The sequence below is a fragment of the Pongo pygmaeus genome, chromosome 6, assembly GCF_028885625.2.
Source record: "Pongo pygmaeus isolate AG05252 chromosome 6, NHGRI_mPonPyg2-v2.0_pri, whole genome shotgun sequence".
NCBI classification, from domain to species: Eukaryota; Metazoa; Chordata; class Mammalia; order Primates; family Hominidae; genus Pongo; species Pongo pygmaeus.
In genome coordinates this window covers 51,034,949-51,156,844 of record NC_072379.2, presented here as the reverse complement: position 1 = coordinate 51,156,844, position 121,896 = coordinate 51,034,949, and the positions used below count along the sequence as shown (strand labels likewise).

At 42.1% G+C, this 121,896-nt stretch overlaps 1 long non-coding RNA gene and 1 pseudogene across 1 annotated transcript; both read left to right on the top strand.

Moving 5' to 3' along the window:
- The first annotated feature begins 1,214 nt into the window (after nucleotides 1-1,214).
- LOC134739821 (uncharacterized) lies at nucleotides 1,215-67,957 on the top strand. Its single transcript, XR_010126854.1, has 3 exons — nucleotides 1,215-1,300; nucleotides 41,249-41,349; nucleotides 64,511-67,957. It is a non-coding gene; the product is annotated as an uncharacterized LOC134739821 (long non-coding RNA).
- On the top strand, nucleotides 30,540-35,413 carry LOC129041521 (tigger transposable element-derived protein 1-like; annotated as a pseudogene).
- Nucleotides 67,958-121,896: the final 53,939 nt, after the last annotated feature.

Sequence of the window (121,896 nt, the reverse complement as noted above, 5' to 3'; positions counted from 1 at the left end):
GGGTGTTGGACTTCCTGGTTTGATGCTCCTTTTATCTCTTATTTTTATTGCTCATAGTTTTTATCCCTTCAACTTTTTCCTTTTATGCTCTGAGAGGTTTTCTAGATCTCTGCTCCCCAACTCTTCTATTAAAATATTTATTTCAACAATCATATTTTTAATTTCCAAAACTAATATCTCATATACCCTAGTCATTTCTTTGATTGTTTCCTATTCTTGATCTATGGATTAAATAGCTCTTTAAATCCCAGTGTGCCTACTAATTAGATTTTTTTCTTAAAAACAAATCACTGAACTTGAATGATGCTCCTATTCAGTTTCTCTTGGGCTTTCTCTTTCAAACTGCTATTTTTCCTAAACTGTCGGGATGCCTTTGAGTGTTTATTGGTATTTAAGAATGAGAAATGGGAAGGCTAATGAGGAATTCTCTGGGTTTGGCCTGCTGAACTGGCAGGCATCTTTTTAAGGTGAGCAGATGAGGAGCTAATCACCATGTTGATGGCCTCCCTAAAGCCAGAATGAGGACTGCATTACTTTTAGGTGCTAACATCTATAGGAGCTGCCTTAATTCACCTTAGGTATTGTCTTAGAATATTTTTGCTGCTGTAACAGAATACCACAGAAGTTTATTTGGCTCGCGAATCTGGAGGCAGAGAAGTTCAAGATGGAGGGGCCACGTCTGATGAAGTCCTTCTCGTTGCATCTTCACGGGGCTGGAGGAATCTCATGGCAAGGAGGCATCCAGAGGCGACAGGAGAGGAAATAGGGCTGAACTCATCCTTTTACTGGGAGTCCACTTCCATGATAACTAACCACTCCCACAGTAACCATTTAACTCCATTCATGAGGGTGAAGACCTCATAACCGAATCACCTCTTAATATTGATGCATTGGGGATTTAGCTTTCAGCACATGAACTTCGAGGGCCACATTCAAACCACAGCAGTATCCTGTGGTTATTCTCTTTTTTTTCTTTTTCTTTTTCTTTTTTTTTTTTTTTTAAGAAAAATGCCCTTGTGTTTTGACTGGGAATAAATGCCTGTTGGCCTGAGCTTTGTGCAAGAGTGGAGGTGTTTACTATTTTGTTGATAGTTCTCTCACTCTCCATGGTTTTTGGCCCTGCTCCTTGTTTCCATTCTTGAGTGTGTTGACTCTGTGTCCAGGGGTTACATGGTTCTGCTGCTTTCAAATTCCTGCAGCTTTCTCAAGGCTGCTCTTTCTTCTGTTCTGTGGCAAGCCACTAATGCTTCTCCATTTACTTCCTGTCTTCTGAAAATTCATTAAAACTTCTTGTATGTTGGTGATCCTCCCATTCTCTTGGCTGTTACAGGCTTATGTCTTTATTGATTTTTAATCATCTTAGGACTCAAGAGATACAGAGTCTAACGTGGGGACTTTGTCTGTAATCTTGAAGCTGAGTCCCCTAATATGCTTAAGAGGAATCCCTTAAATTTCATACATATAAGATTTAAGCCCAGGTTTGTTTTTTTGGTTGTTTTTAAATACATTTTATTGCTTATATTTGAGGTTTACAATATGACAGTATGGAATACATTTAGACAGTAAAATGTTCACTTATGGTGAAGCAAATTAATGTATTTATCATCTCACATAGTTACTCGTATGTGTGTACATCTGTGACAAGAGCAGCTAAAATCTACTTATTTAACAGAAGTCCCAAATACAATACAATTTTATTAACCATAATCTTCATGCTGTATATTAGATCTCTAGAGTTGTTCATCCTACAAATCTGCTACTTTGGATTCTTTAACATATATCTTCCCATTTTAAGTCAAGCTTTGAGAAATAAGTAGAATGTGTATAGAAACAGAGGTTTGTAGAAGACAGACCAAATAGAGGAAATGTTTGAATCGTGGTGTGGAGATAGGTGTGACCATGCTAGGCTTGAAAGACTAATGAGGACACCAACCTAGCAGGATCCCAGAGTTTCAGGAGGATAGTCACAGGAAATAGGGCTGGCAAAGGAATCTGGATCTAGAGCTTCTCGTTCTAGATGGGAAAATTTGGCCAATAGATTTTGAGCAAAGCAAAAAAGCAATGAAATCAAGATTTTAGAAAGATTAATTTGGCAGGACATGAAAAATGCTTTGAGAGTAGGTAGACTGGAGGCAGAGAGCCAGGTAGGAAAAAATTGTGATCATCCATTTGTGAAATGAGGGATGGTGGCAGCAGAAATAGAAAAGTAGGAAGCGAAGTAGGCAAATCAGAAATGACTATGTATGGTACTCAGTGACTGATTGGATATGGAGGACAAGATGATGCTAAGTTTTCAGGACTAGATAACTATAAAGAATTATTGATATTGATGTACTTAGAAAATTCACAGTCACCCATCTGACTTCCACCTCCTCTCTCTTCAAGATTAGTTTACTCATGGTAGAAATCTTGTTTTCCAGCCTACATTTTCATAGGTAGTGGTAGCAGAGATGCCTGGTGGTAGTGACGATGGTGGAGATAGTAGTGATGATGGAGGTAGTGATAATGGAGGTGGTGGTAGATATGGCAATAGTGACGGCAAAGGTGGTGTTAACAGTAATGATGTTAATGTTCAAGGCGGTGGTAGTAATGGTAAGAGTGGTGATAATTATGAGGGATGTGAGGTGAAATAGTGGAGGTGATTGTGGTGATGATGGTACTAATGGAGGTAATTGAGATTGATGGTGGTGGTGGTGACAATGATGGTAATTATAAAGGGGGCTTGTGATGGTTATGAGGAAGGTGGTGATGGTGATGACAGTGGTGATGGAGATGATCTTGGTAGTAGTGATAATGGTGATGGTAGCAGAGATAGTTGGATGGTGGTAGTGATGATGATGGAGGTGATGGTGGTAATTGTGTTGGTAGGGATGGTGTTGGTAGGGGTGGTGGTGGCGCTGTTAGAGGTGTGGATGATTTCAGAAATGGAGGAAGTGGTATTAGAGGTGGTAATGGTGCTGGTGATGATAACAGTGACAGATGATTGTGGTGGGGATGGTGGTGGGCAGGCTAGTAGTCAAAGTGATTGTGGTGATTATAAGTGGTGATGTTGATAATGGTGGTAATGATGATGGAGGTTGTGGTGATGGTAGTAGTGGTTGCTGTAATAGTGATTGTGCTGTGGGTGTTGTAGTGATGGAGGGAATCACACTGGTGACTCTGTGGGTGGTGGTGATGGTAATAGTCCTTGTGATTGTGGTTGGGTGTGGTACTGCTATTGGGCACATCTTAGCTATGCAACTGTAACTTTAAGTCTTGATCTTACTCTTTATACACATAGGGACTTTAGGAGAAAAAGGAATATGATCTTACTCTTTCTACATATAAGGACTTTAGGAGAAAAAGGAATAGGAATAGGATCTTGCTCTTTATATATATAAGGACTTTAGGGACAAAAAGGAATGTGGCTCTCCACAGAACTATGAGACCCTGCTCTATTCTCTAGCCCCAGGTGATTAGATGAGGAGAGGAAAGCTGACTCAGGGGAGCCAATCTTTAATCTGAGTTAAGATTTTCTTTTCTTTTTTTTTTTTTTAGAGACAAGGCCTCCCAAAGTGCTGGGGTTACAGGCATGAGCCACTTCACCCAGCCTCAGTCAATTTTTTTTTTTTTTTGAGACGGAGTTTTGCTCTTGTTGCCCAGGCAGGAGTTCAAAGGCGTGATCTCGGCTCACTGCAACCTCCACCTCCTGGGTTCAAGCGATTCTCCTTCCTCAGCCTCCCAAGTAGCTGGGATTACAGGCATGTGCCACCACACCTGGCTAATTTTGTATTTTTAGTAGAGATGGGATTTCTCCTTGTTGGTCAGGCTGGTCTCGAACTCCTGACCTCAGGTGATCCGCCCGCCTCAGCCTCCCAAAGTGCTAGGACTACAGGTATGAACCACGATGCCTGGCCAAGTTAAGAAGATTTTCAACCTCTAGGATTTAGCTAAAGGCTTGGAAATTATATTGTAAGATGTGAACATTTAAACTTAAGGGACTTGTGGAGTCAGAGCTTCAGTCATCACCATGGCAATGGAATGGTGCATAGAGTCAGGGTTAAGAAATAGCTCACAAGCCATGACTAACCAGAAAAGGCCAATGTGCCAAGAGAAACAGCAGAGGAAGCAGGTGGGTAGAGAGAAGCAGAATGAGTAAGAGGCAGACTTCATCCCGCCTGACAATGTCCAGGCCCCTTGTGTTCCCAGAGACCCATCCTTGTCTGTTCTGGTATTGTATGTCCATGAGCTTGCCAGTTGTATCTACTCCATAAACTTCCCTTTTATTTGAATTACTTAGTATGTATGGGATTCTGTTTCTCACAGTGAAATATGAGGGACTAAGATGTTCATGAAGTAAATTGCTAATTTTCCATGCTTTTTGCAGACTTCTTCAAAGGTCACTAGACCCTAGATACCACTATTAGATGCATTTGTGCTTGGGTCCTTCAGCTCTCTCCCAGACAGACCACATGCCTAAGAATTTTATTGAAGACCATGTCCATTTCTCACAGGGTCCAAGCTTTACTTAACATAATCTAGTACTTAATAATTCCCCATTAGTTTTTCCAAATTAGAGTTCCTTCCCCCAATGGGACATCACATCCTGCTCCTCTAGTTGTGGGAATGTCTCTAGATTGTGTCTCCCACACCCTCTTGCTATGATCTTCTTTCTCTGGTTTGCATCCTCGTGACTTACACCTTGATCCTTCTCTGCCTGCCTCCTTCAGATGCCTAACTGGAACTCTCCATCTGACTTTGGTTTGGTTCACTCATAAGATCCTGACTCTAGTGTCTCTCTCCCACAGACAACGAAGCACAGCTGATGGATGAGCTGGACTTGGGCCTGATGCCCTAGTCTTCTGCTGGGTTGGGAGAGAGGGGTAGAAGCCTAGAGAGAACCCTTCTCTACTGCATACCATCCATGTGACAGGTGTTCTATGACTTGGGAGATCAGCATTCTTGCCTTCATTTTATAGTTGATAAACCTGAAGCTCAGAGAGCTAAAAGTAACTTGCCTAAGTTTATATAGTGAATGAGTGCCAGATCTGGGGTATGAACCCAGGTGGATTTGACTTCAAAACTCATCTTTCGCTTTTAAACTGTGCTGACTTGCCAAGGGATTAAATAAACCAACATTTGTTTAGCACTATGGCAGTGACTTTAAGTGGTCCCCCAATGTTCATGTTCTCCTTTTTTCTTAATTGCAAAGCCCTGGTTTGTTTTGGTATGGAAATGTACCCCCCTAAAAGACTCTATACCCTGGGCTTCCTGAAGCAAAGTATGCCCATGCAAAGCTGATATAATGAGATGGAAGGGTTAAGGCGTGGTGGTGGTGGGAGGGAGGTTCCAGAAAGGCTGCTAAGAGCTTATAGTTGCTCTAGTTGACAAGTTCTCTCCTGTGCCCTTTCTTCTTGCTGCTAGAGCGCTCTAATAACCACTTCGGATATGAGGATATCCTGAAGAGAGCATCCATAGTCTAGAAAAATGGAGACAGGGTCCCTGAGGTCTTCAATGCTGCCATATTGGCTCTGGGCTCCCTGCTTCTGTACTATTGTAGGTGGAAGAGCTATAAATGCCTATTTTGTTTAAGCTACTTTTATATGCAATAGGACTCAAGCACCTTCTCTATGTCAGACAGTATGCTAGCACTTTGATGTTTTGTTGCCCCTATTCCAGATGAGAATCCTGTTTCAGAAAGCTCAGGTAATTAATTTAATATCACACAGCCAGTTAAGTGGCATGATTTGGCATATTGCTCTAGTATAATATAAATCTAAATTCCTGAACATGACATATAAAATACCTGTGGTCTTCCATTTTGTTTTAGGCTTTTGAAAATGCTGTTCCCTCTGCCTAGAATTCTCTTCCTCTACTTTTCATCTGGACTCCCAGTCATCCTTCATGACCCAGTCGAAGTGCTACCTCCTCTTTGCAGTCTTTGCTAAACAGCTCTCAGGACACATCTTTCTTCTGTGCTCCTGTTGCCCCATGCTGAACCTTATTAAGACGTTGCGTTGCATAAAACACGTACATTATATTGCACAGTATGATAATTGTTTAGATGCCTGTCTCCTCTCTAGTATGTCAGCTGCTTCTTCTCCTTTTTTTTTTTTTTTTTGAGATGGAGTCTTGCTTTGTCACCCAGGCTAGAGTGCAGTGGCTTGATCTCAGCTCGCTGCAACCTCTGCCTCCCAGGTTCAAGCGATTCTCCTGCCTCAGCCACCCAAGTAGCTGGGATTAGAGGCACCCACCACCAAGCCCAGCTAATTTTTGTATTTTTATTAGAGATGGGGTTTCACCATTGACCAGGCTGGCCTCGAACTCCTGACCTCAGTTGATCCCCCCACCTGGGCTTCCCAAAGTGTTGGGATTACAGGTGTGAGCCACCGCCCCTGGCCAGCTTCTTCTTTGTTAAAATTTTAGATTCAGGGGATACATGTGCTTTTTCGTTACATGGATATTACATGAATAATGGTGGGGACTGGGTTTCATGTACCTATCTCCCAAATATTGGACATTGTGCCCAGTAGGTAATAAAACGTCATCTTCCTTAGAGGCAAGATCTTTCCATCTCTATTCTCAGCATTAGTTCACTGCTTGACACCAAAAAAGTAAATATTCATTGAATGACTAACTGCCTGAATGAATAAAAGTAGGCAATTATGTTCAATGATACCTTTTATTAATAGTAAACTTCAGGGGCTTACTCTAGCATATTGAGGTTTATCTCCTCATGTCTCTAAAGCCACCTGGGAAGCAAAGAGAAGTATGTCCCTGGTGGGTTACTTTAAATGAAGATCTAAGATCTCAGGTCTCCAGCTCATTTTTAACTCTCATTCCATAGCCCCTGCATCTAAAGATGATTGCAGCATATTTCCAATTCAAAATATCATTTTGTTGGGAGATGTGACTGAAAAGATTATAAAGGTGGATTTGTTTCTTGCCTTAATCCTTTCAAAAAATGGAATCAGCTCTAACACAGCATCCTTTCTTAAGATTTTGAAAAGTCTGAATCCATTTTAAACTAGATTGTGATTGACAAACCCACGGGAATATTAGCGAACAGTTAAATACTAATTAGCCAAACCCTGCTACTCTCCCAGCTGTCAAAGGCAGAGATAGAGACAAAAGCTTCAATTAAACCTGAGTGGTCCCCAAGGAGGGAGAGGTCAAAGGGGAGTGTTCAGTCAACTGTAAGATTATGTGAACGTGGTCCCAAGTAATAATCATAAAAAATCCAAATGTACGTTTACATATTTAAAAACACATTATACTGACATTAAAACTCTCTTTTTGTCATTTTACTCTCCTCAATCTTCCCATCATTTCAATGTTTCCCATTATTTTTAGGATAAAATCCAAAGCCTTTCCCCTGACTTTCTGCCCCCAATGAAAATTTCCAGTTGTATTTGTCACTTACTCCTTGCCCTGGAGCACCTGCCCACTGGTCAAATATGACCCCAGGTACATGGAGCTCAGGCTGAACTATACTCCAGCCTCCCCTTGGGCTGTCCAAATATGAGCTACCTATTCAGACTTAGCAACATGCTACCTCTTCTTAATCATCCGTTGAATTAAAATACCAGTTAACAACACAATTTCACTTATATAATCTCTTCTACACCTCCCTACAGCTTTAAGAGGTAGCTGTGGGGAAAGATAAATGCGCCGAGACCAAGAGAGAATTCAGTGTCATTGTCCAAAGCCACACAGACACCAGGTGAAGAGCCAGGGCTGGAGCCTAGAACTCAGACTGCAGCCCTTGCCTCTCTTGTCACATCATTGGCATCATTGACCAGCATTCCCAGGTGGTGGCTCAAAACCTGTGCCAGCTCCCAAGGAGGTTTTCCTGTCTGGGGAAAAGTGAGAAAAACATGATGAATTCTTCAAAAAGCTTAATCTAGTCAATTTACTAGACTCTCTTTTATTCTAATATTATACTTTTAGAATTAAAATGTAATTTATTTTTACTAAAGTAGTGGAAATAAGTTATGGTTGCTTTTTTTTTCTTTTTAACCCTTATTTGACATGATTAAAATTTGTCAAGCTGATGGTTATGCCTTGATTTTATTTGAAGTGTTAGTCCTTTATAAAATCCCCAAAGTTGGAAATCACAGTGCTTGTGTGTTTCACCAAGGCCTTGTTTGACTGTACAGTTTCAAAATAATCTTTACCTCTTTGCTCCTTAAAAGTAATAAATTATTGTATAATTTATTTGACAATTAAATGTAACTCTGTATTATGTCAGAAAACCAGCTCTATTATTCTGATGACAAATTCCCCCAGGACTCCTTGTAGGCTGAGTTGTCCATTCTCTCCTTGGGCCACCCTGTCAGTAGAATAATCCCCCAGTAGAGCACCTGTCACTGCCCAGCTCCTATGTGTTTACTGGCCCTCTCCCCTTCTAGGCCATGAGTTCTATGGAGTATGAATTCTGTGCCCTAACACCAGAATACCTGTCTCCATCAAAATTGGGTAACCATCAAGAATATGATCTACATCTAAACATAGGCTGTTGAACTGATGTTCAGTTGAATCAACAACATCCACAATAATGGCACCTAACATTTATTGAATATCTCCTAACTGCTTAAAATCACATTTTCTTCTCTACATGCATTATCTCATTGGAAGTGAACATCCATGAGCTGGATCATTGAAGTTTCAAATGGGATTCCATTTAGTCCAAGGAGAAAAATTTTGCAAACTGGATCATGCTTGGCCTTAAAAATAGGTAGAATAGGGAGAATGTAGACCCACCTGTATGCTGGAATTTAAAAAGCATTGACAAGGTGCCCTTGCCTGTGAGATATGCACCTATTTCTCTCTTCCAAGCTCTACCATTGGAACTTAATCCTTTTCAGTAGTTCATTAGCTTTTTCCAGAGATTTCTTTTAAAATGCAAATAATCCTGGGAAAGTAATTGCAAGGCATAAGATGGGATGGAGATATGAATGTGGTTATGAATGGTGGTGGCATGACGGGGGGTGTTGAGGAGAAAAAGTAGGGGAAGCTGCCTCCAGAAAACCCAAACTTGTCTACACAAAAAGACTTGAACTCAACCACTGGGCATTAATTCTCTATTTTATTTTACTGCTCCTACCCCAGCTTCTCCCAATTGATTTTCAAAATTTGAGCAAATATAATTCGGTATTTTTATTTAGCCTAAGTCCTCTATTCAAGTGAAGCTATGCTAACACCTATCCTCTAAAGATTACATTGCAATAAGAAGATTTGTTTCCCTGATAAATAGGTAAAGTTGGGGGGATTCATAACTTTTATATAATTCTCACAGGTATTTAAAATTCTCAAAGTTTAAGAAACATCCATTTAGAGGAGATTACTATAAAGAATTAAAACAGAACTTCTTAAATTATGGACCACTGATGTTAGGATCAACCGGGGCTTGTTGCAGATTCCTGGGACCTCTAGCAGACAACTCTTGAATTAGAAAATCTGGGGTGGGATCCCAGAATCTGCATTTGAAAATCTTCCCAGAAGCTGCATTTGAAAATCTTCCCAGAAGATGTACTTTAAAATTTGATTTAAAATTAAAAATTTGAGAACCACTAGCTTTAAGTGAATTAAGGTTCATGTTTAGTGTTATTGCATTATTCTGTAGTTATCCATATTTCTGAATTTTAATAGTTGAATAAATTCCTTGGGTTTTTCTGAAAGACAGTCATGTCATCAGAAGTAATCATTTCTCCTCCTCTTTTCAGTTTCTGTGATTGTTATTTCTTCTTATTGCAATGGCTGTGTAGTAAGTAGATCAGGGATTGGTAAACTATGAGGCACAGTCCAAATCCATCTGTCTACTCTTTTTGTATGACCCATGAATCATTTTCACATTTCAAAATGGTTTTTATGAAGAACTTTCTTTATATCTTCCATGCTGTCTCTTGGCCAGCAAAGCCTAAAATATTTGCTATATGGCTCCTTACTAAAAAAGTGGGATGGTTCCTGTTGTAGACTAAGAAAGGTACCACCCAGAACCCCCTTGCTGTGCAGCTGCAGAGAGTGCAGTCAGTAAAGTGTCTCCACTTCGTGAGGACTCTTCCAGGGTGGGCCAGCTCACTCAGAGGAAACCATCCTAGGCATCTTGTAATGGTTCTCCAAGTAAGATGGGGTAGAAAGGCCAGGCAAGGAACACTTGCTCCAGAGCTACCATCAGCTTGGCCAAGGCTTTGCTGGGCTGAGTCACAGTCGAACTTTTTTCTTTAAGAAGTCCTGCTTCCCACTCCTGCCCTTCACAGGTTTTGATCCATAATGAACATCTTCTACCCCAAGCCCTGCCCTTGACATCTGCTTTCGGAAAACCAACCTTTGGCAGGCTGTGCTGTTGAGTACAATATTAATAATCCTGATAACAACAAACCTATATCCTTCCTTCCTTTCTTCCTTTCCTTCTTTTCTCTTTCTTTCTTTTTCTTTGTTTCTTTGTTTCTTTGTTTCTTTCTTTTCTTTCTTCTCTCTCTTTCTTTCTTTTTCTTTCTTCTTTTCTTTTTTGAGACAGGGTCTCACTCTCTCACATAGGCTCTATCATCTTATTTCTAACTTGGAGAGACATGACTCTTGTTCATTGCTATATAAAATATTTGTTGTTGATTTTAAGTCGATATTCCTTGTCTCTTTAAATAAGTTTATTACTATTTTTAAGAGTGATTATATTTATTAAGAATGTTATGAAGAATGGGTTTTACATTCTATCATATATATTTTAAGAATTTTTTATTTTTAAATTAATGTAAATGGATTACACTTAGAGATAGCCTAACATTGAAACATGTCTGCATTCTAAACTTAGAAAACGATGTATAAATTTTATCTATTAATTCACTTGCATAGTACCTGCTAGTGTTTTAATTTTTAACATTGAATAAGATTAATAGTACTGTAAAATTAACTTTTTTTTGGAGAAAAATCTATGAATTTTAACACATGTATAAATCTGTGTAAATTGTGGGAGAATTGCTTGAACCCAGGAGGTGGAGGTTCCAGTGAGTCGAGATTTTGCCACTCCACTCCAGCCTGGGTGACAGAGCGAGACCCTATCTCAAAAAATAAAAATAAATAAATTGACCATATTTATTTGGGTCTATTTTTCTGTGTGAGTCCTCCAACTTTATTCTTCTTTTTCAGAATTGCTTTGGTTTTTCTAGTTCATTTGCCTTTCTATATTAATTTTAGAGTCAGCCCATCTATATCTACAAAATCCCCCAGAGATTTTGATTGCAATGGAGCTAAACTTACAGATCAATTTGGAGAGAATGGGCATCTTGACTGTGTTGAGCGTTCCAATTCATGAATATGGTAGGTGTCTCCATTTATATAGGTTTTCCTCGATATTTCAGAAGGATTTGGCAGTTTTCAATATACAGGTCCTGCACATGTTTTGTTAGTTTTATACCTAAGTATTTCTCTTTCATTTGAACTATTTAAATGGCATTTAATTTTTTTCTCAGTTTCCAGTTGTTGATTGCTAATATATGGAAATAAAATTGATTTGTGTATGTTAACCTTTTATCCTGTGATCTTACTAAACTCACTTATTAGTCTTAGGATTTTTGTGTGTTTAATTTTATCAAATGCTTTTTCTGCAGCAGTTTATGTATGATCATGTAATTTTCATTCTTTAGTAGGTTTGTATGGTAGATTACATTGATTGATTTTTGAATGTTAAACTAGCTTTGTATTTCTAAAATAAAACTCATTTGTTTCATTGGAGGAGCATACAAGAAAAAAGAAACCCTACTGGTAATGTATTAGTGCCTTAATAATTTGCTGGAATTGATTCGAGAGTGCTTTGTTGAGGGCCTTTTTTGGCCTATATTCATTAGGGATACATGTCCTTAGTTTTCTTTTTTTTTTTTTTTGTATTATCTTTGTCTGGTTTGATATCAGGTTACTGTTGGCTGCATGAAGTGACTTGGGAAGGTTTTTATTCTCTTCTATCTTGTGGAAAAAAAATGTGTAGAATTGCTATTATTACTTCTTTTTTTTATTATTATACTTTAAGTTTTAGGGTACATGTGCACAATGTGCAGATTAGTTACATATGTATACATGTGCCATGCTGGTGTGCTGCACCCATTAACTCGTCATTTAGCATTAGGTATATCTCCTAAAGCTGTCCCTCCCCCCTCACCCCACCCCACAACAGTCCCCAGAGTGTGATGTTCCCCTTCCTGTGTCCATGTGTTCTCATTGTTCAATTCCCACCTATGAGTGAGAATATGCGGTGTTTGGTTTCTTGTTCTTGTGACAGTTTACTGAGAATGATGATTTCCAATTTCATCCATGTCCCTACAAAGGACATGAACTCATCATTTTTTATGGCTGCATGGTATTCCATGGTGTATATGTGCTGCATTTTCTTAATCCAGTCTATCATTGTTGGACATTTGGGTTGGTTCCAAGTCTTTGCTATTGTGAATAGTGCCGCAATAAACATACGTGTGCATGTGTCTTTATAGCAGGATGATTTATAGTCCTTTGGGTATATACCCAGTAATGGGATGGCTGGGTCAAATGGTATTTCTAGTTCTGGATTCCTGAGGAATCACCACACTGACTTCCACAAGGGTTGAACTAGTTTACAGTCCCACCAGCAGTGTAAAAGTATTCCTATTTCTCCACATCCTCTCCAGCACCTGTTGTTTCCTGACTTTTTAATGATTGCCATTCTAACTGGTGTGAGATGGTATCTCATTGTGGTTTTGATTTGCATTTCTCTGATGGCCAGTGATGGTGAGCATTTTTTCATGTGTTTTTTGGCTGCATAAATCTGTTCATGTCCTTTGCCCACTTTTTGATGGGGTTGTTTGTTTTTTTCTTGTAAATTTGTTTGAGTTCATTGTAGATTCTGGATATTAGCCCTTTGTCAGATGAGTAGGTTGCAAAAATTTTCTCCCATTTTGTAGGTTGCCTGTTCACTCTGGTGGTAGTTTCTTTTGCTGTGCAGAAGCTCTTGAGTTTAATTAAATCCCATTTGTCAATTTTGGCTTTTGTCGCCATTGCTTTTGTTGTTTTAGACATGAAGTCCTTGCCCATGCCTATGTCCTGAATGGTATTGCCTAGGTATTCTTCTAGGGTTTTTATGGTTTTAGGTCTAACATTTAAGTCTTTAATCCATCTTGAATTAATTTTTGTATAAGGTGTAAGGAAGGGATCCAATTTCAGCTTTCTCCATATGGCTAGCCAGTTTTCCCAGCACCATTTATTAAATAGGGAATCCTTTCCCCATTGCTTGTGTTTCTCAGGTTTGTCAAAGATCAGATAGATAGTTGTAGATACGTGTTGTTATTTCTGAGGGCTCTGTTGTGTTCCATTGATCTATATCTCTGTTTTGGTACCAGTACCATGCTGTTTTGGTTACCGTAGCCTTGTAGTATAGTTTGAAGTCAGGTAGCGTGATGCCTCCAGCTTTGTTCTTTTGGCTTAGGATTGACTTGGCAATGCAGGCTCTTTTTTGGTTCCACATGAACTTTAAAGTAGTTTTTTCCAATTCTGTGAAGAAAGTCATTGGTAGATTACTTCTTTAAATGTTAGAATTTACCAGTGAAATTACGTAAGCCTGGAGCTTTCATTTGAGGAAGGGTTTAAACTACCCAATTTCATTACTACCTACAGGACTAGTCATATTATCTATCTCTTTGTGGGTGAGTTTTGACAGTTCATGGCTCTCAAGGAATTAGGCCATTTTATCTAAGTTGCTGAACTTTTATTCATAGGGTTATTGCAGTATTCCCACATTATTTCTTTAACCTATATGATGTTTGTATTGTTACTCCCTCTTTCATTTCTGATGGTGGTAATTAACATCATTTCTATTTTTTCCTTTGTCAGTCTGTCTATAGATTTTCCAATATAATTGTTATTTTAAAGAACCAACTTTTGGTTTTATTAATATTCTGTATTGTTTTCTTCTTTTCAATTTCATTGATTTCAGCTCTTGTCTTTATTGTTTTCTTTTCTCTGCTTGCACATCTCTATTTTAATTATGCTATCACATCTAAATACTTAATCACCTAATTTTCTTTCAACTCTTAAATGGTTGTAGTATGTCTTCAACCAATTATTCTTTAAAAATATATGTCATATAATATTTTGAACCCTTGACTCTGAAAATTTACCTTTGGTGGTCATACATGAAAGCCAACTTAGCTAGGTATAAAATTCTTAGGTTATAATGCATCTTTTTTTCTAATTCAAAGACTTCTATTGACTTTTCATGTTTAATGGTTATTATTCTGGTTTGTTTTGAGTAATTTTAATAACTGCAGTTTATTTACAAAATTCAGACTAATTATTTTGTTCCCATGCCAACAAAATACATTTGTTCCCAGACAGCTGGTGTGATGCATCATTCTAAGACTTTTTATGAGAGATAGAACCACATTTAATTTTGGCCACATCTTATTCTCATGACAGTTTGAATACTTGCCTCTGTTTTCTGGAAAAACAAAAACAAAAACAAAAAAACCTTGAACCACAGTGTCAAAGACAACACATTTTTTTTTTTAATGTAGGTGTAGCTTCACTGACATCTAGCATATAGAGACACAAATTCAACATATAGAGATGTCTGAGGCTACCCTGGTTCTTGTTCCATCATAGGAAACTGGTTTTCCGTCTTGCAAATGAGAATATTTTCTTTATTTTTGCAATTCAAGTGTTTTGCCAAGAGGTTTACAAGTGTGGGTCAATTTTCAATAATTTTTATCTGGAATGTAGTGAGTTCATCAAGTCTCCAGGTCTTTCTTCAGCTCAGAAAAGTTGTATTAGATGATATATTTCATTATTTCTTTGTGTAGCATTTCTGGTTATGTACAATCCAGGCCTCTCCTTTGTAAATCATAGTGATTTGCCATTCCCTATTCTGTATGTCTACTGACTTTCAGTTTTCATTGTATGTTTTTCTCTGTAGTCAGTTCTTATTTTGCTACCTTTTAATCTAATTTTATTCTCTTATTTTCAGATTTTTGTACCTATTTATTGAGATTATTTCTATTTGCACTCTTCTAAATATACCAATTAGTTTTCTGAAATTGTTTTCTAAATCTTGCAGTAAATATTTCCTAATCTTATACTTTTCTTCTGAGTCTTTGTTACATTGTTATTTTTCTTTTTTTTTATTATCTAAAAGGCAATAGAGTTTAAATGGACATTTGTTTAATGAATAAGAGGGGTAAGAAAGGTGAAATCTTTCCAGATACTGGCTATGTGAATTACCTTTGGCCCCTCTTTGACTCTACTTATGTAATGGTTGAATTCACTTTTCACATCTGTAGCTACAGGCTAACTGATTTGCACAGTTTCCAATCTAATACCCAGGCTTTCAACTAATGTGTCTTTCTACTAAGATGGCATCTATTCCTACATCTGATGTCCACCTGTCTGATAGTGATGGAATGCATGAACAGGCATAATTCCCATGGCTATCAACTTTCTTCCTATGTCTGCACATGCCTATAATAAGTTTCTCTTGGTGGTTACTAACCCCATGTACAATGCTCAAATGAAAGTCTTCTACCTGGCATTCACTCTTTGACTGTAAGACGATGTCATTAGATCAGAGAGGTTTATAGGCAGATGGGAACCGTAGTTCAGCTGTGTCTAGTCGTTGAAGGGAAGACTTATGCCCAGTGTTCTGGGTGGTAAAACTGGAATCTCTGCGTCAGTGGTGGTACAAAATACAGTAAATACAGTATCATTCTACATTTTATCTCCTTTTTTGTAAGCCCATTTATTGCGAAGTTAGAAGATACTAAACACAGAGCTATGAGCCAACATCATTTTGTGCCAGAAGTCCACTTCTAGAGTATTTTTAAAGTATTAGGTTTTGTTGTAAAATCCAGCCAAAATCTAAGGCATTTATTTTGAATGAAGACACACTGCTGTTTGTCTTATCATATACACCTCCTCCTACATATTCTTATATGTAAATATGCCAAAATTAAATACTCACACTGTACATTCACTCCAGACACTTGATAAAGGACTTTTGAGGTAATTTATAAATATCTATTAAAGTAAAATAATAGCAACTGTTGTCAAAAATAGCATCCACTTAAGTATACGCACAACTGATGGTCTTCAAAATCATTTTATGTTGACCCATTTTTTTCATTTTATTATAATGCTGACATAATATTCTTTTCCAAATCATTTCAGAGTTATCAATTCCTCTCTCTCACAAATTCCCAGTCCAATTAGCAAATCCTTATGTATCCCATTAAACAATTTTTTATAGTGTCTTGCAGAGTTCCACATCCAACATTATCTATTTCTAGCCTGTAGTTCTTCCCATAGGAATTCTTTTGCAATTCTTAAATGTCAAATCATTTATTTTCAAAAGAAAAACTGATAAACAAATTGCAGAAAAATGTGTGTTTTTCTCCCAAGAAAGATTACTGCAAAATTTAGGAAAAACTCATAGACCTCTGATTTATCATCTACAATAATCCTGCTTTCCACATTGGCCTCAACTAGTCCCACACTTCTTTCCTTCCTAATTGCAAAAGCATAGCTGGGGAATGGCATTAACTATGGAACCAAAGGCAGGAAAATGCTCAATTTAAAAAGCTAGGAAGACACGGACTGTATATAGTTACGCATTTTTCATTTAAAACATTTTTAGCAGCCATCTTACTGACTGATTTTCTTTGCCCTCTATTAGCATGTGTTTTTTAAAAGGCAGTTAACATGGTCCAAACCACTGTTTTTACTGTTTTTAGATCCCTGTTTTTCTTTGTTTGAACAATGGCTGTAATCATGTTTTCTCAGGTCTCTTAGAAGTTACACTAATAAGAAGTAGCAGACAGTTCTGTCCCATGCATTCTAAAAGCAGCTTTCTCATGTGGCAAGACAAGAAAGGAAAAAAAAATCATTGAACCTAAAATGAGGCCCTATATCTGAGAGCCTGTGAGGTCATGTCTGCACAGCATTTTGGAGTTCTGCTAACGTTTTTCTAATGGAGGTAGGGGTGAGTTGGTGATGACATAAAGGGCCCCGAGAGGAAACTGCCAACTTTTGCTTAGGTGACAAGACCAGTTCAGAAAAACAAACAAACAAAGAATGACACAATCAGCTCTCTACTCCTCCCCTCCTCCACTTGCAGAAATGGAGTTGAGGCTTGTCTAAATCACCTCCACAGCCTTCCTCTGCCTCCTTTGAAAATAGGTGTTGATTTACAAATCAATACTCTTTAGTTCTTACTACCCTCACTGGAAAAAGTACAAAGTTGGCCAAATGTGTTTCTGAAAAGTTTATTTCCAAGCTAAATCCAAGGCACAGTTGTGCCCACAGGGCCATCTGTTGGCTCATCAAATAAGCACCAGAAAATACATCTGGCTGTGCGTTTGGGAAACAAAGGTTAATTTCAAAATTGGCAGAAGAATTTGTGGGGGGAAATCTCTCATTGTCTTGTGCAATGACTTATGAGATCACCTTAGTGAAGAAAGATCCCAAAGAGCATGGCCCAAGGGCCAAGTAAGGCCTCTGCCTCACAAGCTGAAGCTTGGGTTCCCAGGGCAATCCCCAGAAGGAAGAGAGCTGGTCCTGGAATACGAAAGGGAAGACTAGGATGGCGGAGTGGAGGGAGACAGCCCAGAAGAGTGGCTGGAGGTTGAAAGCAGAAGAGAAAGCAGTCTCCCAGAAGTTCCCCATGGTGGGTATGATGGAGATACTTTTAATATCTGAATTATTTGATATCTAGTCTTAAGTTTTTTGCATTATATTGTCAATTCTCTTTATTTGCCATATTTATATCCTATGAAGTTGCTGCAAACGCTGAATCTTAGGGTGGGGAAGGCCTTTTAAGGCATGATGTCATAGGCAGAAATCAAAAAGGAAAGATCAATGAATTCAATGCATAAAAATTTAAAAATTTAAAACTGTATAGCAAAGAAACAAACAACAACCTACAAACAAAATGACAAACTGGAAAAAAGCATTTATGGTATTTTTGAAGAAGGGTTAATATTCTTAATGTATGTAATTCTTTACAAATAAACAAGAACATAGAAAGATAATTAAAAGATACAAGCAAGTGCTATGGACTGAATATTTGTGTCCCCAAAATTCATATGTTGACATCCTAATCCCCAATGTAATGGCATTTGGAGATGAGGCCTTTAGGAGGTAATTAGGTCCTGAGGGTGGAGCCCTCATGTGGGATTAGTGCTCTTGTCAGAAGAGACATGAAAGAGCTTGCCCTTCTCTCTCTCCCCTCTATCATGTGAAGACACAGCAAGAAGATAGCCACCTGCAGACAGGAAATGGCCCTCACTAGACTTCAGGTCTGCTGGCACCTTGATCTTGGACTTCCCAGTCCTCAGAACTGTGAGAAATAAATGTCTGTTGTTCAAACCACCTAGTATATGGTATATTTGTTAGAGCAGCCTGAACTGAATAAGACAGCAAACAAATCTACCCCTCTCCAAAGTATAACTAAAGACCAGGAAAAAAAAAAAAAGAAAGAAAATAAATTTGAGATCACAGTAACCAAATAAGTGAAAACTAGAATGATATACTTTTTTTAACCCATCAAATGGGCAAAGATGAAGGGAAAAATAACATCTGTCATCTGTCAGTCTGTCAGAGAAAGAAGTCGACATCTACTGACATGGGAAGCAACGTGATACATGTGTTTAAAGGGTATCTCAGCAAGGGTAAAATATCAAAAGCCAGCACCAGATATCAAAAGTCTTGAAAACGTGCACACCCTTTGCTATAGCAAATCTCCCCCTAGTATTTTTTTCTAAGAAAATTATTATAAATGTTCATCTTTAACTATAAGAATTTTTAACACAGTGTTGTTTAAAATAAGTACCCAACCATATAATGCTTTGGTAATTAAAGCATGGTAAATGCAGACATGGAGTATCATGTAGCCATTAAAAGACCATTTTAATACATGGAAAGGTGTCCACAATATAAAATGAATTAAGTGAAAAATCAGTTTATAAAACAATGTCTTCAGTTATTCATGTAATCAATTACTTTAATAAATATTTGTTAAGTTTCAATATGTGCCGTGTACCAGGCAGTGATCACATATGTAGTACTATAACAGTACCTGACCTATTTTTTAAACTGTATGCACACAAAAATATATATTACAACACATACACACAGAAAAAATACTGGAAGGCTATCCGCTAAAGTATTAATAGTAGATATCTCTGGATACATGTGATTTTCATTTCTTGCACTTTAATTATGATTTCTAAATTTTGTACAGTAAACTTATTTCCTTCTGTAGGAATACAAATCTTAATTTTTTAAGTCATTTGCCTGTTTTACTCTCCTTTTCTTTTTACATTCTTTAACCATTTCCCCCTGTCTCCCAGTGTGATATCTTGATGTAGAACCAGAATAGGAAATCAATTTCACCTGAAATAGTAAAGCGGCCCAAGACAGACAATGAGGCTGAGGAACTTTGCAGGCAAAGAAATGCATGCTGAATGGAGTGACCTCCTATTTATCAGAAAGGAAGGAGAATGGTACCTATTTGGATTATCAGAGATTTAACTCACAGCCCACGCTTCTTTTGAGCATCTCCTTCTGTCCACTCACACTGCCGCTTTCCACCTGGTTCCCTGAGGCTGGTTTTCCCACCTCCAATCTGTCCTATGTCTCATGCTCTCCACACTACCTAATACAATCCAAGATCTTCAGCCTGGCATTCAGAGCTCATCTGCCCGGTCCCGGCCTACCACCCTTCATTATCTTCCCTACACCTTTCAGTGCAGTCCAATCCAACCACTGCCTGCCCCGCTGACCTGCCCTGTGCTGTGGTTTTGCTCACGCTCTGCCTGGTCAAAGCCATCCCTTCATTCGCATCTGCTCAGACCATACTTTCTCCACAAGACTTTTTCAGCAGTCTTCCTTCCAGGTTTCCCCATTAGCATATGTTTGTACCTGTATTATGGCACATGTCTCTGCCTGACATTACAGTTCTTTGTATGAGAGCTGTATCTTTTTGTGTCCTCAGAGTGCACAGGAGCTCAGTGCACATTTTCCCCACTGAATTCACCATGCTAAATTGGAATTAGCAATTTTCTTTGTATTTATTGATTTATTTATTTTTATTATTATACTTTAAGTTCTAGGGTACATGTGCACAACGTGCAGGTTTGTTACATATGTATACATGTGCCATGTTGGTGTGCTGCACCCATTAACTCGTCATTTACATTAGGTATATCTCCTAATGCTATCCCCCTCCCCCCACCCCATGATAGGCCTTGGTGTGTGATGTTCCCCACCCTGTGTCCATGTGTTCTCATTGTTCAACTCCCACCTATGAGTGAGAACATGTAGTGTTTGGTTTTCTGTCTTTGTGATAGTTTGCTGAGAATGATGGTTTCCAGCTTCATCCATGTCCCTACAAAGGACATGAACTCATCCTTTTTTATGTCTGCATAGTATGGAATTAGCAATTTTCAAAGAATGAGAGTGTATAAGTGCAGTGGCCACAAAATAGTCTAAATATTGTATTTTTAACAGAAGAATACTTTATTTATATAGCATTCTACCATTTACTTATAAATCTCTTTCACATAATGAGAGCCAGACTGGGCAAATATTTTTATTTGCGGTTTCCTGGGAAACTGATTTATCTAATGCTACATGGATATTCAGAGGGCAGAGCTGAAATATGAAATCTGATTTCTTCCTTCCCAATGCTGTGCCTTTTGTTGAACTAACTGGTTTGATTTAGAAGGAACCTCAAGATCTTGCAGTATGAGGGGCAACATTTTAATATCCATTGTCATTGTAGAAATTCTGATGATAGGAGCTCTTTGGTTATTTTGTGTCTGAGTAGATTGGAGTTTATTTTGTGATTAATTCATCCGGTAAACCAGCATTGTCAGTGCCTGGATGGTCCAGCTGGTCATCAGACGTTTGTGTCCTGGCCTGTGGCATGACCTCTAGGTATTCCTCTCTTCCCAGGTGGGGGCAGGGCAGCCCTGCGTCACGGCTGACACTGCAGGCTTGCCCGGCCTCCTTCTCGGAGGTCGTTGGACCCTGTAGATTTTCCTACAAATGTCTCTGGCATTCGAGGGAGAGTAAGCCCCACAGAGCCTGCTTGTTCACAGAGGGCCTTATCAGTTGTTGATGAGACCCTGTCTAGGCTCACAGACAGGCAGTTTCCTCCAGCCCCAGAGCCCGAGCCCGCTGTGGAGCCAGAAGAAGGTGATAAGCCTCCGAGAAGATTTTTTAGGAGCCTTGCCTATCTTTCACACCAAGTCGCCAGGGTACATTTTCCATGGTCGCCATTTACAGATAGGGTGGCTGCTCTCGGATAAGGCTGGGGGCCGGGAAGGGCGGGGGAGTCATTAAAGGGGGCAAATGGTTTTTCCAATTAGCTACCCTTAGGAATCCTCCAGAATTCTAAAGGCTTTGTCACTGAAAACTTTTTTTTTTTTTAATTGTAAAAGTTCCTCCCTAGCCGGCCAAGTAAACCCTTCCTGGTTGGCCCTAAAGCAATCTGACAGGGCAGGCCCAGAGCTTCAGAGAATGGAGTCTTATTGGGCTTCGACTATTAGGAATATTCTGTCTGCAGCTGCCAGGCAGGAAGGCTGTGGTGATAGGGGTGAAGGGGCTGCCACAGAAAATTCCAGTGTAAAGCCCAGTCACTCAGACCCGTCAGGCTATGGTTTATAGAACCTACCACAGACTGACCCTTTGACGGAGTCTTCCCGCCAACTATGTGGGGCAAGAGCAGAGAGTAACACAAAGAGATGGGTCAGGTGCTTGGCTGGAAAACGTGAGACAGGGTCCTATTTCTAGGACTCAGAAAACTTCTCTTTTTTGGACTCCTTTTTTTTTTTTTTTTTTTTTTTTTTTTTGAAATAAGGTCTTGCTCTGTCTCCCGTGCTGGAGTGCAGTGGTGCAATCATAGCTCACTGCAGCCTCAAACTCCTGGGCTTGTGCCATCTTCCCACCTCAGCTTCCCGAGTAGCTGGGACTACAGGCGTGCACCACCATGCCCCGGTACATTTTTGTATTTTTTGTAGAGACAGGGTTTTGCTATTTGCCCAGGCTGGTTTCAAACTCCTGGACTCAAGCAATCTGCCCACCTTGGCCTCCCCAAAATGTTGGGATCATAGGTGTGAGCCACTGCACCTAGCCCATGTTGCTTTCAGTTTTTTAACTGTTAGTTTTGTTTTGGTCATTACCCCTAAGAGCAGATGCAGAATGTAGCCTGCTAGGGAAAATTTGAGAGTAAAGCATGAGGTTTGGCGAGAATACAATGGTGTGTGTGTTGGTGGGTGGGTGACAGAGGCTGGCAGCAGTGTCAGATTGGCTACTCTAGTGTGGAGTTATTTTATAATATGCCATCCAAAAGGCCACTCCGTTTGTGGATTGAAGTTTTCCAAGAGTTAACACTCAGACTATTATCAATGCTGTTAAACACGCTGGCATGTTTTTTCCAATGTTGACTCACATGATAATCTTGCTAAGGTGGCTCGGATTCCACAGTGTGGAGCAGGCAGTCTGGGTCTAGCTCATGTACTTTGGCAAAATGATGCTTGTACTGCCTGTAGGAAGGTGACAGGAATCGGGCTATAAGTGGTAGCCGTAAATGTCATTATTATCATTATATTTCTAGCAAGTAGCAATGATGTGAGAATGTAATGGGGCCATTACTATGAAAGGAACACATAAGCAAAGTAAAAATGACAAATACAAATGATGGGGCCTTATTTAAGCCTCTCTACCAGTCACAGAGAGAAAAACACTGGTAGCCGGTGAGCCCACTGTGTAAATACAATTGCAGGACAGCAGTTCCATTCCTCCATGGCTGAAGCTTGGACACTCTTCTTTCTGGTTTTTATTTTTCTTGAGAAACCTGAACCCTGGGGAGACAGGCATAGGTAGAAATGCCTTTCCATTCCCCTTGGAAGAAAGAATCAGCGGTCTTCAGATTAGGTTCCCAAGATTAATATTTATCTTCCTGTCCTGCTTCCTTTATTTTGGAACTTGATAACTCAAGGCGACCACCAGCAAGACCACCAACTATTCACCCTCTATGTAAGATTCCATGCTGGAACATGAGTTTTCTGGTTTATTTTGAAGGCAGAAAATAGGTGCTAACAGCTTCAGCTCCTGGTGTCAGTGCTGTTAGCCACTGGATACTGCTGGGTCCCAGGCAGCTCACTTTGAAAGACACAATTTGGGCCCAGCTGAAATGGTCACAATGTTGTTTGGAGGCCCCATGTGCCCTTTGAACTTTGCAGACAGACTGTGCCACTAAAGGGGCCTCAGGAATCATTTCATAACATCAATGATTTTTCTTTTCAGTACAGAGCTGGCAGAGTCATTAGGTACTTCGGTGTTTGTAGAAAGTGCCAAGCCCTTGGCAAATCTGGGTTCATTTACCAGGGTGGGTGGTAAGCTTATGTATGTCTACTTATAGGTGAGGAAATAGAAGAAGAGAGAAGGTTACATGGAGCTGTAGGAATCTAAATCCTAGAAGGTTCTGGATCCTGCAAACTACACTGCCTAAGTTTGTCTGGTTGTGCATTTAGCACAGCATGATCGATGGAGTGGGGAGGCTTTATTTCCCAGCTTTATGCTCCACTGTGAGTAGTTAGGCTCATGGTCATGCTAAGGCACCGGTTTTAGTATTCCCAGGGCCCATCATGAGACTCAGTACCCTCCTGACCACTCATACTGGCCACTCGGAAGTCACACGTCCCTTGCTTATGGTACATTATCCCACAGGTCTCTCTCTCACCAAGATGGAATGCAGCCAGTCGCCCCCTGGGGAATCCCCATACTTGAGTTACTATTTGTCGTAGCATTTATGAGTCTTCCTTTTCACATATTTTTTTAATAGTAAAATTAAGCAATAGAAAGTATCCATTGGAAAAATAAATACAATGTATAATTTTCTTTTTCCTTAAATGAAAGACATCTCTTGTTCTCTTTTCACAATAGTGTCCCTTTCATCCATTATCTAATCAACGAGAATTTCAGTAACCCAACATTTTCAAAATGTATTGATTGTTTTAACAAAAGCAAGAAAAATAATAAAGTAAGTAAGACTTTATTAAGAAAATAATTTTAGAGCAACTTTCAAGATATGCAATAGTAGGGGCAGTATACTTTCCACTTAATACTCAAATTAGTATTTGAGTACCTGGGACAACCAGGCATCAGAGGTCCCTTCAGGGAGGACCCAACTTCACTAAATCGGAAACTCTAGAAAACCCCTGCCCTACCCTGCCCCTGTCATCTCTACAGAACTGTACCAAGACCTTGAGGCATACTTCAGAATTCTCAAAAATCCATCCAAATAATTCAGTCTCATTTGAATGGCAAATGCAGTTTATTGCCTTTTAACTCTGAGAATCATTTAACTCTTTGGACAAATGGCATAACTCAGCCAACCAAACTACTGAGTTTCCTAGAGCTCTCAGATTTCCTTTCATTCTAGAAAAGCCAGGGGCTTTCTGTAAGAATTAAAAAGGAGATGATTTCTTTTTTTCCTTTTCCAAATTTGCCAAGTTGTTTTCAGTAGATGTCAAAGATGTGCTTATTTTTGTTCAACGCTCAGTTTTAGGCCTTTTAGACTTTTCCTTCCTCCTGCTGAAGGGACTTCAGAATTTAAAGTAAATATTTATTTTACAAAATCCTTGCCTTAAGCAACCTAAGTGTCCATGAATGGATGAATGGATAAACAAAATGTGGCCTATACATATAACTGAGTATTATTCAGCCTTAAAAAAGAGAGAAATTCTGACACATGCTAGAACATAAACCTCGAGGACATCATGCTAAGTAAAATAAGCCAGACACAAAAAAGACAAATACTACATGATTGCACTTACATGAGGTACTTAGTCAAACTCATAGAGATAGAAAATTGAATGGTGGTTGCCAGGGGCTGGGGGTAGAAGCGAATGGGAAGTTATGTTTAGTAGGTATGGCGTGTCCATTAGGGAAGGTGACAAAGTTCTGGCAACGGATGCTGGTAGTGGTTGTACAACAGAATGTAGGTATATACTTCATGCCACTGCACACTTAAAAATGGTTAAGATGGGGCCGGGCAAGGTGGCTTAAGCCTGTAATCCCAGCACTTTGGGAAGCAGAGGCGAGCAGATCACCTGAGGTCAGGAGTTTGAGACCAGACTGGCCAACATGGCAAAACCCCATCTCTACCAAAAATACAAAAAAAAAATAAGTTGGGCATGGTGGCAGGCACCTATAATCCCAGCTACTTGGGAGGCTGAGGCAGAAGAATCGCTTGTACCTGGGAGATGGATGTTGCAGTGAGCCGAGATTGCACCATTGCACTCCAGCCTGGGCAAGAAGAGTGAAACTCCGTCTCAAAAAAAAAAAAAAAAGAAAGAAAAATGGTTAAGATGGTAAATTTTATTTTATGCATATGTTACCACAATTAAAAAACTACATACCTATGTTATATGGGTTTTATCATCCTTTGACTGGTTCATGTGATTCTGAAGGGAGATGCTGTCCTTTCCCCAGCACTGGGACAACTCCGTAGCTTTCAGGTCTTGCTAGCACCAAGGCAGCGTGCTGTCAGGCAGATGCCAGAGTTCAGCCACCTGCAGTCAGGATCGCTGATGTCCAGGACATTTCACAGAGGCTTTTTCCTGGGTCTGTGTTCTTGGCAAAGTGATAATGCTCCTAATTAGCACAGAGACCTGCGTCCAGACAGCCTGACAGGCCGGGCCCTTAGACGTGGGGATGGGAAGGAAGCCAGAGGAGGCTCTTCTGCAGGATATGCTCCCAGGCTGAAGCTGACCCCAGCTAGAAGTGGCTGAGCACCCAGCTGTGGGGAAGCAAGGGCTGGAAGGAAAAGGGGGGCCCTAGATAGAGAGGGCAAGAGGAGAATGTTTTGCTGACAGAAAATAGATAGGTTTTAGACCAACTTCTAATGCTTGTGTGGTTTTAATCTCGTGGCCAGAGAACAGTGCTTTTCAGGATAAGCTGAATTAATTTACTGTCTTCTGTGCACTTCTTCCAATGAGGACCCAGGGAGGCTTCTGCGAAAGAATTTCTCTGTCCTTTTCTGTCTCCACTCTTTTTCTCCCATAATTAAAGCCCACGAAGACTTTGTTGAATGATTTATAACAAGTAGGGGAACCTTAAGAGCAGAACTTCATCTCCCACAATGTGACATCTAGCCCTTTCTCTTTCCCTGTGACAGGCCCTTGAATCTTAGAGACTGTGTACCTCACTGACCCCTATAATACTGTAGTGAATTCAATGGTGGCACCCCAAAACATATGTCCACCTAGAACCTGTGCATGTCCCCTAATTTGGAAAAAGGGTCTTTGCAGATGTGATTAAGGATCTCAAAATAAGATCATCCTGGATAATCCAGGCCGGCCTTAAATCCAATGACAAGAGTCCATATGAAAGAAAGGCAGAGGGAGATTTGAGACACGGAGAATGCCAAGTGAGAATGGATACAGAGATTGGAAAAATGCAGCCCAAACTGAGGAACTGCTGGAGCCACCGGAAGCTGGAAGAGGTAAGGAAGAATTGTTGCTTAGAGCAGTGGTCCCCAACCATTTTGGCACCAGGGACTGGTTTCAAGGAAGACAATTTTTCCACACACCAGGGAGTTGGAGGGGGATGGTTTTTGGATGATTCAGATGCATTACATTCATTGTGAACTTTATTTCTATTATTATTAAATTGTAATATATAATGAAATAATTATACAACTCACCATAATGTAGAATCAGTGGGAGTCTTGAGTTTGTTTTCCTGCAACTAGACAGTCTCATCTCTTTGGGGAATGGGAGACAGTGACAGATCATGAGGCATTAGATTCTCATAAGGAGCACGCAGCCTAGATCCCTCACATGCTCAGTTCACAATAGGGTTTGCACAACTGTGAGAATCTAATGTCCCTGCTGATCTGACAGGAAGCAGACCTCAGGCAGTAATGCTCCTTCACCTGCTGCTCATCTCCTGCTGTGTGGCCCGGTTCCTAACAGGCCACAGACCAGTTTGTGGCTTGGGGATTGGGGACCCCTACCCTAGAGCCTTCAGAGTGAGTGTGACGAAGCTGATACCCTGATTTCAGACCAAAGGAATAAATTTCTGTTGTTTGAAGCCACTGAAGCTTCTGGTAATTTCTTAGAGCAGCTCTAAAAACTGAATACACAGGGATGCTCGAACTCTCCTGTGCACACGTCACCTGGGGACCTGCCTGTGAGACAGCAGGTCAAGGCTGGGGTCTAAGATTCTACATTGCTGAGACATTTCCCATGACACAAATGTTGCTGACTGTTCCACACACTTTGAACACACAAAAACTAGTTTGAGAAGTCAACTTTCAAACAGAAGCATAACAAATAAACATCTTAATTATGTTTGGCTGGGAGCCACTGGCTAGCATTCAATCTTGACTTGGATCTCTGTGCTCTTTACCTATATTTGTGGTTTTTATCACAGTAGTTGTCCTGATGTGTTCAGTGCTATATAGAATGCCATTATCTATGATCACCGCCCCAAAACTTAGAACCAATAATTACTTTTGCACAAAGGTCTCTGTGTCTCATCTTCCTTACCTGTTAAACAAGGGACTTGGACTAGGTTTGCTTAAGTTTCTTCCAGCTCAAACTTTCTTTGAGTATGGGATACTTTTCACGCCCAGAAAGAAGATTCTGTGGGTCTCAGTTATCTACTTGCGCCTTCAAACACCATCCTTTACTTTAACCTTGAAGCCTTTCTCCTCATTTTGTCCTACACTAAGGAAATAAAGTATCCTAGATGGGATAGAATACTCCTTGCTCATTGCTGCTGTGATTTTTCTTACTGGTCAGCTGAGGTAGCCACAGTGAGTGGTAAGCTTTCTGCTGAATAGCTAATTCCCGTGAACTAGTTGTCTTTCTGATCTGTCCTCTATTTTCAAGGAGAGAGTGTGTGTGTGTGTGTGTGTGTGTGTGTGTGATAAACTTCACTGACTTCATCCCTGTGGTTGGCTCGTGCACATAACTGAGTGGGAATGCTGACTACATGCAGACCATGTAGTTGTAATCTGCGTTCCTTTAGCACAATCCGGAAAATACCCACCTTCTGTGGGTGTTGCTCTGTGGGCATAAAGTGACCGCTGTCTTTATCAGAATGTCACTCCCTTAATACGTGGTTTTTACAAAAAGCACTTTACTCTCAGGATTGACACTGCAGAATTTTGCAAAGATGCTATACAGTGTCCAATAATCTCAGCCGGACAGCCATTTTCAAAAGCCACAATTCAGTTCCTCTGTTCTTATTGCCCAACCAGACTCCACTCCTTGAAGTAAGCACTTAAAAGATTTGGTTTCAAAATATCCAAAAAATGCATAAGGCAGGAGCCACTCGTCAATGACACAGATTTTCCAGCCCATCGAAAATGCATTTACCTTCCTCACAGGTCTAGCAGGAGCCTCCTCACTGACCTTCACAGGCAAGTTGGAATGGAAGGGTGTTGCTGGAAATGGAGTGAAGTCATGTTAAACATGTCCCCAAATGTTTATGCTGGGGAGTGATCAGTAACCACCATCTTCATTTTACTTTGATTCATTTTGTTTTTCTTCACTGCCTCACCCTTCTTCTCTTCCTGTTTCTGTCAAACTTGTTCGGTGATGAAAACAGAGATCCTCACAAAATACCTAATAGCTGTGAAGGCTGATAGTAGGAACACAACAGGGCAGGAGTCTGCTTGTGGGATCTGGGGACGGAGGCACACGTAGGACCAGCGTCTTCTCCTAGTACCTCTGGCTCTATCTGCTCTGTGCTCTGCTCTTTCTACCTTGCAGCTTCCTCTGTTTGCTCAGTGTCTCTGTTCCTCTGTTGCTTAGACTTACACGTGGCACTTTCCAGCCACCTAACCTGTTTCTCGCTATATGTTGCCTTCCCTCCAACTGCATTTTGGCAAATTATTTCCATGTATTTTAGTTCAAATTCTCAAGGGAAAGAATTTGATCATATGAGTACCTTACCTTTTCACTGGGCCAATGGAAGATTGCTGTCTAGCCTCTTATTGGTGCTCCCAGATCATGTGATCTTTGGTCACGTGACTTCCATGGACCCAATCATCTGTGACTTAGGTATGGCAAGGTACAAATCATGCCCCAGGCTGCAGAGGACTGAGGGCTGGGCCGATTCCTTGTGAAGAGCGTTTAGACGGGGCTGGCAATTTCCAGGGTACAGGCTTTCCTCATCTTACCCTGAAAGGGATCTAGATATAAAAACCAAATGAGGAGCTTCAGGGGATTGGAGGCCAAAGGACACGGAGCTACAGAGTAAGTACAGCCCGCCTCCTGGATTCAATCTTGAAATGTGAGAAAGAGTCACAGAGAATTGAAGCTGACCTCCTTGAAAACAAGACCAAAGAAGTGTGTTCAGAAGCCAAAAATGAGCTGGAGCCCTTGTAGAGGCTCAGCCCAACATATCAAAACATTGTCAGGGAGAGGAGGCTGAGGCCTTGCTGGAAGCGGCGGGTGTGAAAGGGCAGGAGAGGAAAGCTCTCAGCTGTGAATGTGCGCTGTGCTTGTGGAAGCAAATCGGGCCACAGCCTGCCACGCTGCACATCAAGGGTCATGGCACTGTGTGAATTCCATTTGCAGGTCCCCTTTTTAAAAGGCAAAGCTGGCCTTCCTGGCTCTAATGGAGAAGAGCAGCTTCAAGTTTACAGCCAGAGAGGAGGACGTTTCCCTGGCATCGGGAGACTTTGATTGTCTGGGCTGGGTACCCCATTGCTTTTGTGGTCCTCAAGCCCCCTGCCCATTGCCACCTCCTTCGCATTTTCTGTACTCCACTGCTTGGTCACTTTTACCAAAGATTTCTTATGTTTGAATAGCCATATGTGGCATTAAGAGTGACTTGACTTAAAAGCTAATTCAATAAAGCTTCTGGAAGAAAATAAAGAATACTTGCACAACCTGGGGATGAGCAGGGATTCCACAAACAGGACACTAAAACACTAACCATAAAAGAATAAAAATAATAATTTGGACTTCATCAAAATTAAAAGATTTTGCTCATTGAAAACATGAAATGAAAGCCAAAGACTGAGAGGAATATCCCAATGTGTATGCTTAATAAAGGACTTGCATCCAGAATACAGGCATACCTTATTTTAGTGCACTTTGCTGTATTGCCTTTCATAGATATTGTGATTTTTACAAATTGAACGTTTCTGGTAACCCTGAATCGAGCAAGTCTATTGGCACCATGCTTCCAACATCATGTGCTCATTTTGCATCTCTGTCGTATTTTGGTAATTCTTGCAGTATCTCACACTTCTTCATTGTTATTGTTATTATTATATCTGTTTGGTGCTATGTGATCAATCATGTTTGATGTTACCATTCTAATTGCTTTGGGGTGCCACAAACTGTGCCCATATAAGATGGCAAACTTAATTGATAAATGTTGTGTGTGTTTTGACTTCACCAACAAGATGTTTCCCCATCTCTCTCTCTCTCTGTCTGTCTCTCTCTCTCCCTCCCTCTCTTCTGACCTCTCTATTCCCTGAGACACAAAATACTGAAATTAGGTCAATTAATAACTCTACAATGGCCTCTAAGTGTTCAAGTGAAGAGTTGCACATCTCTCACTTTCAATCAAAAGCTAGAAAAGGTTAAACTTAGGGAGGAAGGCATCTCAAAAGCCGAGATAGGCTCAAAGCTAGGCCTCTTGTGCCAAACAGTTAGCCAAGTTCTGAATACAAAGGAAAAGCTATTGAAGGAAATTAAAAGTGCTACTCTAATGAACACATGAAAAAGAAGTGAAACAGCCTTATTGCTGACATAGAGAACGTTTGAGTGATTTGGATAGCAGATCAAACCAGCCACAACATTCCCTTTAGCCAAAGCCTGATCCAGAGCAAGGCCCTAATTCTCATCACTTCTATGAAGTCTGAGAGAGGTGAGGAACCTGCAGAAGTTGGAAGCTAGCAGAGGTTGATTGGTTCATGAGGTTTAAGGAAAGAAGCCATATCTGTTACATAAAAGTGCAAGATGAAGCAGCAAGTACTAATGTAGAATTTGTAACAAGTTATCCAGAAGATCTAGCTAAGATCATTGATGAAGATAAATACACTAAACAACAGGTTCTTGCTATAGACAAAACAGCTTTATATTAGAAGAAGATGCCAGCTAGGACTTTCATAGCTAGAAAGGAGAAGTCAATGCCTGGCTTCAAAGCTGCAAAGGACAGGCTGACTCTCCTGTTAAAAGCTAATGCAGCTGGTGATTTGAAGTTCAAGCCGATGCTCATTTATCATGCTGAAAATCCTAGAGCCCTTAAGAATGATGCTAAGTCTGTTGTGTCTGGGCTCCAGAAATGGCATAGTAAAGTCTGGATGACAGCACATCTGTTCACAGCACATCTCTTCATAGTTTATTGAATATTTTAGGCCCACTGTTGAAACCTATGTTACACAAAAAAAGATTATTTTCAAAATCTTACTGCTCATTGACAATGTACTTGGCCACCCAAGAGTTCTGACGGAGATGTACAAGGACTTTAAGGTTGTTTTCGCACCTGCTAACACAACATTCATCTGCAACCAATGAACCCATGGACCAAGGAAATATTTTGACTTTCAAGTTTTATTATTTAAGAAACACATTTTGTAAGGCTATAGTTGCCATAGAGAGTGATTTCTTCTGATGGATCTGGGCAAAGTAAATTGAAAACCTTCTGGAAAAGATTGACCATTCTAGATGCCGTTAAGAACATTTGTGATTCATGAATATTTGTGATTCATGGGGAAGAAGTCAAAATATCAACATCATATTAGTCAGGGTTCTCCAGAGGGATAGAACTGATAGGACATATGTATATATAAAAGGGAGCTTATTAAGGAGAGTTGGGTCACACCATCACAAAGTGAAGGCCCATGATAGGTCATCTGCAAGATGGGGAAGAGAGAAGCCAGTAGTGTCTCAGTCTGAGTCCAAAAGCCTCAAAAGCAGGGAAGCCAACAGTGCAGCCTTCAGTCTGTGGCTGAAGGTTTGACAGCCCCCAGCAAACCACTGGTGTAAGTCCAAGAGTCCAAAGGCCAAAGAACCTGGAGTCTGATGTCCAAGGACAGGAGGAATGGGAGGAGGCATCCAGCATGGGAGAAAGATGAAAGCCAGAACTCACCAAGCCAGTTCATCCCGCCTTCTGCTTGTTTTGTTCTAGCTGCAATGGCAGCTGATTGGATGGGGTCCACCCACATTGAGGGTGGGTCTTCCTCTCACAGTCCACTGACTCAAATGTCAGTCTCCTCTGTCAACACCCTCACAGACACACCCAGAAACAATACCTTACCAGCTCTCTAGGCATCCTTCAATCCAGTCAAGTTGACGCCTAATATTAACCATCACAAACATTAACAGGAGTTTGGAAGAAGTTGATTCCAGCCTTCATGGATGATTTTGAGGGGATCAAGACTTAAATGGAGGAAAGAACTGCAGATGTGGAACTAGCAAGAGAACTAGAACTAGAAATGGAGCCTGAAGATGTGACTGAATTGCTGCAGTCCCAGGATAAAACTTGAACAGATGAGGAGCTGCTTCTTACAGACGAGCAAATAAAATAGTTTCTTGATGTGGAATCCACTCCTGGTGAAGATTCTGTGAACATTGTTAAAATGACAACAAAGAATTTAAAATGCAAAACTAAGTTGGTAAGGCAGTGGCAGGCTTTGAAAGGATTAACTGTAGTTTAGATGGAAGTTCTACTGTGGGTAAAGTGCTACCAAACAGCATCTCATGTTACAGAGAAATTTTTCATGAACTGGAGAGTAAATCAATGCAGCAAACTTTATTGTCTTATTTTTAGAACTTGCCACAGTCACTTCATCAGTCAGTAGCTATCAATGTTGAGGCAAGACCCTCCACCAGCAGAAAAATTATGACTCAAATTTTTGAGGTGATTGGTAAGCTAATTACTCTGATTGATCATAATACATTGTATATATGTACTAAAATATCACACTGTACCCTATAAGTATGTACAATTATTTCATGTCAATTTAAAATAATAAAAGCAAAAATAAAAAAGATTACAACTAACTGAAGCCTCAGATAATTGTTAACTTTTCTTAGCAATAAAGTATTTTTAAATTAAGGTATATAAATTGTTTTGTTAGAGAATGCTGTTGTACACTTAGTAGACTACAGAGTAAACATAACTTTTATATGCACTGGAAAACCAAGAAATTTGTGTGACTTGCTTTATTATGATATTTGCTTTATTGTGGTGATCTGGAACCAAACCCACTATCTCTGAGGTATGCTTGTGTATTAAGAACACCTACAAATCATAATAAAAAGACAAACAATACAATAAAAAAGCTAAAGACTTGAGTAGACATTTTCCAAACACACAAATGGTCTAGGAACACATGCAAACTGCTCATTATTCATCAGGAAAATACAAATGAGAAACTACAGTGTGTTATCACTTTACAATCACTAAGATGGCTGTAATTACAAAGACTGGCAATACCAAAAGTATATCGACTGGATGTAGAAAAATTGAGCTCTCATATATTGCTGGTGGGAGGGCAAAAGGGGACAATTACTTTGGATGACTGTTGATCAGTTCTTTAACTGTTAAGAATACACATTCCCTGGGAGGCCGAGGTGGGTGGATCACCTGAGGTCAGGAGTTCGAGACCAGCCTGGCCAGCATGGTGAAACCCTGTCTCTACTAAAAATACAAAAATTAGCTGGGCGTGGTGGTGGGTGCCTATAGTTCCAGCTACTTGGAAGGCTGAAGCAGGAGAATTGCTTGAACCTGGGAGATGGAGATTGCAGTGAGCTGAGATCACGCCATTGCACTCCAGCCTGGGCAAAAGAGCAAAACTCTGTCAAAAAACAAACAAACAAAAAAAAACCATGTTCCCAAGGAATGAACTATTGATACACACAACAACATCGATGAATGTCAGAACAATTATGTTGAGTGAAAAAGACAAACATCCCCCTGAAAGAGTACATATTATATGATTCCATTTATTTAAGACTCTAGAAAATACAAACTATAGTAAGGGAAAACAGATCAGTGGTTGCTTGGGGGATGGGGATGGGGATATAGACGGGAGTGATTACAAAGAATACAGGGAACTTTGAGAGGATGACGAAAATGCTCATTTTAAATATGAGCCATTTGTTGCATGTCAACTATACCTCAATAAAATAGTTTATTGGTATATTATATAGAGGGTATATAATACATCTAATATTCTTAAAAAAGTCACTTTGTTTAAAGTGACTCTAAATAAAACAACAACAAAAATGAAAACACATGTTCTCCATAAGCCACAAATTCATTTCTGAAAGAAATGAACACATTTGTTCAGATAAAGATTTGTTCAAGACGGTTTATGACAGTTTTATTCTTACTAGCAAGAAACCGAAAATAACTAACATGTCAATCAACAGGTAAATAGATAAACAATTTGTGGCGCATTTGTATAATGGAATATTACTAACAATTTCAAAAACTGACATTCACAAAAGTCTGATTAAATCTAAAAAAGATATATCCCAAGAACAAAATATTACTTTCTTTGTGATTTCATTTATATGAAGTTGAAGAACTTGCAAAACTCATTTATGGTGATAGAATCAGAACAGTGGTTTTCTCTTGGTGGTGGGGAGGTGGGAGGTTGAGTGGCAGGAGGTTGATGACAAATGGTCTGAGAAACTTTCTAGGGTGACAGAAATGTGTTATATCTTAAGTGAGATATAGGTTACATGATGAAGTGGATACTGTGGTGCTCTGCTCAGCTGCTCTCTGACATGCCCATTCCCTAGCTGCTAGGATAACCCACACCTGCATTTCCGACTGAGCATTGCCCTTGGTCACAGGGAACTGCCTTGCCCAGACATTTCCCTTGCAGGGGCTGAGCCATAACAAATGACTGTCCAGTGCAGAGATTCCTAGACCTGCCCTGTTTGCCTCACTTTAAGACACTCTGAAGAGCCATTCCTTCTCCAAAGCTCCCCACAGAATTAGCTAAAGCCTTAGCTGCAGCTTCATTGTGGATTAGCTTCTCCCTCTTTCCAATCCAGCCTTCTTCATTTATTTACAGGTTTATTGTTGAGAGTATATACCAGTAAACTTTCTGCACATAATTTTCCACTTCAGCATTTGTTTCTAGAAGATGGAACTACAATTGGTCCTAGAACGTGAAATTTAAAATAGGATTTTAAAGCTGGATAAACAGCCAGGGCTGTCAATGAGATCCCATTTTTAGTGGGATGTGGAGCATGAATGGTCCTTAGCAGACTGCGTGGTGTGATGGTTACAACTTGTACTGACAGTGGATGTGGTTAGGACATCAGTGGATGGGAATACATTAGTTGGTGAACTTGAGTGGAATGAGAAAAGTTGTAACCACAAAGACTGTGGCACCAAGTGGCTGTTGCTGCATGCATGGATTCTTTGAAGGTTATAACCAGCTCAGGATGATTAATCACCAGTTCATAAGCAGTGGGTTTAAGAGAAGTTTGACTTCTCAGCCTAGCAGGTCTCCCTCCCAAAGGCCAGACTCTGTTTCAGAAAGGAGACCCTAATAATTGGGTGTGAAATATCTGCTATGAAAATCTTGAGTGCCTAAATAACCCTGAACCCACTTGGTGTAAGTGGCTCACTCTTACTTGTTAGAAAATAGTAGCCCTCCCCTTGCTTGAAGATCATGCAAAAAGCACAAGTGAAATAATTACAAAACAATGTTTGTCCTCACTCAGGATCTCACTGCGTCTCACACCATCCCACTTACTTACTGGCAATAAGACCAATAACAAGTGTTAAAGCTAGGATCTAGCTAGTATGTACTGATGGGTCCCTGCATGTGCAGGATCAAAACAGGAGGAAATAAAGTTGGATAAAGAAGAGTGTATTGGTATGGGGAACTCTCCAGTATCTAGGATTTAACTCCTTGGCAAGGATCCCGAAGTCAGGCTAATGGGTTGCTAGAATGGCTATTGGAAGCTTGAGAAAAGTGATGGCTTCCACTCAGTGAAGGAGCACCTGCAGAACTGCCGTGGCAGATAGGGAGGAAAGAATCAAAAGCCTCGAAGAATTGGGTATGCTAGAACAGGTGTATTTCATAAGGCCAGGAAACTTACCAACTGACCAAGTTTGGGAGGAGGGCCCAGAGAATGTGCTAAAATTGTCATGCAGCTCAGTGGTGACTGTCTTCATAGACCAGGGCTACCAACAGGAGACGTGAATATGAAACTGAGCTCCTGAAAGCAATGGGGATGGCTGGATCCCAAAATCGTAGAGGGCAGGTGGCAGCACTTAACTGTCAGAAGCAATGTGGGCACAATTATTGCAATAAGTGGCAAAGGCAGAGTGGTGGCCTTGAGGACAGACCAACGGAGAGATGAAGGTGGTTGACAGAATTTTGTGCTCCTAGGGCTGAGAGAGTTGGGCAACAAACAGAAGCATTGCTTAGTATGTGCAATCAAAAGAAGACAAGGATGAATGGTCAGATGCCTGTGGACAGCAGCCCCAGTGAAAATTCAAGATTCCTGGCTGTTCTCAGACATGGAAACCATTGACTGAAGTATAGGCCAAGTCCCTTGAAGGAACAATTCTGCAAAGCCACAGCATGCATACTCAGCAGCAATTTTCCCAGTCACTCAGTAGTAATTTTTTCAGTCCTTCCTTTTGGCTACTTATTCAGATAACTGTGCAATGAGGAAAGAAGACTATATATAGGTATTTCAGAAATTGTTGGAATAACGTAAGGTCTTGACCTAGGGAGTTGACATTGATGCCCAGGAGCCTCCAAAGCAACCATGGCCTACCTTTTAGAATTAGAGCGTATGAGAAACAGATAATAATTGGAGCCCTGAACCTAGTCCAGCTTGCCGCAGGCTCACTGGCCTCCTGGAACCACCCAGTATCATTTTCCCAGTTCCTGAACATGTAATTGGAATTGTCATACTTGGTAGTTGGCATAACAATTGCTCCTGGATTTTGCCACCCAAACTTCACTTTCTACCTTGGACAGTTGTTGGTCCATGAAGAACAGCTTGGACTCAAACCCCTTGGCTCTTCTCAGTCTTAGCTGTTGAACCCACCTAGATTTAGTCTTGAAACCACATCTGCTCTGACTGGCCCAGCCAGATAGACATATCCACTCTCAGGGGAGATTGCATACTCTTAAGCCAATGGTCTAAACTTCCTATTCAAAAATAACCCAGACCTGGCTTGTACATCTTCCATTTTTTGTATAAAAAGATATTAGAATGTGAGAAATGATATTTCACCCTAAGATCAAGGCTGAAAACATAGAGGAAATAGATCCTGGGCTCCACCAATGCAAGTGCAATGCAAGTAAACATATTCTATATGATACACCAATAAAAAACAGGGATACATAGTTACTTGGAGATGGAATGGGTAGCAGATGTGCTTTTTTAAAGTACTATCAATAAACAATAAAATTAGCTACCATTCTTTGAGCAGCTACTATGTACCACAAATGTTCCCGTATGCCTTCTCATCTAATCCTAATGACCACCCTGTGAGGTGAATGGCATGCCCATTTTATAAAGAAGGAAACTGAGGGTCAGAGAGCTGAGAAAAATGACCCAAAGTCATAAAGCTTGTGAGAGGCAGCCAGAATCCCAGTATGGTTTGCTGATTGTGGAACCAGTGCTGTTTCTGCCACACTAAACTGCATCCTGATTACAGAGATTTGCAGCCCAAGCACCTCGGAGAAATTGCTTGGCTTCCAGCAACTGGGCTTAAGAAAATATGCCTTTTCTTTCATGTTTTTGAAGACAGAATCCATCATAAAGGGCATTCCTTTAAGACCTTCTGCTTTGAAGTGATAAAAGCTAGATTGAAGGAAGGCTCCCAGGCTCCTGATCTGGGTTCACCCCTGCCCTGAGAGCCAGGAAATGTGATTTCTTCTGCCATCTCTTTCACTTATGGTACTTGCTCTGCTTCTTGGGTCTCCAGTGATTTTTTTTTTCTTGAGAAAAGAAGATAGCTTGGGTTAATTTCCAGTTCTCCACAATTTATCTGTACTGAGCTGGAAGAGTGTTGAGTGGGAAAGGGCTTCCTTGTCCACGAGGGCCTCGCAGCTCTTCAACACCCACCACTTCTGCCTCATGTCAAAGGCAAGCAGATCGGTTTATTAAATAGCTGTCAAACCAAATCAGTGAGCACCGAGAACACACAGAGGGGAGATTGGATTAGAGGGAGAGGACATGCCACGCTAAACAAGGGCACAGATTTATGGCTTTGGCCATGCAGCCTCAGAAATGATGCCCAAGGTAGATATGTATTGGGGGTAGCTGGGCCAAGAAAGTGAAGTGTGATATTCACAGGGAAGGACTGAGGCATAAGGTGTTTCCAGTGACCATGCTTTTCCTTTCTGGCACTCAGAGCACTTGTAATTAGCATATAAGTAATGACATGTGTTTATTTGGTAAATGACTCTCCTCCTCATCAAAGTATAAGCTTACCCAGGGTAGGGGCTGCTGGAGGCTATTCACTTCTATTTTCCAGTGAGGGCACATGGCTGGCATCATAATGAGATATGCTTGGAACATTAACTCCACTGAAGACAGCAACTCCTAGACTGTCACCAACTTAGAAAATATGGATGATGCTTTACTCACCAAAGGGAATTCACAAACTTGGGTTCTAATTAACACTTTCATAGATTGCCCCTGTCCACTTTTCATAGCCCCCACAGATGAGAGACAATTTGAACTAAAGAGGAAAACAAAGTGACAGATACCTGCTAGCCAACGTCACTTTAAGCCCAGTGGAAACAGAAATATGTGCATGAATGATTACTAAGGGCATTTTGGAAGAACTACAGGACTAGATTCTTGCCCTGGAGGGACCTAGACTATAGCAGAGAAGAAGTAGTCTTTGTATTTCCCATTCCAACGTCTTTCTTTTATTTGTCATCATCTGGGATTTTATCTCAGTGTCCACCTCTTCCATACGCCTCACATGTGTGGTGAGGGAAATGTCCCCACTCTTGGCTCTAGGAGCAGGGACACCTCTGCCTCAGGCCTACACTAATCAACATAATATCATCCACTCACCCCAGCAATGGATGCAGTTATGGTTACATGGCCTAACGTGGGCCAATGAGAAGGGAGAAGATATGGGCTAAGGGTTTCCTTACTTCTCTGAGAGAACTTCCAGAACCATCATTCTTTTTCTTTCTGAATGCAGGAGAGGAAACGTGCTCCTTGCCTCTCTCTCTCTATCTGACTCAGTTCCTTATCATCCTCATATATGTACTGATTGGTGGAAACTAAATGCATCCAGAATCCTAGAAGCTGGGAAATGCAGTCTTTGACTTTCCAGCCTCTTCAGGATTGGAAGGTGCTAGAAGGGGCTGAAATGAGCATTGAATGAGCCAGTTTGCAGCATCTGCTGTATCACCTTCTTTGTTACTTTAAGAGTGGTGACTATTGGTCATGTTTTTGAAATCTACAAGAAATTCAAATAGTGAGCAAAGGAGTTAAGAATGTAACTATGGGGAATTGGGACTGTCTTTGAGTAGGAAAAATACATTCATGTTTCATGTTTATTTCCTTTGTATTAATTTTAGAAAAACAATAATCTTATAAAAGTGACAAATCAGATGACTAGATGACTACTGCAACCACCTAAATGTGAAGGGTGTTATCCTGGGTGGGGTCAGTTGAGAAGGAAACAAACTCTCAGATTGAGCCATATCACTATGATAGAGTTGGGGGACCTTGTGGTTAGAATTTTTGTAGTTGCTTAAATCAGAAATACCCATATGCTGATTTAAGCAGAACGGGGGCTTTATTACTAAGGCACAGTGATGTTTGACAGAAGCCTGGGCAGAGGAGCATTACTACCAGGGCTCTCTGTCTCTCCTCTTTCCTTTCTTTTCTTCACCTTCTGCATTCTCCTTTGTATCTACAGATTGGCTTCCTCTGCCTCCCCATGTGCCTATGGGCCGGGGAAGGTGGGGTGTGGGGAGTGGAGGGGTTGGGGGTGGAAGCAAGGCCATGACAGCTCTTGAGTTTGTATAGCCTTCTCTCTCACTCCCATGGAAGGGACGCTGCATGGTCCAACTGGGGTTCAGGCTGACCCCTGAGCCAATCAATCAGGTCCCAGGAGAAGGGACGGGGGCAGTTCACAGGCACCCAGGCTCACCTCTATGAATCTGAGAATGGTGATGTGAGGTACATTAGCCTTGTGGGCACCTGTCATTTCCAAACATTGTGCAACGGGATGTGGATTTGCCAGGCATGAGTTAGCAAGGGAGAGGAAAGCATCCATGATGATGCAGAGGCTTCTGGTGTGAGGAAGAGGATGCAGCACCACTTCTCTGGATGCAGGGGTAAGTTGCCTAGACTGAAGTGGGAGCCTTTGGAACTAGTGCAATATGGGCTGGGGCAGAAGCAGTTGAAGACAGAGGTCACTGAGCATGGCATCGATGGTTTTACCCATGTTTGAAGTGGCCTGAAGATCCTTTCAACCCCAGTAAAATAGAGAATGGTGATAAGGCCAGTTTGGGAACAATCAGACATCTGTGAGATTAGCAAAAACCTAAGGCTCAGGGAACCTCTTAAAGCCTCCCTACAGGAGAGTTGCCCCTTTTGGTCCTAGAACATAGGCCTGAGCCAGCCGACCAGACTTAAATGTGGGGAAGGCAGGGCAGCGTGCTGTCAATAGCTGCTTGCATGGCTACCTGTTGGCTTTGTGCCCTGAAGAAAGAGGAGATTTTAAGTGTGGGCTGAGCATGAGGAGGGAGGCTGCCATCATTTTATAAAAGTTGTGTGATTATAAGCAAAGTGGGGAGCTGGGACAGGGGAGCAAGAGTGGGTGGCATATGCTGTTCCTCCCAACACTCATAGCAGACATGGCTAATTGGTCAAGGAGCTCTTCCCCATAGAGCCCTGATAGCATTCTTCTCAGCACAGGGCTCTGGGCAGCCTCTGACAGTCCGTCAGTACATGGGACAACCTACATCTGCTCAACCTGATCTAGGCAATGGATGGCAGGGAAGGCAGGTGAGTCTGGGTCAACACGGCCGAGCCATGTATTTTGTGGAAAACTAAGAGGGTTGTGGCAACCATAAGTGTGATTCCAACACAAAGTTTTAGCTTCAGTGTGAAGGTGGCTTAACATTCCAACCAGTGTCGGCCTACTGCTGGAGATAGTGCTAAGTACTGGTTCACAAAATTTCATTTCATCTTCACAGCAGCTCTATGGGGCTAGCTACTATTACTAGTGCAGCATCTTCTACTCATGTTTACAGATGAGGGAACCGAGATCTGAAGAAAAGAAATGACCTATCCAAGTTCACCCAGCTGGGGCCAGTTCTTCTGTTTCACCTCGAATTGGATGTTCCAACTCTTGGTGAGTATTCTTTCCACTGCCCCAAACATATTTTGATTTGAGACTAGATTCTTCTGCTGTTTCCCAGTAAAGAGAATTTCCCCAAACATCTGTGCCATGTGATAGCCCCTTAGGGTCTTGACTCTCCAAGTGTGGTCTTCAGATTAGTAGCATCAGCATCCCATGAGCGCTTGGCGCAAATACAGAGTGTCCAGCCCAATCCCAGAGCTCCCAAATCTGCATCTACATTTAAACAAGATGCCCTAGGATCCATGTGCACCTAAAGTTTGAGAAGCTTGACAAGGCACCAGCCCTTCCAAGTGTTCCAACCTGGCAGAAAGGGTCCTACAGGCAAACAAGTTTGGGAAACACTGAATCTTATCCTGTTCTTTTACACATCAGCATAGTAAAGGCTTGGAAGGGTCCTAAAGTAAATTTTTTAAACTTTGCTCAGCCGGATGTTTTCCAAATTTGCTTGTACATAGACTCTGGATTCTGTATGAATAGTATTTATTCATATCCCAGGGATTTACTTTTTAACAAAAAATTTGACATGTGGTCATAGACTAGCCAGATGAAACCCTGCTTGTGTGCGCACTAAAAATAATGGAAAGAAATGCACTAAAGATTGATCTAGTAGTCAATTATTTATCATTCCCTTAAGGTGACAGCAGCACTGCCATTTTAAGGGCACCAATATTGTAAATGAAAAAAAAAGCACTCAAAAAGGGAAAACAAAAGCAATCTGTGAGGGAAAAAAAAGGGTCATAATTTGGTTTGGGCAGGAGTGTTTGACCAAGAGGAAAGTGGATGGAAGAATAGTTGTTTCATTAACCTATTGCAATTTCTCATAGCCTTACACTCATGAACACAAAGCAGCATAAAATGGGATCAGAGGCTATTTTCTACGGACTAGTTTACATTAGTGATCTCATTTTATTTCTACAGCAAATCTTTAAGGTAGATATTAGTATCCTCATTCTGCAGGTGAAGAAACAGGGACTCAGGAAGATTTGGTCATTTCTTAAGAATTGTGCAGCTAATGAGCTAGAACTCAACCCCACACTTTGTGACTCAGGTGTCCAGGCCCTTTAGCCATTACACGATTTTGTGCAGAAAACAGTGGAAGGCTGGGCCCCTGAAAGACTGTGCCTGATCTCAGCCTGGAGTCCTAGGAGAGGATGAGGGAGGCCAGCCTGTGAGCTGTTCTTATGGATTGCCAATCCCTTTGTGATTGACATGCTCCTCGGCACCAGCTCCAGTATCTGTCTCTGCTCCTGCGTGGGCTGCTCTAGGGTCTGGGACATCACATGTCTGACTCAGTAATTAGCTTGCTGTACTTCATCCTCCCGCTTGCCTCCAGCACCCCCAGATTAATACAGAGGAGCTGCTGCAGCCAGGCAGTCAGCCACTCCCACCTGAATGTGAAATAGATTACTGAACAAAGAAATGAATTGAGAGAATTGGGGAGTGAGGAGAGGGCCAACAGCTACATTGCCTGTTTTTAAGCAACAACTGCTTTTGAAGTCACTGATTGCAGGAAAGGCCAGACCCAGTTTGGCCTAGTTTGGTGATCGCTAACTCAATTACTTAATTTTCAAGGAAAACATTTGCTCCAATAAATAAAAACAGAATAAACCACAAGACTTAACTGCCTCCTTTTAGTGAGCTTCAGTCCCAGGCCTGATTTGCAAAAGGAAAGCAGCTGGAGAGAAGTGCACTCGAGGTGGAGACTGATAGTGGAAACAGTGATAACAGAAATAATCAGTATCAAGTTATCAGCGCTATTCTAAGAGTTGTGCATATTTGAACCCATTTAGTCTTCACATAAACTCTCTGAGATAAGCACCATTATTATCCCCATTTTCCAGATGATAAAACTGAGGCCCATATACTTCACATCATTTGTGCTTAAGGTTACACTGCTGGCAAGTACTGGTTAAACATCCAGAAGACAGACTCGGGACCCAGACTGCCTGAGGTCCAATCCTGCTCTGCTGTGGTTTTCTCACTGGAAAAACGAGGTGTTACTAGATGCCTCTCTGCCAAACCTCAGTCATTTCTTAACACCTTCACATTCTTGGGCCAACTCTCATTCAACAAGTACTATGATTTTCTTAAAGCTTTTTGTGAGCTAACTGTTTTTGAAAGTTTGAATAACTGTATTTCAAAAGAAACACATCAAAAAGTAGATTGAAAACTAGTATCTCTTGTTTCAAATAGATGGTATTTATGAAAATGAATATTACAAGAAAAAAATAGGATTACCTAGATCTGAGATACAGATCTTTTTCTTCCTTGTTACAAAGAGAGGCTAACAAGTGTTAGAAAGACACGGGAGATCTAGTGGCCCCAGTCTACAATTTTCCTCCTGGAAATAATCAGAAGTATTGAAAGAGAACAGAACAGGAAATGCCTTGCTCAGGATCACAGGTTGGGAGAAATGTCGCATGGCTTGTTTCTCAGCTCTTTCTCCTACACAAGACTAAAACAGCACAGCAGAGGGCTGGCCCCCAAAAGCTTAAAGAGCTCTGTGTGGGCAGAGGTATCTGTAGCTGTGGTCAGGCCCCATCAGGTGGGCTGTGTGCCAAGCTTATAAAGAGAACTTGCGATGAGTGTACCATCTTTGTCCCATTCAAAAGGGATCTTCCAGCAAGGTGGCCCAAGCTCATCCAAGTAGTACTATGGTGGCAGTTAAGAACAATATATCCAGCCTTCCCTTCCTTTCAGGCATATGAGAGGATTACACTCTGGCCTCCACCCTTTGACATAACACACGGCCGTTTGACTTGCTTTGGCCAATGAAATGAGAGGTTATGTGCCGCTTCCTGGTGGAGGCATTTAAGAGCAGGTGCACAGTTCTACATGCTCTCTCCTCGGCTGAGACTGTGAGTCCTGGGCCTCATGTAGAGAGGGCAGCACGAGAAGATGGAAATTGCTTCAGCCTGGGTCCCTGAGTGACCACTATATGGGGCAAAGCACTCCCCTGCCCCATCCCAGCTCCCTACTGACTCACAAGGACATTTGTATTGTTTTAAGCCACTTTGATTTAGGGGCCTTTTGAGACCAAACATAAACCATCCTATGTTGACTGCTTGGGGATGAAGCTCTTACATTGGCTGCCAAGGCTACAGATCCAGGCCCCTGTGGTCTGGCAGGCTGTTTCTCAGAGCTGGCGGCCCCCTCCTTTGTCATAGTACTGCCTTTTCACCACCAGTGAAGCTGCAAATCCACTGACGACTCCAGTGCCATCTACAGCCACAATCCTGCCAACTCTGCACATCAGGCTACTACTGACCCTGGGGCCCTGAGCCCCCCAGTACCCCTATCCCTGGGTACTGGTTCCTGACCATTCACTTTGGTCACCAGCAGTTTTGTAAAATGAGACAGCTCCTCCCTATTTGTGTGCTACCCTCAGTTAGGTGTGCCCCATAAGCAAAGGTGCTTGGTGTCCTCGGTGCCTTGGGAAAGCACCTGAAACATAAAGAAATCTGTCCTTCCCAAGTCACAGGGTTGTTGTGAATGTCACATGAGAGGGAGAGTTGAGTGAGAGTCTTGCTCCATGCTAAGCAAATAGGCGAGGGGTTCTAGGGATGATCTGCCATGTGACTGTCTGGGGTAGAGTGTCTGCAGAACATCTGCATTGGAAGCTCTCCTGGGTCCTCACTGAGTGAGAAGCACACAGCTTCAAAATTAATAATGTAACTGAAGCCTTTTAATTCCTTTAATTGAGTTACCCAGGAGGAGAAATGGGAGCACCTGGCTTTCTGCCCGCCAAGGGCTAGACAACAACAAAAGGATTAAGTGTACCATTAAATTGCTTCTGGGCTTTTCCTAACCAGGAGCCTCCTCCGCCTAGTAAAAAGAGAATTTAAGAAGAAATGCAGGGAGGGGGAGATCGAACAGCAGATAAGATTGTGGAGGGAGATGTGAGGAGCAGAAAGGATAATTGGCCCTGAATGACAAAGGCCCATATCCCACTGCCGAATATACAGTTGCTGACTAAGTGGGACTCAGAAATGAGTTCATACAGCTTCTTACATGCTCAAAAGTTGGAATCTTGGGACTGAGGATGGGGAAGAGAGAAGCTGAGGTGCGGAGAGGAGAAACAAATTGCCCAGGAGTGCGTGGCCTGGAAGGGGCAGAAGCAAGACTTCACTGAAGACTATTTGGCTCCAAAGCCCAGCATCCTCCACGGTTGCCATGATTTCTCTTTCTCATGGCAGGGGTGAGGATGGGTGGAGAAGTGGAGGGGAGTGGATGAAGACAGAAACTGGAGTAAGCAGGGGCCTCCCCAGCTTGCAAGCCAGGGGCTCCTGGCCAGGAGGCACCCTGCCATGTCCCCAGTATAAATAAGGCTGACACAGAGGAAGAGGCAACAGACAGGCAGAGGGCAAGCTGCCTACCCAAGGGGGTGAGCTCTTTGGTTTTACACATGCAGCCCCCGGTGCATGTACTTTTATGGCTGCTATCTTTTTATAGCTTGAGAATGTTATGTTCTGGGCAAAGTGCTCTTTCCAGGCCTGGCCTTGGTCTACTCTTCCTGACATGCACCACACTGCTCCATTTACGGATTTGTTGAGAAAGTATTTGTTGAGCACTTGTTATGTGCAAGGCACTTGCCTGCCTCTGGGGATGAATGATGAATATGGTTTCCTTGCTCTGGATGAGTGCCCAAGATAATCGGAGAGACAGATCATTTCCATTCAGACTGATAAGTGGTGTTATGGAAGGAAGCAAAAGAAAAACATCCAGGCTCACTGGGGTGGGTTGGTTGGGGAAGGCTTCTTGGAGGAGGCATCAGCTTGGTCGAGTCCTGAAGGACAAGAGATGAGGAGCAGAGGAAAGCATGAAGACGTCATGGTGGTGTGGAAGACAGGTCCTGAGTTCACTGCTATGGTATGAACGTACACCACTTTTCCCTACGTCTTTGTCTCTGTCAATCAGAATGCCTTTAATTTTGAGTTGTAGAATACCCAACTCAAATAGGCCTAAACAATAAGTGGACAACTATGTAGATGTAAAAAATGAAAAAGAGGCCATAACTACAGACAGTAGAGACTTAAAAAATCTTAAGAGAAAATGAAATGAAGCACTCAGTTTTCTAGAAAAATAGAAATGAAATTGACAAAGAAATAGCAAATCTGGATACATCATGAATAATTAATAGATAAAAGTCTCCTTGGCAAAAAGAACATCAGATGGTGGGACTGGTATACAAACTGATAATTAAAAGCAAAGGGGGAAATAGACAACTAATTTTATAGTCTTCTTAACAACACTGAACAAAGAAAATACCAAGAGATAATTTTAGAATGATATCATGATTAACATATATGAAAAAAATTCTACATAAAATATTAGTAAATTAAATTGAGTAATGAATTTAAAATATCTCAGGAATGTAAGTATGGTTTAACAAAAAAGTCATGGAGTAATGGAAGAAAATCATATAATTTCCCCTGTAAATACAGAAAAATAATGTAATAAAATTTCACAGCTATTTATGATATGAAATCCTTAGCAAGCCATAAATTCAAGAGAACTTCCTTAACCTGTTACAAACAAACCAAGGGCAAATATTATACTTGATGGTGAAACTGTAGGCATATTCATATTAAAGTCAGCAAAAACAAGGAGGCCTGTTATTATCTCTTCTGTTCCACATTATACTGGATTTTCTCACCAATGCAATAGAACAAAGGAAAAATTTAAGATATAAAAAGCAGTAGGAAGAGGTAAATTACTACTATTCATAGATTAAATAGAAAATCCAAGAGGATTATAAACTATTAGCACTTTTAAGATTTTAATAAGATCAATTGATGCAAGATCAATATACAACGATCAGCACTATCCATGTTTACATGAAACAACAAATTAGAAAATAGACTAGAAATAGGCTTTATACCCACAAAACTATAAGTTGACTAAAACTAAATCTAACAAAAGACATGAAAATCATCTATGAAGAAAATATAAAGTGGTACTGGATGACGTGGAAGATAAATAGATAAAGAGGTATACCATTTTCATGGACAGAGAGAATATTAATAAATCTCATAAAGACGTAAATTCCCCTCAAGTTCATCTATGAATTCAATGAAATCACAAGTAAAAAACCCACACATTTTTCCCATGACATGCCAGTTGATCCTAAAAGTAACATGGAAAAAAGAACAGCCTAGAATTGCCAGGCACTTTTGAAGAAGAAAGTGTGGAAATTTTCCCTAAAGAGTGATCAAGGCTTATTATAAAGCTCTCATAATAAAGACAATGTGGCATTGGTAGGGATGACACTAGAGAGCTATAAACAGACCCCCACGAATGCATGGAAGCATTGCCTGTGAAAGATATGGCATCACCAGTCACTGGGGAAAGGGTTTTCTGTTTATTGAATGTGCCAGGCCAGTTGATTATCTGTACTGATAGAACTTGGATCTTTAGCTTAAAGAATACACAAAAATGCCTGTAATCCCAGCACTTTGGGAGGCCGAGGTGGGTGGATCACGGGATCAGGAGATCAAGACCATCCTGGCTAACATGGTGAAACCCCATCTCTACTAAAAATACAAAACAATTAGCCGGGCGTAGTGGCGGGTGCCTGTAGTCCCAGCTACTCGGGAGGCTGAGGCAGGAGAAGGAGAATGGCATGAACCTGGGAGGTGGAGCTTGCAGTGAGCCGAGATCACGCCACTGCACTCCAGCCTGGGCAACAGAGCAAGACTCTGTCTCAAAAAAAAAAAAAAAAGAATACACAAAAATAAATTCCAAGTGAATTAGAGATCTAAACACGAAAAGTAAAACATTGAGGAAAAAATGAAGAAAAAAATGTTAACACAGGTACAGAAAAGAACTTCTTAAATAAAATACAGTTAGCAGAAACTATAAAAAGTTTGATAAATGTTGAAAATGTGTTAAATTAAAATATTGTTATAGATAATGATACCATGAATATAATGAATGATATTTTATTTATATAGGGAAATAGAAATGTGATGATATTTGTATGCACACAACCTTCAAAACATTAGTATGTAAATCATAAAGAACTCCTTATTAACAAATGCAAGACAAAAACTCTATAGAAAAGTAGGCAAAAAAATATTGTGGCAGAGATGGTGAACTTTCTTCTAGTATCTTTTTCCTCTTATTCCATGTGATAATAGAACACCTGGAGTTTTTGCTTACAAATGGCTGCCCTGCCAAAGACTACATTTTCCTGCTTCCTTGTAGCTAGGTGTGTCCACACGACTACATCTGGGCCAATCAGATGTTAGTGGAAGTAATGTGGGCATTTCCCAGTCAGATATTTTGAAAAAGGCATTGTTTGCACAGCACTTGGACTCTCCCCACCCCCTTCTTGTAGTCTGGAATGCAGACTTTTTGTTTTTGACATTAAAGCAAATTTATTGAATTTGTATAACATACATTTTGAATTGTATAATAATGTTGGAAGGTTAGAAGCATGCATAATTTCTTTTTATTTATTTCATTATTTTATTTTATTTTTATTTCCATAGGTTTTTGGGGGAACAGGTGGTGTTTGGTTACATGAGTAAGTTCTTTAGTGGTTATCTGTGAGATTTTGGTGCCCCTATCACCTGAGCAGTATACACTGTACCCAATTTGTAATCTCTTATCCCTCAACCCCTTCCCACTCTTTCCCCCAAGTCCCCAAAGTCCATTGTGTCATTCAGACTTTATTGAAGGCTGGGAGTCATCCGGTGAACTGAGAACATACCCTAGGGATGGGATAGTAACAAGGTGGAAGGAATTTGGATCCTGGATTACTCGCTGCAGCAGAGCTGCCTACCTACCCCAGTTGTCCCACTCACGTCTGCACTGTTATGCAAGTGAACAAGGAACTTCTGTGCTATTTGAGTCCCTGGAATTGAAGGTCTTTGTTATACCAATTTTACTTATAGCCCTACTAATATAGACAGAACAAAGAAATTCACAGAAATGAAACTTGAATGTCAAATAAAATGCTCAACTTCAAGAGTAATAAGGAAAATGCAAAGGGAAATGGAAATGAGATGCTATTTTGCTCTCACCAGCTTGGCAAAAAAAAAGTCCCACAATACTGAGTTTATATTAATATTATGGGCATGTTCATGGAAATGCTGCAGTTTTTAATAGAAGCAATAACAAAATAAAACAAAAAATCAGAAACCACCTGAAGGTCTGTTTGTATATTATTATTTAAATAAAGAAGGCTAATGTTACAGGTACTGCAGGTGGGCTGTAGGTTGTTGTACCACTTTGGAGGGCAATTTGGCAATATCTTCATAGATAGATAGATAGACGGATAGATAGATAGACAGATAGATAGATAGATGAATAATAGGGGTTGAATTGTGTTTCACCCCAAAATTCTTATGATGAAGTTCTAACCCCTAATACTTCAGAATGTGACTTTACTTGGGAAAAGGGTCATGGCAGATGTCATAAGTTAAAATAAGGTGTTTAGATCAGGCTCCAATCCAATAAAATGAAAATTTGGTCACAGAGACAGACTTGTTTAGAGGGAAGATGATGTGAGAAGACACAGGGAGAAGACAGCCCCCTATAATGCAAGGAGAAAGGCCTGGAACAGATGCTTCCCTCACCAACGTCAGAAGGAACCAACCCTGCTAACACTTTGATTTTGAACTTCCAGCCTCCAGAACAATGAGACAATGAATGCATGTTGTTTAAACCACCCAGTTTGTTGTACTTTGTTATGGCAGCCCTAGAAAACAAATTCACCTTGACTCAGCAATGCCCCTTGTAGGTCTATACCTGGAGAAACTCTTGCAGCAGAGCACCAGAAGTTATGTATGTTCACCGAAATACTGTTATAATGAAATAGTGGACATTCATCCGTATTTATCAATAAGAAGATGAACAAACAAAGTATATTAACACAATGGAAAATGATGAACATGGCAGAAAATTGATGAACTGCTAGCATCTCAAATCAGTAGGGATTTTAAAAAGTAAAATTAAAAAACTTTCACATCATATATATATCTCAGCTTCCTGAATAGCTGGGACCACAGGCGTGCACCACCATGCCCAGCTAATTTTTAAATTTTTTGTAGAGACAAGGTCCTATATTGTCCAGGTTGATTTTGAACTCCTAGGCTCAAGTGATCCTTGCACCTCAGTCTTCCTAAGTGTTGAGATTACAGGCGTGAGCCATTGCACCTGGCCTGTGATTTAATTGTATTAGGTGATTTTCTGCCCATGTATATTGAGATGAAGTCTCACTCTGTCACCCAGGCTGAAGTGCAGTGGCGTGATCCCAGCTCACTGTAACCTCTACCTCCCAGGGTCAGGCGATCCTCCCACCTGTGCCTCCCGGGTAGCTGGGACCACAGGCTTGCACTACCATACCCTGCTAACTTTTTTGTATTTTTGGTAAAGACAGCATTTCATTATGTTGCCCAGGGTGGCAAAAATATTTTTAAACAAAATTTAAAAACATTTTAAAACAAAATTAAGACACAAGTGGCTGAGAAAAAATATTTGCAAAATATGATAGGAAAGGGGTTTTTATTAGTTTTTCTATTAATATAAAGAGCCCTTATAAAACAATAAGAAAAAGATGGCCTGGCACAGTGGCTCACACCTATAATCCCAGCAATTTGAGAGGCCAAGGCAGGCGGATCACCTGAGGTCGGGAGTTCAAGACCAACATGACCAACATGGAGAAACCCCGTCTCTACTAAAAATACAAAATGAGCCTGTTGTGGTGGCACATGCCTGTAATCCCAGCTACTCGGGAGGATGAGGCAGGGAGGCAGTGGTTGCAGTGAGCCGAGATCGTGCCATTGTACTCCAGCCTGGGCAAGAAGAGCAAAACTCCACCTCATTTTTAAAATCTTGATTTTGCAAAGATTAGACATTAATCAGTGCTGGTGGACGTGTAGAAGTATAAATTCACTCAGCTTATTTTAAGGACAATTTGTCTGTATTGAAAAACCTTTACAATGTGCACACCTTTTGGTCCTGCAATATGAATATGTCTTGAAAATAATTGGAAAATAAAGATGCACACCAAGCATGTTCATAATCACTGTGAATTTTTTTTTTTTTTTTTGAGAGGAGTCTTGCTCTGTCACCCAGGCTGGAGTGCTGTGGCACAATCTTGGCTCACTGCAACCTCTGCCTCCCAGGTTCAAGCAATTCTCTGCCTCAGCCTCCCGAATTGCTGGAATTACAGGCGCCCGCCACCACGCCTGGCTAATTTTCGTATTTTTAGTAGAGACTGGGTTTCACCATCTTGGCCAGGCTGGTCCTGAACTCCTGACCTCATGATCCATCCACCTCTGCCTCCCAAAATGCTGGAATTAAAGGCGTGAGCCACCGCTCCTGGCCCACTGTGCAATTTTTAATGGCAAACACATCAGAAACAAAGATGTCAGAATAATTTTATCTAAATAGGTATTGGTGCATCCTAAAATGGGAAACTATTCGGTACTGATATTTATTGACATCAGTAAGTTTATTTCTATTTTTTAAAAGAAAGCATACAAGGCAATAATCAATCTCTTGCAAGTTTGTGTATTTATGGTGGGCCTTTGTTTGTGTGGGTATAGGATTGCAGGATGAGGAATTTTAGGGTGTCAACCATGAAAACTCAAGCTCCTATCAACCACAACAACCTTTCCCTCACTGAGAAGAGGTTACCTATCTCTCCCAGTCAATGCAATGGGTGAGCTGCACCTCAATCAATTGTGCAGGGAGAATGATTCCCTTGGTTTGACACAGAGGAGCTCTCTTACATAGCAGACGTGCTTTGCATGGAGAAAGAGGTGGACTTAACCAATTTAGTTGGGGCTAAACTGCTGATTTTTAGTTTTTTCAGTACATTTGAAACATTTTATAATTGATAAAGTTTTAAAGAAGTTATAACAGAAAAACTTACATTTGAAATAGCAACCAGAGACTTCAAAAACCAAGAGATAACCTTTATAAGAAATGTGTAAGATCACTATGAAAAAAACCAGAACACTTACTGAAGAGCTTAAAAGAGGATAGTTAAAATGAAATCTTATGCTAAAGCCCAATATATAGAATAGATGCTAATATTTGTTGTGCTAATGGATAACAGACTCCATTTATCAAGCACTTACTTATGCCAGACATCCAGCAAAGTACTTCACTCACGTTGTCTCATTTAATCTTCCAATAACCCAGTGAAGCAGGGATTACCATCATTCCTGCTTTGCACATGAGAACACCATGGAAGGTTGAGAACTCTTTTCAGAAGCAGAGAATTAGGAAGCCATAGAGTCAGATTTTAACACAGGAATGCCTGGCCCCAGAACCAAGGATCTTTGCTGTGCTGCAAAACCTCTGTCATTTAAGTGAGGTGAGGTCCTGGAGATACGGCCAAATATAAACTTCACTAATTCAATGTTTCTGACATTCTGTTCTGTCTACTGTTCTGCTTTCATCTAATTTTAAAGATCCATTCTGTGTCTTTGGAGTTAAGCAACATAGGGGTGGCAGAAACAAGGTGAGATGACCCCAAGAGGGAAGATATGTCTGGGGCAAAAAAAGTGACGGTGCTCCATGCTTGACCAGGAAAATCGGCTACTGGAGAAAATCCTTGAAGGCTCTGTGATTTGTTTGTTTGATTTGGGGGTTTTGTGGGATTTTTTTGGTGGGGGAGAATAGGATCTTGCTCTGCTGCCCGTGCTGGAGTGCTGTGGTGCCATCATGGCTCACTGCAACCTTCGCTTCCTGGGCTCAAGGGATCCTCCCACTTCAGACTCCCGAGTAGTTGGGACCACAGGCCCACACCACTATGCCCAGCTAATTTTCAAATGTTTTATAGAGACAGGGTCTCATTATATTGTCCAGGCTGGTTTCGAACTCATGAGCTCAAGTGATCCTCCCACCTTGGCCTTTCTAAGTGCTAGGATTAAAGGCATGAATCATCGCACCTGGCCTGTGATTTAGTTTTGATAGAGGTGATATTCTGCCCCAAACAAGGGGGTAAGTAACTCTAGACTCCAACACGCTGAGGTTCAAATCTCAGCTCTCCCACTTAGTAGGTGTATGAACTTAGGAAAGTTATTCAGCCTCCCTGGACCTCAGTTTCTTTATCCAAAAAAAGATTGTCAAGGCTATATGAGGTAATGCATGAATAGTGCAAAACAGAATTTAGCATGTGGTAAGCCTGAGGTATAAGTTACCTATTATCATCATTGTCATGGTCATTGATTTTTTTTTTTTTTGAGATGGGGCCTCGCTGTGTTGCCCAGGCTGGAGTGTAGTGGCACAAACTTGGCTCACCACAACCTCCGCCTCCTGGGGTTCAAGCAATTCTCCTGCCTCAGCCTCCCAAGTAGCTGAGATTACAGGCATGTGCCAGCACGCACAGCTAATTTTGTATTTTTAGCAGAGACGGGTTTTCACCATGTTGGCCAGTCTGGTTTTGAATCCCTTTTGAGTCCATCCACCTCAGCCTCCCAAAGTGCTGGGTGTCATGGTCATTGTCACCAACATACTTTAGTACCTAGACACCACTCCCAGCACCTCAAGGCTTCCGTCTTCCTGCTACTCTGGTCCAGCTGGTCAAGGTCCCCTCAGCAGGGGGCTAAGTGTATTTCTCATTCCCTATGGCTCATGATGGACCAAGGCCCTGGGAAATGCCCACTGCATCAGGCCCATGCACAGATCTCACAACTGAGAGTTGTTTGTGGAAGGCGGAATGAGAGACTGATGACTCAAGATAAGATAGGCAATCAGCTCCGACTCGCCACTGCAGACTTCTAGTCTACTTGTAAAATGAGTCTTGTCATTTATTTGACAGTCCCCAGGATTTCACAGAGGGGGAGGGACAAATAAAGCCAAGCCCCCAGCAGAGTGTTCCCAGTAGCCTCAAGTGTGGAGTTTGCTGTTCTTGGGGCCCCAGGACTTGGTTGAACCTCTCAACATCCTGGCTGTCCCCAGGCTCTCTCCATTCATTTCAGCCAGTGTTTGTTGTATGCCTTCTGGAAGGGATGGCATCAGGGCAGATTTCCTCTTTAGTGGCCAGCAAAGTATTTCTGTTTCAAATAAATTCAATCTGGTTCCAGAAATTTACCTCAGAGCAGAAATGTCCAATCTGTACCCCTCTGACCACCTGCTGCCCTTTTGTCTTCTGTTCACTAAGTGGTCAGGATCACAGGCTTTGCCAGGAAAGACCTGAGTTCAGGCCACTCATACACTGTGTCACCCCAGTCTTCCCCTCATTCTGCTACCAGTTTCACAGGATTCTGATTGTGATGGATCAATCAGATGGTGCATGTAAAACATCCAGGACTGTGTGTGCCTCATTAAACTCATCCTAAGGAAAAGATCTGGCAAGGCAGAAGACTCTGGAGTCATTTTATCTGCTTTACATAATGTGTTCTCGTGCCTCAGGTAGCCGTAGAATCCTTTGATGTCATAGTCATGAGGACAGGAAGGCCTAGTCCAGTTATGGTGCCTGGCAGCCATGCCAGTGTAGGGCCAGATCTTCTGCTCGGCCTGGAAGCCGGCTTCTCAGTTGATGTCTTCCTCGCCCACTTCATGCCTTGGGTTTGTCTTCTGTCAGTATCCTCAGCACCCAGAACAGAGCTGGGCACAAAGCTGCATCTTAATTAATATCTGCTGAATGAGTGATCGATCGAAAGAATGAATGGCAGAAAACAGAGAAACAGTGAAGGGAAAAAAGTTAGAACCCCACAGTCAACTGTAACTGCTGCCTACTCTTCAGTATCTCAATCCACAACACCTTCTCTCCTCTTTATAGCTTTCCTGGCTCCCCAACCAGGCCTCCCTCCATGCACACACCTTGCCCGTCACATCCCTTTGTTCTGCCCCACTCCTTCTCCCACCCTTCCATGATAGCATGGATTTTTCTTTATCTCTTTTCTCTTAGAAAGCCTACAAAGAGAAGGGAAGGGGAATGGAGCCCACTGGTCATGGGTAACTCTGCTGCGTAAATGTGGTTCCCTTACATCACGGAGCCTGGGTCACGGCAATGGAAGGTCCTCCTTAACGCCAAAGGAAGAGAGGAGCTGAGTGGCATCAGAGGTTGCACATCTGATGTGAGCCTGGAAGTGAAGGGTAGAGCCTACTCACAAGAGCATTTAGGAAAGTTAAAATTAAAAGAAAAAAAAAGCCATAGAGAGAAAGTGTATTATTGTAGAGTCTACTGTGACTACCCAATGAGGTAAGGGGTGTGAATGGCATTTCTGTAACATAAACCAGGGCTTCTCAAACTGCAGTGTGCACAGGAATCACTTGGGATTCTTGTTTCAATTTGCATTCTGTTTTGGTGGGTCTGGGGAAGGGCCTGAGATGTTGCATTTTCTAATAAGTTCCAAGGGGATGCTGATGTTTCTGGTTGGGAAACCCACTTTGGGTAGCAAGGGTTCAGTGGAGAAAGCACCAAGAAAGCTTCTGCTCATGTTCTATCTCATCTTTTAGAAGATGTGAATGGGTCACCCTGACAATAATGGAAGGACTCTGAACATCCCAGGGTTCAAAGGGGTCCTCTGGTTCCACATTCCCTCCTTTCACCTTCCACCCTCTGCCTGGACTCTCCCAGGCACAGGGCAGCCTCCTCCAGGAAGCCCAAACTGAAGGGGGTTGGAAATCCAAAGAGCTCAATTTCAAACCTCTTACTTGCTCCCCAGAGCTGCATCAGCTCCCACAGCATAAATGGGGGTGGTTTCCCTCCAGAGAACGCTTAAGCCACATCAAATTAAATTTCACTGGCTATTGTGCCTTCTAAACAAGGGATGCAAGAAAGTGTCTGCAGGTGTTTCTGCCTCTTTCTTCCCACCCCACACCCCAGCACATAAACACTAGACATTGAGCACCTGAGGAAACTGTGGGTTCTTTCTTTATTTATTCCCAAGTCTTTTGACATAGATGTTTGGTAAATGTTTGTTGAACTGGTTGACAAAAAGTTTGACTTTTTTTTGGCTACTTCGACAAATCAAATTAGATTCTTTTAAGGCAGCCAAATTTCTTTTGCATGATGGCACAGGTTTTGAGAGCTTGAGTGGATTTACTTAAGGTAACTGGCAGGGAGGCAGGAAGAAGAAAAATACCAAAACTGGTTCGTGTAGCAAACTGTAATACTAATTGCTCACAGTATGAGGAGAAGAGAATTGGCTTATCCTACATGATACACACACACACACACACACACACACACACACACAGAGTTTCATAATGGTAGGTATCTTAGATCTTGACTAGACCTGAGATGACAAACACCTGGCATGAAGAAAGACCCATCTCTCTCCATTCCCATGCCCATGGCAGACATTACTAATCAATCACAGCACTTTCCCAGCTAAATATGGATATAATCTCAAAATCCTCAGTTTTGAATCCAACATTGGTTGTTTCTTCACCTGCCCACTGCTGAACTCCTATGTTTCTGAGCATAATTTGTCGGAGTATGTTCTTGCCAGGTTATCACCTGCTTGTAGTTCTCTTGTAAAACTACATACCTGTGTTTTCTTTGCTGCCCATAAATCATAGCTCAGCTAGAATTGAATTATGTTAAGGGAAAAAGAGGCAGCACACACAAGTGTGAGATGAACAGTACACTCCATTTTACAGGGTATTATGAGAGTAGGGATTGCAACTTACACATTCATTCATTTATTGACCAGATTTTTATAAGAAACAGGCACTGGTTTTGCCTGTGTTTAATTCTACATGATAAGCTCCCCTAATATGTGTGTTTGTGCTTGTATGAATAATGGAGATGGATGGATGGGTGGGAAAATATTTGATTGATCACCTCTTATCGGGTGATGTCTAATAATCCTGAGCCAGGACAGCCCTCCCCTTTTGCCTCTTTCTCTGCCACAAGCATGTCATTTTCTGTCCCCCTTTTTCCCCATATTTATACTGAGCACACTCTACATGCAGCTTTACCTGCATGCAGTCATCAAGAGGAAAACACATTCACTTTGTCTAGAGGTTTTTCTAGGAGTGCCTTAATCTGTTCCTTCTAGGCTCCCACCCAATCAATCACAATGATTATCTCTGTCAATGGAACTCATCTTTATGGAGAGTGTTATTGTGGCCAGTAAGGTTCTGTCATCTATTTAAGTAAAATTCTGTCTTAAACCTTTTACATAAACTGCCTTGTTTAATCCCAAGCACAGGGAGGCCAAGAAGTTTTTCTGAGTCCATTTTGCAGTTGAAGAAATAGAGGCTCAGTTCACCACGTGATTTCTTGAAATCACACAATTAATAAGTTACAGAGCCAAGATGTAAGTCCAGTCCCCTTTGACTCCCAAGTCTGTGCTCTTGCAAAGAGGACTGTGGTTGGTTGGAGCCTCAGAAATGAGTTATTGGTAAGGTTGTACCAAGAAATCAGACATTTCTGCAGTTTGTAATCGTCTGCTTGCAGAAAAACTCATTTTCTCCAAAGATAGTGAGAAAGATGGTCATATGGCTCTTCCTGATGATGCCAGGAATGCAAGGCTCCTTGGCCCTCACAATCCCCATTGTCCAACTCTCCCTTGGGTGTGGCTAAGCCTTCCGGAGGGGAAGGCCTAGGCCAGAGTTGACAGGGTATCCTGCCTCTTCCACAGAGGGGCAAGGGATTCCTTCCTTTCAGGCTTCACCCAATTAAGGATTTCTGAAGAGACAGCAGGAGCAGCATTCGCGTGACATCCTTCTCCTGGCCTGCCTGCTCCATCCCTGCCTCCAGCACCACAGGCAGCAACTGCAGTGCTCCAGTCCAGCTGCCCCTGTGGACAAGTCTGGGAATGACCCAGGCACTGCATGTTAGCTCCTGGCCCTGGAACGGTCCCCATTGCCTTGTCCGGGCCACAGCCACCCGGGCTCCCCTGCTGAATTTGCTGTGACTAGGAAAGCCCCACTTTGTGTAATGGTTTAATTATCATGTCAATGTGGATTCATTAGCATGGCAGCTGTCATTGCAAATGGGGGAGCCAGGGGGCTCCTAGAGCCCCTGGGGTCAGGCTAATTGATGTAGTGAACAGAATACTGTATTTACTCAACAATGGTTTGAGTTTCTCTTCTGACCTGGGAGAGGGAGTGCTTGCTGGAATCAATAGCAGCTGAGTTTTCATTAGCAGCCCTGGGACAACATCCCTGGGCTTAACCCCTCCAGACCCACCCAGTCTTGGGCATCCCATTAGAAGGAGAGGCTGTAACTTCTACCTCTGCCAGGGACAGATAAGATTTGGGGGACCCAAGTAGGGGAAAATATGTTCTTCACTCAATAGGAAGTGTATGACTAGGTTACAGTTCTCCTAATTTCCACAAGGGTCAAATTCTTTGGGTCACTCTTTCCACTGTGACCCTTCCAGCTAGTTCAAGGTATAGAACAACTTGGTGTTAATAAATATTTGTTGAATGAGTAATAACTCACTTTTTTATTGAACACTGTGCCAGACACTACTCTACATCACAACTGTATCAATTCATTTAATTCTCACAACTTTCTGAGAGGTATTGTTCTGGTTGTCTGTTGTGCACAACTAACCACTCTTACTGTCTGAAAGCAACAACTTATTGTTATTATGTCTCACTATTCCACAGGCTAGGAATTTGGATAAGGCTTATCTCTGCTCCATTATGTCTGAGGCCTCAGGATGACTTGAAGGACTGGAGGTTGGTATAGCTGGAGGCTGCCTGGGCCTCTCTCTCTCTCCCTAAACACACAGCTTTTTCAAATGGCTAGCTTGGACTTCCTCACTCATGCTGGCCTCAGGGTAGTTGTACCTCTTCTGTGACAATTCGGGACTCCATGAGACCAAGGTGAAGCTGACAATTCTTTTAAAGGCTAGCCCTGGAACCAGCACAATCACCAGCCAGTTCAGATTTAAGGAGAGTGGGAAAAGGTGACACCTCTTGAATGGAGAGGTATCAAAGAATTTGAGGCCATTTCTAATTCTCCATAAATACTGTGATCATTTCCAAATACAGACAAGGAAACCAAGGCCCAGGTAGAGAGTAACTAACTTGCCCAAGGTCACACAGCTAAGTGGTACCAGGATTTGGTCCCTGACAGTCTGGCTCTTGAGCCCTTAATTGCCACAGACCTACTGTATGACCTCGAGTAACTCACTCCTCTCCTTAGGCTTTGGCTCCTATAAAGTGAAGGGGTTGGGCCATATTCTCTCAAAAGTCCCTTTTAAATGTCCAGAGATTCCTCAGAAAAGTCAAATCAAGAGGAAGCCAGTTTGTAAGAACCGGAGTCAATGGTAAGGGGATGTCTGGGCCTTTGGAATAAATTCAGGGGCAGTGAATGCACTGCCAGGGCTACTCCCCAGCCTCTATCAGGCCTTTATTTACAACCTTGAAACGTCTCCAGAGTGGGACTCTACCCATGGACTTTTCCAGCATCTGATTAACAGAAGGAACCAGCACTAAAGGGAACCTTTCTGCAAAGGAGAAATTGTCTTGACAGCTTTAGGCTGCCAAAAATCCCACGCGGATCAGACCCCTGGGGAGTGAAGTTGTGGGAGCTGGTAGTTGTGTGGATGGGACTAGGACAAGAATTGGAACACAGTCTGGCTCACACAGCACAAAGTGTCTATGTGACCTCGGGCAAGTCATTTAACCTCCCTGAGGCCCAATTTCTTCACCCGCAAATTAAAGAATTTGACTAAACGTGGGAGGAAAAATGGGCTTCATCATTGGTGCCAACTTTAACTGATTGTAAGTGGCTTCCCAGAGGCCTGTGCACAGGGTCTGCAGACTGTGCTGAAACTATGCAATGTGAAAGGAAGCTCCCTGGAGATGGAGTTAGTGAGAGGCACCTGGGTTCAAATCCCAAATCCTCTACTCAGTAATTCTGTGATCTTTGAAACTCCATTTATGGCCTTTTCATCTGCAAAGTAAAAATCATAAGGCTTTTCTCCACAGAATTGATGGGCGACTTAAATGGGATGACATAGACAAGCCTGTCAACTCAGAGCCAGGCACGCAGTAAGGATCAACAATGTTCATTAAATCTGAAACCTACAGTCCATTGGGATACACAATGCCAGGTGGAAAGGCCTTTAGGTATGTAACTAATTTCTGCTGAAGGTAGCAGAGCCCATGTTTTAATAGTCTGTGCCATTTTAGAGAAACTTTAAGGTTGTAGTGAATGCTGTTGACATGATAGAATATGGAATATATAAAATAAATACACTTTTCTCATCTGAAAAAATGAGAATAATACCTGCCTACAAAAGATGCATAAAAGTGGACATTCAATGAGGTAAAATTTGTAAAACACCTAGCATATAGTGAGAACTTGGTCATCAAGGGCATCTGTGGCAGGGAGCTGCAACCACATCACCCTTCCCTCACCTCACATCAAAGAATATAAGCTGGAGAGAAAAAAAATCCATGAATAGAATCAACATAGGAAAAACCTTAAGTTCATCTTTTACTCCTCAGCAGAAATTGCATCTATGAGTAAGTTCTAAGAATATAAATGTGAGGCATTCTGACCATAAATCTGGCAAAGTCAGGCAAGGAAAACCGGAGTCTGATGATGTTGTGGCCTCATATTTGGATGGTGACCTCTCAAATTTAGACCATCAAATATGCAAATGGATGGGCATTCTTCATTGCACCACTACAACACTGATTATTATCCAGTATTACATAGTGAATGCTTACAATGTGCCAGGCACCGTGCAATGCCTGCACTCTGGATGTGCATTGATTTCTTTAATCCTCACAATAAACTGATGGGGCAAGTCCTACTATGATCACCATTTTACAGGAGGGCACAGAGATATTTGGAAATGTCCAACATCACACAGCTAGTAGGCGGTGGAATTGAGCCCGTCTGGCCCCAGAGCCTGTGTTCCCAACTACACTACATCTGAGTGACAGACTTTGTCATTTTGGCTTTTTTAGGGAAACAACATGGCGTAAGAAACCTACCACTCTTATAAGCCAGGAAGGCCTAGGGAGTGATGGAACCAGGCAGTCCCAGGTTCCAATCCCAGCCCCAGCCCTTCCAATCCTTGTGACACTAGGCAAGAGACTGACTAACCTTTGTCAGAATCACTCTCCTCGTCAGTAAGGTGAGGATCCCTACTAGGATAATGCCTGTCTTGTTCCGTTGCCATGAACGCTGAGTTAGACGATGTGCATAATAGGCTTAGAACCGTGCCTTGCACATGGTAGGTGGTTAATTATTGCTTATTTCCTCCTCTTTAAAACAGGATTTCATGGAATTTTCAGCCTCACTGAGACACTTACGATAGGTCTGGGAACTAAAGAAACCTCAGAACTCCAAATCAGTAGAGACATGTCTTCCACATGAACCTCTGTTAAATACTTTGTTATACGGATATACTTTTGTTATATGGATATAAATCCTTTCTTATTTGAATATATGTTATATGCAGTTTTTTGGTACATTTTTCAAAAATAAAAATATAATTTTTTGATCACAAAAAGCCCCTCTCTGCTTGGGGTTTAATGTTGACATGAAAAATAAAGCTATGATGATTCAAGAATTTAAAAATTAAGATTTGTACAAACAGACCAATAATGCCCACAGATTAAAACCTAGTATTTCTTTTCCTTGTATTTTGTAGGTTCATCACCTGCTCTCCCCAGATTGCTTTTTCTTTTCATTAGACAACACTTCCTGCAAATTGTTTCTAACTTTGAGTGATTTGCTGACTCTCACTGGATACACTGTCCCTTTCCCTCCACCTCTGACACCCATTTTGCATTGTAACCAATGCAGTCTCCCCCACCACCAGCCCCCTGCCTTCCACTGGGAATGATCTCTTTATCAATAATCCGACCCTGAAGCCCAATGGGTGACTTTTTAGTGCCCCCGACACCAATGCAGATGGGGGTTTTGGATCCCCAGTGTAATCCCAGCCTGAAATGTTACCAGGAGCCCCACGGCTCTTCAATTACCTCTCTTGGCCTGTCAAGACCACAGCATCTCAAATTTAGTTAGCTGGTCTTTGGGTATCAGCCAAGGCCTAGCCTCTGCTCCTAATGACAGCCAGCTGAGGGGACACTGAGAGGGGCTAAATTCAATTTGCAGCCCTTCTAATGAGATTAGGGGAGCAGGGTTTTTTATTTTCTCCAAAGTTTGCCATGGGCAGGATGAATGATGGCCCAGGGATGAGCTGTCAACGTCAACAAAGGCTCTGAGCTGGGAGAGGGGGATGGGAAGCAAGGATGGGCGAAAGAAGGAGAGATTTTCCAGACAGAGCCAAGGAGCCCTGAGTGAGTCGCCTAGCAGGTGACAATGTCTGGTTGGCAGAATATCACTCTGAGGACAGGATGCAAAGTCAAGAACGAATCTGCAAGAAAGGCAAGTGCCAATCATAAGCAATATTGCCAGTAGAATCTCTGTCTTTTTTTTTTTAATGCTTCTGAATTATTTTCCATCCCTTTTAACTGGCTTTTGAAAAGTCATTAAGCAAACTATATTTCTTAAAATAGGCTAACTCGCAAGAATTTCTCTAATAAAAGAGCAAGATTTCCACTGCTCTTTAGCCTGGAACAGCTCAGTCCAGCACATCTCTTGGCCAAGCAGGCCTGTGGATGTCCCACCAGGGTAGCTCCCATGAGCTGGAGACTGGACCAGCCAGGACCTCCAATGCATGCACTGTGTTGCAGGTGGTGGTGAGGAGCTCAAAAGTATTTCACTTGATGTGGAGTAACTTTGGGGTGAGGTGTGATGTGCAGACATTTTTCATGGGTGTTCTAGTTAGCACCTGCCTGTGTTTGGCACCATAACTGGGAGTAAATACTGACTCCTCCCTGAGTAGCTTCAGGTCAGATGCAGAGATAGAGGAAATTGAGTAGGATATTCTTCTGGGTCAATGTGAGTGAGATAGACGGACATCTCTTTAGGGAATCGAGAGAGGAAGAGGTCTCTGTGATTGGGAGACACCAAGAAAACTTCGTTTTTAGGAGGTGGCCTTGAGCTGTAACTTGGACTAGGGTGGTATCTAGGAAGGCCAAGAGAAGAGAGCCAGACATTTCCTTTGTGGCTAAAGACCTCAGTGCTTCCACTTATAAGCCCAGCCGTACCTTGGTCCAGGGTCATTCCTGGTGGGGACTACAATGGTCCTGGAAGCTAGGCCTGAATCTTGTCCTCTGAGTACTGATTTGTTCACTGCGCCTTCTTAGAGCTCCTCAGAGATGGTCCATATGCACAGCAAAGCTCCTGCCCAGCTTCTGGTCCCACACTTGCATCCTCCATTGGTGTGAAAATCCTGCACTAGAGCCAGGCTATGGTCCTGGCATCTCGAGTTGCCTAGATATCCAAGTTCCTCTCTGAATAGCAGGAGTTGGGACACACATACTTTGTCTCTTGTCCCCCCCAGACACTGCCTGAAGCCTTGTTCCTAATGGACTGATAACCAGAGATCATGACATTGCTGCTCTTCCACTATTTCCCTGTTACATGGGAATCCACCCAAACCAAGAATTTTACTCAGCCTTGGAGCAGGTCAGCTTAAGTTAAAACCCTTCTGGGCACCTAATATGCACTCATTAAATATTTATTGGCTGAATTGGGTCCATGGAGGAGGAAAAACTTGATTGGGGCTTGAGCGTGGGACTTTTAGACAAGTGGCTAGAAGTGCGAAGGCATTCTCCCTAAAGGTGAAAGCTCAGAGTCAGTGTCTTGTTGTTTATTGTTCAGAAGACAACAGTTTCTCTCCTTTCACTCTTGATGGCCAAGTTTAGACCCCCGTTGCCCAACAGTCTCCAGGACAGCTCATCAGGGCCCTTGGTAGCCCAGGAGGCCCTTGGTCACTCAGGAGGCCCTAGTGATAGACCCCCTAGTCTGCCTGCTCACGGGAAGATACTGCTGATGTCCATAGATCAAGAGGGTTATTCTGCTCACACCACAGTCTGACCTTGGCCATCAGCCAGATTAAGTATAGGGGCATGTCATAGCTGGAACTCTCAGAGTATATTCTCCACACAAAACACAAAACCACTTCACGGCCTGTGAAGGATCCTGTCTAATTTCTGGGCCTGGACTAAACTGAGTTATCAATCCTATCCCCACAGGTCCCTACAGGCCCAATGCTGTAGAAAGAGACAGTGCCAGTCAGGGCCGATTTGCTGGTGTGGCTACTTTTATGTTGTGAATAATTCCTGTATTCTTTTTTCTTATTCCACCGACTTTGATTAAAATTCCTTGTGAAAAGATATACTGTTCCAGGGGATTTTTGTGCCATGAAGAGATGAAGACACCGGAAATTCAAGCCAAAGGCCTGGGGCTTCCTTGGCTCTTCACTCCACCTCGAAGGGCATCTGTTTAGGTCCCAATAAGGAAGGCCTGTCCCTGGAAGATAATGTCTCACAGCACTTTGTATGAATGCAAGAGGCAGCATCTATGGTGGGAAAACACACAGGATCATCCAGTCTCACCAGTTGATTCTGCCTTAATAAACCCCAGCCTATGTCCCTTGTTCACACTTTAGGCAACTTCTGAAGTGGAGAAATGATCTGGGGGAAGTTGAAAAAGATGAGAATGGCAAGGATACAAAATGACCAGTGATCACTACATGATGTTTATTAATGGAAGACCAGTTCCTCAGGAATCAGTTATAAAGCACATCTTTTTTATCATGAGGGATTTTCATGTCTACTTTCTTGTATGAGTTTACACAAGTCTGTGAAGAAGGTGACTCTCTTAGCTTTGCTGTAGCATAGAACTGTGCTATAACAAAATACCAGAAACTGACAGCTTATAAACAGCAGACATTTATTTTTCATGGTTCTGAAGGCTGGGAGGTTCAAGATCAAGGCACTAGCAGATTTGGTGTCTGGTGAAGACCCACTTCTGGTTCAAATAAGGCATCTTCTTGCTGTGCCTTCACATGGCAGAAGAGACAAGGCAGCTCTCTGGGGCTTCTTTTTATAAAGCCACTAGTCCCATTTATGAGGGCTCCACCCTCATGACCTCATCACCTCCCAAAGGCCCCACCTCCTAATATCATCACACTGGTGATTAGGTATCACCCTATGAATTTCAGGGGCATACAACATTCAAATCACAACAGTATCCTTATTCTCATCTTAAAGATGAGGAAGCAGAGGCACTGTAAACTTAAATGAGTCACCCAAGTTCAGGCGTGGTGAGCCTAGGATGCAAGGCCAAGTCTATCTGACACCAGATACACGGCTGTATGGACTCCACCACATTTCATCTTAGTACATAACCTATGTGCATAGGATCGACTGAACCCCTCTTGCTTCTCCTCTGTCTTCACTCCTATGCAGATCTCCAGACCCTTCTACCCATCCTAAAATGGTGGAACTCATGACCCATCAGGAAAGGATCCTCAGGGAGTGGCTCCTTGTGGGTCAGCTTCAAAGTGTCAGGGAAAGAACCTCACTCCTGTTCAGCAGCCCCCTAAATATGTGGAATGTGGTGCAAAGAGCCCCAGGCTGGTGATGCTGTTTGGCTGTGTCTCCACCCAAATCTCATCTTGAATTGTAGCTCCCATGATTCTCACATGTCGTGGGAGAGACCTGGTGGGAGATATTTCAATCATGGGGGCGATTTCCCCCATATTTGTCTCATGGTAGTGAATAAGTCTCATGATATCTGATGGTTTTATAAGCGGAAACCCCTTTCACTTGGTTCTCATTCTCTCTTTGCCTGCTGCCAAGTAAGAAGTGCCTTTTGCCTTCAGCCATGATTGTGAGTCCTCCCCAACCACGTGGAACTGTGAGTCCATTAAACCCCTCTCCTTTATAAATTACCCAGTCTCGGTATGCCTTTATCAGCAGCATGAAAACGGACTAATACAGCTGGCCTCCACAGCCCCGCTGTTGCCAGCTCCCCCTGTGATCTTGGGCAAGTGACTTTCTCCTTCTACACCCAATTCCTTCTTGGCTCCTTGCCAGTTCCAGTGCTCACAGATTCTAATTCTCCCACTGTCCAAATCTTGTGAATGGACACTCGAATACATTTCTTGTTACCTACAAATTACAGTTTGCTTTCATTCTCCTCTTCAATCCCAGTCTTCCCTATTTGCTGCACAGAGTTCAGCAATGCACTGTTTCCAATGCAGAAACTCACGCCAGTGCACTGGGGCTGCTAAAAACACCCCGAGGGCCCACCCCTCCCAGGGCGATGCCAGACCAGAGGATGGAGCCCTGGGTCTCTTCACTTTGCGCCACATTATCACAGAAAGGTGGATTAGAAGTTATCTCCGCTCTGCTTTCTCTCAGAGCTCCTTGGCAACACAGCCACCTCGATATAAATATACACCAGCAACGTGCGCAACCTCATACTCCACGGCGAGGCCTCCAGAGGCCCCAGGGCAGATACCGCCGGGGAGCAAGGACATCAGGAGATCCCCAGGACACAAAGGAGTGCCAGCCTCAACGCTTCAAGGTCAAATATGGCACCCATCAAATAAAACACCTGTGATCCTGATAATTCTCTGGCACCCTATTCCAAAAGCTGGAGGTCTTTAATCTCTCTGAATAGCCAAATATTTCACAGTTGATGCTTCTTTTGCATTCTTTATAATTAAACAAGGCGCCAAATTTTTAATACCTTTCTTGTCTTTGTCTTTCTCTCCCTGGTGTTGCTAATGTAACACATTCAGGTCAAATCTCTGTTGGTTTTGGTCACTGGCTGTTTCAAGACCTAAAAGGAAAGAGTGAGATCTTTCAAAGAATGGAGATTAAAATCAAACACAATGAAGGAGCTACTTTTGAATGTAATAATGTGGAACACTTTAAAGTTGAATTAATTAAAGAAAACATAAACCAATCCATTCCTGGCTCCATGTTAACTCCAGCTGTCTAAAAGACCTTGAGATATTCAAGAGACCAGTGTAAATAAGTTATTTTGGTTAACACAAGCTCAGGGGCCTGCCACTTTCCTCTCGCTGGTGCTGTCTTTGGTAGAGCCATAGATAGAACCAGCCACAAACTTGATTCAGGCATAAGCAGGAGACACACATATCAGTATAAAGGAGGCTCCAAAAAAGGCCCTCTTGCTTGGAGACACAGGAACCAGACTCCCCAAATGTCTCTCACTTATACAGCAATCCTCCTCAGACTTAGGAGGCTCTGTCAGACATTTTCAAAAACTACAGGGAACCTGGAAAGAAAATACAATAAAGAGATCAGAGACCTAAAGTGCCAGACCAAAGAGAAGAACCAGAAAAAACAAGACATGTTCATTGTAAATATTTTGAAACTGTATTCTTATCTCAGTTCAGTGCTGTGTACTGTCTTTTCTCTGATAATTGTAAATATTTAATGTGTTATAGCTCCATCTCCTTACTGATATGGGAAACATGAATAAATCCACATGGACAGGATGTGTGTTTTCCACTTGCAGACTGCCTGAGAGAGTGAGCATCAGGAGGGGCTGCTGTGGACAGTTGCACAGGCTGTGGCCTGTACCAGAGTGCCTGGTGGAGGGGCCTGGAAAAGACACCCCAGCCACCTGGCTCAGAGAGGGACAGAAGAAGGAGTCACTGTTCATTCTGAGCAAAAAGCCCTTTTGTATATTTAGTTAGAGCTATGGGCTATGTGTGTGTGCATTTTAGAGATTTACATTTTACTAGTGTGAGGGGAACTGAGCAGAGCTCACAGAAAAAGTGTTCCTGTTTATTGAAATAAAAATTCCACAATTTTTTTCAGTCTCAGTATGATTTTCTCTGAAACTAAAGTACAAAAATGTTTATGCAGTTTCACCTTTTCAATTCCCTCAGCAGACGAGGTCCTCTCTTGGGACCTGATTTTCCTTGCAAACTGACCAAAGGAAGCTTCCAGAAGCAACTATCCACTACAAGAGGAAGGAAGGTGTGGCCATGAGGGAAGACGGAGGCTCCAGAGGTCCTGGCTCTGCAGAGACCGCGGTGCTGCCTCCCAGCCTGCCTGACACCTGACTTGGTTTGCACCGGCGGGTGCCCAGGCCTCCGCGGAGTCTTCGGTTCTCCAGCTTTCCCATGCCGCCATTCTTGATCAGTTTTCATCTCACCTCTGTGGTTTCCTACCTCCTGTAGATGCTTCAGCTCCGCCAGTGCAGCCAACGCTGCCTGCTTCCTCCGGTGACAGCAGCAAAGCAGGCAGCAGTGGTCTTGGAGGCTCTGGCTGGACCCACTGTCATGCATTGTCTTCCACGGTTACTCAGGCACCTTTCCTTTACCTGGAAAATATCTCTGAGCTCAAACATTCAACTCACATCTTGGAGCCATAACAAATAAAGGAAGACGGCTTTGGTAACTCAGTAAAGCTTGGGGCTGCAGTCCTGATGAGGAGGGCAAGTTCCGAGTCCAGATGGCTTGAATTCCAACGCAGCTCTGCAGCTTACACACAATGGGCCCTTGAGCATGGGATCTGCTGGCCTCAGTTTCCTTATTTTTAAAGAGAGGGTAGTAACAATAGTTCAAGCCTCATAGGGTTGTCCTGAGAATTAAGGATTAACACTTGTGAAGTTGCTTAGAGTAGTACTTAAAAGATTAAGTGGTCGATTAGCTTAGCTATTATTCGGTTAACTATTATTATGATTATTATTTCCAAATGGCTTGAGAGTCAATGGGTGGTAGAGCCCCAGAAACTTTTATTGCTTTCCAAATGGCCTTCCAAATCTGATGCTCAGTTGCCATGTTAGGGAACTCCTAAGGCACAGTAGGCACGGTAGGCCCACACAACACACACATAAAAGTACCAAGCACACACAGGTATACACACACGTACACACGAACTGATCCATGCCGCCATATGCATACACATGTACATACATGCATAACTTCAGGAACAGTCTGGGGCAGAATCTCCAATCAAGGTTCCTTGGGAGATGACAGACTTTACTTGGCTTAGCTATCATCCAACTGATGCCTGGCCTAGATACCAAGATGCCACGGCACAAACTGTGAGATGTGCCAGTGCCAGGTCTCTACTGGGTCTGCAGAAGGCCAGCTCACAGAGGGGCCCTATGGATGAATGGTATTTTCTTCAGAGTCCTAGCTTAGGATGCTGTGAAGACCGCTGAGAATGCCAGCCTTTCCCCTCTCTCCCTCCCCCAGAAGAAGTTTCAGGGGATTCTACAGGCTAACATTAAAGTTCTCAGGCTGGAGGGTCCCAGCTGCTGCTATTATATCAACACATGGGGGCAGGTAGTGATGGAGTCACTGATGGCTGCTCCTCCAGAGAGACTACGTAGCAATGCCAAAGTTCCCTGGCCTGGTACAGAATGACTGCCCAGTAAAGAGTTGCTGAACAAATGACCAAAAAATAACAATAAATCTCAGCTCAGCAACTTATTGGCTAATACCCCGGGTAAGTCCATACCCTTTCTTTACCTTAACTCTCTCCTGCATAAAATGGAGATAATCATAACTACCCACAGGTGTGCGTGGGGACTAGATGTTAAACCAAACCAGAGACTCGATGCACAATGGTGGCTTTCCTCTCAAGTGGCAGGGACCCCAGGGAAGTGCAAGCAAGGGACTTTCTCTTTAGGATGAGCATCTGTGGACTTTGCACTTTGCCATGGAGCCGGGAAGAATGGTGCCTGAGCAAAAGTCTGTGATGAGGACACTTTCAGTCAGGAAAAGCAATTCCATCCTTGGCCCACTTTGTGGGGGCGGGGGAGCACAGTGCAATCTTCCCTCTGCAGGAGGCTCAGATGGAGTGTGTGCTGCATTTCACAGCTTAGTCCCCAGCTGGTAAGGCAGGGGCGATCTGCCCAGGGCTCACCCTGAGCAGTGGGAATCTCCTTGGGCTTTTGCCATCTTTATCAGTTTTATGTCCTCTTTTTGTTTTGCTTATTGAATTTGTCTTTGAGGAGAAAGGACTAGGTTTGGGAGCAGAGAAAGCAAGAAGCAGATGTGTTTGGACCCAGGTTCCAACAGCAACTGAGCATACCATAGACTCTCACAGCAGAGACAGCAGCTCTGCTTATGGAATAAAAGACAGCAAAGCCAAACACAGTCCCTCTGGACGTTAATCAAAGAGGCTCATCTGATTAAAATTCTAGGACAGTCTCCCAAAGTCTGATTTTCTAGATGCTCCAAGGTGTTTCCAAATATTTCAATAGCACAAAATGTTGGGATATACTGAGACAGAGTTCAATATATACAAAATTCACTTTGATTCATAATAGTAAACACACTCACACATGCTAAGCTATAGGGTTTATTTGGATGCAGGGTCTGTCAGAAAATGATGAGAGTGTGCTGCAACCCCAGAGAGGTGGAAATCATCGCACCAGACAACTATTTTATGTCCCTCTTTGGACTTGAAGACCATAAATATTCTTCCCACAATTTCCAGCTGTATTTCACAAATGGGATGTAGAGAATTACTCTATGTTCTTTAACCTGTCTTTTTCTGTGGTTTTGACGATCATAGTTTTCTTGCATCTTATAACATCTTTATTATGTGAGATGGGGGATTCTTTCTCTCTTTATAGCTTTTTCGTTACTCTCAGCCTCAACCCCTTCCCATACCTAAAGATGTGTGTCATTCATTCATTTATTTATTCAATGAATGTTCAGTAACAGCATATTAGAAGCCATGCTAGGAACTGGGGATGTACACTGAACAAGACAGACACGGTTTTAGCTCTTAAGAAGCTCACAGTCTAGTGAGGAGACAGAAAATACATCAACTTATATGACTGAGGATGTAATTAAGAGGTGATGCTGTGGTGTGCCACCTAGATCCCCATTCAGCACAGGAGAAATCATTCTGCAGCTGCTGGGGGTTCAGCCAGAACACAGCCTCTGCTGGACCCTCTTGGGGACTGCCTCAGCTGAAGACAGCTGCCTCATGCAGGATCATGGCCCCTTCCCAGGGCAGTCCACATCCCATGTCATTTCACCCTGTACCCCACTCTGGATGACTCTGAAGGGCCATCCTAGCTTCTGAGTTCCCACATTCGCAAACCCACCTTGGCTGCACCTTCCTCTTTCCATTCGACTATTGACCTGGGAAGCAGCCAGAGTGTGTTCTCAACCAATGTCCCTTCCTCCACCAACTCCTAGAAAGAGGATAGCAGAAAGCGAAAAAAGAGGACTGGTGATGGCTTATGACATTCTGGAAGGTGACAATCTCCAGAAACAGGGAGAGCTGGGGTGATGGTGGCAAGAATCTTGAAGACAATGCATTGATGAGGTTGTGGCTTTTTCATATTCCACTGTTTCAGAGTATTATAGAACCAAACAGGAAAGAATGCCCCCTCAACCAGGCAATAATACATTGGTGAAAACGTGGGAATTACTGGAAACTGGATTTAAAGCTCTGAATATTAATGTACCTTTCAGCCATAGAACTGAGAACAGGAATCAACTATCACTGGTAAATAAAGCCTATAGCCAGGGGCAATCCACATAAGTTGTGTGTTGATAACACTAGGCTTAAACTGCATTCACCTTTTTGAAAATGAGTAATGCTTCTGAACAATTTAATGGTACTAGGTATTGGAATTTAAAAGGGAATACATACCAAGAATAATAAAAGAAAAAAAGTATTCTTTATTTAAAAATTAAAAATAAAGGAAAATAAAGGAAGTATGAAAATTAGAAACCACAAAAGAATAAAACAGATTTCAGATTAAAATATATAAATTATAACAACAAATATAAGTAGATTAAACTTATCTGATAAGTTTCATATAGCATGGAAAAATCAATTTCAACCTCAGACAGAGACACATAAATACATTACAATAAAACTTTAATCAAAAGTATAGCATACAATTACCAACAAACAGAAAATGGCAATCCTGATTTTAATGTGAGGTGTCAAAAATTACCAGTGGATGAGGTACACAGTCTTTCTCTTCCTTTTTTATCCACTTAGTTTCCTTTCCCTCCACCTTCTGAAGATGGAGATCAGCTTCAAGCACAGAGTTGAGGACGAAAAAGCACTATATTCTACATAGTGGGAATGTGGGGTCATAGGGTTGGAACTTGGTAAGACATGACATGTCACCACATTATATGAGGCAAGAAGAATAAAGGCTACAGAAATTGTAGGATATACAGACAATATTATGCAATCTTAAAAAAAGAAGGAAATTCTTGCAACAACATGGTTGAACCTCGAGGACATTATGCTGAGAAACAAGCTAGTCACAAAAGGACAAACACCATATGATTCTATTTATATGAAGTATGGAAATCAGTGAGAATCATATAAATAGAAAGTAGAAAGGTGGTTACCAAGGGCTGGGGGGATTTAGTATTTAGTAGGTCTGGAGTTTCAGTGTTGCAAGATAAAAAGGTTCTAGACATCTATTGCACAACGATGTGAATGTACTTAACAGTACTCAACTGAACACTTAAAAATGTTTAAGAGGCTGGGCGCGGTGGCTCATGCCTATAATCCCAACACTTTGGGAGACCAAGGGGGGCAGATCACCTGAGGTCGGGAGTTCCAGACCAGCCTGATCAACATGGAGTAACCCCCATCTCTACTAAAAATACAAAATGAGCTTGGCATGGTGGATCATGCCTGTAATACCAGCTACTCGTGAGGCTGAGGCAGGAGAATCGCTTGAACCCGGGAGGTGGAGGTTGCAGTGAGCCGAGATCACACCACTGCACACCAGCCTGGGCAACAAGGGCGAAACTCCGTCTAAAAAAAAAAAAATGTTTAAGAAGGTACATTTTATGTGATATTTTACCACAATAAAAAAGAAAGAAGAAGGAGAAGAAAAGCAACAAGATAAAAGGAACAGGCCTAACTGACTTTCACAGAATGTTTCACCCAACTGCCGCAGAATACACATTCTTTTTCATCGGCACACAGAACAAACATTCTCCAGAGTAGACCATAGCTTAGCATAGCTTAGGGCACAAAATAAGTCTCGATAAATTCAAAAAAGTAGGAATCAGATCAAGTATCTTTTCTGACCACAATGGAATAAAATTAGAAATCATGCCTGTAATCTCAGCACTTTGGGAGGCTGAGGCAGGCGGATCACCTGAGGTCAGGAGTTTGAGACCAGCCTGGCCAACATGGCAAAACGCTGTCTCTACTAAAAATACAAAAAATTGCCAGGTGTGGTGGCAGGTGCCTGTAATCCCAGATACTCGGGAGGCCGAGGCAAGAGAATTGCTTGAACCTGGGAGGCGAAGGTTGCAGTGAGCCGAGATCGTGCCACTGCACTCCAGTCTGGGGGACAGAATGAGACTCCGTCTCAAAAAAAAAAAAGGAAAAAGAAAAATAAATCAATGACAAGAAGATACTTATGTTTGAAAAGTATACAAACACAGGGAAATAAAATTGTCTGTTGGTGCACACATCACCACTTTAGGATGGCTCAGAGCCTCCCAGTTCACCCCATAGTGTAAGCTGCAGTAACCCTTTGTCGCATCACCAGAATCTTTGTTCTAGAACTTGGAATTGGAATCTCCCTAGAATCTAAGGATTTTGCAGTTGTTAATCATTTGACACTTTGTGATTTCACAATATCTTGTTACATCTCTATTAAATATATGCTTCCTCAAAGTACTCTAGGATATATGTTAATTTTTTAATTAAAATTTTTAATTAAAAAAGATTCAGAAACAGGACAGTGTTGCTGAGAGAATTCTTTTAAAATAGGAGAATGACTATTTGGGAATTCTAAAAAATAGATTCCAATGTCTCCTTTAAATATCTGAGAGAGAAATAAGTAGAAATTAGAATTGTAAACTTTCTTTTGTAAATGAAACATCAATTAGGAACTAGAATTTCTCAAAGAACCTCACGATTTTCCAAAAATTAAAAAATAAAATCTATAGGCCATGCACTTGGCCACAATGTAGTAAACCAGAAATTAAAAACAACTATTTAAATTAAATCTCAAACTACTTATAAAGGGTAAAACTTTTTTTTCTAAAATTCTTCAAAGAGCAAAAAAAAAAGGTAATACAAATTATTCAAAGTGTAATGTCTGTAAAAGTATGCCATATGAAATGTTTGGAATTTGGCCAAAGCTACATGAGAGGAATATTCTTGGCTGAAATTTTTAAATTATTAACCAAACTATTAAAATAAAACAATAGTGAATTCAAATAATTAAGCTATACAAATTTAAAAATAGAATAAAAGAAAGGAAAATTTAATAAAGATCAAAGCAGAAATTAATAATTTTAGAATAATAAAGTTGAGAAATAATTCTAAGCTGATTATTTGAAAAGACCAACATATATCTAACAACCTAATTTTTAAAAAGTTAAATAAATAGGCTGGGCGCAGTGGCTCACGCTTGTAATCCCAGCACTTTGGGAAGCCGAGGAGGGCGGATCGTGAGGTCAGGAGATCGAGACCACGGTGAAACCTCATCTCTACTAAAAAAATACAAAAAATTAGCCAGGCGTGGTGGCGGGCGCCTGTAGTCCTAGCTAGTCGGACAGGCTGAGGCAGGAGAATGGCGTGAACCCGGGAGGCGGAGCTTGCCGTGAGCCGAGATCACGCCACTGCACTCCAGTCTGGGCGACAGAGCAAGACTCAGTCTCAAAAAAAAAAAAAAAAAAAAAAAATTAAATAAATAACATTAAAAATCGGAAACATAATATAATAGATTTTTCAAATTTTAAGTATAGACTTGATCATAATACCTCACAACTGGTTAATGATTTGGAAAGATCAATGCTACATCCTTAGTCATAAAAAATTCTAAATTAATTTCAGATAAAGTATAAGAATAATGCATATGTAAACATTTATATTACCTTACAGTAGAAAATAGTCTATAAATCTGCTATCAAAAGCAACAACCATAAAGAAAACAATTGATCAACTGCCTCACATTAAAACTTCTATACAGGGAGAAAAACCCTAAAAGGTAAATGACAAATTGAGAAAATATTTCTAATATATGTGATAAAATATTAAAGACTAATATATAAAATATATGACTAAAACAATAAATAGTAAAATTGATAAAATTGTCATCTCAAAAGTCAAATGCAAAAATTCAAAATATTTGGAGCTTTTTAGTTGTAGCAGATATATTCATTCAATGTATACCTATTTAAATATATATCATATATATGATATATATTTTTCAACTATTGAATTGGAAAACATTAAAAGAATAACACCACTTTTTAATATAAACTCTCTGGAGTATAGTGGGGTTATGTATCAAAAAGTCATAAAACATATACATAATTCTACTAGAATTACACTTCTAGGAATTATCCTAAGGAGGTAATCAGAGAAACATGTAAATATTTAGTTACAAAGATGCTTGCCATCTTTTTGTAAAAATGATATCCCCAAATTGGGAACAGAACACTGATTTTTGGTAACAGGAGATTGGTAAACTTAATTATGAATCCTCTATTTGATGGACTGCTATATAGTCAATAAAACTTATGTGGTACCTCTATATTTGTTAACCTTGAAAGATGCCAACAATATGTTCAGTGAAAACAGCACACTACAATCTAAACAGCAATAACTCATTTTTGAAAAATATGTATATGTCTACACATGTGTAGACATGTACATATGTATTTTCTTTCAGACATTTCCATTACTGATTGGTGAGATTGGAAGCACTTTGTTTGTCTTTTAAGTTTTCCACCCTGAAATATGATGTGTTATTTTTTATAGGAGAGAAGAGAGAAAACATTAAATAAAACCTATTACAACATTTTTAAAAGTATAGGCATTGGCTACGGTAGAGCTACATACTTCTACCATTGTATTCTATTACACATGTTTTATGTACATCAATTTACATGTTCCTTTTGTCTCTCTAGCTATAATTCCCTTGAGGACAAGCACTGTTACTATCTTTGTATGCCTAGCACCTCACCTCATGTTTTATACATTGTGAACATCATTAAATGTTGGTATATTAACAGGAAAAAAAATGAAGGCAGGGAGTGAGGAAAGGGGAGAGAAGAAAGGAAGGGGAGAAAGAGTGGAAGGGAGGAAGAGGAAAGGAAGGAAAGGAGGGAGGAAGAAAAGGAAGAAGGGAGGAAGAGAGAGAGATGGAGGGATGGAGAAAGAGAAGGAGGGAAGAGAGAAGAAAGAGGAAAAGAGGAAGGAAGAGAGGGAGAGAAAAGAAGAGTAAATAAAGGGAAAAGGAAGGAAGGCGAAGGGGGAAGAAAATTTGGCTATAGGCATCATTTCTGCACAAATACATTTTTATTTCCTGGAATTGAAACCAAAATCCTAACCACAGCTGCCTCCTATGCCCAGTCCATGTGTCTGCCATGTTGCTCTGTTTCGGATGCCTGGTAATGCTGTCGGATACAACAGTGTTTTAGGGTTCCAGCCAGTAAGATCCTGTCTAAGAAAACATTTTCCCACAAGGTATCCTGCCCTTCACAGATATTTGCTAACACATCAACAGCTGGAGCACTGCATAACACAGTTTCTCAATCATTAGCAGACATTACCTAATTGATAAGGGCATCCTTCTAAGCAGCCTGTTCCCAGTTCTGTGTGACACACAATCAAACTCTATTCCCTTTCCCTGTGACATCAACATTCTTGGCTGAGCCATTGGAGGGGAACTCCTTTTCCACCCAAGATAAACTGGAATCTGGGGCTAGAAGCATTCCCCTAGGGTCCCCACAGCCACATTCTCCCACAAACTCCCACCTCCTCAGTCCCCAGAGTGCTTGATTCCAGCCATGTGGCTGCTCCTCTGGCCTTGCTGAGGTTGATGGCAGTGCAGCTGTAGCTCTTCACCAGCTCCCTGTGACAGCGGGAAACAGATTGGAAGCACCAGGCATTTGGTGTCAATGGACGTGCACACATGAACCGCTGAGGCTGGGATCATCTCTCCCTCTCTTTTCTCTTGTGACTGCCCCTACAAAACTGTACGTCAACATTGAAATTGTCCATCTGGTCTTTCCTGGCAATAGGCTCCTTGTGATAACATATTTCATTAACAGTGCTTGGAGATGGCCTGTGAACCCAGGAAGCAAAGGACCCTGGCCACCGATGGCCAGCTCAGGCCAAGGTGCGGACAGATGCACAGGAAGAGCCCAGATGGCAGGAAAGAGCCTGAAATGAGGCTCTAGCAAGCCCATCTCCTACCTCGTCCAGTGCCCACTGACCCACCCAATAGGTGTTGAGTTTCCTTGGCATGCCCTGCAAATATGATTGCAAAGGAAATTTTTGCTACCAAATTGGTCCCTAGCCCCTGAGATTAGAGGAAAGACACATAATCAGTAGGCGAGAGAACACAGAAGTTTGTTGTTTGTGGGCCTTTTTCTTAATAAATGGAAGGTTGATTTATCTTATCTTTGTCTTACAGCATAATGGGGAATTTGGACAAATAGACCCAGCTTCAAACACTGGCTCTGCCCCTGCTGGCTTTATAACTTCGGGCAAATTTGTCTCTCTCAGCTTCTATTTTCTCATGTGGCCCCTGTGAGGATCCAATAAGAAAACCTACATAAATCCCCGGTCTGGAGTAGGTTCTTGGTAAGTGCAAGCTTTTTAAAAAAAATCAATGTGCATGAAGATGTACAGATATATATGTCTAGATGGCCAGTTTTCCCCTTTCATTGGTGTTATCTTCCCATTCCGTGTGGTTATTAGCAGAGCTGTCTGAAATTCAAAGCAATGCAAACGGCGCCCAGTGTCATCTCACCCAGCAATAGGCCTCTCACAGGTGAGGAGCTTGAGGCCCATAGAGGGACAGTGAGGGTACAACTGGATGCTCAGGGTCTTGGCCCCAAGCCTCATCATTTGCTATGAATCCCTGGCTGCACCCCATGTTGGTGGAGTTGGGTAACTGGGCATGGGCCTGCTCTCAGCTCTCCTCCATGAGGGGGATGCCACAGTGTCAAATCGGCCCCCATCCTGCCTAGGCTGTAGAGCATTCATACTTGGCCTCTTGAGGATTCAAAAAAATTTCTCCATATTTCCCTAGTTTCCTATTCTCATCAAAGTTTGGCCTCCACTGGAGTGTTGAGCCTAAGATTTTTGCTAAAATAGCCCTCTGTGGAAAGATGCCATGGGTCTGAAAGAAGCCCCCATGACTTGTAGCTGGGTGGCTGCACACTGGCAGGCTTTGGGTCCTGGCTGGTGAATGGGTTCAACAGCCATATTCCATACCTTCACCACTACGGGGCCTGGTCACTGGGTGGGGTCAGGGGCCACCTCCATCACCGTTGGTGGCCAAGGCAGACCATGCTGGTTTCTGACCCCCCACCATCCCCCACCCCCTGTAAAGTGCAGAGGGGCCCTGGGCTGGTCTGCTTTGTTTCAGCTTTTCCGTCTGACCCTGCAGGGTCTCCTAATCCTGGGAGGCCTTTGGCATTCACCCTCCTCCCTCAGGAGTACTGTCTCTTTCCTTCTAGGTAGGAAGGAATGATTGTAAGGACCTTTTCCAGTTCCAACCTCATGGGATTCTTGTGGTGCTGATCTCCAGGTCCCTCCTTGTTTTGCAAGACGCTGCCCTAGGCCTCTCTCCAGCCCCAGTTACAACCGGAGCAGAGAGCATGGGGCCCCTTCTCAGCATCTCCAGAGAGAAGGACGCTGTGCAGAGCTCCACCCCCAGTCACCTGAGCACATGGGCACAAATGACGTGACTTTTCTCTGTCATGAGAATCCATCGGAGACCAAACTAAGTAAACTTTTATTTCCATATCTCATTCTCTTGAAGAGAACACAGTCATAACTCCACAGAGAATAAACATACGCAGTCTAATCTTTCTCCTGGCTGGGACAGTTTGTTGAAATTGGTGAAACGATGCAGGCCCCGCTGAAATGGCTTGATAAGCATTGTTAAGTCCCGTTTTGTGATTATTAAATAGGGAGGGTAATCCTGCTGCTTCTGGTCATTTTTTAAAAAACCCTCTCTCTTACCTAAATCTAACTTCTTCTCATGTTGCACTGTAGCTTATACACGTGTTGAGCTCATGTGTCTACCAACGTGTGTGTATATGTGCAAATTGGACTTCTTCCCTTTGGGAGGGTGTCTGTGCCTCTAGAGAGAAAGAAAACTCCACCCTCATTTTATGATTCCCTCACTGGTTTGTTAGTGACATCATGAAAGAGAAATCAAACTTTGAATGATTCATACTGCACAAGAATTAAGCTGAAGTAAAAATAGCTTATGCATTTTTCAATACACAAAGATTTCTTTTCTTAGAGCAGCAGTCAGCAAACTACAGACTACCAGCCAAATCTGGCCCATAGCCTGTTTTCATATGACTTGTGTGAGCCACAAATTTACATTCCCATTTTTAAATGGTTGCAAAAATCAAAGGAAGAATATTTCCCAACACAGGAATATTACATGGGATTCAAATTTCAGTGTTCATAAATAAAGTTTTATTGGAACACAGCCTTCCTCATTCATTTATTCATCCTCGGTGACTGTTTTTCATGCTACAAATGTGGGGTTGAGCCTGTAAGCAAAAAATGTCTACTACCTGGACCTTTACAGGAAATGTTTGTTGATTTTCATAAATATTTCTTTTTTTTACAAATCTATTTTTTTGTACAGTTTCACAGATGGAGGAACTGGAAACCCAAGAGGGAATGGGATTTAAAGAATGTTCTCAAAGTGACTGAATCCAAAGAGAAGCAAATATTTACCCCCATGAGGTGCAGATCCCTTCCAATTCCTCTGCTGTGCACTGCCCATCAGAAGATATCCCAGCCTCACGGAAGAGCTGTTGAAATGCCCATCAAGAAAAATTGATTCTGAAGTGTGACATCATGTCCTTGAAGATACACGATATCATGACAGGACATGGTATAATGTCCTGTGCAAATAGAAATTGCGTTGTCAGAGACCCGGTTGCTTCAGGAGGAAAGATACGGCTATAAAAATAAAATCATAATTTATGAAACTGATGTTTGTGGTAGGAATGAATGTTCAGCGTTGAGGGCTCCTCTTTACCATGAACCCCAAATTTTGTGTTAGATCCTCTGTGACAAGTTGCTTACCTCCTTTGCTCTTTTATTGACAAAATCTCATAAGGACTGAGTTTTCCATGCTTGTTTAATTTTTTTTTTTTATTTTTTGGCTTCTGACTTCACGCAATAACATTGCTCAGGAAGGTTACTTTCAAATTCAACTTCTTACATACCATTGAAGTAACATCAGGTGAGAATTCTTAGATCTTCTTTTTATTTAAAAAAAAAAAACTATTTCTAATGAAAACACTGTGGGATTACTCATTTCAGTGTGGCAGGAAGTTTCAGAGAAAATAATGTGCATATATTTTCTATGTGCCAGAGTATAGGAGGCCTAAGAAAAGGCAGGGAGATAAGTAGTTTGCCCATTTCATTTCCTGAGGTGAAATGTAAAAATTCTCTTATGGCTCATAAATGACACTTGCCCCAGACCCGAGTTATGTGCTCTGTTTCCACAGACGTGGTGGCCTAATATTGACACCAAGTGTCTTTTTTCAGCTCAGGATCAGCCTAAAGAAAATGGAGATATGAAACTTGACGACCTTTAGAGACACGCAGGTGCCTCCGCTTTGACCGACAGGGTGGCAACACAAGGACAACAAGGTCACCACAGAAAGGTGGAGCTGGGAGCACTGGGCGCCCCCATCTCTGAGAGTCACAAGGAAGTGAGTGGGCGAGTGAGGGGTCCGTCTAGCAAGCACTGGGGACAGTATGCCCTGAGTCCCCTTACCTTGTCTCAGCCACACACTCCAAGAACATCACCTCCTCCTCCCACCATCCAGCACACCTCATGTCTAAATAATACATATTCAAATTGAGGAGTCAAAAGGATGGCTGAGCAAGGTAGCTCACACCTGTAATCCGAGCACTTTGGGAGGCATATCACTTGAGGTCAGGAGTTCGAGACCACCCTGGCCAACGTGGTGAAACTCCGTCTCTACTAAAAATACAAAAATTAGCCGGGCATGGCAGCTGGCACCTTTAATCCTAGCTATTCGGGAGTCTGAGGCAGGAGAATAGCTTCAACCAGGGAGGTGGAGGTTACAGTGAGGCAAGATCGTGCCATTGCACTCCAGCCTGGGTGACAAGAGTGAAACTCTGTCTCAAAAAAAGAAGAAGAAGAATCAAAAGGAGATTCTTCTGCTACTTATTGAGTGCCTTCTCTGTGTCAATCATGGCACTGGCAATTCCCCGGGACTTTATCTTATTTAATTCTTACAACATCCCAGAGGGATGGTCATCGTTACCCATGTTTTTTAGATGAGGAAACTGGGCCCCAGCAAAGTTAAATTATTTTGCCACAAACTACACAGTTGGAAATCCTGGGAAAACAAGTCTATCCAGGTTGACTGTTCTTTCTCCACATCCCTCACTGTTTCTCTAATAAAATGAATCAGACTGAGACAGCATTAGGGTGATTTAGGGTTCACGTAAGAAGGAATTCCCCAAAAGCCAATGATGTTGCACATTGGAAAATAAGGAGGGGCCTTGTGGGTTGACCTAAGGTGGATCTCAGATGACATATCCTGCTTGTCTGTAGTGGATGGCAATTGTGGAGTTGGATGATAATTTCTAGAAGTTAATATTTTAAAATCTATAAAGCTCTGAACCCATTGGCCAAGTTATGACTGAATTAAGAATTTCTAGGCTTCTTCATCTCATTGGCCATGACACCCAAGCAACTTAATGTGCCAAGAAGTTGAGTGGGCCATCACAGTGGACCCCACTTGCCTGGACCGGGAGGCTCAGCAAGGGAACTTAGACAGAGGCTGAGCCGCTGAACCCTGCTCGACTATGACACTTCACACTTATGCTTTCTCTCCTTTCTGATGTTAATGGCTCATCTCCCCCAAGGTTCTCTTTTCACCTTTTAACCATGTGTCTGTCACCTCGGCTTGTTAATGGCTTTCGGGCATCCTGAGGCACAGCACAGCGCTGCTGCTCCGCAGAGACTCCTGCCAGCCTTTCTCCGTGGTTAGGGGTTGCTTACGACTTGTAAATCAGCACATTAGTCACAGTTAAATGTTTCCTGAAGAACTTTCCAAACAACCTGGGAGTGTGGGTTAGAACCTGGGACAGCGACAGGTGCTTTCAGGACACAGACCACCTTGTGAGCCAATCCATGGCAACATCTGAGGATGACACCCTACAAGGCCAGGCCACTCAGCACCTAGAGCACCTGAAGAGGACACATTCATCAGGAAGAAAATAGGATTAAAATAAAAGAAATTGCTACTGCCAGAACTTCCCTCAGGAAGGTTGAGTCCCCACTCTTTAACTTAAAGCCTCAAATATCAATTTGAGGAAATATCAGCTTGTTTGGAAACGCTTCTGTTCTAGCTTTGGATTTATAAACAGGGCATTTTTTTTTTTGGCTTTTGCTTTTGAGAAAATGGATGGCTGTGTCTTCACAGAACAGAGACCGCCACAACCTCTTGCACTGTGGGGACCGAAGGAGCCGGGGGGAGTCCTGACTCCTCATGCCATTCTGGAGAGCCACAGACTTTGGTGTTTGCAAGGTGTCTTTCTCAGGCCTTGGGGCCTAGGCCCTAGCATTATCTAGCCCAACAATTAGAGACATTCAAAACGGGACCGGGCTGCCTTTTGAGGTACTGAGCTTCTTGTCACTGGAAGGGTGTGGCAGAGACGGCAGAGATTCTAAAGAGGGAGTTTCTGCACCGGGTGAGCAACTCAATTCCACACACATCTGCCAACGAGCCACTGTAGAGAGTGGGAAGGTGATATGGTTGCTGCAGGCCACCTGTGCAGTCATTTGCTGGGTTTGTTCTAATGCCTCAGGTTAAAAACAAAGACATAGTAAACCCCTCCATGTAGGATTGGACTAGATGTCATTCCCATATGCTGCAGTCCTTGGGTAACGCTGCAGCAAGATCACTGCCTCACTCATACACTGCCCACCTTCTCATTTGTGAGAAATCAAAACAATCTGGTTCTGCAGGAAGGAAGCTGCAGTCAAAAAGGAAAGGGTCTGTGCAAAGCTGTGACAGGAGAACAATCAGCTACAGCGCTGGGCTGCCCCCTCATTGACTTTTTGGTGATGACAGAACTTTCTCTCCAGTTGTTTTTTTTTTTTTTAACAAAATAAATTCCTGATTCGTAGTACCAATATTCTACTGACGTGTATTTCAATATAGATATGCATGTCATAGATGCTCAATAAACACCATGGAGTGAATGACATAGATTTCTCTCTGTGCTGTAGGAATTACTGACACAACAGATCTCAGACCTTTGGAGGAGGAGTAATCATAGGGCTTTTAACTTCTCAGAAAGGTGGGCCCCGAAATACACTGCTATGAAAAGAAAGTCTTCTGCCCTGGATGGCGGGATCAGCAGTTCTGCTGATATTAGACTAACAGAAATTTTGGGTCCATCTGCTATATTTTGATTTACTTATAACCATCATTCAAACTAAGACACCTTTGAGAGTGAAAGGGAATTCTATTAATAATGACACTGAGGTGACAGGTAAATAGGCATTGTCCCTGAGAGGTGGGATATTCAGCTATCTGTCTCAGAACCCATGTAATTCGAGGCTGTCACACATTAATTACAGGAAAGTAAATGGCTCACATGGAAACAACTCTAGAGTCATTTTCTTCAACTCTTCTTACTTTACTGAAGATGCTTAGGACAGAGAGCTTAAAAGCCTTTGCCCAAAACCACGCAGCTTGGTGGTACCAAAGTCAGGCTAGAAAGCCAGGACAGCTCATTCCCACCTAGGGCTCATGGGCTCTTGTCATTTATTCCTCTGTGTGCGTAGTCCAGGATACTCACTTAAGGCAAATGTGGCAAAGAAAAGGACACAATTACAAGCTCTTACCAAGCATAAAACAAGCATTTGTGCTTTGACTTCCCAGGTGATTTTAGATAAAATATCTCATTTCTTTGCATTCTGTTTCCTGACTTGGAAAATCAGGAGAAATAACTGTCCTGCCACCTCTGGGTATAGTTAGGAGAAATGAGATAAAAATATAAATAAAGAAGCACACTGACTCCTCAGGCAGAGAGGAGTTGTACATGTACATGTATAGTGGTAGATGTTATTGCACTATAAAACTATCCACAATGTACTAGTGGACCAAGAACTAAATAGTACTCCTGAGTCCTGAAAGTGCTAAAGTGACCCACAATACCTAACTTACCTTGTGAAGCAATAGTAATTTATTGCAGGGAAGGACTTGAGGAGAGACTGGAGGAGGGGCAGACGGGGAGCAGAGAGAAGACTTAGTCACTGTAGCTACGATGTCCCTAACTGAAGAGTAGAAAATGATGAAGACACAGACAGCATGCTTCATTTCCAAACACTTGCAGAAAATTTTAACATGTTCTTACTATCCCTTCCCTCAAATTCCAGTGTGATTGTTTTATCCAAATGGGAAAATCTCAATAAACAAAGTCCCTAAATTCCTATTGGTATTAATGAAGCGTTGGATGACTGCCCCAGCTTAACTCATGTGCTTTCCACAGGCCATCCTGGCAATCAGCCACTGGGGGTCAAAAGTGATAGAGCGTTATGCAAATGTAGGTGGGATTTGCTTCTCAAGGTGGGACTTTGCTGCACACTGTACAAATTGGTTGCTTCTGGTGAGGACAAGTCTCCAATAAACTTCCTAGGTATTGCTGTATGTGACATTTGCACAGCTTTCAGAATGAGACTTTTATTTGAATAGTCTCCTGGCATTCCAGAGGCAGGAGTTTTCAGCCAGGTGACATGTCCCAAGAAAGCCAAGTGTTGGGTGCAGAAAGGGCAGATCAGTGTGTGAGCTTCTGCTACCCAGTGTCAGCTTCATTCTATGGGCATCTCATGTGAACCTATGGCGGTGAGTGTGTAGAGAATGTAACAGGGAGAGAAAAGAAGCTCACCTGCAGGGCAGGAACTGATGATAAATTATGAATTTGCTGTTTTGCACCAAACCGGAGCTGCTTGGGTTATTGCTCATGTCTTCTTTTCTTCAAGGTAGAAGGCAATCTATTTCAGGCGTGTCCTCTTTATGGAAATCCAGAAGTCTAAAACACAGAAGCAACATATCTTGGGCTACTTGTGACTTTTAGGAATAAAATTAAGTCATTTAGGAAATGATGCTATGGGTTTCCTTGAACCTAAACATCTATACCAACATATAGACATCTGGCCCCAACATGTAAGAGGTGTGATCTGACCAGAAAGCATGCGGACTTTCCATTCCTAGTCTCTTAACAGGCGGTGAGGGTGATGACATTTTCAAGTCTATGGAAAGGGAGCATTTAAGGCTGTGTTTCTTTTATTCTGAGACTTTCATGCAGGGCATAGTGGCTTGGTCAACAAGAAATATACAATTGAAAGGGGGTCTTGGTTACCAGGGTGAGAACTATCAGAGAAGAAGGAAAAGTGGTCAATTTAAGTAAATGGCTTTTAAGAAAGGAAATTTCAACAGGCTTAAGGGGTTTATTGAAAAGCCTCCAGAGAAAGGAGATCAAGGGTCAAATAGGGGCCCCAAGACAGCCAGGTGCTCTTGTAGAAAAACTTTTTCACAAAACTCTTACAATTTTACCATTCCCCCAAAAAGGATGCAGGTGCTAAAAGGCCATCCAGTGAGCAAACCCCAGCTCCACAGGAACAGAGACGCACATCAGAGTGGCCATAAAATTGTAAGATTGACTCATTCCCAAGGAAGGTGACAGAAAAATCAGAAAAAAAAATGTTCAAAGGAATTCAGTAAATCTGAAGCAGGAGACAAGATATAGCTTTTCAAGGGGCACAAAAGGAGAGTAAAGGGAAATGCTGTCCCTTCAGTATTGGAGGACGTGATGTAAGGAGGAGAGAAGGAATCACAGGTAAACACTACCCTCTCTCTAGAGGGGTAAGGAAGGGTTATTTCGCCTGTGAATGTAAACAGAAAATGAAAAATAAGAATGAGCTTTCCTTAAAAGTACGCAGTGTTTTACACTTTTTGGAGCACTCTTGTGTCATCTTGAAAGTCAATGGAAAGATCTGGAAGGTAGGGAAAGCAAAGGGAGTAGAAAGGACCAGCAGATTGGATGCTTACACCTGTTTCAGTCATAGGGGCAGAGTATGATTTGCACAATCTGAGGGCGTGTGATCCGGGCTACCAAGGGAATTGCCCAGGGACTAGCCAGGTGGGAAGCATAGCAAACCATGGTGAGTTCATGGAGTAATTTGAGATAAACCTCTTTAAACTCAGTCCCTATGCCAGAAAATTCCTGCCAAGGAAAGATATAATGCTAAACCACTTTGGCAGCATTTAGAAGTAACCAGGGAATGAAGTAACATTTATTCACTCATTTATTCATTCATTCAACAAACATTTGTTGAGAACCTGCTGTGTGCAAGACACTGTCCTAAATGCAATGACAACCAACATAGTGTCATAAAATTAAGCTTTCTATCAGATCAATCTAATTAACCTTCATATGATAGCCTGGAAAGTTGGGTTCGAATTCATCGCTGCAATCTGTCTTGACTTTGAAAGTATTCTAGTGTGTCTCACATGTTATAGTCCTCAGTAAATGAAGACATACCACATGTGCTTGTGCACAGAGAACATCTGTGCTTAATGAATGCATCAACACACACCATGAAATGGGTCAAGACTTACATCTCATCTGCTTGTCTAGCTCTGTTAAATAGACAGGGCAGGTGTTCTGCAGATGAGGAAACTGACATTCTGAGAGGTTAGGTACTGTGCCTACGAACCCACAGCTGGTGAGTGATGCAGCCAGACTTGGCACCAAGTCATGCCATGTAGTGAAGTTTTTCAGGAATAGATTTTTCTTAGTGTTGCATATGATGGAGCAGAAGACAAGTATGCTAATGTACAGACCATAAAAGGCCAAATGTGAGGATAGAACAGCACCTGTTAGGGCCACCAAATAAAACACAGGGTCACAGGAAGTCCAGTTACATTTGAATTCCAGATATGTCCCAAATAATATTGCCCTTTTCTTTATTTCTTTAGCTTTTGTTTTATTTTCTGGTTTGGGTGATTGTTGTTGTCGTTAAATTTGGCAATTTCAAGTCTATGGAAAGGGAGCAATGCTTTCTGGGATCCACTGGGAAGTTATAAATTGTGTGCCTAGGGCCCTTGTCATGCACTCTTGGAGCCGAAGTGTCAATTTCTCCCAAGAAGGTGGTTTTGGGAGCTGCCTCAATTCATGTAATCTGAAGTTTGCTGCCTTCTTTAAAGGAGTGTTCTGATTTTATAAAGCAGGCAGGCAACCCAAAAAGCAGACGAACGAATGTCAATGAGACTGTCAGTTGCCATGCGCAAATGCTGACTTGAGCTTTACAGATACATCCATCCTCCTCAACCCTCATAACAGTGCCTGAGGGTCAGCTGTGACCTTCTCCATCATACAGCCCATGAAACTGAGGCCCGAACAGTTCAAGTGTGAGAGCTGGGGATTAAACTCATGCAGACCACACTGTGCTCTTTGCCATTAAGCTCCAAAATGAGCAAATGTGCATTTTCCAGAAATTGGACCTTAGCTGCTTTTACAATATTTCTTAACAACTTCCAGCAATGAGACTTCCACCAGAGACAAAGAGACCCTGAAGTCGGAGGACATGTGAAGAGGCCCAGGAGGGCTGTTAAGATGTGACAAGCAATGGAAAGGTGTCAAGATGACAAATGCGATCTTGCCCCAGGCACTAGAATTTCCCTTTGGGGACCAATCTAATTAAATGAAACTTCCACCTTCCTGGGCCGGGCTGAAGCTGTTAACATCTCCCCATGGAGTTTCATCCTCCCTCACTTCCCAGGAGCCCATCCTGTGGGGCACTCAGCTCGCGGCCTCGCTCTTCTACTCCACTGCTCTTCTCCCTCCAGAGCCCCCAGCAGTCACAAGGAAATGAGGACAAATGTGCCTAAACCATGGATGTTTGGTGAGAGAGCTCTGTAAGGGAGGAAACTGAGACGATCTCAAGTGTGTGTCAGTGGGCACAGAAGTAAGAGGTGTGGAGTTTCCCGGTACTTTTCTGATATCTGTTGAATTTGCCAACTAAAAGCAAAGGGCTGTGTCCTTTAGCATCTCTGACTTTAAGTCCTTGATTATCTATCCTGCTTCTTCAGAAAGAATCTACTTTCATTTCACCTCTAGCATTCACGGAATGGGGTGAAGAGAAGGGAGAGAGAGTGGGAGAATGAGAGAGAGAGAGTGTTCAAAGTCAGACCTGTCGTGGGCCAAACCTCCCTTCCACCCCCACAAGTCTGCCCTCCACTCTCTCTAAAAGGCTTTTTGCATGAGCGATCCATACAAATTCAATTTGGGACTCTCAGTAGAATGGCCACATAGAACCAAGGGATAGGCGGGGTTAAAAAAATAAATATACAGATCATAGTCGGGAAGGGAAGTTTAGTTGACAGCATTACTCTCATAGTCAAGGGTTGAAGGCTAGGAAAAAAGGTGGCCCCAAATGTTTCAAAGATGGTCTGATCATACCTAAAAACAGTTGGTATATTCTGGAAGAACTAGGTAAACTCATCAGCAGTCCAGAGACATGAATAAAATTGTGACACTGGACCAGCTATATAGATAATGAGACATGCCATCTGAGGAAGAAGTCACAATGACAAAATGTAATCCGTCTCTTATTCCACATTAATGAACTCCATACATAAATTCTTATTCAAAACTATATCACTGGCCTATGTTGGTATAGACTTCTAGTTGAGTAAATCTCTTCTTAGTGAGAACTTGCTATGTGTCAAGCTGTGTATGCACAACCCCATTTAATCCTCATGACACCCAGAGCTTGCTCTTCCCCCTGCCTAACACTTTCCCCAGAAAATCACATGGCAGACTCCTTCACTTCCTGACAGTTTGGGCTCAAACGGCAACTCTTCAGAAAGGCCTCTGGGACCATCCTACATGGAATAGCACTGCCCCCACCATCCTCTATCCCCTCACCCTGTTTTATTAGTTTTCATAGCTCTTATTTTACATATGGTTTTCTCCCCAGCATTCTCTATGGGCAAGGTCAGACTTCAATAAGCATCAGGAATGACTTTGAAAGGAACAAAATGCAACTCAAAAGGGAAACACTCATCTTGGGGTATGCATATGTGTCTGTGTGTGTGCACATGTGTGTGGGTTAGGAGAAAGCCCTGTCCTTCCCCACTGACTTGGTGTTAGTGCTGCTTTATGGGAGAATACTCAGGAAGATGTTTTTGTTTGTTTTCTTTAACACATACACAGTAGTTCACAATGTACAAAGAAATTCTGTGTTCTCATTGGAGCTTTGCAATGGCTTCCTCTTGTAGATAGGCTGGCTTTGTCTATTTTACACATGAATAAACTGAGTTTGGATAAATGAGAGGACAGGCAAAATGTTTTGAGGTTAGTAAATAGGAGAAAAGGGGCCCAGAAACTTTAGCGCATCAGACACTGGAGGAAACCCTACTATAAGGAAGTTGTATTTATAAGCCAGTAGCCAATCAGGGAAGATCAAAAGGAAACTGACCCAAACCAGTTTCTTCTCAGTGCACTCTAAGGGAGAAAACGTGTGGACACCGGAGACAGGCCAAGGTAGTTTGACTCCCACCTCCACATCTTAATTGCTATATGCTCCTGGGCTTGTCACTTTGTCCATAAGAGCCTCAGTCTACTGACCTGTAAATGGAAATGGCAATGACTCTTTCAGAGCTTGTTGTGAGGATCAGAAATAACACACACAGAGTGCCTAGCACAATACCTGGCTTGGTGAGCAGTAAAAAGTCACACTTCCAGAATCTATTGCTAACTAACTTACCAAAGGCAAGGTAAAATCTGGTTGGCTGACTTTCCAGGCAAGGAGTATTTTAAATGTGTTAGTTACAGTTTTCTTAGATTCTGAAACTTAGAGAAAAATCTACTTGTGAGCTTCCTCTGTAGGGTCCCTGCTTTGTCTTCAAGTCCAAGCTTAGTACTGAGCCAGCTGGTTATTCTTGTCACACCTAATCCATCATCACAGTCCAGTTGCCTCCCACCTCTGCAGGTAGCGCCTTCCACCCAGGGCTCAGCTTTCATTCTTAAAGCACTGTCCCTCCCACCTGGACCCCATGTCCCCTTATTCAGAACCCTTCCCCTCACATACCCCCACCATCTCCTGGACTTTAAGCACTGCTTCTTATTGGACTTCCTACTTCGGGCTAGGGTCCCCTTATTCAAAACCCTTCCCCTCACATACCCCCACCATCTCCTGGACTTTAAGCACTGCTTCTTATTGGACTTCCTACTTCGGGCTAGGGTCCCCTTATTCAAAACCCTTCCCCTCACATACCCCCACCATCTCCTGGACTTTAAGCACTGCTTCTTATTGGACTTCCTACTTCAGGCTCAAGAAAAATCCCTTTCCTCAAAGCCTCCACTCCACCTTCCTTCTCCATTAAACCATTGCCCGAGCTTGCCCATTTTTTCCAGGCATCACTGGTGTCTGGCATGACAGCTCTGGCATGGGTAACCCTGGTGTACTTTGCAGCCCTTCTTCCCACCGTTTACCTCGGCAGCCCCAGACAACTGCCTCTTTCCGTCCTCTGTGCCTTTGCATATTTGAGTCCTTCTTCTTGGAATTTGGTGAACTGCTACTTACACTTTGCAGCACAGTTTAATATTGTCCCCTTCTTGACTCACCCAGGAGGAGTTAGTCCCATTCTCTTTTGCCCTTCCACAGGACAGGGGGCATGCCTCTTATAGATTTTGCGTGGACATCTGTCTCACTGTCTAAGGGAGAATTGACTTGCAAATGGAAACTATGGATACCATAACTCTACTTCTTCCTCTGGAGCACCCTCTCAGGTGTTCTTTGGTGTAGGCTGATCTGGCATTCTGGTCATATGAGATGTCCTGGCCCCCTCCCTGCTGCCACACCAGCCTTCTGTGACATTCTGCACCATGGACCACAGTAAGGAAGGAAAAAAGAGAGGGAAGAAAGAAATGTTTTCATCCTTCCTCTCACCAGGATATTCCCTTGAAGAAAAAGGAAGACAACGCATTCTGAATACATCCATTCTTCTCTACTAACATCTTTTCACCCTTCTGATAGGAACTTCTTTTCCCTGGGCCAAGTTTATGTGCACCTCCAATAGCTTCTTTCTCATGAGGATCTCGATTTCTCAAACAGTTCCATCAGGTCTCTCCACCAGCCTTTGACAACTGCCTGGATGTGTCCAACCTGCAGGCTGAGAACATCCAGGCCTCTATGTGGGATCCCCACCACAATGAGCACAGTGTGGGTTTTCCTTATTGCAAACTCCAGCATCTGCTTTCAGACTAGCAGCCCAATCGTCCCCAAAAGGAAAGAGTGGACCCACATTGGAGGCAGAGCTGGGATGGAACTGTACATGGTTTTTATAGTTGCAGTGGGATCTCATTTATGAATGTGTATCTAATGCTGTTTGTGAACATTTAAACTGTCATCTTGGGATTTAACATTTTGATGTAGTCAATTCTTCTGCAACATGACATAAGTGTTTTTAAAATTCACCAGGCTATGCAGAATCACACAAGAAAAACAGGGCTCATGGGAAAAACAAAGTTAGGGCACAGCAATCCAAAACTTCACTAGTGACACATTTAGAAAAAAAAACAAAAAACAAAAAACGACAGGAACCTGGTAAAAAATATGATAAATGATTACACATGATGAAGGGTTAAAAATATATAGAAATATCATAATAAATAGGGTGCTTTAACTTGAAAGGAACTTAAAAATCTGCTCAAGGGAATGGGAAGGGTTACAGTTTGTGAGGTTACTGTGAAGTGGTGCAAATAGTACCAGCACACAGCCACTCTCCTTTTAGGGAAAGATTAGGCTGCTAGTCTGAAAGCAGATGCTGGAGTGTACAATAAGCAAAACTCGCACTGTGCTCATTGTGGTGGGGTCCCACATAGAGGCCTGGATGTGCTCGCCCTGCAGCTTGGAAACGTCCAGGCAGTTGTCAAGGGCTGGTGGAGAGAGCCAGTGGGACCCTTCGCATGAGAAGGAAGCGACAGAGATATACACAAACTTGACCCAGAGACAAAGGAGAGAAAAGATGTCAGTGGAGAAGAATGAGCATGATCAGGATGTTTTGTCTTCTTTTTCTCCAAGGGAAAACCCTGGGGAAAGGAGGGATGAAAATATTTTTCTTTCTTCCCTTCCTTCCTTTCTTTCTTACTGTGGTGCATGGTACAGAATGTCACAGAAGGCTGGTGTGGCAGCAGGGAGGGGGCCAGGACACCTCATATGATGAGAAGGCCAGATCAGCCTACACCAGAGAACATCCAAGAGGGTGCTCCAGAGGAGGAAATGGAGTCGTGGCATCCGTAGTTCCCATTCACCATTCTGGAAACGGGCAGAGTTGTAATATGAGATGTTGATGTGTATAGCTCATAATTTACACAGTGAACCAAAGTAGTTGGTAGATATTTGAGATGTTTGTGTGGTTGCATAGTCCCACACAGCTCACTTCAGCTAGGTGCACTTTTCTGCATTTGCCTAGTGTTTCTCCTGGACAACATCATGCATATTATACTCAAATTATTCTCTAATATATCAATTGCATTGGAACAAATTTTCATTTTTAAAACATGTGCTATTGCAGAACTGACTGTACCATCCACCAGGCTGTGGCCAAAGTAATTGCCCTCACTCATCTTTTTAAATAAAGACATTCCCCACCTTCCACCCCTCACCTCCAATCACATCTGTACAGTCATGGGATACAATTTTGAAAGATCATTTGAAAATAGGAAGCACCTATTTTTGAAAGTGTTTTTCATATTTTACCAGAACTAATATTGCCATCAAATTTCTTCCAAATAACACAAGGAAGGACCGTTAGTTCACAGTCTGTCTCTTTGAGACACACAACTTTCTTTCCCGGCTTATACACCCTGCTTGATTTTCTGAAGACTGGCCCTGCTTTTGCTCAGGTATGTGGTCTGTTTTTGCCATCTGGCCTCACTTTCTGCCTTAAAGAACTAGTTATAAACTTGAAAAATATAAGAAAATCTCCACATAATCTGGGAGTTGGCGATTTCTCTTTAAATAGGTTATCGTCTGTGCCCTAATTAGAAAAAGGTGCCTCATTTGGATGGAAACCTTGTGGCAGGGTGACACAGCCTGGCCAATTGTGCATGGTTGTGCTGACTCCAGCTTGAGCTGAGCTGGTCGCGTGTACTTTGGTTCCGTAGCATTGAATGTTGGACCTGGAGACTCCCCCACAATGAGAGAGGAGCACACTAGGGCAGGGAATGAAAACCTGTCCTGAGGCCCTGAACAGATGTGAGCAGGAGAGGCCCCTGCAGACACTGTTTGAGGGTTACCAAGGTGGGGGCCTGTGTCATAAGCTGAGTCACAGTCCAGGCAAGGGAGGTGGGGACAAATGCCAGCCCTGGCGGCCAGGCAGAGAGGTCAGGGCCGGGCAGCCACGTCACCATGCAGCATGTCCTCAGGTAGCTGCAGTGTCCTCTGGCCTTTGTTCCCTGGGCCTGAGTGGGCGTCCCTTCTCAGCCTTTCTGTGTAGGGGCCTGAGGCTGTGGTAGGCTTTTGGGCAGAGCAAGAACTTCTTAGAATCTGGGAGGGGATGCCACCCTACATCAACCAGGGAAGAATTTTATGAGCAGGGAAGCTTGGGAGGTCCTGACAAAGGACAGTGATTTTCAGAATTCTTTTTAGCCGTGAAACTTTTCCAAGAAGGAAACATTTGCAGAACCCAGGGCTGCACCAGGTAAAGCAGGGAAGGGGCTGCAGCCCCACCCCCACCTCCAGCTCTTTCTCTTCTCCCTCCTCAAGATAGAGATTCCTATGGTCACAGAAAAGAATTTGAAAACCACTGATTGAGTCCAATGTCCCCATTGTCCAGATGAGAAAGCTGAGGCCCAGAGAGGTTAAAGTGCCCTGCCAGTGATCACACAGTAGGAAGTGACAGGGCCACTTTGTGAGCCAGAGGCACTCAGGTTTGCCTTTCAGTCTAAAGCCAGGAAGACATTTACAAAGCTGGAGAACCAGGTAGCAGAGAAAGGAAAGGCTGGCTCTGCGCTGTGCCTAGGATTTGAGCTCAGGGTTTTCTCCTCTCTGTACCCCACTAAATTCATAGCACAGCTGCTACATGAATGTGGAGAGCAGTGTAGATGTCAGAACAAAATCTCCAAGAGGCTTCAAACAACACCAGGGCCATGGGATGAATGTTAGTGCCCCTACCCCATATTCACACATTGAAACCCTAACACTGAATGTGATGGTATTAGGAGGTGGGGCCTTTGGGAGGGTAGAGCCCTCTTGAACAGGATTAGTGCCCTTATAAAAGGGATCCCAGAATCTAATTAAACTAAAGAGCTTCTGCACAGCAAAAGAAACTGTCATCAGAGTGAATAGGTAACCTACAGAATGGGAGAAAATTTTTGCAATCTGTCTGACAAAGGGCTAATATCCAGAATCTACAAAGAACTTAAAGAAATTTACAAGAAAAAACAAACAACCCCATCAAAAATTGGGTGAAGGATATGAACAGACACTTCTTAAAAAAAGACATTTATGCAGCCAACAGACATATGAAAAAAAGCTCATCATTATTGGTCATTAGGGAAATGCAAATCAAAACCACAATGAGATACCATCTCATGTCAGTTAGAATGGGGATCATTAAAAAGTCAGGAAACAACAGATGCTAGAGAGGATGTGGAGAAATAGGAATGCTTTTACACTGTTGGTGGGACTGTAAACTAGTTAAACCATTGTAGAAGACAGTGTGGCGATTCCTCAAGGATCTAGAGCTAGAAAAACCATTTCACCCAGCCATCCCATTACTGGGTATATAACCAAAGGATTATAAATCATGCTGCTATAAAGACACATGCACATGTATGTTTATTGCAGCACTATTCACAATAGCAAAGACTTGGAACCAACCCAAATGTTCATCAATGGTAGACAGGATAAAGAAAATGTGGCACGTATACACCATGGAATACTATACAGCCATAAAAAAGGATGAGTTCATGTCCTTTGCAGGGACATGGATGAAACTGGAAACCATCATTCTCAGCAAACTAACACAAGAACAGAAAACCAAACACCACATGTTCTCACTCATATGTGGGAGTTGAACAATGAGAACACATGGACAGAGGGAGGGGAACATCACACACCAGGGCCTGTTGAGGGGTAAGGGGCTAGGGGAGGGATAGTATTAGAAGAAATACCTAATGTAGGTGACGGGTTGATGGGTTCAGCAAACCACCATGGCACGTGTATACCTACATAACAAAACTACACATTCTGCACATATACCCCAGAACTTAAAGTATAAATAAAAGGAATCCCAGAGAGCTCTCTTGCTCTTTTTTTCCCCCCAGATGAGGTTACACAGAGAAGTCGGCAGTCAGCAACCCAAAGAGGGGCCTCGCCAGAACCCAACCCAGCTGGCACCCTAATATCTAACTTTCAGCCCCCAGAACTCTAAGAAACAGGTTTCTGCTGTTTCTAAGCCACCCAGTCTATGGTGCTTGGTTAGAGCAGCCCAAATGCACTGAGACACCCAGGGACCTTCCCTGAGTGAGAAAAGCTTCAGTTCCATGCTGAAGCAGCCATTATGCACAGGGTGGCAGTGAATGACTTTGAACTGAAACCACCCCATTTCACTTGCCTGTTGAGACTTGGAATAAGTGTTTTGAAAGAAGCAGAAGGTGACAGGATTTGCTTCCATTTTCCAAGCCACTTCACTTTCAGGGAGAAGTCACTCGGAGCCAGAGCTTGGTTTACTTGTGCAGACTTGTAGCCCAGTGGAGGCTCTATCTGTTTGTCAAATCTTCCAGGCCTCTTTGCAAGTGGTGGCCAGTGACAAAGGTGGGTCACAGTGAAGCACTTGAGAATTACTCTGCAGCTGTGGATCCAGGAACTGGGAGTGGGGAGCAGAAGACACAGCGAGAAGGGCCACATTCTTTTCCCTTCCACTACGGTTATTTATTTTTTCTTTTAGAGGGGAGAAATCACATAACAAAATCCAGTCTCCTGGACAGGAGAGAATGAAAGAGACAGAGAAAGAGGTAGAGGAGGAGGAAGAGAGAGAAGAAGAGGGGAAGAGAGAGAAAGATGAGGGATCGGGGGAGGGAGAAAGAAGCAAGAAAGAGAAAAAGAATTTTCTTTTCTCATGCCACAAAGGAAGACATGAACATGAACATGAACTGGACAATGTGTATTTTAGTATTTAACAAAAGGGATTGTATTCCTTTAGCTTCATGGATAGCAAATCTATATTTGTAATGGGAAACCCCATTGACCCCCAGGCCACCAACCCTATCCTTTACCATGCTACCTCCCTCCCATCCATGACTGTGCTTCACATGAACAGATCAAGGGCAGCTGGAGACCTTGGATGATGAGGCACAAACCAGGTCTCCTGAAAACAGCCGCACTCCACAGGTCTGGTTCACTCCTTGGGGCAAAGCTTCCCAAGGGAGGAGAGGACATGGTTTCTACCAGGAGCTGACTGCATGCTCTGGCTTGAGTTCTGAGCTGCATGATCATCCTCCGTGTGGATTCCGTGGCACTGGGGCCTTTCAAACCACCCCTACTCTGGAAATCACTCAGTGAAGGCATTCAAGAGGAATAAAGGAGGCTACACAGAACCCAGGGTGTGTTCATGTCTCTACCCATGATTTTTTCAGTGACAGATCAATGAAAACTCATTTTAAATGGCCTTAAACCAAACAAACCAAAAGTGACACGGGCATTCTCTGAAGCCATTAGGTTGGGGGCAACTTGTTACACAGAAAATATAACAGAACCATGCCCACCTCAGAGCATGGCTGGGAGGATCTCTTGAGACACATGCATGACATGTTCGGTGATGGGCTGAATGTGGTAAGAGCCCAACTAATATCAGCTATAATTATTCACGTTCCTCTAACATAGCCATTTTATGTAATCTCTAACCTGAGAAGGTATGATTTTCTGCATTTTGAGAGGTATGCCATTTAGAATGTAGGTCACAAATCAATCAAATTAAAACACACGCGCGTCCTCCCATCTCCCTTCCTTTGGAAGCCTGACAACAAACCGCTTAATGTATGTTACTTGGAACCAGATGAAGTGCTCACAATGCAATCTACAAGTGTGATGCCAGCAGAATCTGCATTTTTGATGAAGAGTCATCATCACTTGGCTATTCCTGTCTTCAAAATAAATAAAGTTTATAAAATAAATAAAGAAAGAAAAGATGTGAGTCCAAAACTTAACAGAAAGGACTATCAACGCCATCACATTTAAAAAATGTATTCGAGGTTAAATATTGTACTTTGTCTCTATCAGCTCTTTCCACATCACCCAACCCCTCAGCCCAGCATAGACACACCTTATTTTATTGCACTTCGCAGATACTGAGTTTTTTACAAATCGAAGGTCTGTGGCAACCCTGTGTTAAGCAAGTCTATCGGCACCCCTTTTCTAACAGAATTGCTCATTTCCTGTCTCTGTCACATTTTGGTAATTCTCACAATATTGAAATGTTAATCATTATTATATCTGCTATGATTGTGAGTAGTGATCCTTGATGTTACTATTATAATTATTTTGGGGCACCACAAACCACACCCATTTCAGAAGGCAAACTTAATAAATGCTGTGTGTGTTCTGACTGCTTCCCCCTTCTTTCTTTCTCTCCTGGGGCCTCCCTATTTCCTGAGACACAACAATATTGAAATTAGGCCAATTCACAACCCTACAAAGGCCTCAGCACTCACATGAAAGGAAGAATCGCATGTCTCCCACTTTGAATGAAAAGCTAGCAATGAGGAAGGCATGTTGAAAACCAAGATAGGCCCAAAGCTAGGCCTCTTGTGCCAGACAGCCAAGTTGTGAATGCAAAGAAAAAGTTCTTGAAGATAATTAAAAGTGCTACTCCAGTGAACGCATGAATGATAAGAAAGCAAAACAGCCTTATTGGTGATATGGAGAAAGTTTCAGTGGTCTGGATAGAAGATCAAACCAGCCACAACATTCCCTTAAGCCAAAGTCTAATCCAGAGCAAGGCTCTAACTTTCTTCAATTCTATGAAGGCTGGAAGAAGTGAAGAAGCTGCAGAAGAAAAGTTGGAAGCTAACAGATGTTGGTTCACAGGTTTAAGGAAAGACGCCATCTCCATAACAGAGTGCAAGGTGAAGTAGCAAATGCTGACAGAGAAGCTGCAATAAGTTATCCAGAAAATCTAGCTAACACTATTGATGAAGGTGAATACACTAAAGGAGGATTTTCAATGTAGATAAAGTATCTTCATATTGGAAGAAGATGCTATCTAGGACTTTCCTAGCTAGAGAGAAGTCAATGCCTGGCTTCAAAGCTTCAAAGGACGGGCTGACTCTTATTAGGGGCTAATATGGCTGGTGACTGTAAGTTAAAGCCAGCACTCATTTATCATTCTGAAAATCCTACAGCCCTTAAGAGTATGCTAAATCTACTCTGCCTGTCCTCTGTAAGTGGAACAATATAGCCTAGATAATAGTACATCTGTTCACAGCATGGTTTTTTAATATTTTAAGCCACTGTTGAGACCTACTGCTCAGAAAAAAAGATTCCTTTGAAAACATTATAGCTCATTGACAATGCACCTGGTCACCCAAGAACTCTAATGGAGATGTACAAGGAGATGAAGGTTGTTTTCATGTCTGCTAATATAGCACCCATTCTGTAGCCCATGGATCAAAGATTCATTTTGATTTTCAACTTATAGTATTTAAGACATGCATGTTTTAAGGCTATAGCTGCCTTGGATTGTGATTCCTCTGATGAGTCTGGGCAAAATAAATTGAAAACCTTCTGGAAAGGAGTCACCATTCTAGATACCATTAAGAACATTTGTGATTTATGGGAGAAGGTCGAAATATAAACATTAACAGGAGTTTGGGGGAAGCTGCTTCCAACCCTCATGGATGATTTTGAGGGGTTTAAGACATCAGTGGAGGAAGGAACTGCAGATGTGATGGAAACAACAAGAGAACTAGAGACAAAAGGGAGCTTGAAGATGTGACTGAATTGCTGCAGTCTCAGGATAAAACTTGAATAGACAAGGAGTTGCTTCATGTGGATGAGCAAACAAAGTAGTTTCTTGAGATGGACTCTATTCCTGGTGAAGATGCTGTGAACACTGTTGAAATTACAACAAAGATTTGGAATATTCCCAAAACTGAGTTGATAAAACAGCAGCAATGTTTGAGAAGATTGACTACAATTTTGAAAGAAGTTCTGCTGTGGGTAAAATGCTATCAAATGGTATCCCATACTGTGAAAAATCTTTTATAAAAAGAAGAGTCAATCCCTGGGGCGAACTTCATTGTTGTCTCATTTTAAGTAATGTCCCCCATTCACTGCAGCCTTTAGCAACCACCGCTGTGATCAGTCAGTAGCTAGCAATACTTAGGCAAGAACTTCCACCAGCAAAAAGATTATAATTTGCTAAAGGCTCAGATGATCATTAGCATTTTTTAGCAATAAAATAAGTATTTTTAAATTAAGGTATGTACATTGGCTTTTTAAAAAAAAATAATGCTATTGCACACTTAGACTACAGAATAGTATAAACATAACTTATATGCACTGGAAAACCAAAAAGCTTGGGTGACTCACTTTATTGTGATAATCACTTTATTGCAGTGGTCTGGAATCAAACCCACAATATCTCCAACATATGCCTGTAATAGTCTCGTCTGTGTAAGTTATAAAATAATAGGCTTTTCCAGGATAATACAGCAGAGAAAATTTGATAAAAGTCACAATCTGCTAATCAACCAAAGACAAGCTGTGGCACTCTGAGTTTCATTAGGCAAATTGCTTTTCCTCTCCCATAGTATTAATTGGAAATTAAATGTGGCTTTTTCAGACATTTACACAAAGTTTAAAAGTTTTAAATTATTGGCTCTATTTTTAGTCCTGTGCACATAAATTTATACATATAATGAATACTGCTTAAATTGGAATGGACTCAAAAACTACGCTTCTGTTTTAAGATCTCCTATTATTTAGTAATGCAGTTTAATTTAACACATTTATTGAATATCCAAGATGTGCTAGATGCCAAAATATTACCCATGAAATTACCCCAGTTTTCCAATAAATTAAACTGAAAATCTATTTAAAATCCAAGGCAATAATTAATGCTAGGTTGCAATGCTCATGCAATTTAGGAGAAGGTATTTTCTAAGATTTTTAAATTGTTAAACATTTTAAATATTTCAATAAATGTGTGTTAAAGGAATGAATGACTGTTACAATTAATGTTCATTAGTTGACTAAAGCTGATTAAAGCATAGACTGTGGATCCCTCCATTAACAATGCTACTGAAGTTTAGCTTATGATTATCATCTGAATTGTGGATAGTTAGTCCTTCAAAATTATGTTTGTTGGCTGGGAGCGGTGGATCATGCCTGTAATCCCAGCACTTTGGGAGGCCAAGGCGGGTGGATCACCTGAGGTCAGGAGTTCCAGACCAGCCTGACCAACATGGTTAAACCCCATCTGTACTAAAAATACAAAAAAATTAGCTGGGCATGGTGGCATGCACCTGTAATCCCATCTACTACGAAGGCTGAGGCAGGGGAATCGCTTGAACCCTGGAGGCAGAGGCTGCAATGAGCCATGATCATGCCATTGCACTCCAGCCTGGGCAACAAGAGCAAAACTCTGTCTCAAAAAAAAAAATTATGTTTGCTGATAATTTTTTCCTGAGACATATTGATGGATTCTTTTTAACACCCTGTCATTTTTCTGAGAGCCCTGAAGAAAGCAATGAAGTAACTCAATCGTTAGTTTGAGAGCAGAAATATCAACACTTCTATAAGGTATTCACTTCTTGGTCACAATGGACACACAATGTCATCGGATATTCAATAATTAGACTGCAGTGAAAAATATTCGTGATTAAAAGCTGCCATGTAAAATAGAAATCATTAATTGCTAAAATTGCTATAACAGCCTTTTTAAAATAAAAGATAGAGAGTTGCCGGAAAATTCTGGACTTTGAGGCTTTCTGGTCTGTGCCAACAACTGAGGGGTAGCTTGAGGGTCCCTTAACCCAGAGGCTGCTATGTGGATCCACTGGCAGGTAAAGAAGGGGACTGTTCCACACACCCTCTCCCATGTCATCACACTGGCCATGCTGCTGGATCAAGCAGCACATGCCATGAGGAATGAAGTCAGCCTGTCCCCATCTGCCCCGCCCCAGTTTCTCCCCTTCATTATGTGAAAGTGAAGCATAATGCAAATCTATGGTGGAAGAATGCCCTGCCTCCTTTGTTTCAGAGCAATTGTTTTCCATGCAACATCTTGAGCATCTCGGGCTTTAAATAGATGGAATAGAAGCATTAACAATGATGTCTCTCTGACAGGTGTTGGTACTGCCTGCGGCTTCCTATATCTGAGTCCATGTGTCCCTGTACCCCTCTATCACCTGTCACAATTCTTCCAAATTTCCTCAGGCTTCTCAGCTCCTTGGTGGTCTGTTTTGATATCTGCTTACCCTTATCTTGAATCATTTTAGCTGATAGGCATTTCCTTGAAAAAGTTGTGTAACAGATTTTTTTTTTAAACTCCTCTAACAACTACCAAGTACTCAGGGAGTTATCTTGGTGGCTTGTGAGAGTGACAGTCCAAGACTTGCAGAAAGAAGACAGTGATGTCTGTATGTTCCCACGCTTGATCATCTCCTACACTGAACACCATGGGGTCTTTAAACTTTTAAGTTTCAGCTACAATGAATCCATTACAAAGGAAAATACACTCTGCTATCTGAGATATCTGTATTTAAACCTATTTCTGCCCCCTAATACAGTGTGACTTTTTAGAAGAAATAATTCTCTCATGGGTGAAACAGGGACCACCACCAACCTCACAGGGTTGCTTTAAAAAGAGATAAAAGGTTTATGAGTATGTCCTACCCCTCACCTGTCACGTGATCGGTCCTCCATGAGCACTGAGTCTCTTCGCACTTCTCCTTTCTCCTGGGAAGGAGTGAGAAATGGTCAGGCATGCTCAATCATGGACCTGTCAGTGCTGTTCAATGGCTCTATCTTGAGGGGCTCTTTCCTGATAGTTTCCTTTCATCTTCCTCCATCCATCCTCCTGAGACACAGCACTCTGTCACTGTGTCTTCACTCCCACACCTTAGCTCAGGCGCACACACACATCCACAACTCTGACCTCTTCCCAGGGATGTCTCTACAAGGGTCTCTGCAGAAGAAGAATCCCAAACCATCCCCTCAAGCCCTTCTTAACACTGTCCAGAGAAGAACAAAGTAAAAACAAACACCAAGCCTCCCACGCAGATGGAAGCATTCAGTCTATGTTTGCAGATATTAATTTAAACCAAGAAACAATCTAACAGAAGAAAGATAGAGAGGATCTCTCAATTCAGATAAACCTTTAGAATTCTGGGAAAGGGAATTTGAAAAAAAAAAAAAAAAAAGAAATCCCAGAAGCAGGAGATACTACTCATACTCTTAGATAAGAAAAATGAAGTGGATTAGATAAAGGTTCCCTTAGAAAAGGTGATGTTAGAGAAGCTGATCATTTTTTTCATCTTGATGCCTTTTCTGGAAATTTACATCTTGAAAATGAGGAGGACAAGTTCCAGAAAATATGGTTCCTCATTTGATGTCCATTCAGAAAAGTGGAAATTAAGTTCTGGGGTAATGGGAATTGCCTGGCTAATGGCTGGTGAATGCTTATAACATTTGAATGTGAAAGACTGTCCTCTAAGTGTTGTATGTGTATGTGCTTCATCTTCTTTCATTCCCACAATAACTCCATGAGGATAGTCCTATATTAGCCCTGTTTTACAGATGAGGAAACTGAGGCACAGAGCGGCACAATAACTTGCTCTAGTTCACATGAGCTGTAAATAGTGGTGCTAGGATTTGAAGTGAGGATCCAGGCTACCACATACAGTGACTTGAGGTGTGCCCTCTGCCACTGCCCTGGGTGCCCATTCTTCCACTTAGCCACGCAGCGCCCCGCAAAGATGGTGCATCTGGCTCTCGTTGCCACATTGCTGTGAAGAAGCAAGAGTCAATGGCATCATAGGAAAGCAAATGAAGCAAAGACTTTCTTCTTTCTGCTGGGCCCCAGCTGTTTGGAGAAGGAAAAAAATATATCAGGATGTGGAGATCATTGAATTCTTACTAGAGGCTGACTGCTTGTTTGAAAAGTGTGATGTTGTTGTGGAATGCTTTCTGTGGTCACAGAATTGAGATAACACTTGGAAAAAGAAACACTAAAAGCTCCTTATTGAAAAACATACAGCTCCTTTCTTCATTGCTGTTGAGCTCTACCAAAGAGAGCTGGAAATAAATGAAAACTAACTGAGGAAAGATGGGGTCAAGGTATTAAAAATTGCATCAAATACATAACTGAAACCTAAACTGCTGAAGTTAAGTATGAGTGTAAAACCAGGTTTAAAATAATCCTGGTATCACATAGGACTTGACGAATTTCCCAAAGCTGGGCAAATAATTTCAAAAATTCTAATTGAGTTCAGCAACATTTATTGATTACTATGCTTTGGAGTGTTGTACTTGGTACTGGGAAGATGAAGACAGGTGAGTTACATGTTCTTCTCTCAAGCAAGTAGGACAGAGAACGATCAACAAGCCAAAAAAATACCAGGGATGGTGCATTTAGTTATGAATATGCAAAACAAAAACAAAATTAAAAAAGCAGAAATAAGTTCAAAAAAGGAGTTAAGGAAGTGAATTATTTTGTCTATAGTCAAGAAAATCTTCCCAAGACCTCAGTCAGATTCCAAAGGATGAGTAGGTGTTTTCTAGACAGTCAAATGGTAGAGATTGCACTGGAGAAGTGTAGAGAAATAAAACAGGATGTGCAAATCCACAGAGGTCTGAAATAGCGTGGTGCCAAAGGAAGACAATGAATGGTTTGGGTTTGCTGGAGGAGAGAGTGGGAAAGGGAATGGTGCCGGGAGAGACGAGACATGGGAATGGATTTGAGGTGGTAAAACTTGGAAGCAGAGAAGTTGGTTGGGGACTACTGTAGATTAAACAAAAGATAAGGATATGTTAGACTAAGCTGGTCTCTGTGCTGATGAGAAGCAAGAACAGATTTGAAGGACAATTAGGAGCTAAAATTGATGGGAGGTGGAAAATGCTTGCATGAGTCAGGAAGAAAGGAAGACTCGAGGGTGATGTCAGAAGTCTTGTGTGCCTGCCTGGTGACTACGTAGATGGTGCCAAAAAGGTATCTGCAACTACCATCCACGGAGGTTGAGACATGAGCGGTGAGACCAGGGTTCAGGTCTGGGAGAAAAGGGCTGAGAACAGATGAGGACTCCAAGTCTAAGGGGCTAGCTTTGCAGCAGACACTCTGAGGTGGGAACTTCTGACTGTTCTTTGCCACTAGAACACCTCTTGGAAAATTTGAAATATGTAGGTTACAGTGGTGGACAGAATGTAAGGTGGCCCCAGGACCTCCACCCCTTGTGTTCATACCTATGTAACCTTCTCCCCTTGAGGAGCACCTGTGGGTAGGCCTGAGCTGTGACTTGCTTCCAACCAATAGAATATAGCAAAGATAAAAGGATGTCACTCCCATAATTATGTTATACTTTAAAGACTCCATCTTGCCTGTTGACCTACACTAGAGACTCTCCTTGCTGGATTGATGAGGTAAGCACTGTGATGAGGATGTCCCTGTGTGGGGGCATTGCAGACAGCCTCCAGAGCTGAAGGTGGCCTCCAGCTGACAGCCAGCAAAAGCCAGACCCTCAGTCCTGCAGCTGCAAGGAAATGAACTCTGCCAACAATCTGAATGAGCTTGGAAGTGGATTCTTCTCCCACTGAGCCTCCAGATGAGAATGCAACCTAGTGGACTCCTTGACTGCAGCTTTGTGAGACTCCAGGCAGAAAGCCCAAGAAAGCCATCCTCAGACTTTTGACCTATGGAAACTATGAGATAATAAATCTGTTTTGTTTTAAGCCACTAAGTTTGTGGCAACTTGTTAAAGCAGCAGTAGGAAACTAATACAATCATCTGATGAGAAGCATCCAGAGGAAAACTACAACTATCCTCAGGGGTTTGGAGGAGTAGGAGGAAAGGAAGAAAAAAAGCAGCAAAGCTTCCACAATGGATGAAGTCTGGCTCCACATGCAGCCAAGCTCCCAGCCCAAAGGAAGCCATATACACTCACTTTCCACACACTTTCTCTTGGGGGTACCTTGGGGCTTGTCACAGAATGAAAGACCATCTCATAAGCTCCCTAAAAATTGTGCAGATGGAAAGGGGGCCACCTGTGCTGGTGTCTGCCCTGTGGGGTGGAGTGTCTGCCCCTCAAAGGGAAAGGCTTTTCCACTGCAGAGAGGAAAACTAGTGCCCTGAAGCAGCAGACATTGTTCTGCCCATGGCAGCACATGCTTACTTCTTTGCCTGGTCTCCTCTGGTCCCAGGACCTCCTCCCATTCTCTTCCACATGTCTACTAGGAAAGAAAACCTTTCTATTCTTTCCCTCCTTTTTTCCTTCTTTGTATTCAGGAATGATGCTACTTTCAACAATTCACATACAATTCAGTACTATTTTAGGTAAAATTTTAGGGGAGCCTAGCCATATCTACATCCCGTAAATACATATCCACCTACACACACACACACACACACACACACACACATACCTACACAGAGACACACAGAGAGGGACAAAGAACACTAATGTTCATTACAGAGTAATTGAGGTCCTATCTGAAAGTTATTAGGGAAAAGATAATCATTACTTTGCTTGAAACCCTGCCTGATTGCTTGTTATTGTGTGACAGCATGGTGAGGACCTCAATTTTGTGAAGAAATGTAAAATAAAGTCCAAATCTCAGTTACTGACAGCCACTAACAGCCCTTGTGAAAGTGAGAGAGCTCTGTTCTAACCCACTCTCAGGTTTAATAAGAATATACACTCCCATCTGCTGAAGGCTTATAACATTGCAGGCCTTATGCTAAGGACTCAGTGCACTTCATCTCATGCAGTCCTCACAACAATGACACAGAAGAGTGAATGCTATCACTTGGCGTTTAGGGAAAGAGAAACTAAGGCTCAGATATCAGGGCAAGTGCCCAGCTGGACAGCTCCAAACCAATGCCTCTCTCCACCATACTGAGAGACAGAGGGGTCAGTAAGACTTCAGCTATGTTCCTTACTCTTCCCAAATTAGATATAAAAATTCTGAAGGTAGAATAGAAAGCTCCATGGCCACAAGAAAGATTTCCTCATTTGTTAAAAGATCAGAAGCTCTGAGCAGCAAGTAGTGCACACCCAGGCAGAGTCCATCCTGCCTGCAGAAAACCAGCTGTACCTGCAGCTCAACAACTCCAGAGAATCTCCAGCAACAGAGTTCCCCATAAACATCTGCCCCCTCCAGCCATGGGCTTGTGAAGGTGAAGGGTGTCTCATTCACCATGGCAACCTTGGTGCTGGGCACAGAGGAGGCAATAAGCATTAGACAGTTGAATGAGAAAGTGGATGGATGGACAGATGCATGGCTAAACAGACAGATGGACAGAAGGATGGAAGAATCAATTAATGGGTGCATGGATGTGACAAAGCCAAACTCAAGAGAGGGACAGAAACAAGTTCAGCTCATTTGAGTCCCAGCTCCTCATTTCTAGTCATGGACTTCTGTGTATCCTAACTAAGAGATGCAAAATATTGGTAAATAATACTTACTTTTCCCCTTCATTGTCTCTAGCCATGTGTTTCCAAGAAGTACTTTAAAAGCGACAGTAGACAAGTATTTTGTTTAGCATCCACGCAAAGAGCTTTCTAAAAAGCAACAAATTGAAAGACAGACGTTATTCCTGCCATGTAGACCTCTTCATCTGGGACCTTGCATACTCAGCCCCTGAATGGACGTGCAGGGAGCTTGAGAAAAGGCACACTTCAAGAGGGAAGCACAGAGTCTTGTCATGTCCTGGTGGGAATACAAATAAATTAATAAATTAAGCCAAGCCAGGCCTGCAAAATGCCTAGCTAGACATTCAAATACCGTGGCTCCAAGCTGCTCAGCCTTATCTGCATTCTTGAAGTTTCAACAGAGCCGCTGGCAAGCTGGCTGCCAGAGCTGATCTTTTGCTGTCGGCAAATGGGGTAATAACCTCCATGGATAAGGATGTGCAGCTCCATGCATGAAGGAAGGCACAGTCTTCCTGTCCTTTTGCATGGAGCCATGACCTCATCCTGCCTCATCTCATGTCTCCAAAATGCATCCCTTAGAGGCCAATGAAGCAGGCAAGCTGGAGGTAGGAGACGTCATCGGTGAGAAAGGCTGCTTTGTTGTGAAGTGCCTTTGGGTGGGGACATCTGCCAAACTGGCCACGTGAAGCTGAGGACAGGGCCAGGGTAATCCAGAGGGAGGCAAACAAGGATACACAAACTTTTCCCACTTGCCTTGATCCTTAGAGAAGCTGTTTCCAGATGAGGCCTTTCATCGACTTCCTACTGAGAGACCTTGAGGCGCCTAAACCACATGTTCCGTGCCATATGGATCATCCAACACAAACAGTGACTGATGCTGCTCACTCTCAGTTATCCAGGAGCTGTTAACTTAGGGTGTGGGTCAGCCAGAACCTTGGCTTCCTCTTCCCCTCCATGGCTTGGCTGTGCTTGTACCAGCCTCCATCTCTTCCTGGAGGAGACCCCTGCAAAGCTCAGCCTGGCTTCTTTTCTGTTGGCATTTGTAGGACTCTCAAAAGGCAATGTCAGGACACATCTTATTCATCATCTATTTCAATCTTTTCATTTTACAGATAACGAAAATGAGGCACAGAATGGGGGAAGTTAGTGGCAGAAATGGAGCTTTAATGTAAGCCCTAGGATCTCCAGTCCAGTGATCTTCCATCGTGTCCAGCTCCCACTTAAAATGTAATTGTGTTAGGAAAGGTTGAAATCAACAGTAAGTGGCAAGTTTAGGGACCCATGTCTTCTTCATTCATCTATTCTTCACTCGATGTCTCTCCGTTTCCTAAATATGTTGGCCTGGGATGGGATTAGAGAATAGATTTCATCTTGAAGGCCAAATCTGCTCAATTGGCTGGCAGTGGTTACCTGAAGAGCTACAGAGGACATGGAGTGTCATGATCCATTGTGGATGTCTTTGTGGACAAAGGAATGGTGACGTGCAGCAGCCATTCCAGGTTTGGATGTGAACACTACTATAACCCAGCCTCATCTGATGCACCTCGCTTCATTTTCTGTCTCCCAAGTAGGGGTCCTGTATTGGAGTCTGAACCTGACTCAGCCTTCCTAGTGAGCCACAAGGGTGTCTTTCTTCTGCTTCTGCATTTTCTTCTTCTGTGTGTCTTCCTGCCTGGGATGCTGTGCATGACTCTCCATCTCTCAAGTCAAGCCTCAAGGCCTGTGTCTCCACCCAGCCTTCAGCCAACATGGATGTCCACTGAGCTGTGACTGTACTGAACAACATGCCATCTAATGGCACAACCTTGCTCACGGACTAGGTGAGTTCATTCCTGTTAGTCTTTTCTCCCCAGTGAAGAATGTTTTTTTGATATCATCAAGAATAGTAGGGACACAATAAGTTTTCAATAGTTGACATTAGAGTCAATGTGAATAGTGAATTTAAAATTAATTTTTAAAAATATACATGTATATTTTGTTTCAGTTAGAAGAGAAGGAGGGCTTAGAGATTTCCTCCCTCTTACCTTCTCCCTTCTCATTCATTGAACCATGACTGCCTTTCAAAATCAATCATAGTGAGATTGACATGAAGGCAGCATTTTCTAAAATTCAAACTCAAGTATAAGCCTAAGCAAATCAATTTTATATAAATTATTGGCACCTCAATAAGTATAGAGAGATTGTTAAGACTTCCAAGTGTCATCTTAAGCTAAGCAGATGTTAACTGTCATTTATTCTAGCATTTGGTCCTCAGAACTTAGGAAGGAAGTCAAATACAGATAACATCCTTAAAGATTTCATTCAGTTTTTTAAATAGAAAAACAATCATGCAAAAATTTTTACAATTTCTTCCCTCAGCAAAAACCTGCAAGTCTTTTCTTACAAAGAAAGAAAATATAATTATTATCACTGATATTATTATGAGTAAAAATAATGCCAAAGTAATTAATTATTTACCCAGAGGCTGTCTCTAAGAAAGTTGAGAATTTGTATTAGGGGGTGAGGGAAGGAAGAATAAAAATTCAGGATCTTTTACTATCATTAAGGCCTCCTCACATATTTTTCCAATTGCTTTTACTCATAGATAGGGTTATTAGTATGTGTTTGCCAACAGGACCAGCCTGGTGGATAACTGAAACCCTGTCCTCTCCATCATCCACCCCCTGTCCCAACAAAGTTCCTTCATTTCCCACTTTGAGTGCCAATATTACCAGAATTTTTGAGTTCTTTCCATGGTTAGCACCTGTGTGTTCATAGACAAGTAGGGAGGCCTCTCAAACAAGTCATCTCCACTGCCCTGAGTTTGGGAAGGTTTTCCTCATGCCCACTTGGCTTTTCAGGGTCCAGTCTCTCAACACCATGAAAAGCTAGAGAGGCAAGGGGGTGGTCTCCTACCCAGCCAGGGCTGGGCAGGCTGATGGGGAACTTGTCTCTAGCACACCCAACACCCACAGTTCAGGAAAACATGGAGGACCACCTCTGGCAATCATTTTCAGGCTATGTTTGAAGGCCCCAGGCTCTCCTGAGGTGACCAGGGCAGGGCTCTGAGCTCCCCTCAACGCCTTCCCAAAGTCAGAGCCTCTCTGCTTTAGATCACACTGTGTACACAGTGAGATTTTAGTGAAATGATTGCATGACAAAGCCCCTTTGCTTTTAAAAAATGGAAAAATGACTTACTTAATAAATGCCCCATTGCCTTAGAATTCCATGGTGCCGAAAACAGCTTTTTCAAAAAGCGTTTGCTCAAAATACCCTGGGAATGAAAAGCTGTGGAGGATACAGGAACTAAAAGCAAAGCTTATTTGGTCTGATTTTTTTTCCCTAAGAAGAAGAAAAACGTGAGTATCAAATTTAAAAACATTTGCTGAGAAGTCTAACAAGACAATTTCATAGATTTTTGTTTTTTAAAGTCAGGCAAAGTTTTAGAAACAAATGTTTTTGGAATCAACAGAAGCTTTTTATTGTACCAGGTAAGAACGTTACAAAAACAAAACCAACAAACAAACAAAAAACCCACCAAAACAATCAGAAGAAAAATCCCCATTATCCATCTTTTAAAAGGGAATCTTTACCACCAAAAACATGAGAAGGACATAATATCAGAAGAGAGGACAGATCTTTTAATAAAAGACATTGAGCTTTATGAAAATGCAGCCCATGGCTGTATTTTTCTTGTCTTGCTATGGACAGGTGGAAATTCCATCAGACTGTGGTCTTTTGGTCTTTAGATGGTGGGGAATTCCCAGAGGAGTGAGAAGATCGGGGTTCGAGTGGCCCACGTGTGTCTCCCAGGCCTCTTGTTTCTCTCTGGTGGCAGTGGTGGTGGTGGTGGTGGTGGTGGTGGTGGCGGGCTAGAAGACCTCTGCATGTCTGAATGTCTGGAGCCCCGCTCACTCATCCTGTCAAGTCTGGCTGCAGTCTGGGAGCCAGCGGGGCAGTGTTTGTGGAGCCAAAGTGGAGATTAAGTCATGTTTTAGAGGTGACCTCTGTCCACCCCTTTCTGCAGGCTTCCCTTCCCCTCCGGCCTCGCCCCCCAGCAACTCCCCACCTACTTGCTGCTGCTCTGTACAAGCCCCTCCCAGCCATCACAGGCCCCGCAAGGCTCCCTGCACACCCACCATCACCTCCCGACCCCCGCCCACCCCCACGGTTGCCTTCTCCTCAAATGGACCTGGTCTTTGTTGTTCTAATTAGATTATCTCTGCCTTAGGGACCTAAAGGACCGTCTCTAGCAGCCCTGGCTGGAAAGGCAGGTCACATAATCCCTGTTATCAAGAGGCTTGTCATTTAGCATGTAGATCAACTAATTCTTTCGATACCAGGGGAATAATTGTGCATCTTAATATTGATTTTTTTGGAGATACAATCGCCTGCATTCCTGAGTCAGACTCACTTACTGAAGCTAAAAGGTTCCACTCACTATATTATGAAACCACCCCCACCACTGTCACATGCTCCATCCCAATTTAATGCTACAAAGCTAGACACATCTGAAGGGCTTTGTGTTTTTCCATTTGATTCAATTTCAGAATGAGCCTCCTGTTGAAGAGAAACAGAAAAAAAAGAATTCTGGCTATTTTTAAGACAGTGTGTGTGTTTTTGTTTGGGGCAGGGAGAAGGGGATATTCTGCCAATGTCCTCCACTCCTTAAGCTTTGTAGTGCAGCGATGTTGGGCTCCCAGTTTAATGAAGCCAGCCTATTAGGTTTCTATGTTTTACGACGAATTAGTAGGTTGGGCTTTCCAATGAGGCTGGGGACATTTTCCTATCAAATACCCTTCCAGGGAAGTGGGAGGCAGAGAAAGAAAAATTGGAGCTGTAGCAGTAAGAAAAAAACACCACCTTCCCAAGGGGTCGAAAATGCACTGAGATTCAGGACAAGCAGAGGTGTTGCTTCCACATTGGGAAGGGGTGTGAGGCAAAGGACATAGCAGCCAAGGGCCAGATGTGCAACTGTTCTACCCAGAAAATCAGTGCCCTTGCATCCTAGGTGCTTGCTGCAATAAAGCTCTTCTTCAGTCATTGTGTAACAACCATGATAACTACTGACACTCTTTGCAAAGATCTGCCCCATGTTTGGCATAGTGCAGCAGCATTGCCTTCCAAACGTTATACACATCAGCCCTCCTCATCTTCACAGGCAAGCCTGTGAGACATGTTCTACTCATTGTTCCCATACTGCAGATTAAACCACTGAGATCCAGAGAGATTATATGATTTGCCCGAGGTCCCCAAATTAATAAATCCAAGACTGCTCCTAAACTTGTAGTCCTAAATAGAACACTGTTCTTCATTCTTCTACTTGTTGATAAGGGGTTCATTCATTTATTCCATTATCTTCTCATTCATACTGAAAAGATTGCTCACCTTACAGGTTCTATGTGCCAAGGATAGAAAAAGAATTCATGGTGTACAGTGGGAGACTGGCAAAAATAAAATAAATATTATACTCATCAAATAAGGTGATGCCTGCTCCCAAAGAGAGATGAACAAGATGCAGTAGAAATACTGGAATGGGATCTTTCTTAAAGATTTCACAGAGGTTTTAAGGTATAAGTTGTTTTGTTTTGAAAAAGTCCTTGAAAATGATTAGATGCCTGAGAGAGAAGGGGGAAAGGACTGAGCTAAGAGAAATTCTCATTAAAAATCTGTTCTGTATACAGCTAATGAAATCATGCTACTTTCCTTTGCATTTATGTGGAATCTTCTATCCAGGGCTCTAGATATGCATTGACATTTTACTGCTTGCAAAGTGAAACTAACAAAGTCTTCAAATGGAAGAGCAGGGGCAGTGGACTTCCAAACACCCTTAATGGAGCTCTAGTATGCACTGGAACTGAGATACTGATACATGACTTTTTGTAGTTATATTCTGTATCAAATTAAGAAAGAATTATAATTCACTTTTTGTTGTTAAATTATAACGCAGTGTGTGGTTAATCAGACTTGTAGATTTACTTCCTAGAGCTACTTTTGTTGCATTGTTTTGCTTAGCTGTCTGCCTGATACTATTGGACTGCAAAATCTTTGTGGAACATGCTACAAGGGCTTAGTTCAGTGTCTGGCACACAGTAGGTGCTCAATATATACTTGTTAAAATAAAAAATGAATGCATGAATGAATCAACAAATGCCTGTAAAACATCTCTTGAAAGCAAATCTTATACCCATTATACCATGGGTCTGCACCATGACTTTATCATACTTTTCTGGAATAATCCCAGCTTTAAACATTCTGTTCCCTTGTCCCCATCAACCATCAAGATGACCATTTTAATATTTGAGCTTCCAGCTAGCAGCTTCTTGTGCCCAAAACCAATTACTAAGATGCTTTATCAGAATCATGCGTCCCAACTGTCCTACTGGGAAACAAGACCACCAGTGCAAAAGAGAAGCTATATTCTTGGGTAAGAAAGTAGACACGATTAGGGGGCAGGAGAATAAGGAGCTTGAATTGCAGCCCAACCATTTTGGGTCTAATAGTTTTTGGTGTTCTCATTAAGTGAAGGAACACTTTACATAATATTTATTCACTCCTCAACAAACGCTTTTTGAATTTTGAGAATACTGAACATGTATCAACTGCAGGAAATTCTGTATAAAATTTTGATGAGGATTTGATTGACAATATTTGACTTGTCAGCCTGGATCCTCATTCAATTTGTCCAACATGAATTTTATTATTTTCAAGGCTTAAACATCAAAAAAATCATAGCATCGTAGTAGTAATGAAGAACCCCAAACTTGAAGTGGACAGTTGTTATAGTCTTGCCTGCCCATCAACTTTTATTTATTTTTATTTGTATAAACTGATGGGGTATATATGTAATTTTGTTACACTTGTAATTGAGTACTGGTGAAGTCTGGGCTTTTAGGATAATCATCACCTGAATAAGGTACATTGTACTCATTAAGTAATTTCTTATCAAAACCCCCCTCCCCCCCAGTACCTACCCTTTCCAGTCTCCATTGTCTATCATTCCACACTCTATGTGCGTGTTAGATCCCACTTATAAGTGAGAGCATGCAGTATTTGGTTTTCTGTGTCTCAGTTATTTTACTTAGGATAATGGCCTCCAATCCCATCCATGTTGCTGCAAAATACATGACTTCATTCTTTTTAATGGCTTAATAGTACTCCATTGTGTATATATACCACATTTTCTTTTTCCATTCATCTGTCGAGGGACACTTAGGTTGACTCTGTATCTTTGCTATTGTGAGAAGTGCTGCAATGAAGTGCACATATTTTTTAGTAATAATTTTTTACTTTTGGTAGATACCCAGTAGTTGGATTGCGGGATCAAATGGTAGTTCTAGTGCCCATCATCTTTAAAATAACCTCCCTTTATTAGCTGAAATATCCATGTCTCCCAATATAGAAGTTGGAAATGAAGTTACTTGCCTCGTTTATACCCAGGACACAACATTTGACCTGTGTGTTCATCAGACAGTTGTACCTGGGAAAGACTTCCACATGGAAGATCCTATTCTAGAAATGTCCTCAAAAGGGATGGAAAAGCTGGTGCAGTAAAGCTGAATCTCTGGCGCTAGGTATTTGGCAGTGTCAGAGCCAATGATTTTCTTGCCAGGCCATTTTCTCTTCAGAGTTTGGGCGTTGCTCCTAGGAGCTGAGCTTCAGGTCCCTCTCTCTAGCCCTTCCCCCAATTCTGTGAGTTCCTTCATATTCATTAATAAATTCTTTTCCTGCTTAAACTAGTCAGAGTGGATTTTGGTTGCTTTGCAACTAGAAACATGGACTGCCACAAAAGGTGACATTCAATAGTAAAAATAGTCTTGACACTCACACAGAGTACATTATCTGGCAGTCCAGGGTGAACACTGAATATGTCTCCATGTGCAGTAACAATGGGTTGAAAAGTCAAACAGTTTCAATCACACAGAAATCCTAGCAACTAGTTTGTTGTAATATGGCTAGGAGTTTTCTGGTTGGACATATTACTGTGTTTAATCAAACAGCTTGGAAGACAATCCAGACTGCCCTGTTATTTAAGAAAATACTCATTTGGAATATCCAAGTGATTGTTCCTAGGGCTGAGCCTATTGTTTCCCAGCTTTAATGCAGGAGTAAGTTTTTGTGTTTTATGAATCCATAATGCCTATTGTATCGGTTTGCCAGGGCTGCCATAACAAAGTACCACTGACTGGGTGGCTTCAATAACGGAAATATATTTTCTCATGGTTCTGGAGGCTGGAAGTCCAAAACCAAAGCGCTGGCAGGGTTGATAGCTTCTGCAGCTTCTCTCCCCAGCTTGCCATCCTAACATTGTTGCCCCTCAGTCTGTGTCCTAATGTCCTGTTCTTATGAGGACACTTGTCATATTGGATTAGAGCCCACCCATAAAACCTCATTGTACCTTAATCACCTCTTTAAAGACCCTCTATCTCCAAATACAGCCATATTCTGAGGTACTGGGGCTTAGGACTTCAACACAGGAATTTGGGGCAAGTGACACACATCAGCCCATAACATCTGTGTTCCTCTAAATTATTTAAATCTAAGGCTGATTTGGAGAAGGTAATTTCAAAAGTTACCACTACATATGTTTATTTTGACATAAATCTTTATAGTGAAAGGATCTATTGGTTATTACCTGAAAATTCCATTTCAGAAAGTGAGGTTAGACCTCTCCCTCCCCACACCCTCTATCTACCCTTCAAAGTTTGCTTTTTAAGGAACTAAAATGAGAACTAAACAGCTTTTAAAGACTGGTCTTCTCCATATCCAGTCTTCCTTGCTCATCAAGTCTCCACTAAAATCCTATTTTCACCACGAGTCCTCTGCTATCCTCCCCCAGCCACGTGGGCTTTCTCCTCTTCTGAACTCTGAGAACGCATTAATCATGGCTCCCTGGCAACACAAACTTCTACCTTGGAATAGAGTTTTCTGTCCACATGTTTCATTTTCCCTGTAGATTAGATATTCCTTAAGGACTTGTCTGATTCATTTGTGGTACATACGTGCCCAGCAAGGAGGTAGCAAGGAGAACTGCCCTGTTCTCATGGCTTGATATGAAGGGCCCCTTTCCAATGTTATTTTCCAAATATCCTTTCTCCAGTGCTTTATGGCCAGGCCTCTAAAATTGTACTTCCCTTCTTGTCACTCCCAAATACCTCCAGCATAACCCTCATCAGATTTTCTCGGTCTTAGTCTTTCTCCTTCTTTTACAACCCCAGTGACCTTCCTCAGCAATAATGAATATTGCTGAAGTCCTCTCCCTTTCTGTCTCATCCTTGGGTGGAGGTAGAGGGAGGGTCCTTGCCCTGACTAGCAATGCAGCACACTTTTATGGATATAGGGTATATGGGAGCTCCTAGTCCCACTACAAAGCCCAGGCTCTACAGTGGAAAATGCAGAGATCAAATGGGCCACTCCAGATAAAAGCCTCAGAGGAGATGGAATTAAGATGTGAGCCTTTGTGTTCATTGTAGTACTGTTCACAGTAGCCAAGATGTGGAAACAACCCAAATGTTCATTGACAGATAAATGGACAAAGACAATGTGGTATATCCATACAATGAAATATTATTCAGCTTTAAAAAAGAAGGAAACTCGGCTATATGCGACAACATGGATGAACCAGTAGGACATTATGCCAAGTGAAATAAGCCTGCCACAGAAGGGTAAACACTGCATGACTTCATTCATATTAGGTGTCTAAAATAGTCAGATTAATAGAAACAGACAGTAAGTAGAATGGTGGTTGTCAGGGGGTGGGAGAAAGGGGAAACAGGGAGTTGCTGGTTCAACTGGTATAAAATTTCAGTTATATGAGATGAATTTGTTCTAGAGATCTGCTGAACAATTTTGTGCCCATAGTTAACAATACTGTATTGTGCACTTAAAAATCTGTCAAGAGGGTAGATCTCTTTTGAAGCACTCTTACCACAATTAAAAAAAAAAAAAAAAAATTTAGCTGTGAGCTGGCCCACCCAGCAGAGGGCAGTGCAGTGCACACAACCAACCACTGCAGCTAGTGGCCACAGGAGGCCTGGACTGATCCTGTGTCTGAGCAACCGCACAGGTGTTTTTCCTTGAGCCGGGAGCTGGGGGGTGGTGGGGGGGCAATTGTTGTTTCTTTTTGTTTGATTCTACTTTGTTTTCATCTTAAAATCCTGGTTTTGTTAAAGTGAAATTTTTTTCTTAAAAATTAACAGCAGCAATAAAAATGATGTGTTTCTTCCTCCAAACTTGAAGAGTGGAAGAAAATTAAAGTTCATTTGGATATGGTGCAGATTCTAATAACATATATCAGTTTACAGTTGGGCATGCTCATAGCTGTAATTTCAGCCTTTGGGAGGCCAAGGCAGATGGATCACTTGAGCCTAGGAAGCCAAGACCAGTCTGGGACACATAGTAAGACCCTGTCTGAACAAAAAACATCAAAAAAATTAGCCAGGCATGGTGGTGCACACCTGTAGTCTCAGCTACTCAGGTGATGGAGGCACAAGAATCAATTGAGTCTGGGAGATGGAGGTTGCAGTGAGCTGAGATCTCACCATTGCACTCCAGTCTGGACGACAGAGCAAGATCCTGTCTCAAAAAAAACAAGCAAAAAACATATGTCAGCACACTAAACTATTGTTCTTTATTGACTGTCTTTAAAAAGTCTTCAATGTTTATGCTTTGAGTAGTAAAACAGAGAAGGCAGCACTCAGGTGTATCTGCACCTTCTCCTTTGAGAAAAAAATCCACAGGTGCCACACAAATAAGACATTTACTATTTCCTTTAAAATAACAAGATAGAGCAAAATAATTTGTACTCATAGGGAATCCAAGAAATTCTAATTTATTTCACAGGAATTACTGCATTTAATCTGCCTCAGTTGCCTCTGTTACTCAAGGAGCAGATATGAGATGCCTACAAAAGGCCTCAGAAATACTGAATTAGTCTGTAAATGTGCTTAGCATTGAGGTGGCGAATTGTTTATAAGTGTTCAATGAAAATAAATCAAAGAGCATCAGAGAAAAAATAAGTTTTCTTGCCAATAAAAGAAAACACACCTGTCAGCTATGTCTGAGAAATCCTTTGTCAGGACGAGGGACATGCAGTAGATTACTCAGGAACCGCTGAGGTTTGTAAAAGCTAACTTGATTCCAATAGGACAAGGTAGGGCTGGTTTTCTAAGGCTGAAATGTGGGATACAGAAGAAGTACCTTTCTAGAGATTAGGTTTGTTCAGTTGAAGGGTGAAGTGGGGCATTAGGTCCTTGGGTGACAGAGTGAGGAGGAGATGACAGAGCAGGGGAGAGACTGGAGGAGGAAAGAACAGGATTCTGCTACTTCCCCCTACCCCCTGAGGCTTTGACTGATCCCAGGGAAGTATGCACCTGATAGGAAGAGTGAACACTGGAGAGGGCCTGACAAATTATGTGAGGTTCCCATCTCTTTCCAAAGAGAGGACTCACCCTCTTTGCTCATCTCAGTGTCTTTAATATTTTCTCAATAGCCATCCACATTGATCCTAGGCAAGTAGCCTTCATGAAATTCAAATAATTAAGAAAACATGTAGTTAGCCTTCCTCCATGTTCAGGTAGTATCCATGTAATATTTCTTATTTTACTATGGACTAAGGCTGGAGTACTTAGGTTGGATGATTGAGTGATTTTCTTTTCTACCTTGGTCTTGTTTTGTCTGTTGGAAAAGTATAATTTGTGATTATCTGTATAAAAGGTCAACCTTGGGTGATGTCTGAAAAAAATGGTGAAGTTAGGACCTCTGAAAATTCTTTCCTCCATCAAAGGAATCTGACAAAAATGATCAGAATCAACTTTTTCAGAGCTCTAAAAATTAAATAAAGGTTTACAACAAGGAGTGGAGTATATATTCAAGAACAAAATGTCTGAATCTTGGTAAGAACAGCAAGCTTTGTGGCATTTTATCTTGTCCTAGTCTTATCTCTCCCTGCCCTGCAGTAGCCATGAAAAATAACTACCCAAAATCATTGTGAAAATCAGCAGGCTAGCAGTCACCAAATGGAGGCTGGAGCTCTTTCAAAGCATCTTTTCTCAAGAATTACCATAATTTGACCTGTCTGGTAGTTCCCTGGAAGACTTCCCTGACAAAGTTGTCTTTATTTAACCTGTTTTGTAGCTAAATCAGTGCAAAAAGCCTCCAGACACCTATCCCCCACAAACAAAAATCCTTTTCTCCAAGGGGCATTGGTTACAGGCAGTTGTTTAACTTCATGGCTGCCTGAGGCAGAGAATAGCAGCTGGAAAAAACAATGGACAAACCAAAAACTTTAAAGGAAAAACTGGGAAATTAGTTGGTCATAGGGGATTTGAAAAACTCCAACATGTTCAAGGGAATCTAGAAGACTACATGCACATATTAGGCTGTACACATGTTCAGGAAACACCAGAAAGGGCCCTAAGTTCTCACCTCTGGCTGACCTGCAGGCTCTACACAAGCAGGAAATGAAGGCTAAGGCAGAGTTTCCAACCACTTTGCTGAGAATTGAATGTGTGCCCTAACATGCAAATACTGGGAGTCAATCATTGGCAAAAATTGGGAGGCTTATTGGTTCCAGGGAGTTAAGAAAATAATTGTCCAATAATCAGATGACCACTAAGCTGAGTAGAGACTTCAACAGCCACCTATGACAAAAATACAGACTTTACAGAATTAGTCCAGAGAAGTCACTAAATAAACAATAATAACAAAAACACAACATATTAATAACAAGGAAATTTACAGATATGTGGCACTTAAATAATATATTTCTAAAAAACCAATGAGTCAAAGAAATCACAGGGGAAATTAGAAAATATTTTGAGATTAATCATAATGAACACGCTACACACCAAAACGTACGGGATGCAATAAAAGCAGTGTTTAGAGGGAAATTTATGGCATAAATGCCTATAATAAAAAAAAAAGAAACATCTAAAATCAATAAAATGTCATCTTATACACATTTTGGTATATTTTCTAAAGTGGTAAAAAAAAAAAAAGAAAATGGGGTGCGAGGGTAATGGTTAACTAATGCTGTATCTATTTCACCTATTTGCTTTTCCTCCTTGGAAAATGTTTGAGGGATTTTGCCGCAATCTGAGTAGGACCATTGAAATGTGTCACACATCTTTCACAATGTTATCAGTGAAAGAGGCTCAGAAGGACAAAAAAAATGAGAATCACTGGCCTAGGCCAGTCTTTATGAAATGTGAGGGTATCTGATAGGGTGTGATTAGGGAAGCAGAATCCCTATGAGTGCAATGAAATAAGGAATTTATTAAAGGAATTACACCAGTACTATTCCATACAGCTTTCTGCAATTATGGAAGTGTTATACTTCTGCACTGTACAATAACACAGGCACTAGACACGTATGTGAAATGTGGCTAGTACAATTGAGAAAATGTTGCATTTTATTCCATTCTAATTCATTTTAACTTTAATAGTCACACATGGCTAGTGGCTGCTGTACTGGACAGCACAAGATTAGGTCTTATCCAATTTCAAGGCTGGTGAAGAAGTCTACAGTCTGCTCGTGGCCAACAGTAGGAAAGAGAAGCTGACTGTGAAGTGGAGGAGAGGAAGAAAAAACTGGAAACCACAAGAAGAGATGACGACCCATGTCTGCCTCTCAGCACCTTCAACCTTGATGATGTGGGTGACCTGCATAAGAAAACAGTGCCCTTTGCGTCAGCACTGCACATGCACCTAGCTCAAGGCTCAGAGAAGCTGAAGGGGAGATCCAGCAACAGCTGCAGTCTTGGCGGCTGCCCTACTTTAACAAGGTAAGCCAACAGATCACTGACAAGGTTCATGGGCTGTCTTTGGAGTATAATGGCTGCTGTGTCACTGCCATGAATGTTTCCTGGGTCCACCCTAACTCAGAAACACACAGGGAAGGAAATTCTGGGCAATTCTGTACAATACCAACCATCCCAGAAGGCCCAGAAAGGGACAATGCCAACTCTTACTTCCGCTCTCCTTGGGCACCTCCTCAATTCCAATGGATACAGCTTGGCTGGACCCTTTGTCCTTCTCTCATCCTTTACTCTTGAAGTACATAGAAAACAGGCCATCTTGGATTTGGCCAGGGCCTGTCTGGTGACTGACAATACTGGGCTGGGCTCAGCACCAGTGTTTGGGGAGTGTGACTGAAGATGACCAACTAGATGCAGCCAGGAAACGCCTCTACAACCAAGAAAAACCAAAACAGCAAGTAAACCATCATACTTTGAACAGATCTTTTGAGAGAAAATAGACACCATGTTTGAAGAGGGAGGAAGCTGGGAAGCCTGCATGAAGTCACTGAGCACCAGGGCTGTCTCCAAGTCTTGAAGAGGTCCTAAGGAAGGAGTGAGTGAAGGAACTCCAGGGGACCACACTCCCACTGCAGACCTCTGAGATCCTAGCTGCAAGAGATCCCACGACCTCCATAGACATTTGAATTGGCAGAGGAAACTGCCCAGAGAGCAGACAGAAGCACAGCTCAAACCTGAGTGGAGCCCAGGTTTCAGAGCCTGCAGTGCAGCTGCAGCAAAATGCAACCATAAGTGCTCATCCCCCAAGACACTCTACCTTTCTCTGAGTGCCTGTAGCTCCTGCTTACTGCCAGGCCACAAAAGACAAGGGCTACCTTTCCTGCATGACCAGGGTGCATCTGATATGCATGCCCCCTTCGTCCACTGACCCCTCCCAAGACCACCTGCCTGGCCACTCCCACAGGAGGGTACCTACAACACAGCCTCCACTGCCCCACTGGAGTGTTTTGCCAGCAGCCTGGGAGTAGTTCAGTCCCCCAAGCATGGCTGGCCCTTAACCCTGAGGGGTCAGTGGAAAAAAAAAATGCAGGCCTGGTCCCACCCGCCTGAGGATCTGAGCACATCACCCAGGGGTACTGAGCTGAGATCTGTGGCCTGAGCTTAAGTGGAGGAGGAGGCGCCCTCTCTCAGAACACTAAGAAGATTGTGACGTGGGTCCATGTGCCACTGTAGAAGCTGGGCATCCCTCCATTTGCAAGCCCAGTCTAGGAAAGATGTAGCCTGTTAGCCAGCCACAGCTTCTGTCCCAAAAAGCCTCACAGCCTAGAACACCTGGAACAGT